This window comes from Bombus vosnesenskii, unplaced genomic scaffold (assembly GCF_011952255.1).
Source record: "Bombus vosnesenskii isolate JDL3184/JDL3185 unplaced genomic scaffold, Bvos_JDL3184-5_v1.1 scf7180000014758, whole genome shotgun sequence".
In the NCBI taxonomy this organism is placed as follows: Eukaryota; Metazoa; Arthropoda; class Insecta; order Hymenoptera; family Apidae; genus Bombus; species Bombus vosnesenskii.
In genome coordinates, this window is record NW_022883626.1 from 33,404 (window position 1) to 177,582 (window position 144,179).

The 144,179-nt window shown below is 34.6% G+C and overlaps 4 protein-coding genes and 1 pseudogene across 7 annotated transcripts; 4 read left to right on the forward strand and 1 right to left on the reverse strand.

Annotated features, from left to right (window-relative positions):
• The first annotated feature begins 15,145 nt into the window (after window positions 1-15,145).
• LOC117240533 (odorant receptor 85b-like) lies at window positions 15,146-26,944 on the forward strand. The gene is made up of 6 exons (XM_033506553.1): window positions 15,146-15,404; window positions 22,577-22,922; window positions 24,822-25,052; window positions 26,166-26,279; window positions 26,375-26,530; window positions 26,794-26,944. Exons 1-6 carry the CDS (start codon window positions 15,148-15,150, stop codon window positions 26,842-26,844), a joined length of 1,155 nt encoding a protein of 384 aa, XP_033362444.1. The 5' UTR covers window positions 15,146-15,147; the 3' UTR covers window positions 26,845-26,944.
• An 18,733-nt stretch (window positions 26,945-45,677) lies between these two features.
• Window positions 45,678-45,795, forward strand: LOC117240534 (annotated as a pseudogene).
• A 4,789-nt stretch (window positions 45,796-50,584) lies between these two features.
• Window positions 50,585-54,346, forward strand: LOC117240530 (peptidyl-prolyl cis-trans isomerase NIMA-interacting 4). Its single transcript, XM_033506550.1, has 4 exons — window positions 50,585-50,733; window positions 51,073-51,229; window positions 51,343-51,462; window positions 54,129-54,346. Exons 2-4 carry the CDS (start codon window positions 51,128-51,130, stop codon window positions 54,285-54,287), a joined length of 381 nt encoding a protein of 126 aa, XP_033362441.1. The 5' UTR covers window positions 50,585-50,733; window positions 51,073-51,127; the 3' UTR covers window positions 54,288-54,346.
• Window positions 54,347-55,659: 1,313 nt separating this feature from the next.
• LOC117240529 lies at window positions 55,660-61,690 on the reverse strand. The gene is made up of 5 exons (XM_033506549.1): window positions 61,596-61,690; window positions 60,202-60,315; window positions 57,417-57,596; window positions 57,174-57,339; window positions 55,660-55,921 (listed from the first exon to the last, which is right to left on the reverse strand). The coding sequence occupies exons 2-5, from the start codon at window positions 60,305-60,307 to the stop codon at window positions 55,717-55,719; spliced, it is 657 nt and encodes a 218-aa protein (XP_033362440.1). The 5' UTR covers window positions 60,308-60,315; window positions 61,596-61,690; the 3' UTR covers window positions 55,660-55,716.
• A 6,261-nt stretch (window positions 61,691-67,951) lies between these two features.
• LOC117240528 (zinc finger protein 260-like) lies at window positions 67,952-107,623 on the forward strand. Of its 4 annotated transcripts, none has more exons than XM_033506545.1 (8): window positions 67,952-68,436; window positions 68,640-69,159; window positions 77,917-78,178; window positions 78,263-78,460; window positions 79,447-79,614; window positions 79,686-79,878; window positions 79,953-80,216; window positions 106,662-107,623. In XM_033506545.1, exons 1-8 carry the CDS (start codon window positions 68,314-68,316, stop codon window positions 106,890-106,892), a joined length of 1,959 nt encoding a protein of 652 aa, XP_033362436.1. In that variant the 5' UTR covers window positions 67,952-68,313; the 3' UTR covers window positions 106,893-107,623. The 4 variants fall into 4 exon arrangements, with proteins under 4 accessions (XP_033362436.1, XP_033362437.1, XP_033362439.1 ...); XM_033506546.1 differs by lacking the exon at window positions 106,662-107,623 and adding an exon at window positions 93,568-93,668; XM_033506547.1 differs by lacking the exon at window positions 106,662-107,623 and adding an exon at window positions 80,532-80,983 and having other exon boundaries at window positions 67,954-68,436.
• The last annotated feature ends 36,556 nt before the right edge of the window (window positions 107,624-144,179 follow it).

Here is a 144,179-nt window from a genome sequence, read left to right on the forward strand (position 1 = left end):
ATATACCGTGATTTCGAAAAATGTTCTCGAGAAACAGATTTCAACAAATTTTGGAATATTTTCGCTTGATTGATAATTCTTTATGTTTTCCACCTGGTCAGAAATACGATCCATGTACAAAATTTGAACCACTTGTTAAACACGCTAACAGAGTCTTCAAATTACATTATATATCACATAAAGAATTATCAATTGATGAATCGTTAGTCGGGACGCTGTGTCATTCTAGCATAACTCAATACTTGCCAAATAAAAGACATCATCACTGGGCATAAAATTTTGTATGCTGTGCGATACAGTATCAAAATATTGTTTGACGTTTTATTGCTACAAAGGTTTTTTTTTTATTTAATATTTCGCATTCACAATTTATCCAATTTGGACATTTGGTAGAATTTTTTAGTTGTTTGATTATCATGTGGGTGACTACCCTCAGCGGGGTACCATCATCGTGTTTGTTAGATTATGTCCTTTGTGAGATCTATTGGGTGTTTCCTTTTTAATCTTCTTTTTGTGCTTGATGTATCGACCGTTTCTGCTGCCAGCTGGTTTGGGTGCGTTGCTATTCTTTCTCTGTACCTTCTTGCACATCTGCTAATCTCCTCCTTGACCGTTGGTATTCCTAGGTCCTTCCGAATGTCCTCATTTCTAACGTGCCATGGCGCGTTTACTATTGTTCTAAGAATTTTAGCTTGCATTGCCTCTATTTTGGTTATATGGCTCATTGCTGCTGTTCCCCAATAGTGGTATTCCGTATGTCCAGATTGGTTTTATGATCATGCTATATATTTTTAGTTTATTTTCTATACTTAGTTTGGATTTTCAACTTGTTAGCCAATACATTTGTCTCCTTGCTATCTGTATTTTGTCTATTATTGATTCAATATGCTGTTTCCACGTGAGTCGTATATCTAAGTGGAGTCCTAGGTATTTGACTTGTCTTGCTTGTATTATGTGTGTGCCGTTTAGTATAATGTTTGGTGGTATCTGTTTTCGCGGTGTAAATGTGATGTGTTTGCATTTATCGGGGTTTGCTTTAATTTGTTTAACTTGAAGCCACTTTTCTAATTTTGTGATATGTTCTAGTAGTAGTGTAACTGCCGTTGCAGGGTTAGTATGCCTGACTAGTACAGCTGTGTCATCCGCGAATGTCAGTATTTTGCTATTGTTTGCTGTTGGTATGTTGGCCGTGTATAATGTGTATACAATTGGTCCTAAGACGCTTCCTTGCGGAACCTCTGCCTTGATGTCTTTAACTTCAGAGTATGTGCCTTTAATTTTTACTACGAAGGTTCTGCTACTTAAGTAAGATTTAATTAAATGGTATATCTGCTCCGGGAATTGTTTTCTGATTGATTGAAGTAAGCTATTGTGGTTTATCTTGCCAAATGCTTTCTCGATGTCCATAAAGAGGGCTGTGCAGTATTGTTTGTTTTCTAGTGCTAGTATTATTTCATTGACCGGTCTGTGCATTTGCTATATTGTGGAGTGTTTGTTTCTGAATCCGAATTGGTGATCCGGTATTAATTTTTCCTTCTCTATTATTGGTTTTATGCGGTCGTAAATTACTTTCTCTAGAATTTTAGAGAACACAGGAAGTAATGAAATTGGTCTGTATGATTTAGTTTCATGTGGGTCTTTGCCTGGTTTAGGTAAAATTATGATCTGTGCCAGTTTCCAAATTTTAGGAAAGTATTGTATTCTTAGTATTGCGTTAACTATTATTGTGATTTGTCTTATCGCTTTTGGCGGAAGGGTTTTCAAGATTTTGCCATTGATTAGGTCGATTCCTGGTGCTTTATTATTTTTTGTTTCCTCGATTATGTTTCTGATTTCTTGTGCTGTTGTTTTGGGTATGGTGTATTGTTTGTCAGTTGATGTACTAGTGGTTAGCGCATCCTCGTCCGTATGACTATTGTGGTTGCTGTTGTTGATATTATGATATTATGTTGTATTATAATGTGTTGCATAGGTGGTTGGAAAATTCTTCAGCTTGCTCTTCGTTGCTTCTTGCCTATGTATTATCTGCTCTTCTGATTGCTGAGACCATTTTTATTGTCTTCCTTATTTTTTTTCTTTTTGTGCCTTTCCAAAGGGAGTAGTTGTAGTTCTCGTGAGCAGATAGTGACTCGATGAACTTTGTGAACTCGTTGTTGTTGTGCTCTTTTATTTTGTTTTTTATTTCTTTTGCGAGTTTGTTTAGCTGTTTTTTGTTTTCTTTCGTTCTGTGTTTTTGCCATTTTGCTTTTGCTTTTCTTTTTTCTCTAATTTTTTCGAGGATGTCTAGTGGTACTGTTTTTGTTTGTCTGTTGGTTATTTCAGGTATAGTGGTTGCCTTTGCGGCTTCTTGGATAGTTTCTGTGAATGTTGTTATTGCTTGATCGATGTGTTCAGGTGTTTTCAATGGGATGATGCAGTTGATTTTGCTCTTTATTATTTCTTTGAATATTTGCCATTTGCTGGTTCTACTGCATAGCTTCTCTGTGTTGCTGTAAAGTATTGGTTTGTTTCTGTATGTAATTATTAAGGGCGTATGGTCGGAGGTAAGCTCGAGGCTGGGTGCTATGTTTAGTTTATTTGCGTTTGGTCCCTTTGTAACTGCAAAGTCTAGCAGGTCAGGTATTTTGCTCGGGTCTGTCGGCCAGTATGTCGGTCTTCCTGTGGATAATATATTGAGCTTATTATTTCTAATGTATTTTTCCAATGTTATGCCTCGAGGTGTGGTGATTCTTGATCCCCATAATGTGTGCTTTGAGTTATAGTCTCCCGCTGCAATATACCCTATTTGTCACCTAAGTGTCGGAAGTAGTCTTCCCACATTTGCGTTGTGATTTTGTGTCGCGGCGGTACGTATACTGCTGACAACTGCAGTTGTTTTCTGTTAGTCTGTACGGTAACGGTGGTTACTTGTATATGTTCCTTACTGACCTGGCTGTGTAAGTGATGTTTAATTTCGTTTTTTATTACTACTGCCGTCCCTCCGTGTGCGCGGCCCTCCTTGGTGTTGTATATGGTGTAGTGCGGTATTTTTATGTAGCTTTTTATTGTGAGGTGTGTTTCTGAGACGTGTAGTATATCGATGTTATTGCTATACAGGAATGTTTTAGTTTCTAGGGCCCTTTGTTGTAGGCCGTTAGAGTTCCAGGCTGCTATTTTAAGCGTGTCTATTTTTATTTTTTGCTCATCATGTTAGTAAGTAATTGTAACATGACTGTTATCTGCTGTGTTTGCTGTCTGAGGAGTTCGTTTTGGTCGCTTATCATTTTTGTGAGTATTTCGGTATTTTTCATTGAGTGTTTTATTAACTCTTTGATTTCTGTAGCGTCGTTGCTGTGGTTGTTCTGTTCTTGATTATCTAAGGGTGACGACCGGTTGATTACTTGCGCGTAGCTTCGGTTTCTAACGGTGTTGGTGTTAATGTGGTTATTGTTCGTTACATACTGTGTATTTGGTGTTGACTTAGACTCTGTGTTGTCCTGTTGCGTGTGGAAATTGTTGTATGTCCTGTTTCGAATTGGCGGGAAAAGTTTGCTTTGTAGTTGATTTCTGACTACGCAGCCTTTGTAGCTGGCTGGGTGATTTCCACCGCAATTGTGTCATTTTACGTCGTTTATTTTTCCCGTGTGTGGGCAGTTCACTGTTAGGTGCTTCCCTGCGCATTTGACGCACGCCGGGTTTCTGTTGCAGTAGTTTTTTGTGTGTCCGTATTGTTGACACCGCATGCATTGTAGTATGTCTCTTTTATGTCTGGGTGGTTCGACTGTGATTATTGTGTTTGAGATTTTTTTAATTTCAAATATTTCGTCGTTGTTGCTTTTCGGTTCTAGCTCTATTAGGAATAGCGGTAGTGGTTGCTTAGTGTCAAATCTGGTTATATTGTTGATCGTTCTTACCTGGTGTCCGATCTTGGCCAATTCCTTGCATATTTTGTTTGTATTTATTTTTGGGTGTAGACCTCTGATTACTGCTTCGTAGCTCTTGTCGGATTTGGGTTGGTAAGTGTGATACCCAGCGTTTTTTTCCTTTAGCGCTTTAGTTACTTTTCTGTAGGTTTCTGTTAATTAGTTTGTACTTTTACCTGTTCCAGTTTGAGCTGTTTGATAGTGTAGTTTTCTTTTCCTGCCGTGCTGTTTAGCAGATCAATGAGGGAGTCTGTTATTTTTGCGTCTATGTAAATTGGCGGTGGCTTAGGAGTGTGTGTTCTTGGTTTTTCTGTAGGGTCTGTGTCCATCTCTTCTGTCAGTGAGCTGAAGGAGCTTTGTGTAGGAATTTCTTGTAGCCATTGTTGTCTTTTTGTTTCTGTGGTCCTCCTATCGTTTGTGTTTGAGTTTATTTTTCCTTTTTTGCTGGGAGTTACAGTCTTCCAGCTTTCGTTATGTTGTGGTAGATCCTTGTTGGTATTGCTCTTTACGTCGTCTTCTTGTATTATTTCCATTTCTATTTCTTTTGTATTTGAGCAGTCCTGTACTTCACTTGTTGGTTTATTTGGGTTCTGTTGGTCTACTGCCTTGTTTATAGCGTATGTTTCTCCTTTGTTTATTATTCTTATTGTTGGTATCTTTTGAGTGTTTTCCATCCTTGATTGGTTCCGTTGCTCGTCCCTTCTTTCACTCTTGTCGCACTCGCGGAGGCACTAGTTTTCACGTCCGCATAGCTCGACTGTTCGGGCAGAACTGCATCTAGTAAATAGATGCAGCTAGTTTAGTTAACAAGTCTGTACCTCGTGGAAGCTACAATCAGACCCGGCCCCCCCTCCCCCCAGATCCATCTCAGTTGAGGTACGCCCAACCAGTTCCTGACCTTGCTACCTGAAGCAGTTCCGGCCTACAGGGGCCTTCCCTCATCTAAGGTTGAACGGAGCAGTTGGGACGCTGCTCGCCTACCAACGGCCGTTAGGGAAGCCGAGGCAACCACTTATCGGCCGTCTGACCATCATTTGGCCCTCAACCACTATCCTCACGAGTCCAACCGAAATTGGCCGAGCGGAGGGATCGCCACTCCCTCCGGGCTTAATTCGACCCCCATGGTTCCAACTTTAGTCATTGGTGGGACTATCGGTGTGGATAAACGGCCACGTCACTGTCAGCCGGAGTTTCTACTTACCGTTAGTAGTTCCAGATAAAACTCACGTAAGCGAAGACCCAAGGCACCCGGCCTTCATTCGACAATCCATTCGACCGTTTCTCAATCGTTCATCTGAATCTGTTACATTTAGTTAGCTTCTCGTAATGATACTCTAATATAGACTGACCTGGTTTTCGCCGATAGTTGAGCGCATTTTTTGTTTGCAACATGACGCTGTCTTGTGATAGAAATTTTTCTTGGAGTATCTTTTTCCAATTTTTTTATGAGTGCTCCTCTCGTAGTAATCTGCCCCTCCACGTCCTGGCCCCTAAGCCTCCACAACGCATGATGTTTCATAGCGATTTCGTTCTATAAGTACAACTCTCCGTATTTCTCCATCTTGTCCGCCCATTGTCCGATCGTTAAATCGTATTCGATCGGATTAAAGTACGGCAACATCTGCAATTCATCGCGAAAGAGACGCTCCACTGTTCCATGACCATCGCCTCTTCCACATCAGAATGCGTCAATCGACTCATTACAATTTGATAACTTTTCCCCTTTGCCGATTTTCGAATCACCACTAGCAACATGTACCTTTTTGCGGAAAAAGCTACCTTTCAAATCGTCATTCATGTTAAATCCGTCAAAACTTCGATCACTATCACCTCGAGAGTCGGTTACAGCTCGACTCTCGTGTATTGACGTCGTTCCTTATTAACGGCCACATGTCTGCAAATTGTAAATTCTTAGTCTCGATCATTATTCGATACACACTGTAACCATACTGCGGTTGTATCCCACTTCTAAGAAAACGTAGTGTCTGTTTAACGCTGAATCTATTATTAATGAAAGTATATAATGGAAATAATATAAATTGTAAAAGAGTAACGATTGCTCTTAATACACGTCTTATCTACATGGGCGCAATTTCTCTACTCTCTATGAATATTACATCATCGGCAAGCCTCGCGGGTAGATGTCACTAACTATACCATGCACGTAACTACATAGAACATGATTATAAGAACATTCCAAGAAAATTGCATACTGGAGACATTATTTTTATTTTGTGTTAATTATATGTTGTTAGAGCAACTTAGTGTAAGAAATATACGTACAATAATAAAATATAAAATATAATGAAAATAAGAAAAAACTGAATGTTGAAATAAGAATAATTATGTTTTAACATTTATGTTTAAAAATTAAAATTAATTTAAGCTCCAGCCAAACATTAGTAATGGCAATGTGTATACTTATTAACTTAAATTCTTTTATAAATATGAAATTTACTAAAAAAATAAGAATGTAACAAATACTCAATATTATTGTAAATTCACAATAAGAAATATGATTCCTACTTTTTATTTCTTCTTTCCAAGAAAATAAGTTTATATCCGTTTCCATTGGAAGATGAAGGGCAACTGCTTACATTTTTAATATAAATAGTGCATAATGATGTTTGTGGCAAATCGATATACAGAAGACTGTTTCCCTCTGTATTTTTTTCTTTTTATTCAGCCGGTAATCGCTGATATTACTACATATTACGCAGGCATTAGTTTCTTTGTAATATGCTGCAGGTAATTACGTTCGATCGATAAACATTTCTGATGATTGTTTTAGTACTTATAAGTTTTGCTTTTACTTCCAACAAAATGTTTCTCAGTATGCAGTGATCGTTTGACTGTGATTTATTGCAACATCTAGGAAGATATTTTCATATATATAGATACATAAAAGGTACCGTCTTTCGAATGCTAAAAGCTTTCAAAGATAGTTATAGCTTTTTGCACACACACACACACGCGCGCGCGCGCGCACATGTACGAAAAGTTATCTGTTATGTAATTTTTCAAATATTATTCAAATTGAATTTATTATTTTAATACATAAGATATTGTGTAAAACGTAGTAATTTAGTGCTGCATTCTTGGAACATCTTCAATTCGCTTTTTTCAAATACGAAATTTTATATAAACAAAATTTTATCTTATTTTTTATGGAGAACCACATTCTGCTCTAGCATACACTACCAGTTATAGGAACATATAAGATTTTTCTTTTTTATTTAATTTGTACTTTACAATTTGTCAGCTGGACATTTGGTAAATTTTTCTAACTTTATTGCTAAATAACATGTGGATGGCTACTCCCAGCGGGATACCATCTTCGAGTTTGTTTATTTTACTTCTTTAGTGATGTCAGTGGGATGTTTTCTTTTTGTCTTCCTTTTATATTGGTTTTACCTGTTTCAGTAGCCAGGTGGTTAGGATGTGTTACTATTCTTTCCTTATATTTTTTTGCGTATCTGTTATTAAATAGGTTTTAGAGTTTGATATTTATTGATTCACACAGATTCAGTTTTTACGTTCTGTATTTCACCACCATGTACAGCCATATGAACACACCGGATACATTCAGATAATTAACACGTTGCCGACGCCAAAGACAAAGGAGCATCGTTAGAAGTCGTACCAACTTAGCATGTAGAAATTAGTGATCATACCAACCTAATATTTCCTCAAGACTCCCCTTTGATCATAGTTTCTACAAGTCCCATAGCTTCGGTAAAATATTGAGTCTTAATCCTATTTAAACCTTTGGTAAGAATATCAGCAACATTTTCAAAACTTGGCACATAAACATAATCTAGTATACCTTTTGACATGCAATTCTTGACGTAGAAATAATGGACTTGAACGTGCTTAAAACTCTCAGCGACTACCTCATCTTTGGAGCATGACATAGCTCCAATATTATCGCAGAACATTTTTCATGGGCGAGGGCAATATGACAATTGACCCAACTCCCTTAACAGTAAGGATATCCACACAGTCTCCTTTGCTGCCTCTTGCATCGCTACAAATTCTGCTTCACACGTCTACTGAGACATAATTTGCTGTTTCTTTGACAACCAAGATATTGCATCACCAGCAGGTATGAAGACATACTCACTCCTAGATTTTCTATCTATTGAAGAGCCCGCAAAGTCTGAATCACAATACACCTTCAAAGGTTGCCCTGTCTTTTGGTATACTGGCTTCAAGTCTTTGGTTTTTAACAGGTACCTAAAAATCCGCTTCACAGCTTTCTAATCAGGCACAGTCGAATTTGCACATCTTTGGCTTAGTTTACCTGTTGCACATGCGACATCAGAACGGCTTACAATAGCGGCATACATTATATGCCCAACAGCCTGTTCATACAACTTATTATCAAACGGCTCATCGCATTCAATGTCAAAACCAGCATCACACTCTTTAGCTAATGGTGTTGATACTCCAGTCTCATGAGTAATGTCAAACAGACCCAACATTTGAGTTATCTGCACAGATTGATCAAACACAACAGTAGTGCTGTTTGGCTTACTCAAATGGACGGACAATAATTGAGTATGAGTACCTAGCATTCTAACATTTAGTTTTTCCTTAATACTAGACTTCAATACATAAATCGCAGTCTTCGTTCCAAATGCAAGAATCTTCAAACCGCTACATCAGATCTTTGGACGCAGTCACATACACATATAGGTCACTCATACGTGGGTTCAGGTTCATACCCTTCAAAATATTATTAATGTGTCTGAACCACATTCTTCCGGCTTGCTTCAATCCATACAGGCTCTTCTTCAGTTTGCACACATATTGAGTCCTGTTCTTCCTGGAGCTTCAAAGAATTCATCTATATGTCCTCATCCAAAGGACTGTTGACGTATGCACGCTCTACATCAATATGTTCATAACCCCACTCATACTCAGCACACAGTGCAAGCAAAATTCTCAAAGTTCTGCGTTTTACAATAGGGCTGAAAGTGTCTGAATAGTCTACACCAGGTCTTTGCCAGAATCCCCGAGCTACAAGTCTAGCCATAAGGCTAAGATCAGGATCCCTTTTAATGACAAGGACCCACTTACAGTTAATGACATTTCTATTCAATGGTTTTGTACTATGTCCCACACATCCTTATTCACTAGATTGTCCAACTCTTTCATTATTGCATCGGTCCACTTTTGAGCATCGGGTCTCCTCAAGGCTTCGTACACATCAGGCTCAAGACACACACAAACTTTGAGCTTTGCAAACCGTTGCAACATGAGCACAACTGTTACACCTCTTTGGCTTATTTAGTTTGGCTAACCTCCGAGGCACAATCGGTACGCTTACAACCACCTCCTGATTATTTTTATTAATTAAATTGTTCATGACAAAATCACTTTTCCCCTCATCATTTTCACCATCACTTTGAACCTCAATATCAATTTGTTCAATTCCCTTTTCAAGTTCAAAGTCTTCAAGTTCAAAGTCATGTTACTCGTGTCCACACTAACACCCTTGTAGGGGAACACATTTTCTTCAAACCTAACATGACAGGAGATTATTACTTTCTTGGTCTTCGGTAGGTAGATCCTATAACCCTTGACTTGTCAGTCGTAACCTACAAAAATCCCCTCATCTGCCCTGCTACCAAATGTCTTTCCGCTTGGGCTTATCAGGTACCAAACTTTGCATCCAAATACCTGTGGCGGATCGGTACCAACAGGACGCCGACAGGTCGAGGCATCAACGCGGTCATAACACCTCCCGGGCGATCCGGGTACCAACCGCCAACGCCAGAGGGCTACTACGACGACAACGAGTCTGTCTGTCTCGCTAGCGGTCGAATATACGGTGTCACGATACAAATACCGCACCTAGCGAGACTCCCTCTAGTCTAACGCAGGGACTACCGGGTATAGCCTTACTGACGAGTCCACCGGTAGTCCCGGGACGAAACGCGCATTCTCTTTTCACCTGGCAGGGACTCAACACACTCCACAAAGTGGTGATCCCGACGTGATCGATAGCGAAAAGAGGTGTGCGACCGTGATATCGCTATTTGCGACTTCGATCATCGCGAATCTAAGACCGTGGCAATCTGGATCTACCGCTACGACGCACGCGGAACGGCCCTTCCTTCAGCAAAATTCGACGCCTCACCGCCAAACCACGCAAGCCGGTAAGTGGATACGAGACGATGACAAAGCCAGGAGTGATATAGCCATTGCAAAGTTCATGGGCATCACTACCAGCACGTCATACTAAAAAGAGGAACAGAGGCCTACGACTGTACGCGGAACGCTCCGCACCGTACCGACAGGTATTCACCGCCACATCGAAGACAACGCGCAACATCTACACGGGCTTGACAACAATCGCCTGACGCTTTACCACACTAAAAAGAAACGTTATCACTGGTAAGGGGGTACTGTGGCGGCACTCGACAACAAATACCGTCACTCGACACTAACCTCTACCGGACGACGGTAGCGCAGTGGTTAGCGCCTTAGGTTACGAACGTTTGGGACCCGGGTTCGAATCCCGGCGACCGGAGTCCGATTTTTCTTCCACGCATCTAAATTAAAAGAAAAACAGCAGTACCCCAGCAGCGACATCTACAACCAGCAGCTACAATCATCACGGACAACACGCACACCTCATACCCTTAGCCTGTTGATCTCCCCTTAGATGTCGCATCCTTTACCTTTCCATAACTCCAATGGAATTTTATCTCCGATAGCAGCGGATGGGCATAAGTTTCTTATGTGACAAGCAGTATTTACGGCTTTTCCTCACAGATAGTCAGCGAGCCCTGACTGGATGAGCAAACACCTAGACATCTCAATCAGGGTCCTATTGGCTCGTTCTGAAACGCCATTTTACTCGGGGTTCCTAGGGATGGTCTTCCTGTGCAGAATAACTTCCCCCCTCAGGTAGCTCTCAAAATTTGTCCCTGTATATTCACCTTCATTGTCGGTTTGGAAGGCACTTATTTTGGATTGATGTAGAACCTCCACTTCCATCTGATATTCTTTGAAGCACTTGAATACTTCGTTCTTCCTACTATTGATCCTAACGTGCATGAAACGAGAGAAATCATCAATGAAAGTTACGAAGTTGTTCCTTCACCTAACGATTTGCACTGAGCTCTGCCACTGATATCACTGTGAACGATTTCCAAAGGACGTTGACACATGAGATAAGCTATCCTCGGGAATGGCACCTTTGTCATTTTTCCCTTCACACAGACTCTACACATTTCATCACATTTCTTGGAATCTTCTTTCACGCTCATTATAGAGATTTCTCTCTTTGCATTTCCATGCAGATGACCCAACCTCTCATGCCACGATACAGTACTCCTATATGCCTTTGCCTCAATGACTTCAATGTCTTCTTCACTGTGGCCAGACTCCTCCTGATCGTTTCCCACAGAGACATTTGCAACATATCTTTCATCGGCGATAGTCTCCAAGTAATACACATCGTCTTCTACTGCCCTCGAGGTCAGATCCTTATCAATATTTGTTATTCTGAGGTGCGTCGAATAACTTGGACCTGTCGCGAGTCCGACCAAAATGAAACATGCCACAACGTGATTCTCAAATTTGATACCGACTTCGGATAACTTGTCACACAGGGCTTGGATCTTCCCACAGTACGCGGAGATATCCATGCTAGGGTTCTTCTCGATAATCCCCAGTTCCCGCATGCTCAAAACAATGTCCATCGATGTTGATCTTCCATGAAGTCCTTCCAGTGCTTTGCAGCACTCCTTCGCCGTTTTCAGAGCGCTGATATCCGTGAGATACTCGGGGCAAACATGCCGGAAAATGTACGCACGTGCTTTGTTATCCATTTTAACATACACGGGTCTTACCCTTTCTGCTGTTGCTTAAGAGACATAAGCGTAAAAATCGTAAATATATTTTTGTTATTATTTAATTTGTACTTTACAATTTGTGCAGCTGGACATTCAGTAAATAAATCGCAAATATGTTAGACTTTTTACAATATATAACACCACAGAAGATCACAGATATAGGCTAAAAGATGAGCTCAATAATATGATTTCCAATAATTTTTCCCTATATGTTTGTGGTGAATCGTCCATGATTAAATATTTCAACCATTGCATGTTGTTTTCTGTAAGTCTAAATTTTGGTACTTTGTTGATTCAGAATGCTGCAACTTGAAAAACTGCTTCTGTTACATTGGATTGTTAAGATTCTTGTGATCAAAGTGGTGGATTTGTTCCGCGAAATCTTTCATGGTTCACTTTATCAAATGCTTTCTCTGTGTCTATGAAGTGGTTGTACACAATTCTTTCTTTTCTATTGCTAATACAATTTCGTTGACGAGCCTGTGCATTTGCTCTACCGTACGGTGTTGTTCCTGAATCCAAATTGGTGATCTGGTTTGTTTAGATGTTTTTTGTTTTCACATGTTTTATGTTTTTGCCATTTTGCTCTTGCTTTCCTTTTTTCTCGGATTTTGTCAAGGATGTCTGTTGGAATCATTGTTGTTTGTCTGTTGGTTGGTTCAGGTATAGTGGTTGTCCATGCTGCTTCTTGGATAGTTTCTGTCAATGTTGTTGCTGCTTGTTCAATGTGTTCGAATGTTTTTAGTGGAATATTACAATTGATTTTGCTCTTAATTAGTTCTTTAAATGTTTGCCATTTGGTGGTTTTATTACAAAGCGACTCTAGATTGCTATAAAGTATTGGTTTGCTTATGTATTCTATTATTATCGGTGTATGATCGGAGCTAAACTGGGTGTCATTTTTAATTTGTTTGCGTTTAGTCTTTTCATAACTGCAAAATCAAACAAGTCGGGAATTTTGTTTAGATTTGTCGGCCAGTATGTTGGCCTTCGTGTGGATAATATGAGATTACTAGTTGATATTACTAGTTCTAATGTATTTTTCTCGTGTTCTACCTCGAGGTGTGTTAATTCTTGAGCTCCATAGCGTGTGCTTTGCATTGAAGTATCTCGCTGCGATTTATTTCTCACCTAAGGATTGAAAATACTGTTCCCATTTTTATAATGTCATTTTGTGTCGCGGTGGTGCATATACTGTAGACATCTGGAGGTAATCGCTGTTAGTTTTTATTATAACATTGCTTGAACGTGTTTTTGACTAATTTACCTATGTAATGGTGTTTGATATCGTTTCTTATAGTTGAGGTTGACTGATAGAAGAACGAGTGGATGAATTTGTAATAGAAAAATATATTGAAATAAATAAAGGTGTGAGTATAAGTATAGTGTATAGTATATGCTGATCCAACGTTGTTCATGTGTTACGATACAACAGAAGCGATAGGGAGTACGTTCGTATATTCATAGCAAAGAACATTACCAAAAAGTTAACCTTATAACTCTAACTAAAGGCTACAAGAAACAGCAATAGAAATCCATTTATGGCACCTTTGTTTCTAGACCTTGTAACCCAAAACATAATTTATATTCAAGAGCACAATAAGATGGACTTCTCCTTATTTGGAATATTGTTTGTTTCACTGAATTCTATACTCTGCGTGACAGCGGGTCCAAGTCATGGATATGCAAAAGTAAAGATGTAGAGTTTTTTTTGAAGTAATAACTTGAACACTTGTTATCACTGCGGCCCCTCCGTGTATTTTTCCTGAAGTGTGTTTGGTACCATATGGTATTTTTGGTGTAATATTTTGGTATTTTCATGTAGCTTTTTGGCGTGAAATGCGTTTCTGAAATAAGTAATATGTCAATATTATTGTTATACAGAAATGTTTTAGTTTCGAGGGCCCGTTATTGTAGACCATTGGAGTTCTAAGCTGCTATTTCCAGCGTATCCATTTCTATTTTTTACTTAACCTGTTTATAAGTAGTTGTAGCATGACTGTAATTTGTTGTGTTTATTGTCTGAGTACTGCATTTTGTTCTCCTATCATTTTTGTTAGCATTTCAGTGTTTCTGATGGATTGCTTGAGCAGTTCCTTGAATTCTGTAGCGTTCTTATTGTTGTCGTTTTGGTTTTGGTTGTTTAAGAGTGGTATTTGGTTAGTTACTTGTGCATAACTTCGGCTGCCAAAGGTGTTGATGTTTCTATGGTTAGAGTTCGATACGTTTTGTATATTTGGTGTTGGCTCTGGTTCTGCAATTTCTTGTTGTGAGGGATAGTTGCTGTATGTTCTGCTTCAAAGCGAAGGAAACAGTTTTCGTTGTAGTTGTTTTCTGACTTCGTAGCCTTTATGGTTTTCTCGCTTCTCAATTTTTAACTACACTCGTTCTGTAATCGTTAGTTTCTGTATCGATTATACCTGACACCCAATATTCCTACATTCAGACGTTACAATATTAATTCTTGATTACCGCATTATTAACATAGCCGCTGAAAATCGCATTATTACAAAATGTCTCCTGCACACAGAAATCTACCATTATTTCTGTATTCTGATATATTTCACGAGCTAATCTGTAATTTTCTGTTTTTCTATAAAAAGCACGGTACTTCCTTATTAAAAGCGAATTTAAATGTAAATACATCGCGGCAGACCACCATGCAATTCACCATCATGCCACAAAGTCAATTTATGAATTATTAAAGCTTTAAGATTTTTGTCCTTGAGAAGGAATCATTAAGGAAGGAACCCATAGTTCCTTTGAAACTTTTGTTCCCCGTGATCAATGGAATAAGTTACGACAAAAAATGTTGCGCAAACTTTTTTTTATAGATCTGTACCGATCCAGAAGTGTAGAATTATACTACAGTGATTTCTACACTTAGTTTTTATACACCCTTTTTACACATGTTTATTCGTGTTCTTAATATTATGTGAAGATTATTTTGGTATATGTATGTGGGAAAATATATTTTACAAAATATTTATTTTTATTTTTACAAAATATTTTGATCGTGCCAATTAGATCGCGGATTTTTGTCATTTAGACTTTTTTTGTTTAAATAAGTTTACAAAAATACGAATTTGCATTACAATCCACGCTCTAATGATAATAAATATTTCTTAGTTTAATACGAGTCTCAAGAGTGTGAAATTATCATTTATTTGATTCATATACTTTTCAAATAGGAAACTTTTTAAATAGAAATAGTGTCACGTACTTTCAAATTGAATAAATTCTTTTAAGCGCCTTTTATATGTTTGACAATAATTAGTGCCAAACGATTATATGTGGCGCTAGTAGATCTTGCGGAGTTATACAAATTTGTAAATAATAAGAAGTAATATTTATATTTACAGGGAATATTATCGTCAATGGCTATAAAGGGTATTATTAGCTATCCAGTTGAAATCACCCTTCGTTTGATTGGAGCATGGCCAAATTCTTCATGTCGAATTTTCAAATATATCATGTGGACAACAGTGATGTCAACGTTTCTAATATTTCAATATTCATATTGTCTTACTCATGTTAAAGCGGCCGATTTAACAGACTTATTAGACGGGTTAAGCGTTACTTTTTCAAATACTCTTCTTCTGCTGAAGTTTATTATCGTTTGGTTCCACAAACAGTAAGATGGTTTCTGATTATTTTTATTTGATCTATTCCTTTTAAGTTTATATTTGCTTCTATTCATCAAACTTATTTTACTTATTATTAATACTTATTACTAATAAACTTATTAACACTTTAGCTATAATTTTTCAATATCATACATTATTCAAAATTTATTGTGCGGTTTTAAATAAATCACCTCAATTCATTAATAAATGTTCAAATGATAATGTGAAATATTCTATAATAGGTAAAATGATTTACACGTTAAAATTTGTTTTCATAGCTCAAATGACTAAAGACACCTATTATATTAAAGAATATTTTTCAAATAGCATGTCTAAAACTTATTATCATGAAATAGTAGTATTATTTCAAAATGTATTATTCAGTGAAATGCTTAAAATGCAACCTACAAGATGCAATGGAAAAGTAAACAGTATGAAAAGAATATATATATATATATATGTCGGAGATAAAAGAACACCGGAGCCTTTGGAATTTTGGATAACCCCCTAACATTGTAATCTAGAGTCTACCATAGCTGTAATTAAACAATTATAATTATTGAATTCGATTGTAATTGTTCGAGACCTGTGATAATGATCTTGGGCTCAAGGCGACAGCCAGTCGCCAAACGTAGCCGCGGTCACAGGATGAACGCTTTGTCTAACAAAGGTACGGAGTAATTCAATAGCTCTCCTTAAAAGAAATATTTGTAGCGGCACGCGACAGTAAACATTCCAACGATTTCTATCCCGTGACTCGCCATACGCAGACTCCATTCTTCGGGTATGATGGTTACCAGATGCACACGCATCTCCACAATACATGTTCAGTTAGCCTGAGAACAGTTCTGCCCGAGCAGCCGAGCTAAACGGGCGTGTGAAACAGTGCTCAGGAGAAAGTGCGGCAAGTGGGGAAGAGAAAACTACGAACGGTTACGCCTATAGCCAAACGGTGGAAACCCGTGTCCTATATCAAGAAGACTAGCAAACCAACTATGGAAAATATTCCACCGATAAGAATTATAAACAAACAAGAACAATATTACATACACGAAACAACAGATACATTAAAAACAAGTCAACCAACAAACCAAGGACAGGACTGCTCAGCCACAATAGAAGTTGACATGGAAAACAACAAAGCAACAACTCAACAGGACGAAAGCTGGAAGGTAGCCAGCTATAACAAAAAAAGAAAAATAACAGCCAACCTAGATATGGAAAAGCAGCGATGGCTGCAAGAATTACCGCTAAGAAACTCCTTCAGCTCGCTAACAGAAGAATCAGACGTCGACCCAACAAGCAACCCAATCAGCACACATCACAAAACCACCACCAACATTTGTTGAGGCGCAAATAATAGATCCGCTTATCGATCAACTTAACAATATTGTTGGAAAGGATAGTTACACACTAAAACAAGCAAAACTAGAACAAATAAAAATCCGAACAAACACACCAGAAAATTACAGAAAAGTTATAAAAGAATTAAGGGGAAAAAATGCCATATACCGTACGTACCAGTTCAAAACGGAAAGGAGCTACAAAGTAGTTATAAGAGGACTGGATCCAAAAATCAAAACAATAAAACTAAGTGACGAATTAGCAAAGAAGGGCCACCAAACAAGGACTATAAACAATATTACAAGGTACGATACGAAGCAACCACTACCGCTATTCCTAATAGAATTAGAATCTAAAAACAACAAGGAAATTTACGATATTAAAAAAATCTTAAACACACTAATCTCAGTCAAGCCACCCAGGCACAAAAAAGACATACCACAATGCATGAGGTGTTAACAATATGGACACACTAAAAATTACTGCAGCAGGAACCCGGCGGGTGTCAAATGCGCAGAAAAGCACCTAACAGCGAACTGTCCACACACGGAAAAAATAAACGATGTAAAATGACACAATTGCGGTGGAAATCACCCAGCCAGCTACAAAGGCTGCGTAGTCAGAAAGCAACTTCAAGGCAAACGTTTTCCGCCAATTCGAAACAGGACACACAACAATTTCCACGCGCAACAGGACAAACAGAATCTATGTCAACACCAAATACACAGTATGTAATGAACAATAACCACACTAACACCAATACCGCTAGAAACCGAAGCTACGCGGAAGTAGTCAACCGGTCGTCACCCTTAGACAATCAAGAACAGAACAACCACAGCAACGACGCTATAAAAATCAAAGAGTTAATAAAACATTCCATAAAAAACACCGAAATACTTACAAAAATGATAAGCGAACAGAACGAACTCCTCAGACAGCAAACACAGCAGATAACAGTCATGTTACAATTACTTACTAACATGATGAGCAAAAAATAAAAATAGACACGCTTAAAATAGCCTGGAACTCTAACGGCCTACAACAAAGGGCCCTAGAAACTAAAACGTTCCTGTACAGCAATAACATCGATATACTACTCGTCTCAGAAACACACCTCACAATAAAAAGCTACATAAAAATACCGCAATACACCATATACGACACCAAGCATCCCTCAGGGAAAGCACACGGAGGGATGGCAGTAGTAATAAAAAACGACATTAAACATCACCTACACAGCCAGGTCAGTAAAGAACATATAGAAGCAACCACCGTTACCGTACAGACTAACAGCAACCAACTGCAGTTGTCAGCAGTATACGTACTGCCGCGACACAAAATCACAACGCAAATGTGGGAAGACTACTTCCGACACTTAGGTGACGAGTATATTGCAGCGGCAGACTATAACTCAAAGCACACACTATGGGGATCAGGAATCACCACACCTCGAGGCAGAATCTTAGAAAAATACATCAGAAATAATAACCTCAATATTATTATCCACAGGAAGACCGACATACTGGCCGACAGACCCGAGCAAAATACCTGACCTGCTAGACTTTGCAGTTACAAAGGGACTAAACGCAAATAAACTAAACATAGCACCCAGCCTCGAGCTTACCTGCGACCATACGCCCATAATAATTATATACAGAAACAAACCAATACTTTACAGCAGCACAGAGAAGCTATGCAATAAAACCACCAAATGGTAAATATTCAAAGAAACAATAGAGAGCAAAATCAGCTACAACATCCCACTGAAAACACCTGAACACATCGATCAAGCACTAACAACACTCACAGAAACTATCCACGAAGCAGCAAGGGCAACCACTATACCTGAAACAACCAACAGACAAACAAAAACAGTTCCATTAGATATCCACGAAAAAATTAGAGAAAAAAGAAAAGCGAAAGCAAAATGGCAAAAACACAGAACAAAAGAAAACAAAAAACACCTAAACAAACTCACAAAAGAAATAAAAAACAAAATAAAAGAGCACAACAAAAACGAATTCACAAAGTTCATCGAGTCACTATCTGCTCACGAGAACTACAACTACTCCCTATGGAAAGCCACAAAAAAAAATAAAGAAGACAATAAAAATGGTCTCAGCAATCAGAAGAGCAGATAATACATGGGCAAGAAGCAACGAAGAGCTAGCTGACGAATTTTCCAACCACCTTTAGAACACATTTACACCACATAATATCAACAACAGCAACCCCAAATGCCATACGGGCGAGGATGCGCAAACCATTAGCACCTCAACTGACAAACACTACACCATACCTAAAACAGCAGCACAAGAAATTAGAAACATAATCGAGAAAACAAAAAATAATAATGCACCAGGAATCGACCTAATTAAGGGCAAAATCTTGAAAAACCTGCCCCCAAAAGCGATAAGACAAATCACAATAATAGTTAACGCAATACTAAGAATACAATACTTTCCAAAAACTTGGAAACTGGCACAAATCATAATGATACCCAAACCAGGCAAGGACCCACACGAAACCAAATCCTACCGACCAATCTCATTACTTCTGGTGTTCTCTAAGATACTAGAGAAAGTAATTTACGACCGAATAAAACCTATACTAGAGAAGAATCAACTACTACCGGATCACCAATTCGGATTCAGAAACAAACACTCCACAATAGAATAAACGCACAGACTAGTCAATGAAATCCTGCAGGCGCTGGAAACAAAACAATACTGCACGGCACTCTTTATGGACATCGAAAAAGCATTCGATAAAATAAACCACACTAACCTACTACAATCAATCAGAAAACAGTTCCCGGGGCAGATATACCACAAAGGACATAACCTAACAAACACGATGATGGTACCCCGCTGGGGGTAGCCACTCACATGTTATATTAGTATACCGCTATAATATTTTACCAAATGTCCTACTGGACAAATTGTAAAATACAAATAAATAAATAAAAGAAAAAAAAGTTAGCCTAAGGGCCGTTATAAACATTAAGATCTAGTTACCTTAGGTCCTTGAAACAAACAAACAGTCTTTGTCCCAACTACGGGAAGAAGATAGGGGAGATCTATTTTTCAACGAACGACGCTTCCCGCTAGCAACCTTCCCTCAAGGACAGCTAGCATCCTTTTTTAGCCACCAACATGGAAATAGACCAATTAACAGCAACGTCAATTTCCCTCACTTTCTGAGCAAAGGCTATCCTCGACGAATCCGATGATCTCGTGTCCTTAGACACACCCATAGTTCACACACATAGTTAGACACACACATATAGTTCTTCCCTACAGCATTATCGCGACGGAAAATTATTCTCTCGTGAGATCTCATTGGCGAGTTACATAGCGTCTTTACGCTCGGTGAATATTTTACGTTTTAACAAAGAGCTAGTTTAGTAATACTTGTATCGTAGACAAGTAAATCGAGTCCAACTTAGACGTTGAAAAAAAGTACAGTTGTTATCCCGTTGACCGCGGATTCGTTTTTGACGCTAAGATCATTGTCATTAGTGTCTAATCACCGCAGCTACTTGTCAATTCTAGAATATCCACACTTGTACTAATAATCATATTTGCACTAGTCAATGTCTTCTCTATTGCATAACAACAATGTGTAATCCTAAATTTTTTTTAATTTATTTATCTACATTTTACAATTTGTCCAGTAGGACATTTGATAAAATATTATAGCTTAGTGATATAATAATATAATATTTGGATAGCTACCCTCAGTGGGATACCATCTTCGAATTTGATTGATTTATTTCTTTAGTGTGGTGAGTGTTTGTGCGTTAGGTTATGTCCTTTATGAGATCTGTTGGGTGTTTCCTTTTTAGTCTTCCTTTTATGTTTGTTGCGCCGACCGTTTCCGCTGCCAGCCGGTTTGGGTGCATTGCTATTCTTTCTCTGTACATTCTTGCACTTCTGTTAATCTCCTCCTTGACCGTTGGTATTCCCAGGTCTTTCCGAATGTCCTCGTTTTTAACGTACCATGGCGCGTTTGCTATTGTTCTGAATATTTTAGATTGCATTGCCTCTATTTTGGTTATATGGCTCATTGCTGCTGTTCCCCATAATGCTATTCCGTACGTCCAGATTGGTTTTATGACAATTTTATATATTTTTAGTTTGTTTTCTATGCTTAGTTTGGATTTTCGACTTGTTAGCAAGTACATTTGTCTCCTTGCCATCTGTATTTTGTCTATTGTTACTTTAATATGCTGTTTTCATGTGAGTCGTGTATCTAAGTGGAATCCTAGGTATTTGACTTGCCTTGTTTGTATTATGTGTGTGCCGTTTAGTACAATGTTTGGTGGTTTCTGTTTTCGCAGTGTGAATGTAATGTGTTTGCATTTATCGGGGTTTGCTTTAATTTGTTTTGCTTGAAGCCACTTTTCTATTTTTGTGATATGTTCTTATAGTAATGTAACTGCTGTTGCAGGGTTAGTATGCCTGACTAGTACAGCTGTGTCATCCGCGAATGTCAGTATTTTGCTATTGTTAGTTGTTGGTATGTTGGCCGTGTATAATGTGTATAAAATTGGTCCTAGGACGCTTCCTTGCGGAAATCCTGCCTTGATTTCTTTAACTTCAGAGTATGTGTCTTTGATTTTTACTATGAAGGTTCTGCTGCTTAAGTATGATTTGATTAATTGGTATATCTTCTCCGGGAACTGCTTTCTAATTGATTGAAGTAGGCTGGTGTGGTTTATTTTATCGAATGCTTTTTCGATATCCATAAAGAGTGCCGTGCAGTATTGTTTTGTTTCCAGCGCCTGCAGGATTTCATTGACTAGTCTGTGCGTTTATTCTATTGTGGAGTGTTTGTTTCTGAATCCGAATTGGTGATCCGGTAGTAGTTGATTCTTCTCTAGTATAGGTTTTATTCGGTCGTAAATTACTTTCTCTAGTATCTTAGAGAACACCAGAAGTAATGAGATTGGTCGGTAGGATTTGGTTTCGTGTGGGTCCTTGCCTGGTTTGGGTATCATTATGATTTGTGCCAGTTTCCAAGTTTTTGGAAAGTATTGTATTCTTAGTATTGCGTTAACTATTATTGTGATTTGTCTTATCGCTTTTGGGGGCAGGTTTTTCAAGATTTTGCCCTTAATTAGGTCGATTCCTGGTGCATTATTATTTTTTGTTTTCTCGATTATGTTTCTAATTTCTTGTGCTGCTGTTTTAGGTATGGTGTAGTGTTTGTCAGTTGAGATGCTAATGGTTTGCGCATCCTCGTCCGTATGGCATTTGGGGTTGCTGTTGTTGATATTATGTGGTGTAAATGTGTTCTAAAGGTGGTTGGAAAATTCGTCAGCTAGCTCTTCGTTGCTTCTTGCCCATATGTTGTCTGCTTTTTTGATTGCTTGTACCATTTTTTTTTTTTTTTTTTTTTTTTTTTTTTTGTGGCTTTCACACACTGCTGTGTCTGCAGATAGTGACTCGATGAACTTTGTGAACTCGTTGTTGTTGTGCTCTTTTATTTTGTTTTTATTTCTTTTGCGAGTTTGTTTAGGTGTTTTTTGTATTCTTTTGTTCTGTGTTTTTGCCATTTTGCTTTCGCTTTTCTTTTTTCTCTAATGTGTAATCCTAATAAAGATTCGTTTCACGCCCCTAACCCTAATTCTAATGTAAACCCGACATATATATATATATATATCTTTTTTTTACAACATTGATACTAATTGATATACAAAACAAGTGTTGAACTAGGGTAGTGATTCGAGTGTAAAATCCACTTCACAGATCAATCGATGTACCTATATGATTGCATGATTGATATGTATGCTTCTATAAAGCTATATGACTGCGGATATTATTTTATACAGAACTTTTTCCGAAATTTTGATCATAATGGCCGAAGACTGGGATAATTGTAAATCTGAATGGAATATGGAAGTAATGATGCAGAAAGCTATTTTATCCTATCGCATTGCGAAGGTTATGCTTATAGTGTTTACATGCAGTATCTCTCTATATGCAGTGACCACCTTTTTCGTTCCTGACAACATTGAAGCATCACATTCTACGGAAAAGAAATTTCTATTGAGAATGGAATTTCCTTTCGAAGCAACATTTTCACCAATATATGAAATCATTGTGACGATACAACTTGTCATACAACCGATATTTACTCTAATGGCAGGGATGTTTATGGCTCTTATTGCAACGTTCGTAAGTTATTACTTTTTACTTCAATCTCATATATTACTCATGTATTTACTTCTCTTTGAATCATTTCAGTTAGCATGATACGAATGTCGCTAACAAACTTACAAAATTAATAATTTAAAGAATATCTGAATTAAGATATATTTCTTTCGAAAAAGATAAAATATAATTTATGAGAATCTTTTTAAATTATGTATTAAAAGCTGTGTGACATAAATACCCGCAATTTTCAGCCTTACAGAGCTGAACTCTTTTAGGGGGAGGGGGGGCGGTAAGGTTAATTCGTACAAAATAAGGCATGTTTTTGTGAATTATTTGTGACGATATAGCTAAATCTCTTTATTAAAACCAATAGCACATTAAAGTATGACATTTAAAAAATATTGTATAAAATTTTCACGGAGAAATATTAAAAAATACGGCAATGACAGCAATTGTTCTGACGTGTCTCGGAAAAAAGGTAGTATGGTTTTAATAAAGAGATTTTAACTGTGTCGTCACAAATAATTCACAAAAACATGCCTTATTTTTGTACGAATTAACCTTACCTTAAGAACATTTTCCATAACCTTTGTTCGAGTATCTAGGATTAATCCTCGTATTTCGCCTCGAAATCTTCAGCTGCTCAATGATCTTTGGTTTGTTTACGTATACCTTCTTCTTATGGGATCTCTAAAAAGGACTCTCAGGGACTGACAAGCTTGACGATCGGGAGGACGAATTGAATTTCGAACTTCTTTAATAGAAGTTTTTGTATTGAAGAAACAGTTTTTTGGAAATTTCTTATATTGCAATTTCTAGCCGATCGAAAGCTAATTAATATTTATACAAAACATTTTTTTTGTCAGATTATCGAGAGTGCCTGAAAAATCGTGGCAACTGTTACGCTGCACACGCTTTATATAATATGCAAGGTATACTACGCACTTGGACTCACCCATAACGTCAAAAAAGTTAACGCAGGAATAATATTATTATAGGAAAATTCGGAATAATTACATAGTTTTAAATGATGATCTCCGAAAGTAGAAGTGTTTCAAAGATTTCAAGGTTACTTCCATTTTACAAAATGAAATTATACATTTTTCATACACCATTTAATGCATTTTTTAATTCTCTTCGTGAGAGCATTAAGATACTTGAGTAGAAAAATCATTGATTTAAAAGATATTTTAATTTTAGTTTTTCAGCAATGTATCATATTTGGATCTAGGCTTGAACATTTCTTCTCTATTAGTGTTGCTCTCTTTGCTTGTGTTTACTACCAGTTGTTTCATATAAAGATCGGTGCCAAATTATATTTGACATTTTCACCTCATTTCCTTTTCATAGTAAGGACATTCCTTAACAGCACCTTTGTAAGCTAATGGTAGGCCATGTGGATCCATTGCTTGAATATAACGATCTAAATCCATTAGGTTTTTTCTTCTGGCAGCATTTAAGATCTATCGTGCATCAAACCCAACTTATCTACAACAATACACAACCTGAGCGACAGAATACAAACTGAATTTAAAATTACTCGGAGAACATCTAATATTTTCATCTATGATATCTATACATCTATAATAGAACATCTATAACAGTATGTATTGTGGTACGAGATAGACACTTGGAGCGTGTGCTGTAATCATAACGTGAAAGCCAACATCAACGTTCTATGAGGCTTTTTATTTATTCTAATGTGTAGATTCGCTTTCTGGAATATTGATATGCATTTATGAATCATCCTGTATATAACTATATTATATTACGTATTAGTGATTAATTAGTTACATTATCAATTAGTTACTGCTAATAATTATATTATTCGTTATTATTTATCAATAAGAAATATCATAGAAATTACGGTAATAATTTGGAGCAATTCTAATTTTTGAAAGCGTGTTTCATTATTTTTAGGTGCTTCATGTAGCCAGTCAGATCGATATACTCTGCGATAGGTTAACAGAGATTTTAAATAATCATAATGAAGAGCATTTACGTATAACAATCATAAAAAATCTTATAGCCAAACACCAAAGAATTATAACTTTATCTGAAAATGTCGAAAGTGTATTCACTTTGATATCTTTGCTACAATTTTTTTTTAACACTGTAGTGATCTGCTTTGTGGGCTTTCTTCTTGTAACCGTAAGTAAATTCAGTCATCAGATTGAAAAATACAATGTGAAAATTTATATTCATTTACAGTGAATCCCGAAAGTATTTGAATAGTCTTGTTAAGGATTACTTCTCAACTCCGTGAAAAAGATCCGCGCTCCATCGGCGACAGACTGCTCGTTGATTGATCGATTGTTAATCATTGGCCTAAACATATCAAGTTCGCTAACTCTCATTCTTGTTCTGAAATTGGTCATAGACTTGACTTACTCTTGATTTACTCTTACTTATCTCCCGCATCTTGGGCACTATCTATCGTGCCACTGCGATTTCGTGTCAATCTCGTTGTGGAGTGCGTTCAAACGCTTCGCGTTAATCTTCAATCTCGTTAATTTTCTGTGGGTCGTTCTGTGAGTACAGCTTCGTTGGATTTGGGATTCTTACCGTAGCTCCACACATGCGAAGTAACCCATTCTTATTTCGGCGATTGTAAATGGATTATAAATTTCGAAGCTGTCCAAACTCTTTCGTGACATTGAACCGTTATCGGGCAAGAAACGGTCGTGTGCATGTGCATGTGTGGTTCTATAACGACGCGCTGTGTTTCGCGGTCTAAAAAATGTTTTGTATATTGTATTATACAGAACATATTGAAATCTCATTAGTACTATAACGAAGCATGGTTACCACGATTATACTGGTAAACATTGAAACGGATCTGAAAATGTATACTTATAAATGTTACAAGATATACACTTCGCAAATATCACAAAAGTATTTGAACAGTCAATAAAATTATTCGCTATATTAATAAGCGACAATATCTAGTGGGATCATGCTTAGCATTAATTATATGTTTAAGACTGCTACTTATAGTCTATACTAACTTTTCACTAAGTGTATATTTGCAATAAATATTTGTAACTTTGCATTATCGGGTTGTTTTCAAATTTTGCCACTATAATCACGATAACCATGTCTCATTACAGTACTAACATTAAGTATTTCAAACAGTTTCGTGATATGCAAACAATATATTTATACAAATTTTCTATGGTAAGCGTCGAATATTTTCGAGAACCACTGTATTTTTCTTATTACTTGGCGATTATATCATTAAATAATTTCTCTTTCACATTTTAGTCATTAAGCAGTGGACAAGCACCTGCAGTAATAGCAAAATGCTTTCCTTATTACATAGCTGTTAATTTTGAAGCACTTATACTTTGTTATACAGGCGAATATCTTAGTTCAAAAGTAAGATATTTATGTTAAAGATTATAATAAGGTTATTATGATTATGTAAAAAAATCTCCTTTTTATTATTGTATAAAATCATTCTTTTTTTACAGAGTGAGGATATCGGTTGGACTGTGTACAATTCCAACTGGTATCGATTAAATATTCATGAAACTCGCGCGCTTTTATTATTAATATTGCGTTCTCAGAAGCCTCTGTATCTCACAATTGGGAAATTTATGAATCTTTCTTTAGAGACATTTGCTAATGTAAGAATTCTCTTACGCTTCCATGAAAAATTGAACCAAATGTTCTAGAAAATAAATTTTTATCTTTTAACACAGCACAAGTGACTAATTTTACAAAATAAATTTTAATATTAGTTATCCAATTAATGAAAATAATTTTACTTATTTTGTTCTATATACAGTCAACTTCAATATATTTTTTGCATTTAACTTGTTAAAATTATTAATCAAGACAGTGATATTAAAATGATTTATTGTCATGTTTCTTATATTCTGTTTTATAGATGTTGAAAGCCTCTGCTTCGTATGTTTCGGTGTTACATGCAATGGAATAAAACACGATGAAAATTTGCAATAGTAAAAAATTGATACGCGCCGGAATAATATACTCTTGCTATAATACTTATTTTACTACAATGAAACAATCTGTTCGAAATTTGGAGATTGAAGCAACCATATACTACTAATGAAATACAGTAAACAGGAAAATTTTATTGCTTCAAGGTTTATTTTATATTTTATAGTTTTCATAAAATGTAGTATTGCAATTGTTATCTAAATTTAAAGATATTCTAAGTATTTATTTTTTATATGTAATTATTTTTTTATATGTCTTTTCCTTACGGTTACTGCATTATTTTGTTCTAATTTCCATACTATTAATAAATATCTAAAATGTATTCTTCTGGACTGTTATGATAATTCAATTGATTATCCATATACAATGGCTCACAAAAGTGTTCGAGCGTCCCTTAAAACAGAACAAGTTTTTCAAAATTGGAACAAATCATTTGAAACTTTTTTAGATGTTAGAAGATGTACTATATGACATGTGTACCACATTTTGATAAATGGCAATTGATCGGAGTCACAATGAAAATAGTGGGAGGAATTTTCACGAATATTATAAATTTCTTGATATGATAGTTGAGTCGCGATAACAAGTGGAAGAGTCGGCACAAAGCTGAAATTTTTTAGTGTTTTAGAGTTTTAGTGTTTGGCGTGAACTCGAACATTCCTGGAAGTTCGAAAACCGATAGTATAAATAGAGCAGTCCATGATAAACAGCGCATTCTGTCTATTACAATCCGTAAAGTGTGTGCAAATCAAAGCCAATCACAAAAGAGGTGGTAATATTACATATTGACATGAATATTGTCCCGCTCCCATTTTTACAATAGTAAAGATCGCTTTATCTGTATTTTAAATAGTATGTTTTGCAAATTTAAGCATGTCAGTTACACATGCTGAACATTTTATAGAAATCTGTTAGTTACAAAAGGTTAAAAATGATAAAGATCGCAATTTTTTATAACCTTCCACTTATCTACCACTTAAAACTGTCATAAATCTGAAGATCCTTACATTTTTCGATGTTTTTCGCTTATTTCTGCATCAATCAATTTTCATAAACTAATCGTCCTAATTTTTCAAAACGCGGTTTTAAAGAAATTTTCTGAAAAAAATATTCTATTTTAAAGGGTGTTCGAACATTTTTGTGAGTCATTTTGTTATAAAATGGTACCCCACTGGGAGTAGCCCATCCACATGCTATATTACTATATCACTAAGCTATAATATTTTACCAAATGTCCTACTGGACAAATTGTAAAATGTAAATAAATAAATAAAAAAAAAATTCTGTTATAATTAATAATATAATTGGCTAGTGAAATATGCAGGGTGGTTGGTAACTGGTGGTACAAGCGGAAAGGGGGTGATTCTACGCGAAAAAAGAGGTCGAAAATATAGAATAAAAATTTTTTTTTTAATTTCTTCATCGAGACAACGATCTACAGTGAGATCCGTTATAACGTACCGCACGCGTACCGAGCGAAAATTCAAAGTCGATTTTCTCGAAAACAAAGCCTGAAACGAAAAACTTTTATTCTACATTTTCGACTTCTTTTTTCGCGTAGAATCACCCCCTTCCCGCTTGTACCATCAGTTACCAACCACCCTGTACATATGACAACTGTTTAAACCTGGCGTAAACAACATATACATATATATTATAATATAATAGTTATCATAACGTAATGCAAATGTGACACGGCGTATAATAGCTTCGCAATATCTCTTAAAGAATTTTAAAATATTTTAAATATTTTAAATTAAAAGGAAATATTTTGAATATTTAAAAATGAATATTTGTTTTCCTTATGAATTCACTCTTTCTCATAATGTCATTTAACACTTTTCGTTATGTACTTTAAGTATCAAATAAATGCAAATCAAGATACAAAAAGTAAGAACGTGTTATAAATATAATTTCTTTTTGAAATATAGAGTATTACTAATAACATCTATAAAAATTTGATCATGCAATTTTTAAGTGAATATATCGTGCATTGAGAAGGTAAATATTTATAAACTTTTACTTCGCTATTAAGTTTATATTTACGACTAACAACAAGTCCATTTAAATTACTATATTTTATGTTCCAGAAATTAACTTTATATGAAATTGAGTTTTTATACTCTTAATGTACAAATGCGGATTAAAAGGGGAAAATTGTATAATGTCTCGCAGATAGGGTGTAAAAATTCACTAAACGTATGTATGTGCACAATGTAATAGATGTTTATTGTTTATCCGAGATGTAAATATGACCTAAGAATATTTACTATGGGAAATATGAGAATTCTAATCACATGAAAATTTTATAACTCTGTTATATATTATTATATAAATAAAAATAATAAATATAATAAAAAATAATAGTACTGAAAAATTAAGACAAATAAAAAAGTAGTCTTAATTTTGAAACAGTTATGTTTGTTTACGCGGGCAAATAATACTTCGAAGGTAAGATATTTACGCTAGAGACCATAAGAACTCTAACGCTATTACCTACGTATTTCCTTCTTATCATTGTTTACAACTTCTTTTTGCAGAGTGTGAATATCAATTAGATTGCACACAATTCCAACTGCTATAAATTAAGTACATATTTATGAAATTCGTGACCTTTGTTTATGAATATTACGTTTGATCCTTACTCTTTAACCCTTACAATTGAGAAGTTTATAAATTTCTCTTTGAAGGGATTTCCTAACGCAAAAATTTTGTTAAACCCATAAAAAATTAATATTAACAAGTAACGTTGAACCTTTATATTTGATATAATTAAAGTGAATAATTATATAATATAATTCTCAAACTAATATAAAAAATTAAACTGAATACGAATAATTTTTGTCATTTTAGTTGACATGTTGATTAACAACTTGATGATAAATTTGTTGTGTCCTCTCTACTTTTGAAAAGTATCTTTTTCAAGCGCAGCTTCAATGATATATATTTAATATAAACAAATCTCAGTATTTCGAACCAAGACATCAAGAAGATATTAGGCTGATTTGTCTCACATTATTTTTCTACCTAATTTTTTCACGCTAGTTCTCGAGCTCACCCCTCTCAAGGAAAGTCTTGTGGTGTAGAGCTCGTTTAAACGTTGGATTTTCTCACCCAAATCACTATATGCAGTTCTGCCCGAGCAGCCGAGCTAAACGGGCGTGTGAAACAGTGCTCAGGAGAAAGTGCGGCAAGTGGGGAAGAGAAAACTACGAACGGTTACGCCTATAGCCAAACGGTGGAAACCCGTGTCCTATATCAAGAAGACTAGCAAACCAACTATGGAAAATATTCCACCGATAAGAATTATAAACAAACAAGAACAATATTACATACACGAAACAACAGATACATTAAAAACAAGTCAACCAACAAACCAAGGACAGGACTGCTCAGCCACAATAGAAGTTGACATGGAAAACAACAAAGCAACAACTCAACAGGACGAAAGCTGGAAGGTAGCCAGCTATAACAAAAAAAGAAAAATAACAGCCAACCTAGATATGGAAAAGCAGCGATGGCTGCAAGAATTACCGCTAAGAAACTCCTTCAGCTCGCTAACAGAAGAATCAGACGTCGACCCAACAAGCAACCCAATCAGCACACATCACAAAACCACCACCAACATTTGTTGAGGCGCAAATAATAGATCCGCTTATCGATCAACTTAACAATATTGTTGGAAAGGATAGTTACACACTAAAACAAGCAAAACTAGAACAAATAAAAATCCGAACAAACACACCAGAAAATTACAGAAAAGTTATAAAAGAATTAAGGGGAAAAAATGCCATATACCGCACGTACCAGTTCAAAACGGAAAGGAGCTACAAAGTAGTTATAAGAGGACTGGACCCAAAAATCAAAACAATAAAACTAAGTGACGAATTAGCAAAGAAGGGCCACCAAACAAGAACTATAAACAATATTACAAGGTACGATACGAAGCAACCACTACCGCTATTCCTAATAGAATTAGAATCTAAAAACAACAAGGAAATTTACGATATTAAAAAAATCTTAAACACACTAATCTCAGTCAAGCCACCCAGGCACAAAAAAGACATACCACAATGCATGAGGTGTTAACAATATGGACACACTAAAAATTACTGCAGCAGGAACCCAGCGTGTGTCAAATGCGCAGAAAAGCACCTAACAGCGAACTGTCCACACACGGAAAAAATAAACGACGTAAAATGACACAATTGCGGTGGAAATCACCCAGCCAGCTACAAAGGCTGCGTAGTCAGAAAGCAACTTCAAGGCAAACGTTTTCCGCCAATTCGAAACAGGACACACAACAATTTCCACGCGCAACAGGACAACACAGAATCTATGTCAACACCAAATACACAGTATGTAATGAACAATAACCACACTAACACCAATACCGCTAGAAACCGAAGCTACGCGGAAGTAGTCAACCGGTCGTCACCCTTAGACAATCAAGAACAGAACAACCACAGCAACGACGCTATAAAAATCAAAGAGTTAATAAAACATTCCATAAAAAACACCGAAATACTTACAAAAATGATAAGCGAACAGAACGAACTCCTCAGACAGCAAACACAGCAGATAACAGTCTTGTTACAATTACTTACTAACATGATGAGCAAAAAATAAAAATAGACACGCTTAAAATAGCCTGGAACTCTAACGGCCTACAACAAAGGGCCCTAGAAACTAAAACGTTCCTGTACAGCAATAACATCGATATACTACTCGTCTCAGAAACACACCTCACAATAAAAAGCTACATAAAAATACCGCACTACACCATATACGACACCAAGCATCCCTCAGGGAAAGCACACGGAGGGACGGCAGTAGTAATAAAAAACGACATTAAACATCACCTACACAGCCAGGTCAGTAAAGAACATATAGAAGCAACCACCGTTACCGTACAGACTAACAGCAGTTGTCAGCAGTATACGTACCGCCGCGACACAAAATCACAACGCAAATGTGGGAAGACTACTTCCGACACTTAGGTGACGAGTATATTGCAGCGGCAGACTATAACTCAAAGCACACACTATGGGGATCAGGAATCACCACACCTCGAGGCAGAACCTTGGAAAAATACATCAGAAATAATAACCTCAATATTATTATCCACAGGAAGACCGACATACTGGCCGACAGACCCGAGCAAAATACCTGACCTGCTAGACTTTGCAGTTACAAAGGGACTAAACGCAAATAAACTAAACATAGCACCCAGCCTCGAGCTTACCTGCGACCATACGCCCATAATAATTACATACAGAAACAAACCAATACTTTACAGCAGCACAGAGAAGCTATGCAATAAAACCACCAAATGGTAAATATTCAAAAAAATAATAGAGAGCAAAATCAGCTGCAACATCCCACTGAAAACACCTGAACACATCGATCAAGCAATAACAACATTCACAGAAACTATCCAAGAAGCCGCAAGGACAACCACTATACCTGAAACAACCAACAGACAAACAAAAACAGTTTCACTAGATATCCTCGAAAAAAATTAGAGAAAAAAGAAAAGCGAAAGCAGAATGGCAAAAACACAGAACAAAAGAAAACAAAAAACACCTAAACAAACTCACAAAAGAAATAAAAAACAAAATAAAAGAGCACAACAACAACGAGTTCACAAAGTTCATCGAGTCACTATCTGCACACACAGCAGTGTGTGAAAGCCACAAAAAAAAAATAAAGAAGACAATAAAAACGGTACCAGCAATCAGAAGAGCAGATAACACATGGGCAAGAAGCAACGAAGAGCAAGCTGAAGAATTTTCCAACCACCTATGCAACACATTTACCCCACATATTGTAATATCGTAGAATAGCTTTGATTGGAGATCGGCTGAAATTGGAAAACACCGTGTACGTCGTCTTTTTGTGGTTTGTTTACATCCAAGAGCGCCTAGTAACAGTGACGCGAGAAAAGATAAGCAGCGTCAAAACAGAAGTACGGTTTAATATTTCAAGGAGTGGCAATCGAGAGGCCAGAGTATGTGAGCCGAAAAGTGTGTGTGTGTGAGAGAGAGAGAGAGGACGAGAGCAAGAGCGAGCACGACCGAGCAGTAATGCATTGGCGAGGGGCAGAGTTGATCGAGACGTCGAAGCATAGAGTCGTTAGAATTGAGTTGCGAGTGTCGTCGAGTGTTAGAGTTGCTAGTGAGAGAGAGAGAGAGAGAGTTACCAAATAGTTGTCAAGTTATTTGATGTAAATACGAGCGTTGCATTTAGTTTTCCTGTTAATCAAACATCGTTTCTCTGTCTAACTAATATCTGTATTTCCAATCCATTATTAATAAATTATAATTAATCGAACAAAATTACACCTTTAATATATTCCGATATTACAATAATATCAACAACAGCAACCACAATAGTCATACGGACGAGGATGCGCTAACTACTAGCACACCAACTGACAATCACTACACCATACCCAAAGCAACAGCACAAGAAATCAGAAACATAATTGAGAAAACAAAAAACAATAAAGCACCAGAAATCGATCTAATCAATGGTAAAATCTTGAAAAACCTTCCGCCAAAAGCGATAACACAAATCACAATAATAGTCAACGCAATACTAAGAATACAATACTTTCCAAAAACTTGGAAACTGGCACAAATCGTGATGATACCCAAACCAGGCAAGGACCCACACGAAACCAAGTCCTACCGACCAATCTCACTAGTTCCGGTGTTCTCTAAGATACTAGAGAAAGTAATTTACGACCGGATAAAACTAATAATAGAGAAGAACCATCTAATACCGGACCACCAATTCGGATTCAGAAACAAACACTCCACAATAGAACAAATGCACAGTCTCGTCAATGAAATCCTACAGGCGCTGGAAACAAAACAATATTGCACGGCACTCTTTATGGATATCGAAATAGCATTCGATAAAATAAACCACACCAGCCTACTTCAATCAATTAGAAAACAGTTCCCGGAGCAGATATACCAATTAATCAAATCATACTTAAGCAGCAGAACCTTCATAGTAAAAATCAAAGACACATACTCTGAAGTTAAAGAAATCAAGGCAGGATTTCCGCAAGGAAGCGTCCTAGGACCAATTTTATACACATTATACACGGCCAACATACCAACAACTAACAATAGCAAAATACTGAGATTCGCGGATGACACAGCTGTACTAGTCAGGCACACTAACCCTGCAACAGCAGTTACATTACTATAAGAACATATCACAAAAATAGAAAAGTGGCTTCAAGCAAAAGAAATTAAAACAAACCCCGATAAATGCAAACACATTACATTCACACTGCAAAAACAGAAACCACCAAACATTGTACTAAACGGCACACACATAATACAAACAAGGCAAGTCAAATACCTAGGACTCCACTTAGATACACGACTCACATGAAAACAGCATATTAAAGCAACAATAGACAAAATACAGATGGCAAGGAGACAAATGTACTTGCTAACAAGTCGAAAATCCAAACTAAGCATAGAAAACAAACTAAAAATATATAAAATTGTCATAAAACCAATCTGGACGTACGGAATAGCATTATGGGGAACAGCAGCAATGAGCCATATAACCAAAATAGAGGCAATGCAATCTAAAATATTCAGAACAATAGCAAACGCGCCATGGTACGTTAGAAACGAGGACATTCGGAAAGACCTGGGAATACCAACGGTCAAGGAGGAGATTAACAGAAGTGCAAGAATGTACAGAGAAAGAATAGCAATGCACCCGAACCGGCTGGCAGCGGAAACGATCAATACATCAAGCATAGAAAGAAGACTAAAAAGGAAACACCCAGCAGATCTCACAAAGGATATAACCTAACGAACACGAAGGTGGTACCCCGCTGGGGGTAGCCACCCACATGATAATCAAGCAGCCAAAAAATTCTACCAAATGTCCAAATCGGACAAATTGTGAATGTAAACAACTAAATAAAAAAAAAACTTCTTCCATGCGCTCGCATTAGTCTGTCGTGGTATTTTTCAATAACCGAAATTCACTTCCTCACTTTAACATTTGAGCACAACCCCAGAACATCTCTCAATTCAGCAGCTCTCGCCAATAGCAAAGCATCAGGTATAAAATCTTCAGTGGCCCTTTTCTTCCTAAACCACATCAGTAAGCGGTATTCCAGCTTTTCATATATAGGCTTTTTCATTCTTTGTCTTTCCTTGTGTACCTTAGGTTTGCTAGCAAAATCCACCATTTTTACAACGTTTTGTCTCACCTTACAAATTGTTAAACCGTTTTCGTTATATTTCTTAGTAACTGCAATTGGCAATGTTTCTAAATCTTCCAAGACTTTTAGTCGTTGTTCCATGGATTATGTGATGTAGGCTTTTCTTACTTGTAACAATTCAATTAAAACATTTTATTCCAAGTACGTACACGAAAACCATAGTTAGTAATAACAGTAAAGTTAATGAATATTTACACTATAAATGTATACATACACACCCAAAATTCAAGGGTTCTAAGTTCATAGACTTCTTAAAGTTTAAAGAAAGAATTTTAAAGAACTAGTCGAATTGTTTGCCATCCTTAAATTTTCTCGTGTTTTCTTCTAAACAATCGCATTGCCAATTCAATCTCAGCCAGTTGAAGCTGCGCTGCGCTAAATAGTTATGGTTCTTGACACAGACCCTTTGTACATACATTTTGTAGTTTCGATCAATCGCGGGGAGAGATTTCAACGGGAGTCGTAAATTCCCGTTAGGATTATAGCAATCGACACCACGAATTGATCGATCCCCTGATTTCCGTTGAGATAATAGGGGTGATTCAGTTTATATAACACTGTGATTCACAGAATTATAAATTTTATATTTCCAACACTTAGATTACACTGTTGAGTGGATACAAATAGATAACAACTTATCGCACGAAGATAAGATAGATATGCCCGCTAGAGCAGGGCTCTTATAATTGAATTTAGTGTATTAGTGGATGTAGCACTATAGTATACTTAGTAGAGATGTATGTTCGACAATACCGAGAACCGACTGAAATAGTTACGTGATTTACGCTCCTCTAACGTTCTGCTTAGACTTAACCGTTCGGTCTTAGATGAAGACTTAGTAGTTGACTTGACCCTCCTGATGTCGCAGAAGAAGTTTGACTTGACTCTCCTGATGTCGTAGGAGCAGTGAGTTACAGTGTCGACGCTGTGTCGTAGGAAAGCTGGTGATGGGTGTGTCTAGCGCACGGGACCATCGGATTTGTTCATGACATTTTTGGTCAGGAAAGTGAGGGCAGTATGCATTGCTCCTGATTGGATAAACGAAGGTTGGTGGACTAGGAAGGGTCTTAGCCGCCCTCAATAGAAAGTTGCTAGTAGGAGGCATCGTACGTCAACGCCCGTTAGTCGCGCTGGAAACACTCGTTCTCGGCCGATCACGAAAGTTAAGCAGCAGCGGTCACGGAGCGATCTAGGATGGGTGACCACCGCTCCGTGAGGTGTTGACGAAGACGAGACGCACCGAAGCCATTTTCGCCCTTGGAGATAGGCCCCTCTGGGGCGCTGGATGATCGAAGCACACAAGGCAAAGCCTTCGGTGAATATCAATAAGGAGAGACAGCGCTAGGGGCAATGGCCGTCCCCCTAACGCCAATTCAATAGTCAGGAAGTATTAGGACCGGCTAGAACAAAAGAATGCGGGAAGGGGGTGCAACTGAAGTTAATTCATAAGAGGTTCCTGGAGCACCCCTGTCATACGCGTAAGATGATCATCGTGGAGTTTTAGTAGGTAGGAATCCGACACTACTCTGCTGTTACGCAATTATTGTAACATCGGAGTGTCCATGAGGATTTCTCCACGTACACAAAAAAAAGTAGTAGGAAGCATCGTACGTGAGAAAAACTAACTTTCCCGTGTCAAGTCGTAGTAGACAATGATTTAGAAAAGTGATTTAGAAAAAGGATATTTGTTGGGTCTGAAGGACCTTAGCTAGCAAATTACGGGGATTTATGATGGGTCCTTAAGACTATTTGTTGGAATACAACGATATCAATCGCATGCAGATAAGGTGATTGACCGTACGGATTCTTCCGTTCGTTGCCCAGCGCCATCCCCACTAGCGTGCGTTCGTGAGATGCACCACGGCAGTTAGCACGTGCATACTTTTTCAAAAAACGCCGGAAGAAACGTGAGGATATGGATGGAACATTCTAGATGGGCACGTCGAGAAGCTACTAGAAGGTTCTGTGCCACATGTGACGCCACACAGACACCCACACAGGTCACACTAATTACTGCATAGAGAGTGGGGCTCTAAACCTTTTCAAGGGCCATGGGTCACTATACTGAATAACTAGCCAACTGTCTACATTCCAGAACGCACATTTATAATTCGTGTAACACTTGTTTAATAAATATCACATTATATTATTTCAAACACAAACATTGTGTTTTCCACAGATTATTAATCTTAATCCCAAGATTAAATTCTAACACTATTGAGGGTGCGTCGTAAGGATGAGCGGACATCTGGTGTCCGTCTGGCCCGCGGTGTATGACCTGGTCCAGGTAGAGAGTCGCCCGGCGTAACACATCTGTTTTACAATATATAGCTTAAATGATCTTTATCATTTTTAACCGTTTGTAACTAACCGATTTCGATGAAATTTTCATGTGTAACTGGCATACTTAAATTTGCAACATATACTATTTAAATTATAGATAAAGCGATTGATTTTACGGATTGTAATAGACAGAATGCGCTGTGTATCATGTTCTTTCGTTTGTGGGAGCAAGTAAAGACTGTCTCGCAAACAAAAAAGGACCTTCATAAAGCTGCGGGAAATCTCCTTGAGGTTCTGCTGCTAATTTATGACGCACGCGGTCCGCCGAAATCATCAGATCCGCCGCATATGACCCTTTATAATAGAAATAATAAATAGATCTGAAGCTTTTCAACGAGTTGGTCCTGGATCTTAATTATATAAACTATGTACTATTTACGCTTATAATTCGCGAATAAACTTAGTCTTAATGGAAATAAAATTGCCTTTTTAAATTGCCGTTTAATAGTTTTCAATGCGTAGATTCTGAAAATACAAGTCTTAATTTTAGGCACTCGGTATTTCAAAAGTTATACGTATGTAGAGTTAAGCGTTTTTAACGTATTTTACAGATTACTTTAACTTTGATTTTAGCTTTAAATAATCTTTAATCATTTGTAGCCGATAAAAATATATTTTTAAAATAAAAATATTTAATAGAAATTAATAAGTATTAATTTGGCTTTTATGGTCGGGTCATAAGGATGTTTCTGAAGCAATTAAACGTCAGACGCGTGTACCATCTGCAACGCAACATTTAGATCTTGCTTGTCGGAAAAGAACGATTGTTGTCCATGATATCAGCACAGTTGTCTGTGGAATATGTATCAATTTACGTAGGAGCCGGTCGCTTACGTCGCAACTGGTGTCGTTATGTAATTGGCGCACACCAGCAATGGATGTCGCCTATGTGTTTCGGGTTTTTTTTTATTATTTATTTATTTAATTTATTATTATTTATTTTATTATTATTTATTTATTTATTTAAATTTTACAATTTGTCCAGTAGGACATTTGGTAAAATATTATAGCGGTATCCTAGTATAGCATGTGGGTGGCTACCCCCAGCGGGGTACCATCATCGTGTTTGTTAGGTTATGTCCTTTGTGAGATCTGTTGGGTGTTTCCTTTTTAATCTTCTTTTTATGCTTGATGTATTGATCGTTTCCGCTGCCAGCCGGTTCGGGTGCATTGCTATTCTTTCTCTGTACATTCTTGCACTTCTGTTAATCTCCTCCTTGACCGTTGGTATTCCCAGGTCTTTCCGAATGTCCTCGTTTCTAACGTACCATGGCGCGTTTGCTATTGTTCTGAATATTTTAGATTGCATTGCCTCTATTTTGGTTATATGGCTCATTGCTGCTGTTCCCCATAATGCTATTCCGTACGTCCAGATTGGTTTTATGACAATTTTATATATTTTTAGTTTGTTTTCTATGCTTAGTTTGGATTTTCGACTTGTTAGCAAGTACATTTGTCTCCTTGCCATCTGTATTTTGTCTATTGTTGCTTTAATATGCTGTTTTCATGTGAGTCGTGTATCTAAGTGGAGTCCTAGGTATTTGACTTGCCTTGTTTGTATTATGTGTGTGCCGTTTAGTACAATGTTTGGTGGTTTCTGTTTTTGCAGTGTGAATGTAATGTGTTTGCATTTATCGGGGTTTGTTTTAATTTCTTTTGCTTGAAACCACTTTTCTATTTTTGTGATATGTTCTTATAGTAATGTAACTGCTGTTGCAGGGTTAGTGTGCCTGACTAGTACAGCTGTGTCATCCGCGAATGTCAGTATTTTGCTATTGTTAGTTGTTGGTATGTTGGTCGTGTATAGTGTGTATAGTATTGGTCCTAAGACGCTTCCTTGCGGAATCCCTGCCTTGGTGTCCTTGACTTCGGAGTATGTGTCCTTGATTTTTATTACGAAGGTTCTGCTGCTTAAGTAGAATCTTATTAATTGGTATGTTTGCTCCGGGAATTTTTTCCTGATTTTTTGTAGTAGGCTTTCGTGGTTTACTTTGTCAAATGCTTTTTCAAATGCAAATAAAGGGGGCAATACAGTATTGTTTGTTTTCTAATGCTAGTATTATTTCGTTAATGAGCCTGTGCATTTGCTCTATAGTGGAGTGTTTGTTTCTGAATCCAAATTGGTGATCCGGTATTAATTTTTCCTTCTCTATTATTGGTTTTATGCGGTTATAAATTACTTTCTCTAGTAATTTTGAGAACACAGGAAGTAATGATATTGGTCTGTATGATGTAGTTTGATGGGTCTTTGCCTGGTTTAGGTAACATTATGATGTGTGCTAGTTTCCATAGTTTAGGAAAGTATTGGATTCTTAGTATTGCATTGAATAATATTGTCATTAGTCTTATTGCTCTTGGCGGAAGGTTTTTCAAGATTTTACCATTGATTAGGTCGAATCCTGGTGCTTTATTGTTTTTTGTTTTCTCGACTATATTTCTAATTTCTTGTGCCGTTGTTTTAAGTATGGTGTAGTGTTTGTCAGTTGAAGTACTAGTGGTTTGCGCATCCTCGTCCGTACGGCATTTGGGGTTGCTGTTGTTGATATTATGTGGTGTAAATGTGTTGTAAAGGTGGTTGGAAAATTCTTCAGCTTGCTTTTCGTTGCTTCTTGCCCATGTGTTGTTTGCTTTTCTGATTGCTGGGACTAGTTTTATTGGTTTCTTTATTTCTTTGTGGCTTTCCATAGGGGGTAGTTGGAATTCTTGTGTGCAGAGAGTGACTCTATGAATTTTGTGAATTCGTTGTTGTTGTGTTCTTTTATTTTGTTTTTTATTTCCTTTGCAAGTTTGTTTAGGTATTTTTTGTTTTCCCGTATTCTATGTTTTTCGCTTTTCTTTTTTCTCTAATTTTTTCAAGTATGTCCGGTGGAATTATTTTTGTTTGTCTGTTGGTTGGTTCAGGTATAGTGGTTGTCCATGCTGCTTCTTGGATAGTTTCTGTCAGTGCTGTGACTGCCTGTTCGATGTGTTCAGGTGTTTTCAGTGGAATGTTGCAGCTGATTTTGCTCTCAATTATTTCTTTAAATGTTTGCCATTTGGTGGTTTTATTGCATAGCGTCTCTGAGTTGCTGTAAAGTATTGGTTTGTTTCTGTATGTAATGATTATGGGCGTATAGTCGGAGGTAAGCTCGAGGCTGGGTGCTATGTTTAGTTTATTTGCGTGTAGTCCCTTTGTAGCTACAAAATCTAGTAGGTCAGGTATTTTGCTCAGGTCTGTCGGCCAGTATGTCGGTCTTCCTGTGGATAATATATTGAGGTTATTATTTCTAATGTATTTTTCCAAGGTTTTACCTCGAGGTGTGGTGATTCCTGATCCCCATAGTGTGTGCTTTGAGTTGTTGTCTCCAGCTGCGATATACTTGTCACCTAAGTGTTGAAACTACTCTTCCCACATTTGCGATGTAATTTTGTGTCGCGGTGGTACATATACTGCTGACAACTGTAAATGGTTGCTGCTAGTTTGTACATTAACGGTGGTTGCTTGTATATATTCCTTAATAACTTGACTGTGTAAGTACTGTTTAATGTCGTTTCTTATTATTACTGCGGTCCCTCTGTGTGCTTTTCCTGAGGGATGCTTGCTATCATATATGGTGTAGTACGGTATTTTTGTGTAACTTTTTGTAGTGAAGTGTGTTTCCGATACGAGTAGTATGTCGATATTATTGTTATACAGGAATGTTTTAGTTTCTAGGACCCTTTGTCGTAGGCCGTTAGAGTTCCAGGCTGCTACTTTAAGCATGTCCATTTTTATTTTTTGCTTAGCATGTTTGTAAGTAATTGTAGCATGACTGTGATTTGTTGTGTTTGCTGTCTGAGGACCGAGTTTTGTTCGCTTATCATTTTTGTTAGCATTTCAGTGTTTTTGATGGATTGCTTTAGTAGTTCTTTGATTTGTGTAGCGCCACTGATGTTATTGTTCTGTTTTTGGTTGTCTAAGGGTGTTACGACCGTTCGCTGAGAGACGCGGTCGCGAGGAAAACGCGTCAGCGAGAGGCGTAAATTCTCGCTAGGATTCGGTTAATCGACGCCGCGAAGTAGTCGTTCCCCTGTTTCGCTTAAGATAACAGAGATGGTTAAATGAATACGACACAGTCTAGTAAGTTATATTTCACCGTTTATTCCAACAACTTATAACGAAGGCAGTTACGCTGGTGCGTATGTACGAGATGAATGAGTGGCTGATCTACGGGTGTGTATACCCGGTCAAGGGATGTTGACTGTTCGAAGGATGTAAAATCAGTACTGTTCGGAGACGATGCTGTGGCGGAGGAAAGCTAAGGATGGGTGTGTCTAGCGCACGGGACCATCGGATTTGTTGGTGACGATTTTAGTTAAGAGAGTGAGGGAAATAGGCTTCGTTGTTAATTGGTTAAACGAAGGGTCTTAACCGCCCTCAAGAGAAAGTGGTTAGTGGGAGGAAAGTTGCATCATACGTGAGAAAAACTAACTTTCCCTTGTCAAGCCGTGGTAGACAATGGTCTTTAGAAATGCTTCGGAAACAGATGTTTGTTTGGTTTGAAGGACCTCGACTAGGAAATTCCGGAGATTTATGGAGGGTACTTGAGGATATTGAGGGTACGCAGTAAGTATCCGAAGACATCTGGTTGCCATCTTGCCCGCCGTGTGTGGCCTGGTCTAGGTAGAGTGTTACGCAACGTAACAAAGGGTGTTGATTGTTTGGTTACTTAAACCGATATACGAAACCTGCTCCTATCGCCCAATCAGTCTTTTACCTACCCTGTCCAAACTATTCGAGAAGATGCTCACGAACCGACTCCTTCCAATCCTGGAGAACTTGAAAACACTCCCAGATCACCAATTCGGCTTCCGAAAACATCATTCTACAGTAGAGCAAATCCACCGCCTAACGCATACGATCAGCCAAACACTCGAAAAGAAAAAATATTGCTCAGCGGTCTTCCTAGACATCCAACAGGCATTCGATAAAGTATGGCATGAAGGGCTACTATACAAACTTAAAAAGATCCTACCCCACCCCTACTACTCCATCCTAAAATCTTACCTAACCAATAGACAATTCATGGTTAAATACCTAGACGCCACTTCCGCAACATTCCCAATAGAAGCCGGCATACCCCAAGGTAGTGTCCTCGGACCCCTACTGTACTCCATCTACACTGCCGACCTACCCATATCAAATGATATAACAATAGCGACATTTGCAGACGACACAGCGCTATTAGCTTCCCACGCTGACCCGGTAATAGCCTCATCCACTCTCCAGCGAAGTCTCGACTCCATGGAAAAGTGGTTTCACAAATGGGGCTTCAAAGTCAACGAAAAGAAATCCACACATGTAACCTTCACGCTCCGAAAACAAACCTGCCCCCAGGTCACCATCAACAATGCAACAGTTCCTAGCAGGGACACAGTCCGATACCTGGGCATGACCCTGGACAGGAGACTAACGTGGAAGACACACATCTCAGATAAAAGGAAGCAACTAAAGGACAAACTAAAAAAACTCTATTGGCTCACGGGCCGACGCTCCAAACTAAATATACAGAATAAAATTACCCTCTACAAGACCGTAATAAAACCTGTCTGGACCTACGGAATCCAACTATGGGGAACAGCAAGCAACTCCAACATAGAAATACTCCAACGCTTTCAATCGAAAACGCTAAGATCCCTAATTGACGCACCTTGGTATGTAACTAATGAAACGATACACCGCGACCTCAAGATACCCACCGTCAAAGAGGAAATAGCAAAATATAGCAACAGATACAGCAAAAGAATCAACAAACACCAAAACCCCCTAATCACTGGACTACTCCACACGACGGACCAAACTCGCAGGCTGAAGAGGCACTACCCGCTAGATCTAAACGTCAGATTCACTTAATTATCCAAATTAAGCATATGCACTTACTTATAATACTTATAAATTATATCTAGCTATAATAGTATTAACTCATTGTAAATAAATAGCCATGTCACTGCGCCACGCCAGAAAAATAACTGAAAATTCTCAACGCGAGAATTGATTGTAATTTCAACAAATAAATAAAAATAAAAAAAATAAATTGTTTGGTTACTTGCGCGTAGCTTCGGCTACCGATGGTGTTGGTATTATTGTGGTTGATATTCATTACGTGCTGTACATTTGTTGATGTCTCAGTTTCTGCGCTGTCTTGTAGTTTGTGATAGTTATTGTATGTCCTATTTCGACACGGCGGAGACACTTTACGTTGAAGTTGTTTTCTGACTATACAGCCTTTGTAGCTGGCTGGGTGGTTTTCACTGCAGTTGTAACATTTTACATCGTTTGTTTTTCCCGTGTATGAGCAGTTCATTGTTAGACGCATTTCTGCGCATTTGACACACGCGGGGTTTCTGTTGGAGTAATTTTTTGTATGTCCGTATTGTTGACACCGCATACATGCGGTATGTCTTTTTTGTGCCTGAGTGGCTCGACTGTAATTATTGTGTTTACAACATTTTTAATTTCAGAAATTTGCTTGTTATTGTTTTTAGGTTCAAGTTCTATTAGAAATAGCGGTAATGGTTGTTTAGTATCATATCTGGGTATGTTATTTATTGCCCTCACACAATCCTTGTTGCCCATCAACAGGCTAGTGTGTAGAATATGCGAATGGAAATTCAGGAGCAACAGTGGGAGAAGCATATTGTTGTTTAGAAGCTTTATAGGAGTTATTTTGTTATATGGAGCGGAGATGTCGACTAAAATCGAGAAAATAGAACAAATAAAAGTACATAAGATGGATACTAGAATTGGATTGCAATACATCTGCATATATTATCCTAGAAGAAGTGAAGGTACAGGACATCTTCGGAAAAATATGAAGAAAAAACTGGGGAAAAACAAGAACAAAATAATAACATAATGTTGAAAATAAATAAAAGAAAAAGAATATAGCAAGTTGAGAGAATGAAAGAGGAACTACAGAAAACCATAAAACAAGGGCAATAGTAGTAAGCTAGTATACTACTAGCAGTTGAAAAAATAGTAAACAGAAATTCAAGCAAAGATACAGAGCAATACGTATTAAATACGTTTTTGATCATGAAATACAATGCAAGAAATTAAAGAGTAATACGAAGGTTCAGATGCGGTGACATAAAGAGAGATAAATATTAAAAAATGGTCGGAGAAAACAAATACAGGTTATGCACTGAAGAGGAAGAGACGATGGAAAATTTAATAGGGAATTGACAAGAACTACAAAGGACAGTTGCTAATACTGAAAGGCTTGAGAAAAGGAAAGGAATGGATGAGAGGAGTTATCAACAAAAGCAGGCAATATGAAAATAGTACAATTGTATTTTCGACCAATCGCGGGGAGACGCAATCGCGAGGAGAGACGTCAACGGGAGTCGTAAATTCCCGTTACGATTATAATAATCGACACCACGAGTTTATCGATCCCCTGATTTCGGTTAAGATAATAGTTAGTAGTAATAAAAAGATTCAGTTAGTATAACACTGTGATTCACAGAATTATAAATTATATATTTCCAACACTTAAGTTACACTGTTGAGTAGATATAAATCGTAGATGACACTTTGTCGCACGAAGATAAGATAGATATGCACAATAGAGCAAGGCTCTTATAGTTAAATTTAGTATGTTAGTGGACGTAGCACTCGAGGATACTTAATAGAGGAGGTGAATGTTCGACAATACCGAGAACCGATTTAGATAGTTGATGTGAGTTACACTCCTCTAGCGTTGTGCTTAGACTTAAACGTTAGGCGTTAAATTTTTGTACTTTAGTAGTTGACTTTTCTAGCGGTGCAGAAGAAATAGATGACTTTTCTAGCGGTGTAGAAGAAGTGAAGTACTTTTTTTTTTTTTTTTTAAGCTGTTTATTTAAAACCCAATATACAATTTTGAATACATTATAGTGTTCACAATAAACGGTGAATTTATATAATGGTATCTTAGGCAGAGGTACCGATACGCAACGGTACTACGTAGCCATGCTGTAATATGTTGTTGACGCTTTACATTTTTCGTGTTGGATATATCTTTTGGTTTAAGCCGCTGGAGGAGCGGAGCTTCTATGTGATTTTGTTCTTACTTGTTGTTTTTGTCCTGGAAACTGGGTCGCAAAACAGGACGCTTCGGTAGTATATTTTTGGGTGCTGTGGAAGAAGTGAAGTACAGTGACGATGCTGTGTCGGAGGAAAGCTAGCGATGGGTGTGTCTGCCAACGCCCTGGCCGCGCTGAGTGCACTCGTTTCCGTCAGATCACGAAAGTTAAGCAGCGCCGGGCACGGATAGTACTTGGATGGGTGATCGCCTGGGTCTTCGTGTGGCGTTGGCGAAACGCGCTGGGCCCCCCCTCCCCCCCCCCCCCCCTGGGGTTCGGGCTTGGGCGCTTGGCGGCTCAGCGCCTTGGGGCCGCCAAGCAGTCCAGTAGGGGAACCGCGTGGCACGGCGGCTCCGGCGACGAGGCGCGGTGTGACAATGGTCACACACCGCTCCATCAGCAGTGGTATTAGGTGCGCGGGAGATGCCCCGTTGCCACGCTCACAGCGGTTCCCGGGCCTCTCTCGATCGCAGCCGGGACGGTTATCGTGAAGGTTTTAGTCGGTTGGAGTCCGACACTACCACGCCGCTTTCCCCAGAAGTGGCCTGGCGTCCGTGCGGATTTCCTCCACGTACAATATTAAAACAAAAGCGATGGGTGTGTTTAGCGCACGGGACCATCGGATTTGTTCATGACATTTTTGGTCAGGAAAGTGAGGGCAGTATACATTGCTTCTGATTGGATAAACGAAGGTTGGTGGACTAGGAAGGGTCTTAGCCGCCCTCGATAGAAAGTTGCTAGTAGGAAGCATCGTACGTGAGAAAAACTAACTTTCCCTTGTCAAGCCGTAGTAGACAATAGTGTTTAGAAAATAATTTGGAAAAACGATATTTGTTCGGTTTGAAGGACCTTAGCTAGCAAATTACTGGGATTTATGATGGGTCCTTAAGACTATTGAGGGTATGCAGTAAGGATGAGCGGACATCTGGTTTCCGTCTGGCCCGCGCTGTATGGCCTGGTCTAGGTAGAGGGTCGCCCGACGTAACAACAATTATACAACAAACTCCGCGCAAAACGAAGTTTTAAGTGAGTAAAATCTTAAAGATAAGTGTTAAATCTATTAATAACAATAATTCGTTGGTTACAACATAATTTATAGGATACTTATTAATTTTAGTTTAGTTTAGTTTATACTAGTTATTAAAAATAACTTGTAAGCCCCCCTCCCTCCTTTCAAAGGCCGAAAAACATATGAGATTATGTTAGTTATAGAAAATTGAATGGGAGCCATAACCATAAAAAAACCTTATATTTATACTATGTATAGAGTGTTAAGAAGTGTTTTGTTGCGGCTATTCCAGGTGCATTCTACACCTTTGAATCGGGAATGAACCATTCTCATAAAAATTGGTAAAAAAGTGTCTTCATTGTTGAAAATGATTTTAATTACGTAAGTTTTACATTTCCAATGAAGCATGTGATCAGTCTTTTGATCAAATTTTTGTAAAAGGAAATCTGATCGACCTTCATTCGTTTTCGCTGTTGAATCCTATGTTTTGCGCAATGCCGACAAGGTCAACGTTCTTTTCTTCTTTCTTCTAATATTTTAGAACATTCTTCTTCAAAAACCAAAGTTACTAACTCAATCCCGATGATCACTAATTTCACTTGTGGACATTTTTCAGATTAAAACTTATTAAAAATTATGTAAGCTCAATTATAGCACAAGAAAAACTGGTAAATTAGGAAATTAAATATTAAAGAATTTATTAGAGATGTCGCTTATATGAAAATGTGTCAGTTTTATTCTGAGAATTATAAAACTTATATACGCTTAAAAATTTCTGTGGTATAAAACATTATCTTTTGTTTACTGAATATTATCATTATTAAATTATTGCTTGTTTATTTCATAATATATATTTTGATAGATTAACCTTTTATTTATTTAATTTTAGATAAAGCTATTTAAGCAGTGAATCCCTCTCAAAATATAGTTCAGGCATTAAATGTAAATCAATAAAAGCAATTATCATATTTATGAAAACAACAATAATGGCAATGAAAAAGTTGGCAGTATAAGCATTTTTGAGAGTTTCCATCAGGATGGTCGTTTTCCACAATTTTTATGTTTTATTTATTTAAATCATGCCTATTTTTAACTTTAGTTAAAAATAACCAATTAATGCTAAACATTACTTTGAGTCCCTATTACAACTAAAATATGTAGTTGAACTTGGAACAATATTTTTGTAAATATTTCGTTATCGATAACAATTAGATATAGAATATACAGAGTGTTCAGCTAAAGATGTAAAAAAAATTTAAGGAGTGAATCTTGAAGCGAAATTAAGATAAAAATCAAGAATAAAAAATTACGTTTTCGGCTTTATCTTTTAGTTATTGACAATTAAAAATTAACCGATATATCCCTGTGCGCGAGCAAACATTCTTACGCGAGGCTGCCTAAGCAGCAGAGCGCACAGTGATCCTCAATCCGAACGACGTATGAGCGGCAGCTTAAATCCTACAAGCCGTAGAGAAAATAACCATGGTATTCGTAGAAGTAAACAACCCCGCGCGACGTTTTGCACAAGAACTGGTAGTTGATCATTAAACTTGCTTATTCGTGGAAATTTGACATTTTGTAGGAACTATTGAAAACCCGCTCTGATCGCCGGAGTGCGTGAGAATTGAAAAGATTTCCGAGACATTTAAACGCAGAAGTGTATTTCAGAACTAACGGCAAAGTCTTCTTCATGAAACTAACGAACCGAGAATAACGAATCTTCTTAATTTTCTTCCTAGAGATTTTAACGAACGAGAAATAATGAAATAATGAAATGAAAGATGAATAGAGTATCATTATCTCTATTGAAATATTTATAGCATGTTACACATGCACAGGACGAGAACCTTCTTGTCTCCCATATTGATTTTTCATAACTAGTCATGACTTAATTTTCAGACGGCTTCCCCTAGGCTTCAATATATGAGTGTCGAAATCTGTTTATATAAACATATCCATATCACGCATAGCAGAGAGGAAATGAAAATATTCACGCCGGTAGTTCTAATTATTTCACAGTACAAGCGCTGCACCACGCAACCAAATGAGGGAATGAACGTTAACATATATAAGAACTTATAAAATTGTTCGGTTACAATTTAGAACATAGAAGCTATGTATTTAAGCTTAAAGTTAGGTATCTGCCCTGTTTGGTTGCTCAGTAGCTTAAGCAAGAACCTATTGAGTTCTACAAGAATCTATTTAATTGTACGGTTCTATAGATAAATTAATATTTACTTTTGTAGATATTAATTTATAATTAATTAATATCTATTTATAATTAATTAATTAATTTTCCGAGATAGACAAGTGTGAGAATGACAAAATCGCGCAATTATGAAACTAATTGTAAGTTGATTAAGAACAAAATTAATTTTTTACTATATTTTTTGTAGGGAAGGAAAGATCAAATGTTATTCGCCATCTATGAACTGTTGCTAGAAGCAGAAAAGAAATGAGAGTGTCACGTTCGCAGTTTTAGTTGTTTCACATTACAAGTGCCGCACCATACACCCTAGAGGTAAAAGGAATACACGTTAGCATGTACAACAACCTAGAAAATTAGGGATCTGCTTTATTGATTACACGTTAGCATATACAAAAACCTACGTATTTAAATTCGAAGTTAGAGATCTGCCATGTTTGGTTGCACACTAGCATAGACAAGAACCTAGAGTTCCATACTACAAGAATTTATTTAATTGTACGGTTCTGCAGAAAAATTCATATTTACTTCTCTATCAGAGATAGACGAGTATGAAAATAACAAAATCACACAATAATAAAACTAGTTATATGTTGTCTAAAAAAGCGAAATTAATTGTTTACTATACTTTTTTTACACATAAAAGAGAATATTACCTTTCAAACGATAATGGGTCAATGAAATGATGCCATAATTTCAATATATTTTTTATACACGATAATATTTTAGATTTAACATTATACTTACTTTCGTCACGTTAATGTTTTCGTTGTAGTAAAACCTAAATATCAATTGTTAAATAGTAAATCGGTGATCAATGAATAATATTTCTGACGAAATGTATGGATCTCTGGTATCTGATTTACATGTTCATTTACAAAAACCATAAAAATAGAAAAACTAACTATAGGTAAGGTGTAAGAACATGAAGATGTAACGACTAATTTGTATAACCACGTAACGAGCCACGTTTTTTATCCATCGTACTTTCATTAATGATACAAATTTGTTAATTCTATGAATTTTGATCTTGTTAAAATTGGAAGAATTATATTAAGATGAACATTTCACATTGTATTGCAAAAGGTGACATTCCTCATTTCGTATCCAGCGAAAGAATGAAAAAAAACCAAGAGAAAAATTATGAAAGATGAAACAAAAATACGAAATCTCTTAACGAAAATTTGAAAAGTAGTCAATTAGAACTCCCTACCAAAAAGTTATTTTTAAAAATATAGAAAATTATGCCAATATTTGGAAAATTTCATTTCAGAAGCAAATTGAAAACTTTTACGAGAATTTAATATATATATATATGTTTTACACAAAGATGTACATATGTAAGTTTGCTCTACCAGTGCTGCGTGCCATGTGCATATTTCTCCTGCACTATTCACCAGTATGAACTAGAATCGCGAGACTGCACATTTCTCCTTTCGTTCTATAGTTGTTTCTCTCATTAAGAGTACCGGAGACGAAATTAGCGAACAATGCAGACATTGATCACCAGAGGCCCTTATTCGCAATGTCTATCTTTCAACATTTTTAACACTGATCTGAAAATATTCCCATACATCTCTGCTAAAAACACAATCATATAAACAGGTCTTAACGCCCATACAGCGAAAGCATAGAAAATATGAAAAATTGACATAGAAAATGAGAAGGTTCACAATCTGTGTATATGTGATATGCCCTAAATGTCTCAGACAGAGACAGAAACATTCTCCTCATTTCTGTCTGTTCCGCGAGAGCGAGAACCTTGTTGTCTTACATGTTGATTTCTTGTGATCAAATTTTTAGACGATTTTTCCTAGCGACCCTCGAGTTGAGACCTGTTTATATCTGAGTTATGTTATTATAGGATTATATACTGGTGATCGTAGCTACAACCACTCTCTACAGGCACTCTAAATATAAGCAATGATAATAACGAAGCTAAACTTCAACCACGTATGTAAGTATGCATGTACGTCACGATACTTGCATTAAGTTCGGTTAATAATAACAATTCATTAGATGTATGTGCTTAATAATATAATATATGTTTTATGAATGATTTTTATAAATTAAAATAACTTGCCAAATATAATGTAAAAATTTATTACTTCCTGTGGAATACTTTTTGTAAAAAACAGAATAACGGTATTATAAAACATATTTCAGATTTAATGAAAAAAGCGCAAATTAGTTTTATAATTACATTTATGAATTTATTTTTTTTCATTTACATTTGATTTTCATTATACAAACTACATAATTAGATACTACAGTTTAACTAATTAATGTTTAATAGTGTGTGATTAGGTTAAATTATATTTCATACCTTGACCCGAATAAGAAATTTAACTATGCCTCCAAAAAAAGGTGGAAATACTACAAAAACAAATAAAATTAAAGCTGTAGATGGTAATAGCGGCAAAGAAGAAAAGAAAGGAGGAAATGCTGTGAAGGTATGCGTTTTATATTCGTGTCAAATTATAAAACCATTTTTGAATATACATATTAAAGATATATAAAATGCATTGTTTAATTTTACTTCTTTTTTAATTATTTGATTTTACAGGTTAGACACATACTCTGTGAAAAACAATCAAAAATTCTGGAAGCATTGGAAAAGTTGAAAGCAGGGGGAAAATTTAATGAAATTGCTGCTACATATAGTGAAGATAAAGCAAGATCTGGGGTAATGTAATTTGCTACCTTTATTATTATTAAATGATAAATTTAGTATTAAATGATAAACTTTAATTCATTATATGTTCGTATAATGTATAATTATAATGTATTGCATCTTACATATAGGATACTTCATTTGTAGTTATTTTTGAGTAGTTGCAATTTTAGAGGCAAGAAATTCCTTACTTTCTTACTTTTTCTTGCATTTATTATGTTACTAGAATAAACAGGATGTCATAAAATATGTTTGATATACACTCAATTCTAGATATTAAAATATTGGAAAATGTTCATTTGAAAATGATTTGTTATGAGTATCATCTGTATCTGAATCTGTAAAAATTAGCGAAAGAAGTAGCTGTAAAATTAACTTTGACCTTAAATTCCAAAGTTAACATTTTTTTCATTGCATTGTATTAAAAAAACAAAATTGGCCATTATATATTCTATTATAATAATTATATATAGGGTTTGTTATAATATTATACAATTTTATTGTATATTATAATATTATATAATATACTCTATCTACAAAAAAACTTGGTTAAATGACTTATTTCTGAAAACACTTAATTTTTTACTCAAATCTTTTTAATATGAATGTCAATTTCATGGGTATATGAGGGAATTTATTTCACTTTCATACTTTGATATTTGACTATCAAATGCTGATGAATTTGTCGAATTATATACATGTGACAATAAATGCTATTTTTCCTGCATTTGATTGCAAAATGTAAACATACCAAAAATGTCAGTTTAAAAACTGAGAGCATCTATAACATTTTTTTCCATGGAAATGATTGAATTACGAATCATATTTTCTTTGAGACTTTTGATCCTTGCAATGAATATAATGCATTCTAGTCATTTGCTGGAAGATTATTTGTTGAGGTTGATTGATAGAGGAACGAGTGGATGAATTTGTAATAGAAAAATATATTGAGATAAGTATAGGTATAGTGTATGCTGATCCAGATCCTCACTCTTATAGTGTTGCAATACAATAGAAAGTATGATAGGGAGCACGTTCACATATTTATAGCAAAGGATATTATCAAAAAGTTAACCTTGCTATGTAGCTCTAGCTGAAAGCTACAAGAAACAGCAATAGAAATCTATTTATAGCTCGTTTGTTTCTAGACCTTGTAACCCAAAACAAAATTTTTATTCAAGGGCACAATAATATGGACCTCTCCTTATTTTGAATTTTTTCACTAAACTCTATTCTCTTCGTACAGCAGTCTCCAGATCACAGATGTACAAAAGGAAAAGTGTACAGTTTTTCTTGAAGTAATTACTTTAACATTATTAAACATTATTTATGACAAAAATTATAAACTTTAGAGGTATTATAGTAATGTACTTGTGGAAAAGAGACCTCCGATTTTGATGGGATTCATTTTAATCACTTCACTTATATGTAGTAACAATGGGAAAAATAAAAAAAAAAATCAGTGATAAAATAAAAAGATGCCTAAAAAAGAGAAGAAATGAAAGACAGCCTTGATATAAAGTGAAAACCACTCATATTCTTACTTTTACCATGCATTGCTATTAGAAGAGAAGACTATATAAATCACATTGGAAATCCAAATAAAATAGAAGATTCTTTTATTGATTTCTTAGTACTAATGGTTGCTCTATACCATTACACATATTGCCCTTTAATACAAGCCTTAAGTACAATGTGTTTTTAAAAACATTATTAAATTCTTAAGCTTTCTCTCCATTTTCCTCCTTTTGAATTTTTTTATTTTTTGTGTGATCATCCAGGTTAGATCACTCATTCTTTTATTTTTCCCATAACATGTATATATGTAAATAAAATAATTAAAATAAATCTCATCCATTATATTATTATCAATTATCATCATCAATTATATATTACAAATTATCCATTATATTAATATTATGAGTATTATACTCGTACTTCTATCATTACCTATACTTTTCGATATACATCACAAACAAAAAAGTAGATTTAAAAAAAAAATTTATCTGGCCCAGAGATATAGAATCACGCTGTGGTGGAACTATATTTAGGGACTGTTAGCAGTGTTGTTCAAAATATCGATGCATACATTACCACAAATTTTCTGTATAAATCGTTCTATCCTTGGCATTATACATTTTTTTTTAGAATTTTCTTCAAAATGAAATCCAGAAATAATGAATTTGGGAAAATCACTTCACAAGTCCACACATTCCAATTTATTTGTCTTTAAGCATACTGTTCAGAAAATTTCTTTAAAGAACTATTCTGTAATTATGTGCTTTTTCTGCTAAAAATATATATTTTGGACAATACACAATAGCAGCACATTCAATGTACTATATATTATCAATAAAAAACATTAGCAAATACAAACAATACAAAATGTAGTTTTCTGATTTCTAATCTTGTGTAAACTAGAAAATCATTTTATCATATGTGTGGATTTGTCTTGATATGTGCTTTTAAATTGTATAAAAATATGTGTACCTAAAATTTATATGCGTGTAAAAAATTTGTGTTCTTTCAATGAAAGAAATGTTTTTCATATACTTAGCATTTATGAGAAAAATTCTACTAACAATTGTGTGAACTTTCTTTATATATATTTATATTATTTCTGAAAATAAAAAAAGACATTTTCAATTTATAATTTTGAAAATAAATTTTTAAAAAAGGGTGACCTTGGGTGGATGCCTAGAGGATCAATGGTTGGGCCCTTTCAAGAAGCTGCATTTGCATTACCAATCTCTTCTATTAGTTCTCCAATCTACACAGATCCACCAGTCAAATCAAAATTTGGTTATCATATTATAATGGTAGAAGGTAAAAAATGAATAATTTATAAATATGCATAATACTATATATTTAATGTATAAATATACATTCAACTTAAGCAATTACAAATAATTTGTATTTTCATAAAAAAGTTCATGAGTGCGTGTTTGTGAAATAAATGTTTAATGTTTGTGCAATATACTATATATTATTCTTTCTAACTTATAATAATATATAGGCTACAGATTTTTATGCAAATTACCTGGAAATAATTTTTGAGAATATTATGAAGAAAATAAAACCGTGATTGACAATTCTTTTATGTACCAAATAATATGAAAAGCACTGTGCTTTGAATATTTTATATATTCTGTCATATTGTGTGCATTCTGTACAAATTTGGAGTTTCAAATTTCCCGTCAATACATAAAAATCCGCAGTTTAGTAGTGTCATACTACAACAATAAAATACATAACACTTTATATATGGAACAAAAGAGGCAACTGTATTTCTTTATTTTAATAAATAGGTAATATGTATATGTATATAAATTTTATATTTATAAATATATTTAATAGTTTTAAAAAATAGTGCAACAAACAAGATTGAAATGCCATACATTTTTTACATTATTCTGTATATTAAGCAAAATGTTATTCATATAGGATATTAATTTTAAATTGAACATTTAAATTATTTCCATTATTAATAAAAATGAGAAAAAATAACTAATTGTAGGGATTTAAATGGTTTCAAGGTATGCATCCAGTGCTGCTAGAAAAACGACTTATAGAAATCATCTTGATAGCTTTTTCCAGATAGATACTTTCTAAAGTAGATCTACATATTTTTTTTATACACCAATGCTTTGTCAATGTGCTTTTTTATTTTTTACAAAAAAGTATTAAGATAATTATGTCTGAAACTGATTAATTTCGAAAATATTTTAACTTCAATTTTGTTGAGTTTACATATAATACATAAGAAAGATATGAACACAGGAATAATGTTTTGCATCTTCCTTTATCTTCCATATTATAAGCTTAACAGAATTAAAGTTAAAATATCCTTTAAACTAATAACTTTTAGATACAATTATCTCAGTATTTTTTTGTACAGAATAAAAAAGCACATGGATCAATGCACAACAAAACATGTTGTCTTACTTAAAAAAATGTCAATGACTTTAGAAAAACTGCCAAGATGATTTCATAAGACTTTTTTATCACCACTAAATGTGTGCCTTGAAACCATTTAAATTCTGTGTAGTTATTTTTTTATCATTATTAATAACAGAAATAGTTTAAATAATTAATTTAAAATTAACATCCTGTATATTGTACTTCTTATTTTAAATTATATTATAATATATACTTTCCTTGAGATATATGAGAAACAGATATAAAAGATAGAAATTCATATAAAAAGTATTGAATAATTATAATTATATAATTTATTATAAAACTATAAATTATACCTTACATATTTTAAGTACGAATATTAGGATTGGTGAAGTGAACATATCTCAGTAAAGAATCATTATCTTCACACACCCATGGTTTCTTATGATGACAAGCAACATCGTGCCAATTTACTCCATCATTATAAAACTGATTTAATACTGCTAAACAATTTTCTGGTGCACCTCCTTGTTGTATAGCTTCACGATTATCAGGTTGTGGTTTTCCAATACTAAAATAAATCATGCTATTTATTAATTACTAATTTGATATATTATGATAATTTATTTAAATTGTTCTTTTACAAGACCAATAAATTTATTTTTCACTATATTCGATATAGAAAATACAAAATAATTCGTAATATGGTTCAAAGCGAGTGTAGTTCTCTAAGAAAAATGAATTAAAATAAAATGCATTAAAGGTTTTCTATATCAAATTTCCTTGGAGAAGACCACATTATAAATTCCAGCTTTTCTTTCAAAATCCGTCTTGCTTTTACATCAATGAGACAAGAGTGATGCAGTGATGAAATTTTTCTGATTAGAATAAAACACGATATTATTATAAAACTATTCTATTTATTTTGCTTAAATATTTTAAAGTTCTATTTTGCTTTCTTTTTTGCTGTCTCCCTTCATATTAGTCACTGTCGTACCGGTAAGATATAAAACGGGTTCAACTTTGGTTTAAGGGGCATGGAAATTATTGATTTTTTCTTATCATTTAATAGCTTTCGACGCATAGAATCAAAAAATACAAGCCTTAACTTTTGAAATGTATCGGTTCAAGAATTATGCATATGTAAAACATCATTTTTTGCTTTCACATGTAGTATAACACCATATTGCTTCTACCTATCATCTGATTGGTCTTCTGTACTCCATGGTTGATCATACTTCGCACTCCGCACAGATGAGCATTAAACTGAACTTTGTTAAATTTAGTTATATTAGCTTAACCTAGCCTCACGTCGGTCGAATAACCTAAAGAATATTTTAAAAATAATGGTAACGTAAGGGTAACCAATACTCACGATTTAAAATCCCTTCGCAAAATGGTCGCCATTTATGTGCATTTGCGTACAGCTATTGATTCTATTGGACGAATCATGGATAGAAATCAACGCGGCGTCAAAGTAACGTGTAAAATACGTCAAAAACATTCAACTTTACCTACCTTTTGAACTACTAGATTCCTAAAGTTAAGACTTACATTTATGGATTCTACGCGTCAAAAACTATTAAATGGCAGAGAAAAATCAATAATTTTCATATCCCTTAAATCGAAGCATAAATAATGCATATCTTAAATAATACATACATATGAAGATTACGTATTTTTATTTTTAATATCTTTTGAAGTGAATATCCTTAATCTTTTGATGTTCCTGATTTTTACCTATTACTAATCACTAAGCGGTATTATTAATATAACCATTAATATTTGATGAACTTTTAAAGAAAATAAATAATTATATTTACCCTCCACTTTCGGACCAATCATTATTAGCGCGATCATTAGCAGGCGCAAGCTTTTGTAATTCTGCAGTCCAGAACCAACCATTAATATGAAGAGGTTGAAGATCAGGTCTATCGCATCCTTTGAAATCACAAAGCCGACCAGATGTCCAAATATATTTCACATTGTCTAGAAATCATATTTTTTTTTACTCATACTTCATTGCTTTTACCGAAAAATATATTAAATATTAAGTATTTCAGTACTTTGCACAATGCGACTTTTAATAAACTCATTTTCGGCAGAAGTCTCCAGGGAAACAAGGTCCATACATCGTTGCCTACAGAAATTTCTACCTGCTAACCAATCAAGTTCTTGTCCATTTGTTCTTGGATCAGCCCATGAATAGTAATAACCTTTGCCATTGAAACGTTCATGAATAACCCCTAAAACATATAATGTAATGGATTTCTTATATGCATTGATGTAAAATTACTAATATTACATTTTTGTGATCAAAATATTACAATCTAATTTAGAATATTACACGTCAGCTTTTATACAGTCAAAACAATTTGCAGTTTTTGGAAAATTCACGTAAATACATTTACTATTAAATATTTACTTTATAATATTTTATATTTTTTAAAATAATTATCATTTTAAGAAAAATGATTTTTGAATTCAGTTGATTGAAATATCGAACACGTATCTAAAATCAATTGTTAATTGGTATTTTACTTTAAAACTTGTACACATGCTTATATACCATAAATATAAAATAGTAATTAAACTACTTTCATACAAATTTTGTACATTGCTGAATACTTGTTGAAATACGTAAAAATCTAAGTATAGTAAGAATATATAGTTTTATTTCAAAAGAATAACATTAATATTGCAATTTTTGCAAATAAAAATTTGAAAATTGTTTCTTGGTTATATTACATAGTTTTCGTAATAAATATCGAAAATATTTTTGATTTTCAAGAAAGTAAAAAGATAATTGTGTTTGTACATACATCTAAATTAACATATCTACTGTACATACATATATGATTATCCCACGTAACTGGGACAGGCTATACCTACTTCAGTGACAGTAGAAGATATAAAACATTATTGAGTAAAATTAAATAGATCCAAATAATACATTATCTACTGGTGTGTATATTCATTCTGGAAGTGATGACATTTCAAAAATTTTTACACCACCCGTATTTTTGTAGATTTATTTATAAATTTCATATATTAATTAATGTGTTTTTAACTCTTTGCACAAATGTATTAAAATAGTTCTATAATATAATAATCTGAAAATGCTTAACTTTAAAAGATATTTGTAAATATTTTAACTTTATCAAATTGAACGAATGAAGGACAAGGAAAACATAAACATAAATATATCCATTGCATTGCAATTAAAGTTAACATATTTTTAAACTAATTAATTAGAAGTAAAGGTGATTTTTTTAACTAATTAATTAAAAATTGAGGTGATTTTTTAAATTAATTAATTAAAAATGAAGGTGATATTATTAAATAGTTAATTATTTAACTAATTTTAATAATTAATTAAAAATAGAGGCCACTTTCAAAGTGGGCACCTATTTCAGATCATACATCATCCGAAACCGCTTAATTTCCCTTAATGAAATTCTTTTCTATCTTTTACCGTTTCCAGGATATAGTTTGTCCCAGTTATGTGAGACACTTCGCGTACCTTTTATAATTGAAATAAAATGTATAATACCAAATGATTGACTTTTAATAATGTATGAAATATGTTTACCAAGCTAATCAAATACTTTGAAATTCATAAGTTCCATTCTTGTTCATTGTTTCCTTTGAAGAGAAAGTTACACCAGTGACACTCACGATTTTAAATATGTATTTCAGTCACGACTTAAATGTTGGATTGGTATGTTAATTATACAAGCTACTTTCTCAAATGACAGAAAGAAAGTTCGGTTGTACGTAGTATAATGAGAATGCATTCCAGAGACAATACAATAGACAGAAAAGTCTAAGACAATAAAAAATAAAATTAATTAGATAACATTCAATAGGAAATAAAGATATACAAATCATATGTATAATTCTGCAAATAAAAATTTATAATGCTATTAGAATTTCTTCTATGCGCATGGAAAAGTCATCTTAGTTTTTATATTTAAAAGATTTAAAAATACATGTATATTTTGTAGATAAGCAATTTTTATGAACAAATTCTTATATTGCAAGACATGTTTTTATTTAGTATTAATTGGTATAATTTGTTTCTTAATATATATTTTCCAAATATATCGTAAAATGATATTTTGTATTTACAAATAAATAAATACGAATGTCTATATTGAAAAGTGTAAATTATAGTACTGGTTGATAAAGTCTTTGTAATTTGTGTAATTTCATTCTTCTTTTACTAAAAATCTTAAAGAATATATATAATATATATCTATATAAATATTTAGTGTTTTTAATTCGATTAGCACATGATTTGCTGTGTCAATATATTAAACAAAAGATATGATAATATGAAAAGATCAAAAGTGGAAAATGAGAAGTAATAAATTTCTAAAATTGCGTAAATTCGAAATCTTCAAATAGGAAAAAATATTTATCAAAAGAATTACATCTATAAAATTATAATTAATTTTATAAAACATAAAAACGAGATAAATAATTACAAATAAACATTCTTTTATTGTTAACTTTAAACATAAATTTTAATCAAAAGTAGACATGTATATATATATATATATATATATATATACATGTCTACTTTTGATATATATATATATATATATATATATATATATATATATATACATATATATATTTTGCAATATAAAAAATTAATTGCTTCCTGTCATTTTATAGATGTATTAACTATCGAAAATTGGATTTTTATCATTCTATTATTAATACGATATCTATAATAATACGAATTCAGGAAAAACACAAAATGTAAGACTCAGTATTGTTAATATTGACAGGAAAAATAAATATAATAAAAAGCATTTATAAAAAAATCAATCTATTACTTACTTTGTGAACAAAGCGCAGCGATTGGTGCTTCTAAAATTCTTCTAGTAGATTGAAACTGAGCCGTAGATAAAACAATCAATGTTCCAAGTATAACAAATCGCATCATTTTTATAGCTGAAATTTTAAGATATAAATATCAGTTTTATAAATGAGAACATAAGTATCAAAATCATATAATTTATTTTAACATCTTACTTAATATATTACATTCATTTGCATTTTTAATAAATTTCGTAAATACTTTTATGCTACGTATACATTATATATACGGTACATTAAATTAATTTGGATATCATATTAAAAGATCAAACTAATTTAAGAATTTTTCCCGATGATACCAAAATTATAAATAGTTTTCAATGATAGTTTTAATATTATAATATAATAATCATAATTTAATTACTATATCATAATTTTGTATCTTCCAATAAATAAATTTATCGACATATGAACATTACAAAAATTTGTTGGAAAGAAAATATATTTTAATTTTTTAATTAACTATGAAAAATTTATAGAATTTTATAATGCATTCATGTTACGTTCATATAATGATATGAGATGCTTAGAACCGCTATCATAGTATATATTATTTTAATGTAATTCTATAATTTCCATTATGACAAATTATTTTGATTGATTACTTTAATATAAACCTATGTATATAATTTCCTTTATTTGTTACTAACTATAAAAACATTAATAAAGACACAATCCGCTTTATAAAACATCAGTGATGTTACAAAATATATCCAATCTTTTTCAATAAAAATACTAATGATGTTAGACAAGGGTACAGATGAGGATAATATTGGTCTCTTTAAATCAGTATCATTAGATGCAAAAATATTCTTTAGAAATATTAGTATTAGCAAGAATATTTAATGTTTAGTTAAGTTTGATAAAATAAAATATTATGTTACTTTAAACAGGTCAGTTCTATCAAAATGTTAATTAATGTTAATTAAATAATAATTTAATGATAAATTTGATAAATTAATATTATCACATAATTCATATTCATAAACATTTTTATTTTACAGTATAAAACCAAAAGTATAAAACCAGCACAAATTTAATCAAACTTAATTAATTAATTAATTATTTTTATTATTAATGTGAATTGCTCTGTTAAAATCAGATTATTCTTATAGTCATACATATTTTCTACATATATACCTCGGTATCTCTGAATAAAAATAAAAATATGGAAATCATTATTAATGTACTGAATCATATAATCAAAAACACTGTGAATAATAAAGACTGCAAACTATTTATAAGTAAAAATTTATGTATTTTATGTAAAGTATTTAAATAAAAGTATTTACAATCAGTTAATCAGCTAAATATTTTTTGAAGATTTCTTTCCATGAAAAGTCAACGATGCTTACCTATAGACGTTCTCCGAAGAACTGCGATGCTTTCTTCAGAAGCACCCCTATATATATATATATATATATATATATATATAATGGGGACATGGCGTCAATACTTTTGCGATTGCACAAGTATTTTTGGAGAAGTGCTAACACGATTTGGAACATATTATACTTTCTTCTGTATATAAAGTACATATTCCAAAACAATAGATTATATTATCTATTAATATTATAAATCTATTAATTGAAGTATTATATTGAAGTATTAATTCAAAATATGAAGTACTTTAATATAAAATATAATATGTAACAATCTATCAATAAGATGATTCGATATTTTATTAACAAATAATACTATTTATTATTTATTAATAATATTATTGTAAACTATTAATTAATTTGGAGCAATGAATAAATATTCTTGTCCCCCCTTCTAGCACATCACGCACACTCACACACATACTGTATAAGAATTACGAATATAAATATTAATAATGCAAAATATAATACGGATAAAATTATACATATCTTTGGTAATAACCAAATCAAACATGCTTTGACATAAGATTTATAATTAAAATCATGCTGATAAACACTTCATTTATTGTGTATCTTTTGGTATGCAAACAAAAACGAATTGTAAATATATATTATTTATTAGTTTTTAATCATGATGAATTAAATATGTGTGTATAATATTAAGTTACATAAGAATATTTTGAACATAAACATTTCCTAAATATTCTTCTTATATTCAATGTTTGACAATGAAACAATATAATTGTTATTAGGTAACATACTTGTAGAATTTTCCTTTGTAAATTAATGATATATTTTTTTCTTAATGATTCTTTCTTTCCCAATAAATAAATTTCGATAAAAAATTTATTATTGCAAATGTTGATAGATTAGTTAATAATTATGTATAATTAAATTTCAAAATATTTGGTCAAATATCAATAAGGAAGACTTCCATTTCTTTTTAGTTACAATTTTCAAAATACCTTTATCTTCATAATAACGAACATTACAGGTACCGTTAGAAAATAATTTTAAGAGGTAATGTAGGTGACCTGAAAACCCAAAAAGCATGCTATACCGATTGACCGAATGCGACTTTGATTGTGAATATGAAGAATTATTTAAGAATAAAGTAAAATGTATTATTTAATGCATTATTTAAATATTTCTTTAAATTGTAGAAATAAAGTTGTTATTCATGAAATAATTTTGATTCAGTAAGTTTAACAGATCTATGCTATATATTATCTATTATATGTACTACCACATTTAAAGATAAAATCATTAAATGAGAAAATCATTGTGTTATATTATAAAGATATACACAAGTAAAAAAATATTAAATATAAACATAAAAATTTTTAATTTTAAATTGTCATGATGTAAACCAGAATGTTCACGAAACGTCGGGAAAAATCGCAACGTGTTAATAATACGATTGAAATTTGAAGAATTGCCATAAATATTAAAAATCATTTAAGTCGTCTTACAAAAATTATAATGAAAGATATATAAGTAATACATTATATATATAATATATATTATATATGCATATATATATATATATATATATATATATATATATATATATGTATATGTATATGTATTATATATGCATATATATATAATACATATATATAATACTTACAATACATACATAACATATGCATGCATATATATACACAAATAGATAATGTTATTGATGAAAACTGTTTGAATTATTTATTCTTTCTAATAATTCGTTAAAAAGAACAAAAAACGTTTTGGAAAGTGAAGTAATATTACACTCAGCAACAAAATTAAAACGAATCAGTGAATCACAAATTTCCATCGATAAATTATAAATTTTTGAACTATTACAATTTTATTAAAAAAAATCGTACAATAACATGTCTGGGATCATTTTGGAGGGCGAAATCTCTACTTTCACCTTGCTAGGCTTACTCTTAGATGCTAGCAAGCGGAAAGGAAAAGTGAAGGTGGTTTTCTTCCTTAAAATTTTACAAAATTGAACATTTCTGCGGAATTTAGAAATTTTGTTGACAACTCAAATTATCATATGATAAATACGAAGATAAAAATGTTTTCTGTGCGAGGATCGCTTAAAAGTTGATATATAATTCCCCATTGTAATTCTATTGCTCTTTAGATGAAAAGTACGTTGTAGACATTAGAATGATCCAAGATACACCACGGTAAGATTGTACGGACGAACTGATTAGACTGCAATGTAAGTACATACTTTTAACCTATATATGTCTTAACTGAATGTTGTATAGTATAAGTGGTTCCGCCGACCAACACGACATCAACAAACGAAGCACGTTCTATGAGCGCATTCAAATTTACAATGCGTGCAATATGCGACACTGTCGTATTTGTCGATCACATTGTTTGAATTTCGAACCTTTATCGCATCACACGCACAATATCTAGAATGTATACTTCCGTAGTAGAAGTCATATTTTATTAATTTCTTAAGTACAAAAAGGACGATAGCGGCTACAAAAACTATTTGCACATACTCTTATTTTCCAATGAAGCGTATTTATAAGGTACGTTTCATTTTTATAGTATACAATTTTTGTAGAGATTTGTAGATCTCTTTTTAAAGTCTTCCTTGTATATGAAAGAGAAACTACAAAGTAATACCAAATTTAATATACTTGAATCTAATTAATTAGTAAATGCTATAGACAAAGATATCTTGAAAACTAGCCAGTAGCTATTACTATTCAATATCTTGTTAACAACAGCATTGTTGTACCGACAGATATGAGCCTGATGGAACTAAAACTAGTTTATTTTGCTGTATCGCACACAGGACGTACGGGCTTAATGACTGTTTTATGACTGATTCTAAAAACATTGACCTGATCCCGGGTACTCAAGAACATCGCACTGCGTCCCAAACACAGTAAAAAACATTTTCTGACTGAAATCATACATTTATCCCTTATTTTTATTTTTCATTCAGGATACACATATTTATGTATATACATAGGAATATACATTCATAGGAATATACAGGGTAAGTCATCGATAAAACCGAATACCTGTTTGAAATCACATCAAATTTAATACAATACAATTATAAAAATTTTTGTTTATGTTATTTCAGAACTACCTAACAAACCTATTTTAATGATTTAAAAATCCATTGTTCTATTTCTTATTTCAGTTTATCTTATGAACTTATTGTAACTTTTACTATTTCATATCTATTTATATAAACTAATGTACTAAGTTCTAATTATGTTCAATTATTTGTTAAAAAATTTTTTTAATTATAGGATACTTTTATAAATTAACTTCATACTGCGTTTGTGCTTTATTGAGTGTTCGTTGGGATTGGTTACTCTGAACCATCCCTGATAAATATTAGGGAGGCCGATGGATTGACTTCATGATACGGTCAAACGTCATGTATTCTTAATCCATTAATTCTTCATTCAGCAATTTCTTTAATAGACTGTTCTGCAGCCCACACATGTGACACTTTAAAAAACTCTATTTGTTAAAAGTCGGTTATTGCACAGTTTCATTTTATTAAAATATCATAAAATTGTCATTGTCTCGTAGCTGACAATAAAAGTGATGAAATTCGTAGAATTTTATTCTGTCGTATATCTGTTCTACTATATGATATTCTTTTCCGTGTATTTCTTAATAATTAAATTGTGAATGTTTATACATTAATGCAAAATTTGGAAGTGAAAAAATTGGCAGAATGTGTGTAATATTAAAATATGTATCAGACATACGAAATAAAGCACACGTGTTGTAATATTTAGTAGGTGAAATAAGTCTTGATAAACATGAAATATGAATTTGCATAAATATCCACAGTCGATTAATAATATATGTATACTTCATAAAACTATATTCATTAAAAAAAAACAGTGCCGACTTTGACAGAGACATGTAAAAAATCTGATTATCGCAAATAATATTCGTATAACATCGTATGACAAACATCGGTTCACAATGTGACAGTGTTCATCCATACAGTTAACCGAGGCCGATCAGTCGTTCGAAAGCGACACTGTTGAGTTGTAGCCCGACTATCGAATCGTCAGTTTTCAAGATGTCTCTGTCGAAGCTGGCGTTGTTTCTTTTCCTTAAAAAAGTTACCTGAAGCATATATTATCTAAAAACACGAGAGAGGAGACGTCATAGAATAGAACAGATATATAAAAAATGACAATTTTTTTTATCTGTATCTATACTTGAATGACACAAAATTCTTTTAATCCAATCGAATTAAGTCTAAAAAAAAGTGATTTCGGGAACAAATCGTAGAAATGTTTTCGCACAATCTGATTCGGAACGGTACGAGCGACGTTAAAATAAATTGCCTCCACCTTGTCATAAACAAAATATCAAGTAAACGTACAACATACGACTTCTTTTTACATTTTGCTTTGTTTTACAACCTATTAATCATACATAAAACGTATCAATAGAAAGTCATTGCTAATAAGTTTTTTTTTTAAATCGTTTACGACTTTAGTTAGAATTCTATAATTAGAATATCAAGACTCTGTGATAAGTCAGTACTAGTCATACCAGAATAATATGCCAAATTTCGAATTGATCCGTCTGTTAGCTTCCGCACAATCAATTTGTTAACTTACGAAACGGGAAATCTTAAATTTGTATAATTTGTATAATATAAATGTATGAGCTTATCTCAGTTTATCTTCCAAGCTTGTACGCTTTCTGAAAGATTTATATTTTGATGTCCAAATGAAAAGCTTATTTTTCATTCAGGCGCTTGACTAAAGTATAGACATAATCAGTTTTGCTTAGTTGTAAAATGCAATACCTTTCGCTTTCTCATTCTGCTGTAGTGGAATTTGTTTCTATCGATTTCTGAGATCATTTCATGTACATTAAAAAAAAAAGTTTTCCTGAGATTAATTGCCTTCAAGATAAATTTTTCTCCGAGATAGTCACAGAAACAGTCAGTATCACTACAGTGAATTTTGTTTATAGTTGTGCATCTGTAGCAGCGCATACGTCAATTTGTCGGCCACCAGCTGCTTATCTTCTGTTTATAAACGAGAGTTGGGCGAGTTTAAATGCCCCATACATAATTGCATATACAAGGCAACAAAAAATATTTTATAACTCAATTAAAAATAAATATCATCACTGTATTGGTTTGTTTTTGAACTAGATTTTTCAGTCCGGTCACCGCTTGTACAATATAATAAGAAATTAATTATAGACATAATTAATGAGTGAATATGTAATCGATGTTATTTTTCGAAATAGAATACTTATTACATTTACATATACATTTTATGTAAGCGTTGCCGACTGCCCCGCGGTGGCTGGATTGAACATATTTATCCAAACCCAAACTTGATATGTACACTGATGACAATCATTTTTAATTGAGTTATACAGAGATTTTTACAGCTTCGTATATAGGCGTGCACAAACCTTCATCTCGAATATTAAACAGAAGAATATAAGCAGAAGATTTCGATCGGGTTATTTTATCCGATTGCTGGCAACTAATGTAGATACATATGCTACCACAGACGCCCAATTTTCTGTAGTAGCAGCAAGTTTTTTTGCAAATATCTTAAAAATTAAGACCAATCGCCAGTAACATATTTAGAAAAAAAAGTTGTTCAGAATCATGCTTCCCACTACATATTAAAAATATAAGTAATGTATAATATATAAATATAATGTATAAAAATGCATCAGAATCGGAGAAGTTCAGTTCTATCTGTACATTTACCAAAGAATTAATTCTTATTAAAATAATGAAATAAGATAAAGGAAAGAAAATTTAATTATTTTCTATTTTTAATATTCAATAAAGTAAATTTACGTTATATGAGGAAGACGTGACGTCATTTTAAATTTACAGTATATATAGATATTTTTATGCAAAACTATATTGCAGTATTTCATAAAAAATAATTCACTCAAGGTCGTGAATTACGATCACAATGAGTAAATTCACTCAAAATATAAAAATCGCGATCGATGTGATAAATCATTGTTGGTGATTTCGCACATCCTTAATAGACATAGAATATATTATAGGTGCATAAAAAGAATTAAAAATATTTTTTACATGGAGAAAATAAGGTTAATATGTACCTATATGTATTTATATATATATGTGTATTGCCCACATAGTATGAAAAAAACGTTATATATTTTATTAATATATAAAAATACATAGTATAAGCTTAGAATATTGTTACAAATATGTATCATTCACAGCCCTCAGAAAGAAATCTATAAGATGAAATATTAGGATTGACCAGTGATCGAAATTTTATATATTGACGTGTGGTACGACCTTAAAATCCCTAGCAATGCTATAAACACGCTTATATATACAAATGTACTTTTTTTCAAGGAATGTAATGAAACAACTGTGCACTTCATTCATATATAATGTAATGAACAATCTATTACACACACCGATTAAATTATTTCATAAAAATTTGTTATGATTCTCCATAAATGTAATTAACTAACAAACTCTGTACGTGTATTACAAAATAACTTGTTTTTCTTGTGCAAAGAAACAATATGTCCACTATCCTTTTTGGCGTTCACAATTTTCTATTTATCACATATTACAATATAAATGTGAGATGATGTGATTGCATTAATTGTTTGTTTAACAATGTACTGTATTGCGGAACTTGTTCTCGAATTTTGTTTGTGAATCATGACAGAGTCGGAACTTTGCCGGCTCTGCGCCGAAACCAAAGAGAATTTTATTGGAATTTACGAAGCAGAAGGACAAAAATTAGCCATAGAAGCTAAAATTGCTAAATGTTTACAAATTCAGGTAAAAATAGCTCCCTTTTTTTTATAATTCTTTTTAATGCAATAAATTTAATAATTCTTTCTATTTTTTTGTTTATCCTAATGAAATATAATTTCTTTCGACTTTTAATCTGATATTACGTTTTAGTATTATTGGATTAATGTCTATATTTATGAATATATATGTATATTGTAGTAATATTTAAACTAAAATACTGCTTACAGGTATTAACTAATGATGGATTACCACTTACAGTTTGTATAGATTGTTGTATTTTATTGAATCAGTGTAGTGAATTTTTTGAGAAAACCAATCAAGCGCAAGTGTCTTTAAGACAATTACTTCTAGATCCTAAAGTTGAGCCACAATCATTAGAATCAAATATAAATTATATTGATAAAACTATTGCATTTCCAAAAGAAGAAATTGGCGAAGGAATTGTTGAATGTCATTTATCAAATTATATCCATGATACATCTAATGCTTCACGTAATTACTTTATTGAAGAAAATAAAAATGATAGCCATCAAAAATATGAAAATGAAGAACCTCAAGATAATGTGAAACAAAAAAAATGTAAAATTCAATTTAAAAAAACGCCGCTTAAACAAACTAGAAAAAAATTAAAACGAAGAAGTCAAAAAATGGAGGACCCAGACGTATACATAAGTGCTGATTTAAAAAAAGAACATAAAAATATAGATATGAAAACAAATATTAAAATTCCAGATAATTATATGACAGGTAAATATAATCATTATAATAGCAAGTAATATACACGTATAAAAACTATCTATAAAGACCTTAAAATATCTTAAAAATTTATTACCTTATAGTAAGATGAATGAAAGTAGATATTAATGATTTTAATAAAAATATTAATATTAATACAAGTATAACCAAAGTTACAAGGATCTAAAACATATACTCAAAAACCATCGTCTGCGTACAAAAACTTATAGATATAAACATTATTTTTTTTAATTAAATAGATTGTGGTAGATAATGGTATAATGGTAATACATTTTTCTAGGATGTCTACTGGTGAAACAAAATGAATCCCCTTATTTATATTAAGCAGAATAAGGCGTTAATTTCTTGCCATTTATGGATAGTTTTTATTAGACTGAATAACATTTACTTGAAACATTTTCTTTCATACTGATAAATTCTAATAATTAAAAAGTTTTGACAAAAGATGCTTATCTAAAGAGAAACTTTATGTGAAAAAAGGAAAGGAAAACAAAACACATTTTACATTGAGAATCATTCTATTAAATATCCGAAATGATGCCTTTGGTCTTGTAAACAATTAGTAGGTTTTTCATAAATACTGGTTTAAACATTTAAGAACAGTTAATGAAGTAATTGATAGATATACTATATGTATTCCTACTTTTATATTTCCTTCGTTATTATTTTGTTTCCATTCATACGTACTTCATATTTTCTTCATTGTTTATACAAAGCTTTGTGCTTTACATAATCCTATTAATTGAACAGAACTGTTTGTTTACTTATCTGGAAGATTTAAACAAGACTAACCTTATTCATTTTCAAAGAATGATGATGAAGGAGGATGATTGATTCATATTCAATTTTTCAAAGACTTCTCTCAGTTACAAAGCAAATAGAAGAACATGCTTGTAAATGGAATCAAAATAATTAAAATAATTGCTTATAATTGTACTTAGAATCTAATTTTGTTTTTCACTATACGACTTTGTTTATAGAGAATGTAAAAGAATGCTTCAAATAAATACTATCCATTAGGATAATAATTATTCTGATAAATAAAAATTAATATCACATTTCATTTAAGATAAATACTTCTCATTTTAGGTGTGTTTCATTACAGAGTAGTTACATTTTATTAGAGGTCTTCTACCTCTTCTACCATACTAGTCACTCTAATAGTTACTCTGGAAAAGTTTATTTGCATATTAATGATTAACCCATGTAATCTACTGAAGTAAAAACAAGTAAAGTCAATATCTCTCTTTACAGTAGTCTCTAAGAAAACAGTTCATAATACTATACATGTTTGATCTATTCTGTGAAAACGACACCAAAGAAGTGTAATTTCTATTTGACACATATAATATCTCTAAATTATTTATTGTTTACCAAAAAGTTTTGAATATATACATATATACACAGGATGTTCACACCATTTTAACTCCCAGCATTTTTCTCATAGTTGGTTAAAAGAGAGACATTTACGATTAAAATGAAGAAAGATAAACTTTTACTATTTTACAATATGATAGCTGGAATATATTTTTAAATTGTTTATGGTTTCCACATAATAATAAAATGATTATTAATGTATGTATAATATTATTATGTTATATGAAGGTGATTATTGAAACAAACCAATAGTCTGCAACATAATTGAGTTCAAGTTTATTAAAATACGAAAATTAATAAAATATTTTGTAGTGCTACATTTATTAGATAAAGTTATAAAATTCTATTTTAAGAATGAAATTCTTTGTATTAAAAAGCACTTTTAATTGCACATGTAGTCCAATCAATAATCAGATTATTTCATTGTTGTTTATATATTCATGGAAATTAGACAAATACAACCTATATATACCTATATATATGATTGTTGATATATTGCAAATATTCATAGTTAAAACCCATATAAAAAAAAGTAATGTGTAACAATTGTGTTGAATTCATTTTCTGTTTATTATTAAAAGTATTATTTGTATTTGTCTTACTTATTAATTAAATCGTTGTTGCACACAGTGTATCATTATGTAACTGAAGATAAAATGGATACATTGTGTATTTATTATAAATCAAATAAGAATAGAACAACTAATTCATTACTATATACAAAAAAACATTCACATAGATTCTATCTTAATGATAAGCAATTTCAATCGAAAATCATACTAAGATGGAAGTATTTGTAGGAAGAAACCATACATTCGAAAAAGCAACATAGGTACTAAAATAAACACAATTTTTTTTTTGCATTTTGAAGAAAATCCGTTTATTTTAATGCAGAAAGTAACTACGTTATGTAATATTTCAATAGATTCTGTATATAAAATTTTGGAATTACATAGATACATATGTTTTAAGTCTTTAATTGCGCAATTATTAAACGAAAGTGAACTATAACGTTGTAGAATAATGTGCAGGGTGTATAAGCATTTTTGGTAAAGCCCACTTAGTGACTTAGTAGTCTTTCACGTCCTCAGCTGCAAAAATCTAATAATATCAAATCGCTTCTTTGGCACCATTGAGCTCTTGTTGGAAGTCTTTATGTAGCAAGTAATTTTGTAATAATTTGAAATCATGAAGTTAGGTATTTCACTTTATTGAAAGCGAGGTATTTCATGTGTTAAAGAATATTTCCTGTTTCCTCATTAATACAATGCTATTTACTTTCATCCTAATGTCATCTTACTGTCATCCTAAATTTTAGCTGTTGTAACTCCATTTTTCAAAAAAATGTACTTAATCAGTTCATGTATATATGTCTCATTCGTATAAAGAATATAAATCTATGACTATATGATGAAAATTCTACTTAGAAAGCAACAAATATTCTTTTAAGTTTTTTTAATCCTAACTTCATAAAACAATTTAAACTTCATAAACTTCCAACTCAATTTTTTCGATTTACAAACTGCAGATAAAACAGTGAACCAAAGGGACGAAATGTAAACATTGTAAATACTGTCAATATAAGTGTAAGTACAACTTTAACATCATTTTTTAGGAGAACAGCTGAGTTGTAACCCATGGTTCTTTTAATAAGTTTAGTCCCCGTAATGAATAGAATACGATGCAAGTAAAAAAAATTGACCTTAAAATTCAAAGTCAAAACTAACATATTATTAGGCGTTCATCTTTACAACAATACTTTAAATGAAAATAACCTGAACTTTATATATACATTTTTAAGATTATTGGGAAACGTTATTCGTCACCACGGATATGTATTTTCATTAAGACCGAGCTCCAGCTCGTAATTTTGCAATTATTAAAGGGTGTTTGGGCAACATGCGATCTTTAGATTTCTTATGAAACCACCTTAAATCTATCGTTTATGTTATTTTGTTGATAGATGCAAATAACTTAAAGAGATGAATATCAGAAAAGCATTAGTACAAAGTACATAACGAAAATCATTTTGCGAATTTTATATATATAATCTGATTGGCCTGCATGTATTGTTTCTTGATATATAAAACAGTATAATTTTTAATAAATGTACTGTTAAAAAACGTTAGAAATATTAATTTAATTTTTATAATTTATTTTGAAATTAAATGAATATATAAAGACAATTTATTCTTATTATGAATATCTGTGCTCAGTCATAACTACACAAATAATCGCAAATATTATTTAATGTATTTAATATAATGATGAGAAAAATATTTTACATAGAAGTCATATATAGAGATTTTCAAGTAATTTCAAATAATATTCATTAAATAAGAATTTCTTCAAATAAGATTTTCAAATAATATTCTTAATATTTAAAAATGTTAAAAGTCCCTACTTTTTTGTCTTGTAGTGGACTTCTGTCTAACCGACTCCTATGTGTCAGACTTATGATTTATGATCAAATAAATAAATGGTCGGTTCATCCGAAAGTATACAGTCTGTTCTCTGTAATGGTTGGCACGATTTTTCAAGCATTTCCGCTAATGTGACGAAAAGAATAATAAAGTAATTAGTATTCATTTGGCAAAAAATTGCAATAATAATATCAAAAAAATGTTGTATTGAATAAAAAATCAAGATCATCATGACATTCTTAAATGACACCATATATTGCTTTTTATGCAGTGTCAAAATTGACACTTATACAAATTCAGCGATGCCATAAACAGTTGCTGTTTCCCAATAATTTCTTAATAAAAATCAACTTAAAATACATGGTGATCAGCAACTGGTGAGTAGTTCTAGTGGATACAGGGTAGTTCGCCCCAAAAAGATAAGTTGAGAATAGAGAAAATTTTTTTGAAAATTTATCAACATCAGCAGGTGGTTATTATACGTATGAAGATAAGTCAAAAACGTTTAAGGCCTTATTTTCAAGCAAATAAAGTTTGAATATGTTCAATTAAATACTGGTTTGATACACGCGCATGATACATTTTCAAATTCATTTTTCTCGAAAACAACGCATGTTAGAAAGAGTCTTTTGTACATTTTTGGTTTATTTATAGTTTAATTCTTACTCTTGTTCAGTCTAGTTTAGTTATACTTGTCAAATATTTATACTAAATCGTCTCGGAAACGGAGCGTTATATGAAAAAGTTCTATTCTATATTTTCATCTTATTTTTTCTTGTTAAATCAAACTGTTGTATAATAAATTACCTTATTACCCTGTATAATAAATTTCCTTATTAATGCGTAAATCAAATATAATCATATAAATACGAAAATATTCAGTAAGCTTTCTGAACATAAATGATAATACTTGTCATAAATTGAGTCTCGTATTCATGGTATATATTTGTATTGTTACAGTAAGTGCGTTTTGAACTTGTCAGTTTGATATAAACGAAATATAGATAAATATAATAATATAAAAAAATAAGGAAATATATATAAACGAATCTTAATATGTCTATCTACTACAGGAATGAAATATTTTTTTAATTCCATGAAGTTGATATGTTATATGGTGATTATAAAAGAAATCACGCAAGACGGTGAATTGGAAACATATAGAAACTGATATCCGGTTCGATGCAACAAAAAATTTATCACACTTCAAGCTGATTTTTTTAATTGGAGGAAGGCAACTGTGTATGATATTGTGTATTCGTTTCGATCTTACTTAGTCAAATTTGAATTTTTATTGAATAACCTTTTCTTGGTAACCTTTATTACTGTAATTTATTTCCAATTGAGTATTGAATAACTTTTGTTCAAATATTTTTTCATAATATTAGTAGTCACAACGAAACAATTATCAATTATCCAGCATTAATTAAAAAAAGTGTGCATATATATCTATAATGTTTACATCATTTACATATGTAGTGTGCCCGCTTTAACTGAACTTACTGGAATATTTCATTACGAATTAAGAATATAAAAGAATGGTAGCTAATTGTTTTCATCTCGATAAAGTTGTGGCCGATTGAATGGAACAGAATAATCAGGAATATACTGAAAACATATATGTCATACATTATTTACCACATTGCGTTTTACAACATTTTATAATAGCATTTCTATTATTTGTTATATAATACTTATATGTATATCTATATTATTTATTTCAATTTATCGCGTGTCTTCACATTATTGAACAAGGATTGCAAAAAGAGTTGAGAATTTATATGATAAATAGTATTTAAATAGACTAAAGAATCATCAATAAACATAGTTTTTAAGTTAAAATAATTTTATAAAACACTACTATAATAATGTAACTGACATTTCGGTTTTAACGTATCGCATGAAATATGAAAACAGAGGATTACCTAAAAATTTTTGCCACAATTTTCTTTTACTAGCATCTATGCTTAATATCTTCTTACAGAATTGCAAATATTGCAAATGTCGCAGATATCCAGAATCTATCATACATGTCATCGGTCAAATAACATGTACAAGCGAATATAAGGTGACTAGTTATAAAACAGTAAAAAGAAAGTATAGAATAAAATTTTTCCGTCTGCGGTTAGTTTTCGAGAAAATCGAGTTTAAAAATTTGTCAGGTATGCTTGAATTTGATTAATTATCGACTGGTTACAAAAAAATAATTCTACATGCGAAAGTAAGTAAAAAATGCGCAATAAAATTTTGTCATTTAAGGCTTTATTTTCGAGAAAATAGAGTTTGGATATGTTTAGTTAAAAATATACGCGTATGATCAATTTTCAAATTTATTTTTCTGAAAAACAACGCATTTTGTGAATAAATTTTATTATACATTTCCAACGTACTCTCAAATGTTGAATAATTTCCTGTTGACTATTTACTCCTGTCCAGTCTGGAATTAACGGAATTAATCTTCAAATATTATTCAATTTTTAGACTCCTTTTTTTCGTAAACGTCATATGAAAAATTTTCGTTCTATATTTTTTCCTTATTTTTTCATAAGAGATCATTTCATGCTCGCTTGTACATGTTATTCAGCTGGTCCCTGTACTTCCGTAACTTTCTTATATTTAATTAAAGAATTATTGAATTATAGGGTTTTATTAAAGCTTTATTTATTTAAAATGAAACATCGGTAACTAACGCATGCAGATTTTGCTAAAACTGTGCATAATTGTCATTAGCTGAACTTAAAAATTTTGCTGCATTTTTTAAAAGAGGACAAGAGACCTTTCTAAAGATCTATAGATCTGTGTGAAAATGTTTCGAAATAAATCAATTGTTTAAGAAAATTAAATTCCACCTCTCCTTTTTTTTTGAGATATTTTAATCTTTTTCAGATGAGTAAGGGCTTTTATTTATCCTCAATTCAGCGATGTCCAACAATATGTAATTATCGTAACTATTCCATCCATAATATCGTTACTCTTATTTTGTGCATTTCGTATACTGCCTGTTGTTTCAATTAATTTAGTTATTTCAAAAAGAAATATATATATATATATATATATATTTCGAAACACTGGAGTACTAATTATAAATAAATAAATAAATAAATATATTTATTTATTTATAATTAGTACTCCAGTGTTTATAAATTTATTTATTTATATATTTTATATATATATATAGTATAATTATATATAAAACGATAACAGTAAGTTTATTCAATGTAATTGTTACAATAGCGATGTTCTGAGAAAACATGCTTGAAATATAAATACTCTTTATATGCCAAGCATATCGAAGTAAAAATCCTCCTCATACATTTCACCAATGAGTTTTATCATCCTGCATTGTAAAACAACAATCTATCAGATTTTGGGAATGGAAGGTTCCTTTCTCTAGATATCCACTTTTATGCCACGAATGTTTAAATGAATTCCAAAATCTAGAAGAAAAAAGCTGATTACATATAAGAGATTATAGTTTTATAATATTATAATTCAGTAAAATGACTTGAACGGACAAAGTTCTCACACAATATTTCCATATGGAATATTTCCAAAACTGAGAACATGTAAGGCCAGAGTCTGGAGGCGGCACTTTTTCTATCATTGTTTCTTTAATATCATGAGAAAAAATATCTCTTTTTCTTGTAGGAAAAGGTGTAAGAATCTTGGACAGCATTCATTTCATGAATCTAGTAGCAATGTTCAAGATCTTATATTTGTCAAGAATACTTCTATAAATGAAGTTTTAGAGCAGTTGATCATTAATTTGCCAGATTACGAAGCAAAAAATGTCGCTAATGAACATTAGAATTTGAATAAATCTTTCTTTACTTTAGGTTCGAATTGCCTATATTACTTGATTTTTCTAAAATAAAATAAAGAGATGAAAACAGTCTTTTTTCTACCCTATTGAAATATTAGTACAGTAAATCTCCATTTATATAATCTTCATTTATTGGAACGAAATTTTAGTTAATGCCTAATTATTTGCCTAATAATGCCTAATTAACTCTTGTTAGTCGAATTCACTTATCTGAACACAAGCTTCTGTCATATCAACAAAAGACAATAAATGAGGAAAATTGGTCAGCTCCTATTATATGAAGTACAGTTATATGCTTCAGATAAATAGAGTTGAGTATTATAGAATAGAGAGTATTATAACATATAACTGCCTTCGATTTTATACTTGTATCATTTCCAATTGCTATTTCTGTATTTCTAGCATCTTCTCACTCACAGTGTCAATACTGGACCTATAAGTGGTAAATATAGTATAAAATAATAATAAATAACAGTAAATACTCTATCTATCATATGATTGTAATGAACTGATGTGTTTTATTTTATAAAAAAATATTGTGTACAATGTATAGATGAAACTAATGTTATTACAATTTTTATAAACCTTGTAATTAATGGCAGAAATAACAACCAACCCATGAAATACACAAAACTAAAACGACAATATTAGACACAATATTTACAATAATTACATCTATCAATAAAAGTCCTTTTCATTTGAACGAAATTAAATGCCGGTTTTCACACAGATTTATAAGTCTTTAGAAACGGTATAATTTTTTGATACCTTGTGTATTATATGAGCAGTTAAATAGAAGGCGTGATTTGGATGAAAAGGCTAATTTCCTGTATATAGTAAAAAAATTACACCAAGAAAATACAGCAAAATTCTTAAATTGGTCTAATGAATAATTGAAGATATGGTGTCAGTCTCTGATGTTTTTTTGTTACTTTAATATGTACTAATATTTAAGTCCCGAATTTTTTATATATTATTTTTACTAAATAGTAATTAGTATCATGTATATTTTAATATATGCTTAAGTGAAGTTCTAATTGTGTATGTCTATACTGAAAAGTTATGTTAATTATATCAGACAGTATATTGGAAAAATTATATTTATACTGTAATTTTTAAATATAGGTACTGATACAGACTTAGAAATTATAGAAGCACATACAGTAGAAATATTAAAACGCAAAAGAGAAGAAAGTTTAAATAGGTATCCATGGCTTTGCACTGATTGTAATGATAAATTGCCTAGTTTAGAAAAGTTAGAAGAACATCATGAAACTATTCACAATCAACAAGCAAAATATATGTGTGTTTTATGTTGTAAAGTTTATGATAAATATTATGGTTTTCTTACTCATGTCAAACGACACAAAAACAAGACAAAATTCAGGTAAAATTCAGGTTTATTAAGTTATGTATAAACTGTTTAATATACATAATCTTCTAATGAAACTATTTAATATATGTTATAAAGTTGTGAAGATTGTGGAAAATCATTTGTACATAAAAAGGTGTTAGATTCTCATAAAGCAATTCATAGTAAGGAACGATCTCATGTATGCCAAACCTGTGGGAAAGCATTTAAACAACAAAGTGCATTATATATTCATAGTCGGTGTCATTTACCAGATACTATGAAAAATAGATTTCCATGTGATCAGTGTGACAAAAGGTATAACTTTATATATATACATATGTATATATATATTAATTTTGTTTTTGTTTATTGATATAAATTTATTTATTTGTATATCACTTTATAATGTATATTCTTTGTATGTGTATGCGCGCACGCACACGTTTATAGTTTATATTGTGAATATTTATAAGTACTGATTAAAATATGTCATTTGATAATTTCATATTTTATTTTGTTAAAAATATCTCCTATGTACTATACTAAAATATTACACAGATTATGATTGACTCAATCAACATCTCTAAATTAATGAAGATTTGCTAAAGAAGTACATTGTAAAATTGACTTTAATTTTAGAATTCAAGTCTAAATTTTAAGAAGAAATATCAAAAAAGCCATGTGTCATAATCTGATATTATCTTAAATATTATTTTAGCATTACACAAGTTTTTCTGATGTGACTATTTTATAAATTCAATATTATATTTACAATATATTTAATTTCTTCAGCTTTTATATCTCTTTCAAATGTATAAAATAATTATTCTTAGGAATATTTCTTTATGAACTTGTCCATATACATGCTTTTATGTTGCAACCATTATGCTGTAAATATTCTTATAATCTGATTTTTATAACCATAATGAAATTTTTCACAAAGTTTTGATGTTGATTGAAGCTTACATTTGAAAGGAGTTGCTTTATTCTATATTTTAATTCTTGAATGTACATAAACTTGTCTAAATTTTCATCTTCCGAATTGCTTTAATAAAAGTAAGCTGACAAAATATAAATAATAATATTGTAAATATTGTCAGTCCAAGAGTTAATTAAGCTGTAAATACCAAATTATTTTTTATTGTAATACATATTATCCTTTTTGTGAGAATACAATAACAAAAAGTTTGGCCTTAAACTTCAAGATTATAATTTTAGTACCTCATGAATTTTAGCATTATACTTGGGTGATATATATGTAAAGTTTAAGTAGTATGCGAGTAATAAAAGAAGTTTTTCAGATTTTCAACAAAACCAAATTTAGTCACACATAAACGTATCCATTCTGGTGTTAGAAATTTTACATGTGATCAGTGTGGCAAGAGCTTTATTCAAAAAGGAAATCTAGAAGCTCATTTTTTAACTCACTCTGCAGATAAGCCATATAATTGCAGTCAATGCTCAAAAGCGTATGTTTATTAAAAAAATGTAATTTATAACTTACTTGTAACTATGTTTACATATTTAATGTTATTTGCAGTTTCAAAACACCACTACAGTTGAAAAAACATGAGACAGTTCATACAGGTGCTAAACCACATCAATGTGCTGTATGTGGAAGAACTTTTAGAGAAAAAGGTACCTTAAGGGAACATCACAGAATACACACTGGTGCAATGCCATTTACATGTGAATTTTGCGGTAAATGTTTTCGATTTAAAGGAATATTAACTGTAAGTTAATTAAATGACTAATACAGTATTATTTAAAAAGCAAAAAGTAATATCATTTTAAAATTTATTTTCAGACACACAGAAGACAACATACTGGCGAACGTCCATATAGTTGTTTAGAATGTCAACATCATTTTACAAATTGGCCAAATTATAATAAGCATATGAAACGTAGGCATGGAATTAATACATCTCATGCAAAGCATTTGTCACAATCTCAACAGATACAATTACAGCAGCAATTACCAGAGCAGCAATCAGAACAGTCACAAGCAGATCACTCAAATGCTTCAGAACATTCACTTTCTATATCCCCTGCGGAATCATCAGCTGTACATGTAAGGAATTATTGTATTTGATCTAGTATTATAGTTCATAGTATAAAAATATATGTGGCATTATGTAACATATGAAACTTATTTCAAAGATGAATTTAAAATGATATTACAAATTGATATAAATATGCAACACATTTCATTACATTTTTAATGGAGTATCCTCAACAATTTATAAACATTAAGGATTATGAGAAAAAAAAACTAAGCCTTGATTTTTATTCCATTTTGTAGTCTGAAGTTTCGTTTTTATGATATAAGCATTATAAATTTTGAAATTCAATTCTTAACCCTTTGCACTCGGATGTCTTTTCAAAGGGGACATCGTAAGTCTCACATACCACTCGGATGTCTTATCTGAGAGGATATCAAAGCTTATTAGTGATTACGAAGGATGAACTCATTCCACCGCAACTTTCTGAGAAATGCATGTTTTCCTGAAGTTTTCTGTTGAAATGGCACAAGGAAGCAAATCAAAATATGGTATAATTGTCAAGATATATGAAGAAAATATCAGTAGGTTTTACGTCAGAAGAGAACGTGAGAAGTGCATTCACGACGGTTCGAGCGCGTCTCTACTCCACTTGAAAAGAGCGTTAAGGATGAGTTGTAGAAGAAAGGTTGGTATACAAGTATACCTGGCACTGTATAGTGAAATTTGAGGATATAAGTAAACAAGTCTAAAACTGGACAAAAAGATTTTCAAAGCTGAACTCAGTTCATATTGAAGCGTCGAGCGTTATGGATAGATCCCTGTATTAATAAGTCAGGAAATCGAAAAAGTAATATTTTTTTGGTAAATTTAATTTTGTGGTTTCTTAATTTACCTCAGAAGGAAGAAAAAATAAAAAATCAATGAGACATTACAAGTTTGTCAAAAGTCTTATAAATCAGTTGAGAGGTAATTTTCGGGAATTAAAAACATATCCACTCACATCTTTGTCGGATAATAGACTGAACAACAAATTACATATTCCCAGTGTAGGAGAAAAAAAACTGGACTGTATTGTTTGTTCTGATAGGAAAACACCGTGGAGGACGTCAAACAACTTATTATTGTGAAACATGTATAAACCAATCTGCAGTGCATACTGCGAATTGCTTCAAAATTGATCATACTTTAGAAAATTATAAGAAATAAAATTTTCATTTTGTGGCAAAAAATATGATCCTCAACGTCTACAAATTCATGTAAATCAAATATCATTACAATACTTGGTTCCAAAGTTATACTATATAATATACTGATTCTTAGGTTCACGTTTTCGCAATAAAGTGGCGTCGAATTACTGGTAGGTAACGTCCAAGATGGCTTCGAGTGCAAAGGGTTAAAGTATGAGTTTATTTAAATGATAACAATTTAAATCCGCTACTTATTCTAAATTTTAGACATATTCACTTATTGACAAATCATACAAGAATTAAAAATTGAATTGAAAAACTAAACAAATAAAAATTTAATTTAATTTCTATCTTTTGGATAGTTTCCAAAGATATTTTAGTGTTAAATCTTTAGAAAATGTATTAAAGTGAAGCAACATGTTATCTTTTCACTATCATATTTGAACTCTATTTGAAAATAACACTTTATTCTGAACATCATTATAAAGATAAAGGGATATTATTCCTAAATACAGATTAATTCTTTTGCTAGTTAACTCGAAAGCGGATGCCGCTGCATCCCTGATATGAATAATCTCATATCAATTATGTTATTTGTCATTTGAAGTAGATATTGTTCCTATGTAGGACATAGATGGTATATAAATATATACACGCACATATATATATATATGTAATATTTAGTATATAATATATATATACATATTATATAATATGTAATATATATGTAACATATAGTATGTAATATGATATATATATATATATATATATATATATATATATATATATATATGTAACCCATAGCATATAATATGTATATGTAACATATGCATATGTATTATATATTACATATATATTTGTAATAATATATGTAATATATATATAGGGTGGTTGGTAACTGGTGGTACAAGCGGAAAGGGGGTGATTCTACGCGAAAAAAGAAGTCGAAAATATAGAATAAAAATTTTTCGTTTCAGGCTTTGTTTTCGAGAAAATCGACTTTGAATTTTCGCTCGGTACGCGTGCACTTTATCACGTCTCGTTAGAACGGATCTCACTGTAGATCGTTGTCTCGATTGACGTTATGTTGATGAACACTTCCAATGTGACCGAAGTGTTTTCCTACCTATTAACTTACTATCCGACTTTTATCGCTATCCACTATCAGCACCTATTAGTCTACCATCATGTCTACATACAGCAATCGGGAATATACGGACATGATACCTTCGTTAGGTGCGTGTGGTGGTAACGCATCAACCGCAGCTGATCATTACAGACACCGGTATCCCAATCGTTGACATCCTGACAGACGTGTTATTCAAAGAGCAGAACGAACCCTCGGCGAATATGGTTCTTTTGAAAAACTTAGACGACATGGTGGTCGTCGACGACGCGTTAGTGTAAATGTTGAAGGGCAAATACTAAAGGATGTTTTGGGACATCCTGACATAAGTGCAAGAAACCTTTCTTTGCGGTATAATCTTAGTTGCTTCACGATTCTTCGAATTCTACACAAAAACAACTTACATGCTTATCATATCACCAGAGTACAAGGACTCATACCTCATGATAAGATTTCGCGAAAGGCATTTTGTCATTGGTTGCTTTAACAGCATGCCAACGATGCAGAATTTCTGTTAAAAATTTTATGGACCGATGAAGCGAAATTTACAAGGGACGGCATGTTTAATGTCCATAACATGCATAATTGACAAAATGAGAATCCTCACTCTATTCTTGAAACACATTTTCAAGTAAGATGGAACGTAAACGTCTGGGCTGGCATAATGGGACATCTAATTATTGGGCTATATTTTTTCGAAGGAAATGTGAGGTCAGCAGCATATTTCGATTTCTTACAAAACACCGGAATTATTACCGGAATTATTAGAAGATGTACCGCTGAGAACTAGAGGAAGTTTAATTTCTCAACGAGACGGTGCACCGCTACATTTTAGTCCTCATGTGAGAGATTTTTTAAACCAACATTACCAAGGCTGGATTGGTAGTGCTGGAACAATAGCTTGGCTACCACGCTCTCCTAACTTAACTCCGCTTGACTTTTATTTATGGAGCCATATTAAATCAATTGTGTATTCTAAAGAAATCGCAAGTTGCGAGCAATTGAAAGAAAAGATTATTGTAGCCTTTCATACTTTAAAACAATCGAATACGTTAGAAAGTGTTCATACAAATTTAATTAGAAGAGCAGAAGTATGTGTTCGGCAGAACGGGCAATATTTTCAGCAATTTTTGTAATAATAAACTTTATGATTTGTTACGACCGTTTGCGGAGAGACGCGGTCGCGAGGAAAACGCGTCAGCGAGAGGCGTAAATTCTCGCTACGATTCGTTGAATCGACGCCGCGAAGTAGTCGTTCCCCTGTTTCGGTTAGGATAACAGAGGTGGTTGATTTGAATATGACACAGTAGTAAGTTATATTTCACCGTTTATTCCACAACTTATAGCGAGGATAGTTACACTGGTGCGTATGTACGAGATGAGTGAGTGACTGAGTGATCTGCGGGTGTGTATACCCGCTCGAAGGATGTTGACCGTTCGAAGGATGCAAAAACAGTACTCTTGGAAGACGATGCTGTCTCGGAGGAGAGCTAAGGATAAGTGTGTCTAGCGCACGGGACCATCGGATTTGTTGGTGCCGATGTTATTTAGGAGAGTGAGGGAATAGGCTTCGTTTTTAATTGGTTGGACGAAGGGTCTTAACCGCCCTCGAGAGAAAGTGGTTAGTGGGAGAAAAGTTGCAGCGTACATGACAAAAACTAACTTTCCCTTTTTCGCCGTGGTAGACAATAGTCTCTAGAAATTCCTCCGAACCAGATGTTTGTTTCGTTTGAAGGACCTTTTCTAGGAAATCTATGTGATTTATGGAAGGTCCTTGAAATCATGGAAGATACGCTGGGAGTATCCGAAGACATCTGGTTGCCATATTGCCAGCGGTGTGTGGCCTCGGCTAGGTAGTGTTACGCGACGTAACAGATTACTTCATATTATTTCATTATGTATTCCTAATTTTCCGTTACGGCAAAAACAAACTTAAACTGCGATAATATCCATCGAGACAACGATCTACAGTGAGATCCGTTATAACGAGACGTGATAAAGTGCACGCGTACCGAGCGAAAATTCAAAGTCAATTTTCTCGAAAACAAAGCCTGAAACGAAAAACTTTTATTCTATATTTTCGACTTCTTTTTTCGCGTAGGATCACCCCCTTTCCGCTTGTACCACCAGTTACCAACCACCCTGTATATAATATGTAATAATTCTCGATTAATAGATGTATTTTTATCTTAGTAGGCATAGGGTTATAGCTGCCCTATGAATTCTTAGAACTGCTCCTTGGGAGAGAGCAAGCGTGTTATCTCTAACTGCTAGTCATTACTAGGTACTACTGAATCATCAGATTATAAAAAATAAAATTTTTATGCTTTTAAATTTAGAATTATGACGTCATATACATCAATGAAATTGCTTATGTTTTTTGATGAATGTGACACTAAACATGACTATATCTGAACGAATTTAAAGTACATTCCTTGACTATTTCATACTCGTTCAATGTTTTTCATTCTCATTTTCGAGGGGTGTGGAAACCGATCAAAATTTACATCGACTCGACAAAGGTCAGATGGAATTGGTTTGAAAGCCCCAAATAAAACTATTAAGAGAATATATATAAAAAATGGTGATGATAAGCCTTAGATGAATAAACACCAGATTCAAAATTTGAAAGAAGGATTATTTTTATTTTGATAATATTTTTAAATTAATTGTAAAATTCTTTAATAAGTTTACATAGACGACAAAGTTAAAATAAAAAAGAGAAAAATATAAACAACTAAAGATACACTGGTTGAACCTTTTCTGTTTTTTTAGTTTAACGTCTTCTGCACAACTCCATATGTGAGACTGAAAGAAAAGTTTGTTATACCTCAAATAAAAGTGAATATCATCACTATATTAGGTTTGGTTTTAGGGTAGGTTTTTCAATCCGCCCGCTGTGTGGCTACCGGGAACGCTTGCATAAAATGATAATAAACTAATTATAAAAGTAATAGGGGGTAAATAACTGATATTATTTTACGAACTAGAAAAATTGTTATTGTTTGCGCTAGCGTTACTGAACGCCTCATGGCGGTTGGATTGAAAAAAGTAACCCAAGTCCAACACACAATAGATTGATGATATTCATTTTTAATTAAATAATAGCAGATATTTCTTACAGTCTCAGATATGCAGTTGTGCACAGCACTTTATGGCTTAATCTTTGCTTATATAAACTATATAAAAAAAAGAGGGGCGGTCAGCAATCAATACTAACACGTACGCCGTTATGGACGTACAATTATAAGCACAATTTACTCTAGTGGTATTGATATTTTTTTGCGAATATTTCGAAACTATGATCAACCGACAGTTATATGTACAGGAAAAAATTGTCTAAAATTTTGAGCTTTTCAATATATTAAAACATTATGGAAACCGTAAAGGACGTAGCTGTTTCACAGATTCACCAAAAAATTCAATGTTTTATAGTGTTAAATTAGCATGCAAGAAGCATTCCTATCTATTTCTTCTTAATAGTTGGACTCTTATCGAGCCGATCCAAAGTTTGACTGTTCGTTCAAGCTTTTACCCGAGTCATGACTTGGGATCCCAAAACTTTTGGGAGTTGGAGCAACATGAATTTACATAGATCGGGGCTGATTCTGTTCGAATTTCTATCGGCCCGCCTCGAAGTTTCGGATCCCGATACTTGGGACGATCTCTAATATCAACTCTTTCATTGTGGATCTCGTACGGGCCGAAAACTAAAAATTGTTAAGATTTATAATTGCTACAATGATACATGTACCATACGAGACGTAAATATTAATTAACTAAAAAATTATATCAAAAATTTACTAAAATGGTAAAACAATCCTTTTTTCAAATTTTACAACATAGTTAATACAACATATCGTCATTTTAATCCACATGAAAAGGCTAAAGCTCACTTTTGGATTGATTTGAAAAAAACTGTCCTTTAATTCTTTAAATCTCTTTATGTAAAACATTTTTTTTAAATAGAGCGATTTGAAAGGAGGTAACAAAAAATAAAGTTCACATCAATAACAGTCGCAATTTACAGGAAAAGTGACTTATCACTGATTTTAATGGGATTTTTTAATTACCTTGTAGATATATAAACAATGGGAAATATAAAAAGACTAGTGGTAATCTTGACAAAAATAGGAAACCTTTTTAAAAATGGAAGGAGGTAGGAAAACTTTAAGAAGTTAGTGGCTTATAGAAACCTATTGTATTTTTGATGTAAATTATGGTGAATGCAAATATGTCATTCTTATGGAAATATCGGTCTTGAAGAAGACGCCACAGATTGTGCAAGTCTCATCTCCAGCTGGATTAAAAGAGTAATATAGAAAGCGTTAGTTAGAAGTAAATAAATCCGCAACCGGCAACGTTATTGCAAGATATAGTATAGTTAAATTATATTAGTATAGTTATTATTTATTAACTAATATATTTTTATATATATTAACATATATTGTGAGTCATGTTGCGTGTATGTGTGCCCCCGACAATAGTATTATATTAACTGATGTGTGTCACAAGGAGATTGTTGATCGGAACTTACACATTACGTGTGCATGTTGTTGCTAAAAGAGTAAAACCTATATAACTCAAGATAAAGATGGGAATAAGGTAATTTGTACCTTTCCATGTATTTCTTGATACCTGCGGTTCTTCATTATACGATGGAGTTGCTGATTGCAATTTTATCAAATCTAGATTAACATTTATACCCTTCTTTAAGATGGACTTGAGGCAGAGATTGTAGAATTTGTACCTTTCTTTTTGAAATCAACATTTCAGTGAAACTATATACTCATGTCGACATTCAATTTGTAGTAAATTAAAGCCATTTTTGCTATCAAATTCAAATGGTTTAATGTCATCATCAAGGAAGAAAGAAAATAGTTTATTGCTAAAAGGAGGAAAAACAAGAGGGACAGAAATACATAGCAGGGTAACATCATGGATTATAGAATTGTAAAATCCTTAAATTATAATTTAATTTGTTAACACATTGGCGACGAATGATACATCATAGTATAAATGCATTATTCAAGTTCTATACTTGGGTACGGATGATGCGAAAACATTTTTTTTTTTTTTTTATTTATTTGTTGAAATTACAATCAATTCTCGCGTTGAGAATTTTCAGTAATTTTTCTGGCGTGGCGCAGTGACATGGCTGTTTATTTACAATAAGTTAATACTATTATAGATAGGTATAATTTATAAGTATTATAAGTAAGTGCATATGCTTAGTTTGGATAATTAAATGAATCTGACGTTTAGATCTAGCGGGTAGTGCCTCTTCAGCCTGCGAGTCTGGTCCGTCGTATCGAGTAGTCCAGTGATTAGGGGGTTTCGGTGTTTGTTGATTCTTTTGCTGTATCTGTTGCTATATTTTGCTATTTCCTCTTTGACGGTGGGTATCTTGAGGTCGCGGTGTATTGTTTCATTGGTTACATACCAAGGTGCGTCAATTAGGGATCTTAGCGTTTTCGATTGAAAGCGTTGGAGTATTTCAATGTTGGAGTTACTTGCTGTTCCCCATAGTTGGATTCCGTAGGTCCAGACAGGTTTTATTACGGTCTTGTAGAGGGTAATTTTATTCTGTATATTTAGTTTGGAGCGTCGGCCCGTGAGCCAATAGAGTTTTTTTAGTTTGTCCTTTAGTTGCTTCCTTTTATCTGAGATGTGTGTCTTCCACGTTAGTCTCCTGTCCAGGGTCATGCCCAGGTATCGGACTGTGTCCCTGCTAGGAACTGTTGCATTGTTGATGGTGACCTGGGGGCAGGTTTGTTTTCGGAGCGTGAAGGTTACATGTGTGGATTTCTTTTCGTTGACTTTGAAGCCCCATTTGTGAAACCACTTTTCCATGGAGTCGAGACTTCGCTGGAGAGTGGATGAGGCTATTACCGGGTCAGCGTGGGAAGCTAATAGCGCTGTGTCGTCTGCAAATGTCGCTATTGTTATATCATTTGATATAGGTAGGTCGGCAGTGTAGATGGAGTACAGTAGGGGTCCGAGGACACTACCTTGGGGTATGCCGGCTTCTATTGGGAATGTTGCGGAAGTGGCGTCTAGGTATTTAACCATGAATTGCCTATTGGTTAGGTAAGATTTTAGGATGGAGTAGTAGGGGTGGGGTAGGATCTTTTTAAGTTTGTATAGTAGCCCTTCATGCCATACTTTATCGAATGCCTGTTGGATGTCTAGGAAGACCGCTGAGCAATATTTTTTCTTTTCGAGTGTTTGGCTGATCGTATGAGTTAGGCGGTGGATTTGCTCTACTGTAGAATGATGTTTTCGGAAGCCGAATTGGTGATCTGGGAGTGTTTTCAAGTTCTCTAGGATTGGAAGGAGTCGGTTCGTGAGCATCTTCTCGAATAGTTTGGACAGGGTAGGTAAAAGACTGATTGGGCGATAGGAGCAGGTTTCGTATATCGGTTTACCGGGTTTAGGGATGAGGGTAATCAATGAGATTTTCCAAGCCTTAGGATAGTGTTCCAGGCGAAGGATAGCATTAAAAATCGATGTGATGAGTGCTATCCCTTTTGTGGGAAGTTCCTTGATTGCTCTATTGCCTATTAGGTCGTGTCCTGCTGCTTTCTTGGGGTTTAGGCGACTGATTGTTTCTATAGTCTCAGCAGAGGAGAAGGGTTCGATAGGAGGGGACATTTGGAAGGGGGTGTGCAGGTATTCAGTAACGTCCGCGGCGGTTTGGGGGGAATGGGGTTTGAATACTTTTGACAAGTGTTTTGCAAACAGGTCGGCTTTTTCTATAGGGCTTCGCGCCCATCCACCTTGCGGACGGCGGATAGGTGGGATTATTTGTGGGGGGCGTGTGAGTTTCCTGGAGGCCTTCCATAGTGAGTAGTTGGCGTCGGCTGTGGGGGATAAGCTGGCGAGGTATTTATGGAAACAGTCGTTTTTATAGTTTCTTAGGGTTCTGGATAGCTTTCTAGTTGCGTTGTTAAGTTTGCGTTTGTCCTCCGGTGTTCTATGGGTCTGCCATACTCTTCTTAGTCTTCGTTTTTCTGCTATTTTTTTTAGTATGTAATGGGGATATTCTTGTTTGCTGTTAGATGGCTTTGTCGGTGTGGAGAGGCGGATTGCGTTTATTATGCTCGTGTTTAAGTATTCCGTGGCTGCTTCGATATCTTCCTTTGTTTTTAGTGGGGTGAAGGCTGAGGTTGAGTGTGTAAAGACTTCTCTGAAGAGCTGCCAGTTGGTGTGTTGGTTGTGAATGGTGCCATTAGGTGTATTCTCGATGATTGTTGAACTGACTGTTGCTATCACGGGAGAATGATCAGAGGAGAGATCAGCCGAGGAGTTGATCTGGACGTGTCTTGATGGGATATTTTTAGTTATGAAGAAGTCGAGAAGGTCGGGTATTTTGTTGGTGTCAGTGGGCCAGTATGTGGGTTCGTATGTGGTGAGGTAGTTGAGGTTGTTGTTTGTTATGCTGTTTAAGAGGTTTTTGCCTCTTGCTGTAACCAGTCTGCTGCCCCATTGGATGTGCTTGGCGTTATAGTCTCCTCCAACTATGAATCTGTTGCCCAGGGTGTCCAGGAAGTTATCAAAGTCTTCTTTGGCGATGGAGTGTCTGGGAGGGCAGTATACTGCTGAGGTGGTGATTGAGCCATGACAGTCTTCTATTGCTACGTTTGTTGCTTGGAGGTAGTCTTTCTGGAATGATGGGAGTTCGTAGTGCTTAATACTTGCTTTGATTATTATTCCGGTGCCACCGTGGGCCTTTCCGCTGGGGTGTTGGGTATGGTAGAATTTGTAACCATTTATTTTCAGGTAGCTCTTGTCGGTGAAGTGGGTTTCCGACACGAGCATTACGTCGATTTGCTGGTGTTTTAAGAAGAGTTCTAGTTCAAGTTTGTGTTGCGCTAGACCGTTGGCGTTCCAGAGTGCTATGCGCCTTGGTTTTATTTTGAGTCGGGGCGTGCTAATTTTTCCACGATGAGTGTTAGTAGCGATAGCAAGTGATTTATTTGCTCCGATTGTTTCTCTATTAGCTTTTCAAGCCTTGAGGAGTTGTCTGTGTTTGGTGGGTTGGGGTCACTGTTTTGGGGAAGGTTCCTTTGGCTGTTCGGGTTATTTTGGATGCCTTGTACTGCTTGGGCAAAGGAGGTTGAGGTGGAGATGAATTTGGTAGGACTGTGCGTTTGGTTGGTTGAGGGGGTTGGGGTAGTCGTGAATTTCGGCGGGCTGGGTGTTTGGTTGGATACCTCTTTTGCTCTGGGCTTAGGGTACCTGTTCGTGTATAGTGTTTTATATGCTGGGCAGCCTTTGTAGTTGGCAGGGTGGTCCCCTTGGCAGTGGATGCATTTCGCTGGGGTTTCCGGTGATTTGGCGCACTGGTCAGTGGAGTGAGAGCCTGCGCATTTAACGCAGCGGAAAGTATGGTTGCAGTATTTCTGCGTATGACCGTACCTTTGGCACCTTTTGCACTGCACTATTTCTTTTTTCACGAGCGGTGGTTCGATCTTTACTATCGCGTTCATTAGGCGACTGATGTTATATATTTCCTTATTGTTCGGTTTTTGTTTAATGTCTAGGAAGAATAAGGATAACGGGTCTTTCGAGACTCTATGCCTTATATTACTTACGTTGACGACTTCGTGGCCGAGTTTTGAGAGTTCGTATTTTAGTTCGTCTATATCTGCTGAGTGGTGTATGTTTCGTAGGACCACCCGGAAAGGCCTTTCCTGTTTAAGTTGGTAGGTGTGGAAGTTGGCGTTCAGGGTCCTGAGTGTCTTGGTGAGTTTTCTGTAAGCTTCTGGGTTCGTCGGTAGTATTTTCACCTTGTTGTTGCTTATCTTAAGGTTATATTCCTCCTTGCTGGTATCTCTCTCTAGGGACTTGGTCATTGTCTGTATGTCAATGACGTCGTCCACAAAAATTGGTGGGGGAGGGGGGATTCTCTGTGAGTGTTGGTTTGATGGCGGTTCTACGATTTCCATGGCGTCGTTTGAGGATTCCAATACGGCGAACCTGTTGTGTGTGTTTATTTGCGTTGCTGGTTCTATTTTCCTCTTCTTTGTAGTGTTAGCGTCGTTAGTGCGGAGAGTTCTGCTACACTTCTGCCACGGGGGGGGGGAGCTCGGGGTAGCTGCGAGTCTGCTCCGGAGAGCCTGGTCGCGGTTACTGGGCCATCATCGAGCTAGTTAATTCGGAATGAACAACTAGTCGTGAGGCTGTGAGGCTAGTATTCGTGTTGGAGTTAGGTGCGTGGGATTTTCTTCTCCCTAGGGGGTAAGGGGCACTTAGCTGTGTTCTCTTTCGACGTTTGGGCGACACGTGTTGTTTTCGAACTACGCTGGGCACTAGAGACACGTCTGCACGCTTCGGCACTCCACAGCGAACTGCGATGCGAAAACATGTCATCAAATATCTTCGTATATTTGTCTCAAAATAAATTTATAAGATATTATAAATGGTCCAATTTCCTTTAGAAGAGGCTATGTTAGATGTTTCACGAATTGAAAAAATTGTTTATGGATTTAACTTTCTGTTATGTGTCGCGATGATTGATACTAAGACTATGTATACGGTAGAGAGATAAAGTACGGATTCGACGGTTGGACTTTAGACCGTAATAACTATGTTTATAACACGATAAAAGATATTTCTTTATGGTTGATGAAATGACTATGCATAGATAGGACGAGAGTAAAATTTGTTAGTCTTTCTTTGGACTCCGCAACTATTGCATGTGTTTCTCAACAGCCTGTGGTTTCCTGTGTTTGAATAGTAAAAATTTTATTTCTTATGTTTTATTAAAAATCCTTAAATGGAGGAAGAATTACTTTCGAAGAAAATGATATGAAGATTTTATCAGAATTCGCTGATGATGAATATAACAGTGAAGACTCTGATATTGGACCGGTACGACGAGAAGTGCATCTGTTACACGTGCTTTCATCGTTACTATCAAATAAAGAAGAAACAGAAATAGGAGAGAATAATTGATTGGATTGATCCGAACTTGATCCAGAAAAACATAACGAACAATTCGAAGGTGTCGCTGGAGTGAAAATCTTTCCAGATAATCCTCAAATTGTTACAGATGTCACGTCTTTATTTGTTGGACATAATTTATTTGAAAAAATTGTCCTCGAAATAAATCGTTATCATAATGTAAATAGCCACAGATATAAAAATTTTGCACATAGATCTAAATGAATCGATGGTCACAGTTCCGGAAATGAAGAAAGTATTTGCCCTCATAATAATTATGGAAATTAGGAAAAATAAGATTGGTCCACAAATTCACTTATAGAAATTCCAGTTTTTGGCAATATTATGAGTAGACGTCGGTTTTTGCAAATTTGTATTTTCCTCCGTTTCTTTAATAACACAGTTATCCGTCCAAATGACAACAGGCTAATAAAAGTACAGGAAACTATAGATTATTTTGTAATAAATTTAAAATCATATCTATCACTTAATGAAGGCATAATCCCATAGAGAGGAAGACTTCGACTCCGAGTTTACAATCCGAGCAAAAGTATAAAATATGGCATTTTCAATAGAATAATTGGCGAATCGAAGACACGATATATTTACATTCTTTCCTTTATTGTGAAAAGAGTATTATTTTGGAGAATACTATTATGGTATAAATCAAATGGATCAATATCGGAAAGAATGGCATCATGTGTATGCAGATAGTTTTTACAACAGTGTAACTTTGACTTCTAAATTATTATCGAAAAAGGTTAGATTTTGGGGAACAATAGGAGGAAATTAGAGAATGTCGGATTCTTTAAAAAAATATGAAACTGCAGCGTGGAGAGACATACCGCGAAAGAGAAAGGGGAGAAATTATGATACAAATATGGAAAAGTACAATGTAGTTAACAATGTGTAGAAGTAGTAAGTAGTTCGGAGTAGTAACAATGTGTTAATATCATTTATTGAGTGCTAAAGTGTTTTTAAATATCATTGATCTATTTGTTGTCCTAATTGAAATAATATCTTCAAACCCAAATACGTATGCTTTAATAAGCAATTCAATTAAAAGTGTAGTATGTTTTTATAAACAATATTAAGTACTATACCTAAAATTATTTTTCTTTATTCCCATTTTTAAGACGCTTTTATTTTTTTTTCAAGGTCACTGAGATCCGACCGTCTATATCTTCTATTTTTCTCACTGATTATACGTATAAACGAGGAAATTAAAAAGAAGTCCCATCAAAATCAGTGATGAGACACCTTTCTTACAAATTGGTCATTTCATGAACTGATGCAGATGCTGGATTGTTGGATATGTATCCAATATCCATTTACAAATCTAAGTAATGGGGTATACAATATTCTAATGGCCCAATCTTCTAAGTCAATGCAATTTCGATTTACTTAGCATATCTAATCTGTAAGTTGGCTGCAAATTAATACTTAGTAAAAAATTAGTATACCATGTGTATGAATAGTTCGCCATAACCATATGAGTGTTAAGGATGGTCCCATTGAATACTGAGATTTAGTAATACTGTGGATGATTGTATTTTTAAATACTTTTGTGAGCTTTGCAAAATATACACTTGTACTAAAATATCTTGCAACTTTTGCATTTTTAGAATCGTTTAAAATTTTATCAATATAATCATGATAGTTGTAACAATCATAATAGTTAATCACATTTCTCTATGGATTGGTCCTTGTATCACATTATTTCATATAAAAAAGTACTAAGTTGCTTATGCCAAACGAGATGCATTAACCAACGCATAGAGAAATGTGATTATTTTAAAAAAACTTGAAATTAAAGAACTCTACGTGTCCACGCGCAAAGAAACTAATAACTTCATGTCGTGTCCTTTTCGAGGCCATGCAACTCTTGTTTTATAATATCGTATATCTTTTATAATAATGTAAAATTATGAAGCTAGTTGCTTCATTCTATTTATGGTTGGCTACTTCATGCGCTAAGGAATTCCCTGTTTCTGCATTAATATCACGTTATTTATTTCTTATCTGACTGTAAAATGTAAATATATTGTAAATAACGTCACCGCAAAAACCAATAGAACTTTAATATAATTTTTCAAGAGTACGATTAATTTATGACTCATGGTTCCTTTTGCAAAGTTGGTAATACGATGCAAACAGAAAATGTAACTTTTTGATCTTGAAATTCTAGGTCAAGATCAAAATCAATTTTGCGGCAGTTTTTTTACATTAATCTCCACCAAACCAAGAGTGCAGGATCACATTGCGATGGTTCCGACACTTATTTTCCTTGCATCCTATACATTCAATTAAAGGCAATATAAGGTATATAAACATATATAAATCCTTTGACTATAACAATTATTTTTTCAATCTCTTAAATATTCGCTTTTTTCTCGATTTTATCGCGTTTCTGATTTCGATTAACGTTATCTCAGCATTACTAAATTCATTAGCCATTGTAGTTATTTCTATACGTTTGCCTTAATTTTCTTGCACTTTCTTGCTTACATTCAAACATCAGTTTGTGGTCATCATGTAATTTTAGGTTTTAAAAATCTCCGAAAACGGTCGATTTGATAATCGTTGGGATCTTATATAATATTTGCACGCACGTGCTGAATAACGAATGACACTTTCTCGAAAGATCAATCTTACTAACAAGATACAAAAGCAATACATTAGTTCACCGTAAAGTCGGTGTGTCGCAACGTAGACGGATTGAAATGAGAACTATTTGAAAATTATATTTAAAAAAAACCTTTTGATATTTTATTTACAGTAACTCCCGAAAGTATTCGAATACTCGCCATAGAATTTTTTAATGAATATATTATGTGCATTATACGAAATTTTTTGAACCAACAACACACATCATGATTGTAATAATAAGAGGAATTGGTTCGAAAAAGTTTATAGAAGTTATTAGACATTCATTGCGAACATATATTTTATGTAAAATTAGTATATAGTGTGAGTAGTCGTCTTAAACATAAAATTAGTGATAAAGATGGTCTCATTACATGTGGCTTATTGATATAACAAATAATTGACTGTTCAAATATTTTGGTGATCTTTGCGAAATATTTACTCCTAATAAATATCTTGTAACTTCTATATACATTTTCAGATTCGTTTCAAATACCAATGTAATCACCATAATCGCGTTGCGTTATAGTGTTAATAAAATTTTAAAATACTTTATATAACATACAAGGTGTCCCAAATTTAAACAATTGAACTTGATCAGTATGTTCTGTGAATGTAAATAAGAAAAAACGTCATATAAACATAGGACGGCAAATGCTTTCGGAAAAAGTTATAACAAAAATATTGATTAGTCGGGAAAGACACATTTGGACCGCCAGGTTGTTGGGATCTCCAGATCTTAAATTAATAGACTTTTATCAGTGAGGAATAGTGAAAGTGATTGTGTATAGTATAAAAGTCAAATCGCAGAAGAAAAGACAAGAACTAAAAGTAGAAAGGATTAATGATGCATTTACTGAACTAAAGCAAGATAAACATGAAATCGGAGAGTAATAAAATTCAATTTCCCTACGATATCAAGCTGGTATTCGAAACGGGAGACGGCATTTTGAGATGAAAACATAAATTAATTTTTTCATTGTAATAAAACGTAATAATAAAGTGTTTGCGAATCTGTCTATATAACATTTTTTCTTATTTCTGCTCATAGAACGCTGCGGAAATTTGATTATTGAAACTTGGGGCACCCTCTATACGCTACCATATAAAAATATTTGAATATTTGGTGCAATTCAACCAAAACATTGAAATTTTTATTATATTTTCAACATTATGATGGAAGATTGCTTCTCTACTTGCTAATTTTTTACTTCTTGTCATAACTCGGATCAAATGTTTTGTTACATTGAAGTTTTGTTGAATTGATTGAAAATCCATATTTATTTCTAACAAATAACTAATACCTCGGAAAATCTATATAAACTTCTAGAATATGGTTGGAAATACATCTCAATTAATTTTGTCATAATTCAATCTCTAGCCATTGTTAATGTTTCATTTTATTTACATTAATAAATATTAACTATAGTTTTTATCAATAAGATCAGAGGCAAAAATTAGATTAAAGGCCTTTATTTACAGTATATCCTATATATTTGCAATACATAATTTGGAAATGTTTAAATATTCATGCACGGTAGTGTTCATAAAATGTTTCTAGGAGTAGTTTTAGTAGGAATAATTTCATGAGTCACATGTATAAAAACTTGAATATTCTAAGGTATTCTTATTTTGATAATATATGGTAAACGTGTACGTTGACCCAATTGGCGAATCAACCGTAGTTTTAGTCTCTTGGATGGTTCGCTTAGACCACAAGCACTCGTCCACCAAGTTGTCGCAATAGTTAACAAGGTGGGGATGCGGGTCAGGCTCAAGGAGGAATTTCGTGATTGTCGATGCATCGAAGTGCTGAGCTGTGGGTTTATGATACTGCTATTCAATGTTCAGAAACGGGCATGTAGCAATTCATCTGGTCCGTAGATATAGGATTCGGCAGCAATAAAATAATTTCTTGCTTCTTGTTCCTGATTTCGACGAGCAACAGATTAAATCATAAAGTTTCTAAAGCATCTCAAAAGTAGTATATCATGTGCCCATGCTGTAAACGTAAATCTAGTAACTTCACTGTAAAAACTAAACGTAACTTTTCAAATTTACATTCAAAGAAGTTTAATACAAAGGAAAGAAGAAAAGATTAAGACACAATTATGAGGACATGTTCATACATCAGACTTATGTGATATATGTACATATCCTTCTTTAACTATTGTTTTGACTACTATTTGGCATATTCATATGACAATTATTAAAAGGAAAAAGATGAGTCTGAACCGAACAAAATAATGGGAAGTGACAAAAATTATAAACTAACGAAGTAAAAAAATTACAAGTTATTTATAATCCAATTATTTAGTGCTCTGTAACTAACAATAAAGTCTCCAGACCGTTTGTAATTTATCATCTTTTCCTATAATTTTATAGACATTTGTTAGAACTTTGAATAGGGTAAAAAGGCTCATGTATTTTGCATTTCATTCCGTTTCGCTTTTCTTTATGCAATTTATTGAATTTCCTGTTTAGTTACATTTTCTTCCAGCCATTTCAACGTTACGTCTTTTCCTTGTCCCATTTTGTTTCTTTGCACGTAACAATTTTCGATCCTTATTTTAGTGCAGCGTAGAAGGTAAAAAGTTCGTAGAATTTGTTCAATGTTAACATTAATTTGGTTAAATTGTTCATTTTGCGGTTTTATTATTTCAACATCGACGAGATTTAGTTACGGTCGTTAGATAGTGCTCAGCCATTGATTCCCAGAAGATAGAAATTCGGCAATGAAATATATACTGGAAATGGGAATGGAAGATCATAGAATTGGTATTAAATTTACAACTTTCGATGATAGCAATAATTTGATGTTAGTTCAGAACCAGTTTATTGCAGTATAGCAGTATATCTAGAAGGAATTGTTTTTTTGTAAAGGAAAATATCAGGAACCCATTGCTTGGAACGAATTAGATCAAGTCGGGTTAACGATAATGTATTGGCAATAAACCACTACATTTCGTCAATGTGTGACAAGTTTTTTCACTCCGTCAGCGAAGAACTCTACTGATAAAATGCTTCGCAGCTATCTTGACTTCATCCTCCATATTAAAATAAATACCTTTCAAGGCCTTCTTTAATTTAGGGAAAAGTTGGAAATTCGATGAATTTTCGGTAGCGCAGTGTTTTACGCTGTTAAAAATTCGATTGTTGCACATCGCTTGAATGTCGTTGATATTACATTCATATTCAACTTCGTTTTATACTCCTTGCCATTGTGTCAAGTAAATTTATTGACAATTGGGATTATTATAATGGAGCGATGTAGCTACGAGCTAGGTGCACCCGTACCGTTATAGCTGTTTTCGTTCTTGAGATACAGGCGAGTATGCATTGTTTATCACTCCTCTTTATCTCATGACTCCTACTATCGGGATTCCCAAAAATTTCAAGAATGCAAACAACGTTTCGAAATTAGTTTTGTTGAATATGTCCATGTTATGGAATGGACAAATACTATATTGACATTTGCAATCAATGATTTCACTTCTCATGAGCAGTCATTTATCACTTACAATTTACTAGATGACAAAAGACTTTCACATGCGACATTGTATGTTTAATTTGATTCGTTTACGCAAATCCCATGCTGCCTAAAACTATTATAAACACTTGTGTGATAAATTAAAAGTAATCTTTTCATGTTATTTTAATATCAACGTAAAAAAAAGTTATTTTACCAAAGGAGTTTCGACTATTGTAGTAATATTGTAGTAAAATAGTGTACTAATACAACAAGGATGAATACGTATCCTAAATTAGTCTCGAAAAGTGACTCAGGTTTTTGAAATTCTTGGAAATTTCTCGACTTTCGAGATACTTTCAGGAACCAGACTCTCGATCCCTAAAAATTTTTCGATCCGACTTAATTCGTCATTTTCTAATTTTCGAACACCTCTAATCTATTGGTTTCAAAATTCTCTATTATCTGTGATCATAGGAATCTCATATTACAATTGACCGATCAACAGTTAAAGATACTTTACTAATCTCTCTTTCCTACTTTTTTATTATAACTGCTTCCACAGACTTTATTTCTGTTCGATTAAATAGTAAATATCTCTATTGGGATTAAAGATAAAAAGAAATGTCCAAAACAAAAGTTGAACTGTTCACGCTGGTAAATAGGGTGGTATAAATAAACTTTTTTAATGCATGTTTCTTTTAAATTACATATAATTTTTATCGCAGTGTTATAGCTGATGTCAAGATGAGTTGAACCATATATGTTACGATCTTGTGAAATGATACACCTTGGATTCATGAATTTAGATTCGGTTATATCTTCAAGATTGTGAGTTTTTGTAGCAATGCAAAGAAATCAATTATTGATAACAAAAAGGAAGTAATCGAGCAAAATTGAACCAATGAGCTAATTGCTATTTCGGTTTATTGTATTTAATATAACGGTTTAGAAATTTTTCCTTCAGAAATCCTGTCCTGTCTGCCAGAAATATGTTGGAAAACTGTCATACTGACATTACATCACTTAATGGATATTTAAAAGAAAGTTCTCTTAATGTTTCAACAAAATGTCTTGTGTAAATGTCACGTACAGTGAAACTTTGAATATCCTAACATTTGAACGTTCTGTTATGCGAATATTCTGATATCTAAACAGTGTGTCTATTAGTAACAAATGTTTTTTTTCTGTTACAAATACTATTATTACATATATACTATTATCATTACTATTATAAATATGTAGTATTTGTTTTGTAGCTAAGGTGAAAGACTAAACAGATTTAATTCCGTATCGTTATATCGGAGGGTCCTTGTTACAATACCATTATTATTATATGTATAAAGAATAAATGAATGATGATGATGAGGGTCACGTCGAATGTAGTTTAGCGGCTAAAAAGATATGGGGTCCTTAGACATCAAAATAAACTGACAATCTCCTTCATCCCTTTTCTTGATTATAAAAAGTGGTTGTTTTTTTATTCGAAGGTTCATAAAAGAACAATATTAACAATAATCACTAGTACTTTATAGAATCTTCAATTTCTTTCACGCCTACTAATCAAAGACGTGTTATGCATTTGATATTTTCGAGATGTAATTTAGAAATGATATGTATAAGTGCTTATATACTTGGTACGTATTATCACATAATATTATCATATCAATGCATATGAATATGAACGGGCAAGTCTTGCACGTGCCGTGCAATCACTTCAGATAGGTCAAAATGGACTAAAGTTTATTGAAAATTTATAGTATTACGTTACAGTCTTTTAAACATAATTTTAAGAATTTATGTCATAGGTGCTATTCACGACCCCATAGGCACACGAAAAGAAAAACTACCGTTTTTAGTTTCTTTCCCGAGGTTCTTCCGTTAAGTCCGTTTAATGCGATGCCTGAGGCAATTTAGAATCCCTAATGCCTGTGTAAGTAGAACTAACATTATTGGTTCGTTTTGGTTATTGTTACGTCGCGTAACACTCTACCTAGCCCAGGCCACACACCGCGGGCAAGATGGCAACCAGATGTCTTCGGATACTCACTGCGTACCCTCAATAGTCTCAAGTATCTTCCATAAATCTCAGGAATTTCCTAGTAAAGGTCCTTCAAGCCAAACAAACGTCTGTTTCCGAAGAATTTCTAAAGACTATTGTCTACCACGGCTTGACAAGGGAAAGTTAGTTTTTCTCACGTATGATGCAACTTTCCTTCCACTAACCACTTTCTCTTGAGGGCGGTTAAGACCCTTCGTTTAACCAATTAACAACGAAGCCTATTTCCCTCACTCTCTTAACTAAAATCGTCACCAACAAATCCGATAGTCCCGTGCGCTAGACACACCCATCCTTAGCTTTCTTCCGACACAGCATCGTCTCCCAAGACAGTACTAATTTTACATCCTTCGAACAGTCAACATCCCTTGACCGGGTATACACACCCGTAGATCAGCCACTCATTCATCTCGTACATACGCACCAGCGTAACTGCCTTCGTTATAAGTTGTTGGAATAAACGGTGAAATATAACTTACTCTACTGTGTCATATTCATTTAACCACCTCTGTTATCTTAACCGAAACAGAGGAACGACTACTTCGCGGCGTCGATTCACCGAATCGTAGCGAGAATTTATGCCTCTCGCTGACGCGTTTTCCTCGTGACCGCGTCTCTCCGCGGACGGTTGTAACAGTTATTGTCACGCAGGAGAAGATCTCAAAAACCTGTTTGCATGAGTTACGTAGACTGGATTAGGGTTTTTGGAAACCATGAGATGTTGCTCTTCTACTTGATGGGGATTTCGTGTATATTGGTAATTCAGTTTATTAGTGAGTTTTCATGTGGTCAGTTTAGTGTCCTTTGTGTAAGATCTTTGATGTGCATAGTGAGATTGGGTACGACAGATTTTTCATGTAGTTTGCGTGAGCTATAGTCTCTTGGTTTGTTCAGGATTATCCTTAGGAATCTATCCTGGATTTTTTACTGAACTACAGACCTATGTTTCGTATGCCACGACGGATCTTGTACGTATTTTGTATAGGAGCATTTTGTGTTTTGGGTTTGTCGAGCATTTTGCGTATGTATTTTAGCCGCTGGACACCAGACCTGTGTTCCATATGTCAGGATTTTGTATAGGAGTATTTTGTGTTTGATTGACAATGGACTCTCTCTCTATCTATTAGGAAGAGTTCTAATTGTTACAAATAGTTTTTTATGCGGTCGTGTATGGCTGATTTCCAATTATCTTTAGTGTCAAGAATGACGCCTAGATACTCGCCTTTTAATTCTGTTGTTTGCTGGTGTACAATTAGTTTGATGCATAGATGTGTTTCAGTTTTCTCAATATTTGGGTTCCCAACTCTAGAGGTGGGTTTAACACTAAGAAAAAATGATTTTGATGGTGAGCAATTGCCTCCTCTGGCTACCATGAAAATGTGTACTGTCATCTGCATACATACACATGGGCGCGCGCACATACACACACACATGTATATGTTTCATATCTTCTAGTACTTTTAATACTCGTCTAATATTTTACTGAAACGTTTATATTTATCTGATATTTAAGGGCCCTTCTGCGGTTGTGAGAAGAAAAAGTGATTTTTGGAGTATTTTTCAAGAAAACGCGTATATATTTATTTCCATGAAGGGTTTGGTTAATAAAGATACATTTAAAGAAATCTTGTTAAATTCGCATGTAAAAGTATTTGTTTATTTAAGAATTATGTCCTGGAAGGCCTTTTTAAAAAGGTAGTTTGCGGTGAACACTCTTGCTGGAAACTGAATCATCTGATATTAAAATTTCGGAAAGATATAGCTGATATATTAGTTTATTTAATCTTTAATTGAAACATTTTACATGAAGTTTATTTGGGACAAAGTGACGGATGTTGAAAGTCAAATGACTGATTTTCATTTTAAAAAATATTCATTTTTCGATCATAAAATAAAAACTAAATATTTAAGAATGAAATTCATCGACTAAAGATTAAATTTTTATACCTAACGTAAGCCTTTAAGTTTTGGAACGGATTAGTTTTCGATTAGTCGTGGGTACCGACTTTGGAAATGCGTATTTTGACAAAAATGTGTAAGTTCCAAATTCCAACTTTTTAAAAACTTTTTGTTTAATTTACACAGAGTCATCTTGAATCTTTCAGGACATATTCTTGAGATAGTAGTCCGTGTGTTTCAAGAAAATATCAAAACCCATCAATCAAATTTTTCTAATTTCCTAGCACATCGGACCTTTTGAAACAGTTAAAATATTGTAATAGTGATAATAATATTAAATTGAAGTACATGCCGATTCTTATCTATAAACTATACAAGTAATTGTAAAATTTTGCCCTATTATTTATATATTATCCATATAAATTTTATATTTATATATTATCATATATAATAATATATATATAATTATATATATACATATAATTATATATTATCCATATATATATTATCTATAAAAACGTATTTTCGCATTTAAATATCTAAATTAAGGAAGTTGTAACATTCAGTAACCCATTAATTATTTATTTTTATTTGTTTATTCTTAAGTAATATATTACATTGAATATCAACTGATTATATGAAGCATTATCCGTGGGGAATATTTGGTTGACAATCTGTCTATGCGATTTAGTCCAGATGAACCACATATATAATTTTATTGGTTCTTGCCACGACTTGGATTTTTTTTAACAGTAATAATATTGTGATATCCTCATCAAAAGATTCCTTACTCCAATGCGATTTATAACATCCTGCCTTGACCATGCTATTTCACGTAAATTTTTCAGTTTACGCAACGTCAGTAAATAATATTACTTAAATGTACGATCTCCGGACGATATTTTGAAAACACTAATCCTGATAATGCAGTTTGTATACTATATGATCACCTTCATTATGGGATACATCTCTTTATGCCGAAATACTGCATAATTAGTACTACTTTTTCCAAGAAGTGTTTATCTTCTCTTATTGATCTTATTTGCCGGAAGAAAAGTGCGCACTACGCTTATAAACGAACGCACCAGGCAGTATTCGGATTATACCTCCTTTTCTTTAAATTTCGCACCAAACGCGAATATTATCAAAGAGGTGCTACAGCCAGTATGTAAACAGTCCTAAAAAATTAATGCTGGATAAGAATAATATTCATTTTTCTGTAGTGTTATAAATAATCAACTGAAGTTTCTCAAACTACTATGGATAATGTAGATTCAACCGATGTCGAATCGGCCACGAATCTATTTGCATCTTTCTTTGGTTCTGTCTATAGCTCTCACTCTGTAGTCTTTCCAGATTTTACCTTCGATCAATATACCCAATTTCAATAAAATCAATAGTTTACAAACATCTAAGGGCCCAAGCATTGATGAAATCGATTTTTCTTATATCATGCAATTTCATATTCGCACGAGCATTGCGAATCATTCTATACTTCTCCTTGATTACAGGGATTTCCGCTTTAGTTTGGAAGATTACCTTGATCACTCCCATCTTTAAAAAGAATCTATAAACCAGAGATTCAATAAGCGAAATCGTATTAATTTAATATATGCATAGATATACTAAACTACTTTGTAATAATCGTTTCAAAACATTGTATATTTTCATAATATAATGCAAGTATTGTTACGAATTATAGTGCAAGAAGCGTAATAGAAAAACTCGATACAACTTAGAACACAATTTCATTAATACTCTCCTCTCACACGTTATAATTAGATTAATCTTCTTCTGTCGTTCGATTCGATTGTTCTGCTAGAGTAATCCCGAGAAGAGGAATCGTTGATTTCTTCGGAATATTTGTATCAAGATTCTTCTACTATATATGTAGGTCATCTTTCTACGAAGTGTCATATCTCAATCAATATGTGTCAATTTATGCCTCTTCAGATCTGCTTATAATTTTTGTATACATTCGTCAGATGATACCGCTAAGTACGAGAGAAATATTTTCTAAAGAATACCGTGGTCAATGTACACGGCATAAATAAATTATTTATCCTGACCATGACAGTACCATTTTACACTTCTGGATAGGTGGAAATATGTAAAGAATAGCCACAAAATTGAATTGATACCTTGAATTTCAAGGCCAAATTTTTTTTCATTGAATCATATTCTACTCATCATAGAGGTAAAAAATCCCAAAAGATTCCCAAAGTGTCGTAATTTAACTGCTTTCTATTAATAACTAATTTCTATTAATTCTTGAACTCATCTTATTTATAATTGTAGCACGTAGATACCTCCGATATAGCTATGGCTAAGCGTCAGTTTTTATAGGGCTACGCCAACATTCTTGTTTAAGCAACTCCGAACTCACATCTCTATATTCCGGCCAAGTTTTCCTAAATATTACGCATCGTTTTTTTAAGTGATAGAAAGCATGTTCAACATGATATTTTTATTATTTAACGGATCCGTTCATCCGAACTGAAATGATTGATTGAATTTATCGAATCGTTAGAAATCTCTGCGATCTGATATTTCCACAGAATGCAGCGGTCTTTTATTATTTCTGGTCGATTATCGATATATTTTACGCGCTAAAAGATAATTCCCATCTGCTTCATCTATAGATCGTTATGTAAACTCTATGTGACTGTGAGATATATTGTAAAAATAATTAATTTTATATATTATATATAGAATTAATGAAAGACATCATTTTAACATCATTTTGGCTTTTGTTTTTCATATGTGTTTTAGATAATTAAACAATACATTCCATCTTGTATTTCCTGGTTTATTGAGACTATGACTTAAAACCTTCCGCTTTTTGGCAATGTCGGACATTCAGATGCTTCCCACATATATATAGGGTGTTGCATTTGAAGATTTATATGCAATTATCTGTCGAATTATTGAAAAAAAAGCTTCTACCAGAACTTACTTTATTTTGAGGGCATTGAGAGCAACAAACTACATTATTAGTGCGATTGTGATTTATGTTTAGGGTCGAATCGGCGATATATTTCAGCAAAGAAAATGTTGGCCATATTCAACAAAGGTAAATTTTGAACGGCAATAAATGATCTTGAATGACTTTGAAAGGCTTTCATATTATAGGATGATAAATTCAACTTGAAAAGGGCTATACGTCTACCTAAGTAAAAATATATGGTTTCGTTTCTAAAGACAAGGGTCATCTTGAAATGTAAGAGCAACGTTCACGTAGACGAGTTTTGTAACCATTACAAAAATCTTCGTCGAAAAAAAGTAAATTCCGCTTGGTAAACTTTTTTGAGTAAGGAATAGTTTAGCAGCTAATTGCGTGTGAAACTTCAAATGTTACCCTACATATGTATGTGTGCATGTTTGAATATTAGTTAATTTTGTAATAATAGATGTAATGTAGTAGAGTTAATGTGCTATGCTTTTATCGTGTTTGACCTACAAAACGTTTAAGAATAATATTGGAAGATATTGAGAATTCTCAACAAATGTCAGTTACGATATTACTGTAACAGATATTACTTATAAAATTAAATAAAATTAAAATTTTTAGAAGAAATATTAAAATATATTGAAATATATTGAAACATATTTACTGAAACTGAAAGAAGACAAAATCGAAATTATGAATTTATCTTTAAATATTGATTGTAGCTTTGAAATATGTACACATATGTTACACTACGTGATTCTCTTCAATGCAGTTAAATACTTCTAATGGTAACATATCAGAAAGATGTCTTTGTTCAAGAAATTGTTTCGAATGAAAATATCAGTCACAAATGATATTAAAATATCAAACTGATATATAAATGTTATTTTACTAACAATACATATTATATCTCATTAATTCCATGTACATATATATAAAATTCCATTGTAGAGTTTTAAAAAATTAGAGGAATCACTTAATTAAAAATGCTACAAATAAAATTATGTCTTATATATAAACCATAATTAAAAGAAGAATTTCTGACGAAAATAATATTATTTAATATCATAAATAGTACTGGAATAGTATAGTATTATTTAACTGCATTGATTAAGGTTAAGCATACATAATTGTTATTTTATACTTAAATTAAATTATAATTTAGTTATTCCTTAAAAAAGTAATCATGTAAAAATCACAGAGTATTTATTTATTTTTAACATCTTTAGGTAATACAAACTGTTTCACATACAGCAACTCAACCAATAGTTGTACAAACTGTTCCATCTAGCACTGTCCAAAATTTTCAATCTGATGTATCCAGCACCGTACAAGAGACAGTTTTTCGAGAAAGGAGTGGGACATACTTTAATGCAGTACCAGCAACCCTGCAAAACTTTTTACCGCCTAATTTATCATATAACTTTTATAATATTTCTAATATTACATATAAAGAATGATTTAATATAATATAAAAATTATATACTCAAATTAGTTTAAACATATATATACGTATACAAGTTTGTTTAAACAATAAGTAAAAGAGGTTCTTTTCTGGTGTTTAAATTATGTAAAATATTTATTCATTGTAAGTAGTATTAAAAGATAATTTCTGTAAAAATTGTATTTTTATTGATATGGTTAATACAATCACAAAGAACAGATTTTGAATTCAGAATTTATTCATATTGTTAGTGTGTGGCAAAGTACATACTGGCGAGAGAAATTAACTACTTATAACGCCTTTAATACTGCGAATGAAATAATAAGTCTGATTTGAATTGCTTATCCTTTTCTTTATATGTATTATGCAAATGTATATGATTTATAAACAGCACAAACAAACTTTAATTTCGGCATACGAGAAATCAGTTCATCAGGTTTGAATTTTAGCGAGAAGGTTCATTTTATGCATTATTGTAAATGTCATTACGACACATCTCTGAATCTGGATTTTTTTCTACCTGAATTTTTTCGTCTTACAATTCCATATCACTTACAAAGGAACATGCTAAGTGTGAATCGCCGATTTTAATAATGGTTATGTATGATGTAGTTCTCGAAAAACTATTTGATATGTTTTCTTCTACATATTGACGTTCATGTTGGACAGGTGAAAACAGCTTTCCAACTTGTAGATTGGAAATATATTTATTTTTATAAAAAATATAGTAAAAGTTAGCATAGTTTTGTTCATTTTTGTTGTAAAATGTTGGTCCATTTTCCTTAAAATTTACATCTATAAAGTTTAAACAATTGTACAAAATGTGAATAAATTAGAATTTTTATTTTCGGTATTATAATAAAAATTATTGTCTTTGTTATTTTCGTCTTTGTTATTTTATATAAATGAAGTTGTTAGGCATATATGATCGTGTATGATCGAAAAGTTGTAACAGTATATAATTTTCTATATGATTAATATGCTATGTTTCATTAATTTTTCTTCGAGAAATCAAAATTAGTGTCTAATACATGATACATATTAATAGTGCGATTATAAAATTGGACAGTGGATAAAATTTACAATTTTCGACAAAGGCATTGAGTAGCTTTTGTACACTTCCGGGCCCGGACGGAATCCCGGGCCGGATCTGGGGAGAAGTGATAGGGTCAGACCCCCCAAACATCGGTGCCTCTACACGAGATGTCTGAGAGAGGGAGTCTACCCCTGAGCATGGCGGACGGCGAGGCTGGTCTTGCTCCGTAAAGAGGACCGACCGACGACTTTGTAACGTCAATTCACAACAGACCTAATGGGAAAACCGAATATTTGGCTAACGGAAATGCTGGTTTTTCTCATAAACAATGTCACCTATGAGCCACGTTAGTAGGAGGCTACCTCCTCCTATCTTCATTTATTAACGTTATAACCAATTGGCATGGCGGATCGTTACCCTCACTTTTCCTAACAAAAAGTGTGAACAATGAATCCGCGTTGTTAGTTAAAAGGGACACGCCCGCACCGAGTTTTCCTCTGTAATAATACGAGAGCACCTCGATACTGAAAACTACAAACTCTCATCAATCAACATCTCTCCGATCAGTCGCGTAAACTGTACTTGTGTTATTTAATAAAGAAACATAAAGTGGAGTTACGGGTCAACCTTCTTGTATTTAAAACCTAAGCCTTAATTTTACGTTTTTTTTTTAATTATTTATTTATTTAAATTTTACAATTTGTCCAGTAGGACATTTGGTAAAATATTATAGCGGTATCCTAGTATAGCATGTGGGTGGCTACCCCCAGCGGGGTACCATCATCGTGTTTGTTAGGTTATGTCCTTTGTGAGATCTGTTGGGTGTTTCCTTTTTAATCTTCTTTTTATGCTTGACGTGTCGACCGTTTCCGCTGCCAGCCGGTTTGGGTGCGTTGCTATTCCTTCTCCGTACCTTCTTGCACTTCTGTTAATCTCCTCCTTGACCGTTGGTATTCCCAGGTCTTTCCGAATGTCCTCGTTTCTAACGTACCATGGCGCGTTTACTATTGCTCTGAGTATTTTAGATTGCGTTGCCTCTATTTTGGTTATATGGCTCATTACTGCTGTTTCCCCATAGTGCTATTCCGTACGTCCAGATTGGTTTTATGACCATTTTATATATTTTTAGTTTGTTTTCTATGCTTAGTTTGGATTTTCGACTTGTTAGCCAGTACATTTGTCTTCTTGCCATCTGTATTTTGTCTATTGTTGCTTTAATATGCTGTTTCCACGTGAGTCGTGTATCTAAGTGGTATTTGACTTGCCTTGTTTGTATTATGTGTGTGCCGTTTAGTATAATGTTTGGTGGTTTCTGTTTTCGCAGTGTGAATGTAATGTGTTTGCATTTATCGGGGTTTGCTCCAATTTGTTTTGCTTGAAGCCACTTTTCTATTTTTGTGATATGTTCTTATAGTAATGTAACTGCTGTTGCAGGGTTAGTGTGCCTGACTAGTACAGCTGTGTCATCCGCGAATGTCAGTATTTTGCTATTGTTAGTTGTTGGTATGTTGGCCGTATATAACGTGTATAAAATTGGTCTTAGGACGTTTCCTTGCGGAACTCCTGCCTTGATTTCTTTAGCTTCAGAGTATGTGTCTTTGATTTTTACTATGAAGGTTCTGCTGCTTAAGTATGGTTTGATTAATTGGTATATCTGCCCCGGGAACTGTTTCCCGATTGATTGAAGTAGGCTAGTGTGGTTTATTTTGTCGAATGCTTTTTCGATGTCCATGAAGAGTGCCGTGCAGTATTGTTTTGTTTCCAGCGCCTGTAAGATTTCATTGACGACACTGTGCATTTGTTCTATTGTGGAGTGTTTGTTTCTGAATCCGAATTGGTGATCCGGTATTAGTTGATTCTTCTCTATTATGAATTTTATTCGGTCGTAAATTATTTTCTCTAGTATCTTAGAGAACACCGGAAGTAGTAGATTGGTTGATAGGATTTGGTTTCGTGTGAGTCCTTGCCTGGTTTGGGTATCATTATGATTTGTGCCAGTTTCCAAGTTTTTGGAAAGTATTGTATTCTTAGTATTGTGTTAACTATTATTGTGATTTGTCTTATCGCCTTTGGCGGAAGGTTTCTCAAGATTTTGCCGTTAATTAGGTCGATTCCTGGTGCTTTATTATTTTTTATTTTCTCAATTATGTTTCTGATTTCTTGTGCTGTTGCTTTGGGTATGGTGTAGTGATTGTCAGTTGGTGTACTAATAGTTAGCGCATCCTCGTCCGTATGATTATTGTGGTTGCTGTTGTTGATGTTATCTGGGGTGAATGTGTTGCATAGATGGTTGGAGAATTCTTCAGCTTGCTCTTCGTTGCTTCTTGCCCATGTGTTGTCTGCTCTTCTGATTGCTGGTTCCATTTTTGTTGTCTTCTTTATTTTTTTTGTGGCTTTCCATAGGGAGTATTTGTAGTTCTCGTGAGCAGATAGTGACTCGATGAACTTTGTGAACTCGTTGTTGCTGTGCTCTTTTATTTTGTTTTTTATTTCTTTTGTGAGTTTGTTTAGGTGTTTTTTGTTTTCTTTTGTTCTGTGTTTTTGCCATTTTGCTTTCGCTTTTCTTTTTTCTCTAATTTTTTCGAGGATGTCTAGTGGTACTGTTTTTGTTTGTCTGTTGGTTATTTCAGGTATAGTGGTTGCCCTTGCTGCTTCGTGGATAGTTTCTGTGAGTGTTGTTAGTGCTTGATCGATGTGTTCAGGTGTTTTCAGTGGGATGTTGCAGCTGATTTTACTCTCTATTGTTTCTTTGAATATTTACCATTTGGTGGTTTTATTGCATAGCTTCTCTGTGCTGCTGTAAAGTATTGGTTTGTTTCTGTATATAATTATTATGGGCGTATGGTCGCAAGTAAGCTCGAGGCTGGGTGCTATGTTTAGTTTATTTGCGTTTAGTCCCTTTGTAACTGCAAAGTCTAACAGGTCAGGTATTTTGCTCGGGTCTGTCGGCCAGTATGTCGGTCTTCCTGTAGATAATAATATTGAGGTTATTATTTCTGATGTATTTTTCCAAGGTTCTGCCTCGAGGTGTGGTGATTCCTGATCCCCATAGCGTGTGCTTTGAGTTATAGTCTGCCGCTGCAATATACTCGTCACCTAAGTGTCGGAAGTAGTCTTCCCACATTTGCGTTGTGATTTTGTGTCGCGGCGGTACGTATACTGCTGACAACTGCAGTTGGCTGCTGTTAGTCTGTACGGTAACGGTGGTTGCTTCTATATGTTCTTTACTGACCTGGCTGTGTAGGTGATGTTTAATGTCGTTTTTTATTACTACTGCCGTCCCTCCGTGTGCTTTCCCTGAGGGATGCTTGGTGTCGTATATGGTGTAGTGCGGTATTTTTATGTAGCTTTTTATTGTGAGGTGTGTTTCTGAGACGAGTAGTATATCGATGTTATTGCTGTACAGGAACGTTTTAGTTTCTAGGGCCCTTTGTTGTAGGCCGTTAGAGTTCCAGGCTGCTATTTTAAGCGTGTCTATTTTTATTTTTTGCTCATCATGTTAGTAAGTAATTGTATTTAACTGTTATTTGTTGTGTTTGCTGTCTGAGGAGTTCGTTCTGTTCGCTTATCATTTTTGTAAGTATTTCGGTGTTTTTTATGGAATGTTTTATTAACTCTTTGATTTCTGTAGCGTCGTTGCTGTGGTTGTTCTGTTCTTGATTATCTAAGGGTGACGACCGGTTGACTACTTGCGCGTAGCTTCGGTTTCTAACGGTGTTAGTGTTAGTGTGGTTATTGTTCATTACATACTGTGTATTTGGTGTTGACATAGATTCTGTGTTGTCCTGTTGCGCGTGGAAATTGTTGTGTGTCCTGTTTCGAATTGGCGGAAAAGTTTGCTTTGTAGTTGTTTTCTGACTACGCAGCCTTTGTAGCTGGCTGGGTGATTTCCACCGCAATTATGGCATTTTACGTCGTTTATTTTTCTCGTGTGTGGGCAGTTCACTGTTAGGCGCTTCCCTGCGCATTTGACGCACGCCGGGTTTCTGTTGCAGTAGTTTTTTGTGTGTCCGTATTGTTGACACCGCATGCACTGTGGTATGTCTTTTTTATGTCTGGGTGGCTCGACTGTGATTATTGTGTTTGAGATTTTTTTAATTTCAAATATTTCTTTGTTGTTGCTTTTCGGTGCTAGCTCTATTAGGAATAGCGGTAGTGGTTGCTTAGTGTCAAATCTGGTTATATTGTTGATCGTCCTTACCTGGTGTCCGATCTTGGCCAATTCCGCGCATATTTTGTTTGTATTTGTTTTAGGGTGTAGACCTCTGATTACTGCTTTGTAGCTTTTGTCGGATGTGGGTTGGTAAGTGTGATACCCGGCGTTTTTTCCTTTAGCGCTTTTGTCACTTTCCTGTAGGTTTCTGGGGTATTAGTTTGTACTTTTACCTGGTCCAGTTTGAGCTGTTTGATAGCGTAGTTTTCTTTTCCTGCCGTGCTGTTTAGCAGATCAATGAGGGGATCTATTATTTTAGCGTCTATGTAGATTGGTGGTGGCTTGGGAGTATGTGTTCTTGGTGTTTCTGTAGGGTCTGTGTCCATCTCTTCTGTCAGTGAGCTGAAGGAGTTTTGTGTAGGAATTTCTTGTAGCCATTGTTGTCTTTCTGTTTCTGTAGTCCTCCTATCATTTGTGTTTGTATTTATTTTTCCTTTTTTTGTTGGGAGTTACAGTCTTCCAGCTTTCGTTATGTTGTGGTAGATCCTTGTTGGTATTGCTCTTTACGTCGTCTTCTTGTATTATTTCTGTTAGGGAAGTGATACATTTACTCTGTACATGAGAGTGTGTGTGTAAGGGCCAGAGGGCGTCAAGGTCTTAGTGGAGACAAAAGACTGTTGCCAGATGTTAGAAGAATCCAGGATAATCGGTTGGCGACCAGCGTGCGTGCAAGACGTTCTTCAGAGAGTAATATAGTTGTATAACTGTTGTGTGGGAAATATAGTAAATAATTTGTATTCCCAAATCCTCGATTTCCTTAACATGGTAGCAGAGCGTGGTTACTAGTTTTGCAAGATATTTAGTGCGTGGTTACGATCTTGCGAGTGAGTTTTCAGTAAAGAAAAAAAACTTTCAGAGAAAAAAAAATATACTTCGAGCACGTAGGAACGCTTGAGTAAGAAAAGAAAAAAAAAGAAGAATCAATTAAAATGGAGAGATCGGAAATCATGATACCTATATTTGATGGTGAGGATTATGGAATGTGGAAGCAAAGAATCACGATGTTTCTCAAATATAAGGAATGCGAGGTTGTTACAACTAGAATGAAGAACGAAAGAGACGATGAAGACTGGGACAAAAAGGATTTGAAGGCGATTAATATAATTTATAGTGCAATATCGAACAGACAATTGGAGTATGTTACGGAAGGAAAAACGGCGTATGATATAATAAAAAGGTTCGATGAAATGTACTTGAAAGAGTCGACGGCACTGCAGATCGTATGCAGAAGGAGATTGGAAAACATAAGACTGGAGAACTACAGTGATTCAGCATCATTCTTTTACGATTTTGAGAAATTAATCAATGAATTAAAAAGTGCGGGCGCACAAGTAAGTGAGAGGGAAAAGCTGAATTACATGCTGAATACGTTACCCGAAGAATACAGCTACATAGCGGACATAATAGACGCATTGAAAGAAGAGGATCAAACGGTAGCGTATGTAAAAAATAAAATAGAGATAGCAGAGAAGAAAAATAAATCCAATCGAGGAGAAAGGCAAACCAACGCCTTTTCTGCAAAAAAGGAAGGATGCTTCAGATGTGGAAGATTAGGACACTTTGCGAGAGAGTGTCAAAATGGCATCCAAGCGGGAAGCAGTAACGGCTATTGGCATGGGCCAACACGTGGTCGAAACAGAGGAAGAGGGAACAAAGGCAACACGGGCAGAGGACGTGGAAACTTTCATGGTCAATCAACAACCGACACGGGCGAGCATGGAAACTCAAGAGCAGGCATATGGACAGCAACGGCGCATGCAGCAAACAGCAGTGAGACGAATGAAATAAGTAAGAACGAAATAGTGTGGTTATTAGATAGCGGTTGTACCGATCACATAATTAATAATATAAATTATTTCGATAAATCTATCGACCTAAAAGAACCGGTAAATATATATTTAGGCGATAATAGACCGATAAAAGCGACAAAAGTTGGGAATGTTATAAGTTATTTTGAAGCATTCGGAAAACAAAATGAAATAAATATGAGGAAAGTATTTTACGCGAAAGAAATGTCCGCAAATTTGATTAGTTTAGGTAAACTAACAGACAATAAGAATACGGTTATTTCCAAAGGAAATATTGCGAAAGTAATAGATGAGGATAATAAACTTACAGCTGTAGCGTTCAAAGAGAATGGGACATATAGAATAAAAAGTATATTGAAAGGGAAGAAGCACTTAGTAAACAGCGCCGAACGTAGTGGTATGAGTAAAAAGGAAAGATGGCATAGGATGCTAGGACACGTAAATTTTAAATATTTAGAGATTTTGGGTAAAGAGCAGCTAGTGACTGGCATACCGAATGAATTTGAAAAGGAACTTTTGAAATGTAGGGTGTGTATAGAAAGCAAAATGCATAACTTACCTTTCAAAAATAATCGAATTAAGGCTAGGGAAATAATGGAAATTATTCATACGGACGTATGTGGTCCCTTTAAGACCACCGGATTCAATGGAGAAAAATATTTCATTTCATTTATCGATGATTATAGTAAAGTAGCTAGGATCTATTGTATAAAATCAAAAGATGAGGTCTTTGATTCTTTCGTACAGTTCGTAAATGAAGCCGAAAATTTAACGGGCAAGAGGTTAAAAATATTAAGATGCGATAATGGTAAAGAATATTTAAATAATCGAATTTATAAATTTGCTAGGGATAAAGGTATAAGAATAAATAATTGCCCAACATACGTACATGAATTAAACGGGACAGCGGAAAGGTATAATAGAACAGTGATGGACATGGCGCGTTGCCTGTTAGCGGAAGCGAAAGTACATAAAAGGTACTGGCCGGAAATAGTTTGTACAGCGGCATACTTGAAAAATCGAATATTAGCGAATACTATAGAAAGAAAGACACCTTTTGAAATATTCTTCGGGAAAAAACCAAGTGTTAAAAATCTACATCTATATGGAAGTAAAGTTTTTGTAAGAAGGCCAGAACAAAAAAGAGTTTCCAAATGGGACAAGAAGGCAGATATGGGAATTCTATTAGGATATAGTGAAGTAGGATACAGAGTCTTATTAGGTGGGAAAATAACAATAGCTAGACATGTAGAGGTCATAGAGACAGACACTAAATGTATCGGTTTTGAGGAAAATTCATCAGAGGCAGATAGAAATGATAGCGAAGATAACTATTCATTGGTCGGTATGGATAAGGAAGAGTTAGAAGGTAGGAAAGATGAAAATAATAGTAGTATTGAAAGCTCAAACACTCCTAGGAGATCTACACGTATTAAGAAAACTCCAGTAAGGTATCCAGAAAAGGAAAATATTTGCGAGATGCATGCAAATTATTGTAAAGTAGATATCCCTCGTACATTTGAGGAGGCGATTTGTTGCGAAAATAATGAAGTTTGGAAACAGGCTATGGATAAGGAAATAGAATGTCTCTATAAGAATAAAACTTGGAAATTGGTTGAAAGGGTAAAAGGCAAAGAAGTATTAGATGTAAAATGGGTTTACACGAAAAAATCAGAGGACAGGTATAAGGCTAGATTAGTGGTAAGGGGATTTCAACAAAGAAACGTAGCCGATGACATATATTCTCCAGTGGCGAGTAATCAGACCTTTAAGATATTGCTATCATATTGTTGTCAAAATGGATTAATAATTGAGCAAATGGATGTAGAAACTGCCTTTTTAAATGGTGAAGTAAGCTCGGAGGTATATGTAAATCAACCAAAGGGATATGCGGACGGAACGAATAGAGTTTGTAAATTATCGAAAGCGCTTTATGGGTTAAAAGAAAGTCCGAGGGACTGGTATGAGTGTTTTGATAAGTATGTGACGAGATTAGGTTTTAAGAAGAACAATATAGAGCTGTGCCTATATACTTATGGAGAGGGAGAAAATGTTGTTTATTTGTTAATATACGTAGACGATTTGTTGATTTGTAGTAAAAACAAAGGGAAGATACAAAGTGTAAAAAAATTATTAACTGATAAATTTGAAATGAAAGATTTAGGTGAAGTAAAAGAATATCTTGGAATAAATATAGAGTATGATTATTTAAAAAATGAAATGAGATTAAGCCAAAAGAAATACATAGAATCATTAGCAAACAAATATAAATTACATAACAGCAAATTGTACTGTACACCTATGGAGACCAACTTAAAAATTGAAAAAGCTGAGATAAATAGAGAGGACATTGGATACAAGAATTTAATTGGCGCATTGCTGTATATTAGTGTAAATACCAGACCCGATATAAGTTATAGTGTGAATTATCTGAGTAGATTTCAAGATTGTTGTAACGAGACACATTTTAAATATGCCTTGCGAATATTGAAATATTTGTACCGGACTAGAGATTTAGGGCTACATTATAAAAGAAATGAAAAGTGCGAAACGATAGATTGTTATGTGGACGCTGATTGGGCAGGAGATCATATAGATAGGAAATCGACTTCTGGGTATGTAATTAGATTGTATGGAAATGTAATTGGATGGAAGTCTAAAAAACAAAGGTGTGTGACAAAAGCCTCGACGTATGCAGAGTATGTTGCTCTATCGGAAGTGGTGAGCGAAGTAATGACTATCAGAGAACTAATGAAAATCTTCGATGTAAATGTAGACGATAACCCTGTAAAAATCTATGAGGATAACTCTGGAGTAATGAGTATAGCAAAATACGGAACTTTTACAAAAAATTCTAAACACATCGAAGTTCATTACCACTACGTTCACGAGTACGTAAAGGAAAATAAGATAAACATAATAAAAGTAAGTACAGAAGAAAACACTGCGGATATTTTTACGAAGGCACTGTGTAGAGAGAAATTTGAAAGGTTTAGGTCATGGATGAATGTAAAATAAGAGAAATGTAAATAAAGCGATAAATGTTAAATATTTTGTTAATTCGACAAGTATGTAAATAAAATTAAGTGTACAGTATAAATGTAAGGAGGCGTGTTAGGGAAGTGATACATTTATACTGTACATGAGAGTGTGTGTGTAAGGGTTAGAGGGCGTCAAGGTCTTAGTGGAGACAAAAGACTGTTGCCAGATGTTAGAAGAATCGAGGATAGTCGGTTGGCGACCAGCGTGCGTGCAAGACGTTCTTCAGAGAGTAATATAGTTGTATAACTGTTGTGTGGGAAATATAGTAAATAATTTGTATTCCCAAATCCTCGATTTCCTTAACATAAAAAAATAAAAAAAAAACCTTTGTTAGACAAAGCGTTCATCCCTTGACCGCGGCCTCATTCGGCGCCTGGCTGTCGCCTCATGAGTCATCTGGGTGAGTCGTTCCCAATTTACTTTGATTCTGAAGCCGAATGCTCATTAATTAAAGAATCCGTAGCCTCGAAATTTTCCGGTAAAAGAACGATATAGTAGTAATGCGAGGAATCGGAAATACTTGCGTTAAAAGTACGTCTCAGATTTTGTCCGTTGTACGTATTAACGGTTTTACATTGGAGATAACTTTTCACGTCCTTGCCGATAGTTATTTAAAGTATGACATTATGATTGGTCGCGAAATTTTAAGCCAAGGATTCGATGTAAGTATTACGCACAATAGCCTCGATATTTGAAAAACGAAGATAGTTAGTGCTTGCAATAAAACCGCCCCCCCCCCCCACTTTATTTTCTTTGCAATCGTCAAATGAAAATATTCGTTTGTATCATTTAACCGATACAATTTTATAGCCCTTTATTATATAACCCTATAAGTGTACGTTCAAGCAAAGACATGCTTTGATTTATGTTTCTACCTAGCATTTTCCCAAATGAAATATCATTCTTACTGATTTTACAACTATCAGTCTATTACATTGTTAATTGATAAGTATTTTAGCTTGTTGGATAGGAGCAAGCGAAGGAATTGTCAACATTGGGAGACGGACTATAGAAATATAGTCCAAACCAATTCTTTTTGGATCCGATTTTTAGGAAAAACATTGTTTTTAAAATTTTTCATGTGTGGGTTTCGGTTTGGACTAAATTTTATCGAACGAGCGAAGCGAGCTAGTTACGCATATGCATATGTCGGAGATGAAAGGACATCGAAGCCTCCCCTTTGGAACTTCGGGATAATCCCCTAACACCGTAATCTAGATTCTATCATAGGCGTAATTAAACAATTGTCTTTCGATTCGATTGTATTTGTTTGAGATTTGTGAAAATGAGCTTGGGCCTCAGGCGACAGCCAGTCGCCGAACGTAGCCGCGGTCACGGGATGAACGCTTTGTCTGGCAGAGGCATGGAGTAATTCTATAGCTCTCTTTAAAAAGGAAATATTTGTAACACTCGACAGTAAACATTCCAACGGCCTCTGCCCCGTATCTCGCCACTTGCAGACCCCATTCTTCATGTAAGATGATTGCCAGATGTCGATGCGTTTCCACAGTACACGTGCAACTTTCCCTCGAGGGCGGCTAGTACCTTGTCTAACCACCAACATAGAAATTGACCAATTAACAGCAACGTCAATTTCCCTCACTTTCTGAACGAAGGCTATCCTCAACGAATCCAATGATCTCGTGTCCTTAGACACACTCCTGATAGTTTTCCTCTGCAGCGTCATCGCGACGGAAAATCATTCTCTCGTGAGGTCGTATTAGCGAGTTACTTAGCGTCTTTACGCTCGGTGGATATTCCACGTTTTAACAAAGAGTTAGTTTAGTTATACTTCCATCGTAGCCAAGCAAGTCGAGTACGATTTGGGCCTTGGAAGAAAGCGCATCCTGTTATCCCGTTGATCGCGGATTCGTTATTGAACCTAGGATCATTGTCATTAGCTTCCCGAGTATTTAAGTACCACGGTTACTTGTCAAGTTCTGTAACTAGTTCTGTTCTATTGCATAACGACAATGTGTAATCCAAATGAAGATTCGTTTCGCGCCCCTAACCCTAATTTTAATGTAAACCCGACATATAATTAATACAGAAAGAACAAAGAAATCGGTTTTCTGCTGTCTTCTCCTTCCAAATAATATCAAAATCTCCTTTGAGGGATAATTGTTTTTCCACGCGTTCAAAAATGTTATATTAGTTAATTTCTACTTTAATATGATTGTATGTCAGACAATGACCAAGTCCCTAGAGAGAGATACCAACAAGGAGGAATATAACCTCAAGATAAGCAACAACAAGGTGAAAATACTACCGACGAACCCAGAAGCTTACAGAAAACTCACCAAGACACTCAGGACCCTGAACGCCAACTTCCACACCTACCAACTTAAACAGGAAAGGCCTTTCCGGGTGGTCCTACGAAACATACACCACTCAGCAGATATAGACGAACTAAAATACGAACTCTCAAAACTCGGCCACGAAGTCGTCAACGTAAGTAATATAAGGCATAGAGTCTCGAAAGACCCGTTATCCTTATTCTTCCTAGACATTAAACAAAAACCGAACAATAAGGAAATATATAACATCAGTCGCCTAATGAACGCGATAGTAAAGATCGAACCACCGCTCGTGAAAAAAGAAATAGTGCAGTGCAAAAGGTGCCAAAGGTACGGTCATACGCAGAAATACTGCAACCATACTTTCCGCTGCGTTAAATGCGCAGGCTCTCACTCCACTGACCAGTGTGCCAAATCACCGGAAACCCCAGCGAAATGCATCCACTGCCAAGGGGACCACCCTGCCAACTACAAAGGCTGCCCAGCATATAAAACACTATACACGAACAGGTACCCTAAGCCCAGAGCAAAAGAGGTATCCAACCAAACACCCAGCCCGCCGAAATTCACGACTACCCCAACCCCCTCAAGCAACCAAACGCACAGTCCTACCAAATTCATCTCCACCTCAACCTCCTTTGCCCAAGCAGTACAAGGCATCCAAAATAACCCGAACAGCCAAAGGAACCTTCCCCAAAACAGTGACCCCAACCCACCAAACACAGACAACTCCTCAAGGCTTGAAAAGCTAATAGAGAAACAATCTGAGCAAATAAATCACTTGCTATCGCTACTAACACTCATCGTGGAAAAATTAGCACGCCCCGACTCAAAATAAAATCAAGGCGCATAGCACTCTGGAACGCCAACGGTCTAGCGCAACACAAACTTGAACTAGAACTCTTCTTAAAACACCAGCAAATCGACGTAATGCTCGTGTCGGAAACCCACTTCACCGACAAGAGCTACCTGAAAATAAATGGTTACAAATTCTACCATACCCAACACCCCAGCGGAAAGGCCCACGGTGGCACCGGAATAATAATCAAAGCAAGTATTAAGCACTACGAACTCCCATCATTCCAGAAAGACTACCTCCAAGCAACAAACGTAGCAATAGAAGACTGTCATGGCTCAATCACCACCTCAGCAGTATACTGCCCTCCCAGACACTCCATCGCCAAAGAAGACTTTGATAACTTCCTGGACACCCTGGGCAACAGATTCATAGTTGGAGGAGACTATAACGCCAAGCACATCCAATGGGGCAGCAGACTGGTTACAGCAAGAGGCAAAAACCTCTTAAACAGCATAACAAACAACAACCTCAACTACCTCACCACATACGAACCCACATACTGGCCCACTGACACCAACAAAATACCCGACCTTCTCGACTTCTTCATAACTAAAAATATCCCATCAAGACACGTCCAGATCAACTCCTCGCTGATCTCTCCTCTGATCATTCTCCCGTGATAGCAACAGTCAGTTCAACAATCATCGAGAATACACCTAATGGCACCATTCACAACCAACACACCAACTGGCAGCTCTTCAGAGAAGTCTTTACACACTCAACCTCAGCCTTCACCCCACTAAAAACAAAGGAAGATATCGAAGCAGCCACGGAATACTTAAACACGAGCATAATAAACGCAATCCGCCTCTCCACACCGACAAAGCCATCTAACAGCAAACAAGAATATCCCCATTACATACTAAAAAAAATAGCAGAAAAACGAAGACTAAGAAGAGTATGGCAGACCCATAGAACACCGGAGGACAAACGCAAACTTAACAACGCAACTAGAAAGCTATCCAGAACCCTAAGAAACTATAAAAACGACTGTTTCCATAAATACCTCGCCAGCTTATCCCCCACAGCCGACGCCAACTACTCACTATGGAAGGCCTCCAGGAAACTCACACGCCCCCCACAAATAATCCCACCTATCCGCCGTCCGCAAGGTGGATGGGCGCGAAGCCCCATAGAAAAAGCCGACCTGTTTGCAAATCACTTGTCAAAAGTATTCAAACCCCATTCCCCCCAAACCGCCGCGGACGTTACTGAATACCTGCACACCCCCTTCCAAATGTCCCCTCCTATCGAACCCTTCTCCTCTGCTGAGACTCTAGAAACAATCAGTCGCCTAAACCCCAAGAAAGCAGCAGGACACGACCTAATAGGCAATAGAGCAATCAAGGAACTTCCCACAAAAGGGATAGCACTCATCACATCGATTTCTAATGCTATCCTTCGCCTGGAACACTATCCTAAGGCTTGGAAAATCTCATTGATTACCTTCATCCCCAAACCCGGTAAACCGATATACGAAACCTGCTCCTATCGCCCAATCAGTCTTTTACCTACCCTGTCCAAACTATTCGAGAAGATGCTCACGAACCGACTCCTTCCAATCCTGGAGAACTTGAAAACACTCCCAGATCACCAATTCGGCTTCCGAAAACATCATTCTACAGTAGAGCAAATCCACCGCCTAACTCATACGATCAGCCAAACACTCGAAAAGAAAAAATATTGCTCAGCGGTCTTCCTAGACATCCAACAGGCATTCGATAAAGTATGGCATGAAGGGCTACTATACAAACTTAAAAAGATCCTACCCCACCCCTACTACTCCATCCTAAAATCTTACCTAACCAATAGGCAATTCATGGTTAAATACCTAGACGCCACTTCCGCAACATTCCCAATAGAAGCCGGCATACCCCAAGGTAGTGTCCTCGGACCCCTACTGTACTCCATCTACACTGCCGACCTACCTATATCAAATGATATAACAATAGCGACATTTGCAGACGACACAGCGCTATTAGCTTCCCACGCTGACCCGGTAATAGCCTCATCCACTCTCCAGCGAAGTCTCGACTCCATGGAAAAGTGGTTTCACAAATGGGGCTTCAAAGTCAACGAAAAGAAATCCACACATGTAACCTTCACGCTCCGAAAACAAACCTGCCCCCAGGTCACCATCAACAATGCAACAGTTCCTAGCAGGGACACAGTCCGATACCTGGGCATGACCCTGGACAGGAGACTAACGTGGAAGACACACATCTCAGATAAAAGGAAGCAACTAAAGGACAAACTAAAAAAACTCTATTGGCTCACGGGCCGACGCTCCAAACTAAATATACAGAATAAAATTACCCTCTACAAGACCGTAATAAAACCTGTCTGGACCTACGGAATCCAACTATGGGGAACAGCAAGCAACTCCAACATAGAAATACTCCAACGCTTTCAATCGAAAACGCTAAGATCCCTAATTGACGCACCTTGGTATGTAACCAATGAAACAATACACCGCGACCTCAAGATACCCACCGTCAAAGAGGAAATAGCAAAATATAGCAACAGATACAGCAAAAGAATCAACAAACACCAAAACCCCCTAATCACTGGACTACTCCATACGACGGACCAGACTCGCAGGCTGAAGAGGCACTACCCGCTAGATCTAAACGTCAGATTCACTTAATTATCCAAATTAAGCATATGCACTTACTTATAATACTTATAAATTATACCTAGCTATAATAGTATTAACTTATTGTAAATAAATAGCCATGTCACTGCGCCACGCCAGAAAAATTACTGAAAATTCTCAACGCGAGAATTGATTGTAATTTCAACAAATAAATAAAAAAATATGATTGTATGTAAATTATAAACTTTAAGATGATTTTGTGGTTATAAACGTAGCGAGTAAAACAAAATTCCTTCGCACAATTCCTTACTTCGTTAAATTATTTTTATGCTTTCTTCGATATATTCATATAAAAATACGTACTCCTGTGTAGATAAATCCAAAAAGAACACAGTTCCCAGCAACTATAACGTTGACGTACAAAGCAAATTTATAACTGATCTCTTCGTATGCAGGCCAATCTTCGTGGTTGGATGCTATTGTCGTATACAATAAGATAAAATATAAAATGGTGCATGTGCCAACGTATATTATATTCCAACTATATCGTAGACGTCCTGCTGATTCAAATACACGTAAGCCAAATATCTCATTGAACCAAATGATAGCCAATAACGACGCATGTTGAGTACTTGGTTTCCATGTAAAAACTTTCATTTTCATAGTTTTGAGCGTCTTATCTAAAAACATATATTTTTATAGTTAAGATTAATTAAGTTAATTAAATAATTATCGTATTTATAAATTATGATAATTATTAGATAACGTAAAATATTGTAATACAAGTAGTGCATATAGTGTAAACAGCGTACATAGTATATGCAATGTAACTAATGCAAACGCTTGACGCGCGAACGTTGAGACTGAAAAAGATGTAGTTTTTCGTCCGAATTGTACGACGCTCTTGTAACGTCGATTCACATCAGAGACCAGGCCACACACCGCGGACAGGGTGGCACCCAGATGTCTGCACATTCTTGGTGCGTACCCTCAATAGTCTTAAGTACCCACCAGGGGTCTTGACATTTTCATAGTTAAGGTCCTTCGGACCAAGCGAGTATTTCCTGCCTTAGATTTCCCTTTACGTTTATTGTCTACCACGTGTTAGCTTAGAAAGTTGGTTTTCTTCACATCTGGTATGTTCCGTTAGCAACTTTCTCGCGAGGGCGGCTAAAACTCTTTCTGGTCCACCAACCGTCTTATTATTCAATCGGAAACGGTGTCTACTGCCCTCACTTCCTTAGCCAAAATTGTCATCAACAAATCCGATAGTCCTGTGTCCTTAGACACACCCACCCCTAGCCTTTCTCAGACATAGTATCACCAGAAAAACTCACTTATTCTGTATCCTTAGAATAGTCAACATATCTTTACCGGTTCTACCCTTATAACAGTCGCGTACTTAACGTATCGTTGTAACTAAGTCTTACATAACGTGGTTGGAGTGAATTGTGATTTATGATAATTCAGTGTGTGTTACATTGTGATTGCTGAATTCATAATAAAGTTTAATTAAAACAAAATTAATAGTTGTGTTACGACTCAGCTATTTTATTTCATCAACCAACTCTTAAGTTTATGTGACACTCTCATGAAGACTGTCCTAGTATGTGGATACTACCCCCGGCCGCTGAGTCTCGTCCTTACATCCGTTCCTGAATTCCGTACCGATGTCTTTAGAAAAGAACATTTTGAAAAGTTAAAAGAGAATCCGGCTTTTACGAGGGTATTTAATACGGTGTTCAATCTTTCTAGGGCTTGATCTATTGAGTCGGCAATAATTAGGACATCATCCAAGTAAACAACAACGTATGAATACGCGAGGTCGCCTAAGGCATTGAGAATGGCCCTCTGGAAAACGGACGATGCATTTTTCAACCTGAACGGCATCGTTATGTACTCGTATTGTCCGTCGGGTGTAACGAACGCTGTATACTCTGTCGAATTAGGATGAATGGGAATTTGATGGAACCCGCTGGCCATGTCCAAGCTAATGAAGTATCTCGCCTTTTGCAATCTCGCGATTTGGTCCGCGATAAGGGGTAGGGGATACCGATCCGCGACAGTATTTTTATTTAACGTTCGAAAATCTACACACAGTCTATCTGAGCCGTCCTTTTTCTTCACGAGTAACATAGGGCTCGCGAATTGTGAATTACTAGGCCTTATGATTTTTGCTCGAATTAATTTGCTGATTCTCTCTTGCACTATTCTCCGCTCTTCCTCGCTAAGTCTATAAGGACTTCTTTGTGCGGTGATGTTGGGACCTATTAATCGAATCTCTAACTGGCCCATTTTACACGAGTACGCGGGAAACCTGTAATAAATGACTCTTTAAAATTTTGGAGAATAGATATCAATCGGCTTTTATCATTACCAAATACCTCAGTGTCTACTTCATTAAGATCGATCTCATTTTCGGCGGTTTTATTGCAAGCACTAACTATCTTCGTTTTTCAAATATCGAGGCTATTGTGCGTAATACTTACATCGAATCCTTGGCTTAAAATTTCGCGACCAATCATAATGTAATACTTTAAATAACTATCGGCAAGGACGTGAAAAGTTATCCCCAATGTAAAACCGTTAATACGTACAACGGACAAAATCTGAGACGTACTTTTAACGCAAGTATTTCCGATTCCTCGCATTACTACTATATCGTTCTTTTACCGGAAAATTTCGAGGCTACGGATTCTTTAATTAATGAGCATTCGGCTTCAGAATCAAAGTAAATTGGGAACGACTCACCCAGATGACTCATGAGGCGACAGCCAGGCGCCGAATGAGGCCGCGGTCAAGGGATGAACGCTTTGTCTAACAAAGGTTTTTTTTTATTTTTTTATTTATTTATTAAAATTACAATCAATTCTCGCGTTGAGAATTTTCAGTAATTATTCTGGCGTGGCGCAGTGACATGGCTGATTATTTATAATAAGTTAATACTTATTATAGATAAGTATAATTTATAAGTAAGTATTATGAATAAGTAAATATTACTTAATTTAGATAACTAATTGAATCTAGCGTTTAGGTCTAGCGGGTAGTGCCTCTTCAACCTGCGAATCTGGTCCGTCGTATCAAGTAGTCCAGTGATTAGGGGGTTTCGGTGTTTGTTGACTCTTTTGCTATATCTGTCGCTATATTTTGCTATTTCCTTTTTGACTGTGGGTATCTTGAGGTCGCGGTGTATTGTTTCATTGGTTACATACCAAGGTGCATCAATTAGGGATCTTAGCGTCTTCGATTGGAAGCGTTGAAGTATTTCAATGTTGGAGTTACTTGCTGTTCCCCATAGTTGGATTCCGTAGGTCCAGACAGGTTTTATTACGGTCTTGTAGAGGCTAATTTTGTTCTGTGTGCTTAGATTGGAGCGTCGGCCAGTGAGCCAATAGAATTTCTTGAGTTTGTCCTTGAGTTGCTTTGTTTTGTCTGTGATGTGATTATTCCAAGTTAGCCTCCTGTCCAGGGTCATGCCCAAGTATTTGACTGAGTCCTTGCTAGGAATTATTGTGTTGTTAATGGTGACCTGGGGGCAAGTTTGTTTCAGGAGTGTGAAGGTTACATGTGCGGATTTTTTTTCGTTGACTTTGAAGCTCCATTTATGAAACCACTTTTCCATGGAGTCGAGACATCGTTGGAGAGTGGATGAGGCTATTACCGGGTCTGCGTGGGTAGCTAATAGCGCTGTGTCCTCTGCAAATGTTGCTATTGTTATCTCGTTTGATATAGGTAAGTCGGCAGTGTAGATGGAGTACAGTAGGGGTCCGAGGACACTACCTTGGGGTATGCCGGATTCTATTGGGAATGTTGCGGAAGTGGCGTCTGGGCATTTAACCATGAATTGTCTATTGGTTAGGTAGGATTTTAGGATGGAGTAGTAGGGATGAGGCAGGATCTTTTTAAGCTTGTATAGTAGCCCTTCATGCCATACTTCGTCGAATGCCTGTTGGATGTCTAGGAAAACCGCTGAGCAATATTTTTTCTTTTCGAGTGTTTGGCTGATCGTATGGGTTATGCGATGGATTTGCTCTACTGTCGAATGTTGTTTTCGGAAGCCGAATTGGTGATGTGGGAGTGTTTTCAAGTCCTCTAGGAGTGGAAGGAGTCGATTCGTGAGCATCTTCTCGAATAGTTTAGACAAGGTAGGTAAAAAATTGATTGGGCGATGGGAGCTGGTTTCATATATCGGTTTACCGGGTTTAGGGATGAGGGTAATCAGTGAGATTTTCCAGGCCTTAGGATAATGTTCAAGGCGAAGGATAGCATTAAAAATGGATGTGATGAGTGCGATCCCTTTTATAGGAAGTTTCTTGCTTGCTTTATTGCCTATTAGGTCGTGCCCTGCTGTTTTCTTGGGATTTAGGCGACTGATTGATTCTGTAGTCTGTGCAGAAGTGAAGGGTTCAATAGGAGGGGACATTTGGAAGGGGATGTGCAAGTATTCAATAACGTCAGCGGCAGCTTTGGAGGAATGGGATTTGAATACTTTAGACAAGTATTTAGAAAACAGATCGGCTTTTTCTATAGGGCTACGCGCCTATCCACCTTGCGGACGGCGGATTGGAGGGATTATTTGTGGGGGGCGTGTGAGTTTCCTGGAGGCCTTCCATAGTGAGTAGTTGGAGTCGGCTGTGGGTGATAAACTGGCGAGATATTTTTGGAAACAGTCGTTTTTGTAATTTTTTATGGTTTTGGATAACTTTCGGGTTACGTTGTTTAGTTTGCGTTTGTCATCCGGTGTTCTATGGGTCTGCCATACTCTTCTTAGTCTACGTTTTTCTACTATTTTTTTTTAATATGTATTGGAGATATTCTTGTTTGCTGATGGACGTCTTTGTCGGTGTGGAGAGGCGGATGGCGTTTATTATGCTCGTGTTTAAGTATTCCGTGGCTGCTTCGATTTCTTCTTTAGTTTTTACTGAAGTTAAGGCTGAAGTTGAGTGAGTAAAGACTTCTCTAAAGAGCTGCCAGTTGGTGTGTTGGTTGTGAATGGAGCCATTAGGTGTATTCTCGATAATTGTTGAACTGACTGTTGTTATTACGGGGGAATGATCAGAGGAGAGATCAACCGAGGAGTTGATTTGGACGTGTCTTGATGAGATATTTTTAGTTACGAAGAAGTCAAGAGGGTCGGGTATTTTGTTAGTGTCAGTAGGCCAGTATGTGGGTTCGTATGTGGTAAGGTAGTTGAGGTTGTTGGTTATTATGCTGTTTAAGAGGTTTTTGCCTCTTACTCTAACCAGTCTGCTGCCCCATTGGGTGTGTTTGGCGTTATAGTCTCCTCCAGCTATGAATCTATTGCCCAGGGTGTCCAGGAAGTTATCAAAGTCTTCTTTGGCGATGGACTGTCTGGGAGGGCAGTATCAACACTCGGCACTCAACAGCGAACTGTCTAACAAAGGTACGGAGTAATTCTATAGCTCTCCTTAAAAGAAATATTTGTAGCAGCACGCAACAGTAAACATTTCAACGGTTTCTGTCCCGTGGCTCGCCACACGCAGATCCTATTCTTCGGGTATGATGGTTACCAGATGCCGACGCGTCACCACAGTACGTGATCAGCTAGCCCGAGAGCCGTTATAAACACTAAGATCTAGTTACCTAAAGTCCTTCAAACAGACAAACAGTCTTTGTCCCAACTACGGGAAGATAGGAGACACCTATTTTTCAACGAACGGCGTCTCCCACTAGCAACTTTCCCTCGAAGGCGGCTAGCATTTTTTTCTAACCACCGATATGGAGATTGACCAATTAGCAGTAACGTCAATTCCCCTTATTTTCTGAACGAAGGCTTTTCTCAACGAATCCGAGGATCTCGCGCCTCGAGACACACCCCATATAGTTTTCCTCTGTAGCATCATGACACGGAAAATCATTCCTTCTTGCGAACCCATCGACGAATAAAGTAACACCTTACGATCAGTGAATATTACGCGTCCGATTTAGATTTTGTGAGCACGTTCATCTATCATCCCGTCGACCGCGGACTCGTTATTGAACCTAGGATCATTATTCAGGATCAGTTTCTCGAGTATCTAATTACCACGATTACTTGTCCAGTTCTATGATAATCGTATTTGTACTAGTCAATGTTTTCTCTATTGCATAACGACAATGTGTAATCCAAGTGGAGATTCGTTTCACGCCCCTAACCCTAATTTTAATGTAACCCGACATATACATACCTATTTTGTTGGTCTATTAGTCGCCCTTATTTAATAGTATTTTTATATGTATCTACATTTACTTAATCTTTTATTAAAGTGTTTTTATTTTCGTTGTACCGTGCGTTCGTTTTGTGTGTTCGAATCGCCACTCGCGCTATTTGTATATTGTAGCTTTCGTTTTTCTTTTCGGCACGTGCGGAGTGCGGGACGTGACACCTCCCCTCTTGGGATTCAAATTTCCAGAGGAAATTTGAATGGTCGTGTCCCTGTTTTTGTTTGTAAAACTCGACGCCCATTCTCTACACATACAGAAAAAAATTTTATTATTAACGTGTTTTGTATTTGTTGTTTTTAATCCTGTTCATTGTGCGGTTTCTTAGTTAATTAATGTTGTCAATGTATAATAATATGTATCATATCTCAGGGATAAGGTCCGCTGCCTCTTAGCTTTTTATATATTATGTGTTCTTCTTCATTAATTCATCAATCGTGAATAGTTAGTAATTTAATAGTTAATTGCAGTTAGTTGCAAAATTTTTATTTATTTTTCATTTCTCGTGGCTGATCTCTATTGATTTTTAATGTTCTTGTTACTATATAATAATGTATTATATTGTATTAATTATTATTTATTATTCTTCCTTAGTTCATCAACTATAAATAGTTTTAATTCATGGTTCGTTTCTCAGGGTTGATTTCTATTAATTTCTAATATTCCTGTTACCATATAATAATGATGTATTATATTGTATTAATTATTATTTATTTTTTCCTTGTTACAATCTTTCATTTGTTTTATTATTACTTTATTAAATATTTGTTTCTTCATCAAAAATATAATTTATTTTGCAACATATAAATATTACAACATGCACGTGTTGATTAGCATCACTTCCAAAATGGTCGCTTGTGAATGTCCCTAGTATATAGTGACTTTTATTAATGTCGAATTTATTATTTATCTGTTAATTAATTGTAACTTTACTTTAGTAGATGACGTGTAGTTGAGATGGGAATATTATTTTGTATTTATTTTAGTGTATATAATTATTGTATGTATTTCATTGCGCATACATAAAAGCTACTTCATGCTCGTGACGATCAGTATAATTTCCAAAATGACCATTTGTGAATGTTTCCTGTGTTTTATAACTTTTTATTTAATACCGAAATAATTATTTATCTATTACTTATTTGTAACTTTATTTTAGTGCAATTGAAATTTGAAATGACAATAATATTGGTTTTGTGTTCATTATAATGTGTATGTTTACGGTGTGTTGTTTCAATTTTAATAGCACGTGCATTGTATTTTATTTAATACCAAAATAATCATTTATCTGTTATTTGTTTCTAATTCTATTTTAATGTAAATTGAAAATTCAAATGGCAGTAATATTGTCTTTGTGTTTATTATAATGTGTATATTGCTGTGTGTTATTTTAATATAATATCTTGTGGATTGCATTGCTGTTGAAATCTATAAATTATTAATGGCACTGTTTCACTGCTTGGTTGTGAGTGGTTTATATTTATATAGCTTTTGTTTAATTGGTTTAATTTAATATGTGCATAGTGTATTGTATCACTGGTCTCTATTGTGTAGTATAACCCTATTTCTTTATACCAGATTTAATATAATAATACTATAATCGCTCAATATAATATAATAATCGCTTATTTTAATCATGTTTATCGTTAATACTCAGATAATCTGCCTTGATTAATTTCTAACCTATTTCTGTATTTATTGGTTGTTTCTATTTTTTCCTTATTAGTTTGTCGTTACTTCATACTTGTGATTTGCTGTTATTTCGTATTTGCATGGTATAATTTTGGAGCTAATGTATATATATTATTAGATAGAGCTTGTTTATTGAATTATTATTGTTTATAGTTCCTCCAATTCTATTTCTCCAATGCTGCGTCACTTGCTTAGAACATTTACAGCGCATGTTTTGCATCGTCTGGTTCTTTGTTATACTCTTAACACTTATTTGAGTACTTTTATTTATCCTACATCTGTAAGTATTAATATTGCCATTTAATTTATTTAATTTGATATATTTATAGTGTATTGTGTCAACGACTACTATTGTGTATTATAATATTAATTTCTATATATCAAATTTAGTATAATAATATTATATAGGTTAATATAATATATTATCCTCTTATTCCAGTCATTTATGTTGTCGATATTTGGTTAATCTATCTTGATTAATTTCTAACCTCTTTCTATACTTATTGGCCATTTTTATTTTTCTTATTAATTGGTTGTTACTTCATAATGCAGTTTGAAGCTAGTCCATATCTTATTAGTTGAAACTTTGTTCACTATATTATTACTGTTTGTAGCTTCTCCGACTTTATTCTCGAAAACATAGAACATTTATATAGTGCATGTTTGGCATCATCTGGCTCTTCATTACATTGTCAACACTTATTATGACTACCTTTATTTATCCTAGATCTGTAAGAGTAAAAAAGAAATGCCATATATCGTAAGTAAGTATCCACATAGTAAAATAGTCTGTCCTTTTTCTTCTTTGCAAAGACTGCTGCAACCATGTTGAGTTATTTGTTATAATGTCACTAATTTTTTCTTGGTTTTTCAGTTTCCTATTGCCTTCTTAACCGTTCCAGTAGTATCTGCTTCAATACTCTGTACGTATTCATTTCAATTTCGTAATAAGCTTCTCATAACTGTGTCGGCTTTTATGTATACCTTTTTAAAAGTGAATTTCCTATTATTATCAATTTCTATTCCAAAGTATTTTATAACATTCTTTTTTTTTTTATTTTCTCAGGTTATAATTGTCAATCTTAATATTTATTATCTTCGGTATTCACGTACCTGTAAGTAAAATGGTCTCATTTTTTTTTTTTTTATTGGCCATCTGTAAGTCTGTTGTCGAACATCAATTATTGACCATTATCATTGCTTCTTTTATTTTAATTTTAATATTGTTATAAATATTTAATATTTTTTCTTTTTTTTTATATTAATGTACTTAAGGTTAATCTATCCATTTCTTTAAGCTGACCGTTGGATACTCATAACTAATCCCTGTGGAATTCCTGCATTTACATTTCTTTCTACGATAATTAACAGTGTACAAGTTGTTACATTTTGTTTGGCTCGTTTTGGTTGTGTTGCCATTAATTTTTGAATTCAGATTAAATTGTAGTGTTGTCTGTTATTTAATGCGATTGGCAATTAAACTCCACGTTTTGGCTAACCTGCTACGCGCAGGAGTACTGGCACGGGAGAGGATTAAAGTTGGTGAAAATACTTGTTCGCTTAATCCTATTATATTATTAGACAAATATGCTTCACAAAAAAATGTTTATTCGTATTCTAATTGGATATTGACAGAATTGTCGTTGAAATTTCAAATACTCGAAGTTACAATCGTTCGCAATACGTTTTCACTCTTATTAATTACAAGATTTTAATTTGATAGATTTTCAATAATTTACAAATTGACAAATGCAAACACGTCGATTAACAAGAACTGGGAACTAATCACACATAACTGAGGAATTAACTACTCTGAACTAAGGAATTATCTCTCCTCTTCTATGTCGCTACGCTTATTTATATTTAGGTTTACCGTGGAGGGGTCGTCATGTGGCGGGTTATTCCGTGGGGGTTGTGAGGCTCGAATTTGGTTTCTATACAAATTGTTAAAATTTATTTAAATTTCAAATTGGAACGGTCACTCGCGCTATTGGTAGTTTTAGTTTACGTTACGGCGCGTGCGCAGCGCAGGACGTGACACCTCATTATTTTATTAGATTAACGCATTTTATATGTCGGGTTTACATTAGAATTAGGGTTAGGGGCGTGAAACGAATCTTCGCTTGGATTACGCGTTGTCGTTATGCAATAGAGAAGACATTGACTAGTGCAAATACGATTATCATAGAACTAGACAAGTAATCGTGGTAATTAGATACTCGAGAAACTAATAATGATCCTAGGTTCAATAACGAATCCGCGGTCGACGGGATGATAGATGAACGTGCTCACAAAATCTAAATCGGACGCGTAATATTCACTGATCGTAAGGTGTTACTCTATTCGTCGATGGGTTCGCAAGAAGGAATGATTTCCCGTGTCATGATGCTACAGAGGAAAACTATATTGGGGTGTGTCTAAGGACGTGAGATCATCGGATTCGTCGAGAAAAGCCTTCGTTCAGAAAGTAAGGGAAATTGGCGTTGCTGCTAATTGGTCAATCTCCATACCGGTGGTTAGAAAAAGATGCTGGCCGCCCTCGAGGGAAAGTTGCTAGTGGGAGACGCCGCTCGTTGAAAAATAGGTCTCCCCTATTTTCCCGTAGTTGGGACAAAGACTGTTTGTCTGTTTGAAGGACCTTAGTTGACTAAATCTTAAGATTTATAACGGGCCCTCGAGCTAGCCGAACATGTACTGCGGAGACGCATCGACATCTGGCAATCATCTTACTCGAAGAATAGGGTCTGCGTGTGGCGAGCCACAGGACAGAAACCGTTGGAATGTTTACTGTCGCGTGTCGCCACGAATATTTCTTTTAAGGAGAGCTATAGAATTACTCCATGCCTTTGTTAGACAAAGCGTTCATCTCGTGACCGCGGCTACGTTCGGCGACTAGCTGTCGCCTCGAGCCCAAGTTTATTATCGCAAATCGCAAGTAGAATGATGGCAAATCGCTTAATTACAACTGTAAACTTTAATTACAATTTTACGAATTTTCCGAAGTTCCAGAGGGAAGGTCTCCGGTATTCTCTCATCTCCGAAATATATATTCATTTCTCTTTTGTGTCTTTGGCAATGGACCGACGATATCCATACTAATTTTGTGAAAGCTTTACCTGGTATGTCTGTGAGCACCATCGGTTGTTTCGTCTTTATTCTTGTTAATTTCTTTAAGTGGCATTCTCTATATGTTCTCACGTATTCCTGGATCTCTTTTTTCATGTTTTCGCAATAATAATGTTGTCGTATTCTTTGATAAGTCTTTGTTACTTTTTTGTGTCCCGTTACGGATGATTCGTGTTTCTCTCGTATTATATTATTTCGCATTTCAACTGGTGGTGTGATTATTTCCCCAGTGCAGATGGTGATAGTTATGGTTTTTTTCCATAAATACTTCCTTCAATTTCCTGATTGTGTGCCGCCAGGGTATCTCTCTCAAATTTCCTTTACTAATGTTAAAGGACGTTAATTGTTTTTCGTTTACTACGTCCAGTAAGGATCTCAATGAATTTAGTAAATTTTCTATTGTTATAGGAATGTTTCCTTTACGGGTAGGGATACGATGTATTTTCCGGAGTCTTGATTCAATGTTGCTCTTTCCAACATTAGATCTTTATAATGGGGTAGTTTCCCTGCTTTCTTCATTTCTAAGGCTGCTTTATCCATCGGAGTGCCCTGTATATTGACGAATATTACTTTATGATCATTCACTCTCCTAAGTGAGTCTCACGTTCCCGAAATTTTTAATTCCGAAAGTACCGTAGGTCTCGCGTCTTCTCTTCGTTGCTGAATTGGTTCAGAGTCTGCCATAGGAGGCTCTTCTTCATTTGTTCTATCGATGTCCTCTATTTCTCGATCGGATACTTCCTCATATGTTTACATCGATTTCTGCTAGTGCTTGGTCAAAATATCTTACGGGTGTTTCTTCTATGGTGAGATACTTTCGAGTAGTTTTTCCTTGCTTTCCTGGTTTATCGTATTGCGACAATTCGCGTGGTTTAACTTGAAATATGGGAGAGTCCTCGGTTGAGGTATCCAAATGAAATCTTTTTAAATGTGGATATCGATCAGGCGAGTCTTCTTCTCGTTTGCTGATTGGCAGGCACATACTGGGGGGTTTCTAGTCAATGCATCTGCGTTTGCATTTGTTCGACCTTCTTTGTATTGGATATCGAACTCGAAGTCTGATAATTTCAGTTTCCATTTCCAAATTCTCGATGTGGGATCCTTAATGGAATTCATCCATACTAAAGATTTGTGGTCCGTTACTATAGTAAATTTTCTACCATATAGGTATGGTCTGAAATGCATCGCGCAGTAGACGATTGCTAGACACTCTTTTTTTATGGTGGAATAGTTTTGTTCGGCGGAGTTTAGTAATCTGGAGGCGTACACGATTGGCAAATCCTTTCTAATCGGTCCCTGTCTCAATACTCCGCCTATTGCGTATCCTGATGCGTCTGTCGTGAGATTGAATGATGGGAAAAGTCTGGATATTGCAGAGTAGGTTTTGTTGTTAATGCTGTTTTTAAATTGTTAAATGCATTTTCTTGATTTTCCGACCATTTAAAGGTGATGTCTTTCTTCAACAGTTGCGTTAATGGTTTTGCTATTTTGGAGAAAGTAGATATAAATCTTCTGTAATATCCTGCTAGTCACAGAAATTGCTTGATATTCTTTGCTTTCTTTAGTCGTGGAAATTTCGATACCGCCTCGATTTTCTTTGGATCTGGTTTTACACCATCTTCTCTGATTATATGTCCCAAATAACTTACTTCGTGTCGCACGAATTCGCATTTGTCAGGCTGTAATTGTAACCTGGCTTGCCTTAATCTTTCCGTTAACTTGTTAAATTTACTTTCATGTTCACGAAGAGATCTTGAATAAAGTACTATGTCGTCCAGATAGACGAATAGTTCTACTCCTTGCAATCCTGATAGCACTGAGTTCATCAAGAGTTGAAATGTTGCTGGGGCATTTTTTAATCGGCATTCTTTTGAATTGAAAGTGTCTATAAGGTGTTGAAAATGCCGGTTTGTGGGCATTCTCCTGTGCCATTCGGATCTGGTGGAAGCCTGATGCCAAATCAAACGTGGAAAAATATTTTGCACTTCCTAATTGATCCAATATTTCTGTGATGTTGGGAAGCGGATAAGCATCGCCGATCGTTTTATCATTAAGCTTCCTATAATCAATAACTAATCTTCAACGTTTGTTTCCTTGTGAGTCTGGCTTCTTTGGCACAATCCATAACGGAGATGTCGATGGTTCTACGATATCAATGTCCAGTAATTCTTCAATTTGACGATTTACCTCTTCTCGATGTGCAGGTCGGTAACGATACTGTTTAATATTGATTGATATATCATCCGTTGTAATTATTCGATGCTCTAGAATCTCAGTTCCTTCCAGCGTATCTGCTGGAATATGAAATCTATCTTGATTCCTCCGAATTAATTCTTCGACGTTTTATCTCTCCTCTTTGTTCAAGTGTTCGAGTCGTAGTAATTCAATTATTTTGTCGAACCTAGTTTCTTTAGATTTCGAAATCACATTGCACGACATGCTATGGAGCGAGGTGAGGTTTTCAAATTCTTTAATTACCATTGTACGTATGGTAAATTCGTAATTTCTCGATGTGGTATTTATGGGACGACCCTTATGGTTCCTCACAATTGCATTACCAAAATAGACTCCCTTAATTGGCTCGATTTTTGGGATAAATCCCTCGTTTAACTCCGGATTTGCAATGTTGATTGAACATGGTAGCGAACTCCGTTTCGGCACGATTATCTTTTCTCTTGTATCGAAGGGAATATAAATGTCTCCCCACTTAATGTGCTTTCGCTCATAATCCAGACGAGCTTTACATCCTGCGAAAAATTCGGGTTCTAAGATTCCGTCTTGATCGATCAGCAGTGAGTCATAAACTACATGAAAAATAACTTTTTTTTTATATATATATTTACGTGGAAGAAATCCGCACGGACGCCAGGCCGCTTCTGGGGAAAGCGGCGTGGTAGTGTCGGACTCCAACCGACTAAAATCTCCACGATGACCGTCCATGCTGCGATCGAGAGAGGTCTGGGAACCGGTGCAAGCGACACCCCTGCGCTCAATACCACCGCTGATGACCATGTCACACCGCCCTTCGTCGCCGAAGCCCCCGTGCCAGGCAGTCCGAACCCCACCGGGAGGCGCGGCGGACCCAGCGCGTTTCGCCAACGCCACACGGAGTCCGAGGCGATCACCCATCCAAGTACTATCCGTGCCCGGCGCTGCCTAACTTTCGTGATCTGACGGGAACGAGTGCACTGAGCGCTGCCAGGGCGTTGGCTTATATGAAAAAAAAAAAAAAAACTGGACGGCCCGCAACCTGTATTACTGTCTGCCCTAGGGTGATTAGGCTCGTTGCCGTAATCGAGTAAATCGGAATCGGAAAAGGAATCGAATAAAGCAGGTTTCTTAATAATATTGGTTTCTGACCGGGTGTCTAGTAATAAACTTGTCTTTGTTTTTGAGTCTGGGGAGACCATTCGTGCAGTTGGAGTATTTGGAGGATCGTTTAGCTTTATTGAAATAATTCGGAGAGGTCGTCGTGCGAATCTAAGTCCGACTCTTGGTGATTCTTCTTTGGTGATTCGTCTCGTATTTTCTTTTTCTCTAGTTGTAGACTCTCTACGTTTTCCGATTGTTCCTTGCACAACTGCACGATGGCTTTAATGTACTGTTTGTTGGTTGTGGTGCCGGTCTTGCGGGGAACGTTGCCCACGTTCTGTTTACTGTCGTAGGTGCCGACCTCCTTGTTGTCGCCTGTACTCTGATGCTTCGGAGCATCGTTCCTTCGAGGCTCGTCCCGTTCTCCCGAAGGACGTGCTCGGTTTCCTAATTGTCCCGATGCATAGGGTATGATTATCCCAGCGTCTGCTCGGGCTTTGAATTTGTAGCAATCTTTTACTAAGTGCCCAGGTTTTTTGCAATGATTACATATTATAGTATTTTATCTCGGAGTGTTTGGGCCGATTCTGAGACGGTGGTACAAACTTTCGATCCTGGCGGTTGTTCCCAATGTTGTTATTATTGTTTAGGGGACGAGCGTTCTTACGGTTGTAATTCTTCGGAGGTGTCGGACGTTGGTATCGCGTTCTGTCGTTTGCTCGTTTTAATTCTTGTGTTGCTTTCACGGCTTGGCGGTACGCGTCGTCCTGGGATTGGAATCCTGCTACTTTTATTTGCAAAGACACCTCGTTTGGAAGCCCCTTAATGTAAGCCTCCCTTGTGTCTCAATCTATCGTATCTTGAACATCTTGGGATATGATGCCATACTCGCATCTTTCCGCATCCATTATTGCCAGCCTGAGATTTTTGACGCGGTCCATATAATCTAATATATCTTTTCCCGGTCGTTGAAAGACCGTTGCTAATTCACCTTTATATTCGTTAACAGTTTTTCCTGGGCCAAACATATCTTTCAATTTGTTCTCGAGATCGTTTAGACTTTCTACCTCGCTGCCTTCTACGGCGAGAAACGCGTGTCCCCGAAGCTTATTCATTAATAATTTTAACAACTGAGCCTCTTGATATCTTAGAACCATATTTCGCGCTCGCTAGCACACCCTTAAAACTTGAATACAGACGGTCGATGTCCGTCGAATACTGGTACCGATTCGATTGCGTTTTTTAGCTTAATCGGTTGGCAGTTACTATCGGTCCGTCTCGTTTCTCGCGGAGTTATTGGTGATAATGCAGGCATCTCAGTTTCGTTTGCTACCCTACTTATACGCACGTTTTCCCCTAATTTAGCAAGTCTTAGACTTACGTCGGTTAACACGTGAAAATTTTCATCCCATGCTTTCAATTTTTCTGACAACGTCAAGAGTGTATCCTCATTCAGTGAGTATCGTGCGGTCGCCACATTTTCTATTTATATTTTGTCGATAACCGTAAGATTTAATCCTCTGTGCAGCGTATCCCACCGCTGCGGAGTGCGAGCCCTAACAATATTTCAAACAGGAACGAAATTACAGCGTATCACAGGCAAAATGTTCTAAGCATTGCGTTTTCCGAGCTGTTGGGCTTGTTTCGACGCTGAAAGGTGCGTTCGCTACATTCGGCGAGTAAAATTGGGTGAAGAGAGCGTTTATACGCCGAGATATATCACGCGGGAACAAAATAAAAATTAGTTTTCGTTACAATCGAAGAACGATTGCGTTTTCCGCGCTGCTGGGCTCGTTTCGAGGCTGAAAAGAGAGTTTACAAATTTCGGCGTGTAAAATGGAGTGAGAAGAGCGCTTAAACGTCGAAATATTTCATACGGGATCGGAATAACACTTAATTTTGTCAAAATCGAAGAAAGATTGCGTTTTGCGAGCTGCTGGGCTTGTTTCTACTCTGAAACTGGCATGCACTGCACTTCGAGTGTTAAATGGAGTGTGCAGAACTATTCATCGTCGAAATATGTCAAACGGGAACGAAATAAGACGAAATATTGTATTTCTAGCCTGTGGGCTTGTTTCGACGCTGAAATAATCGTGCACTACATTCGGCGTGTAAAATGGAGAGAAAAATGCGTTTAATCGTCTAAATATTTCATGCGGGATCGAAATAACACTCAGTTTTCTATAAAATCGACGAAAGATAGTGTTTTGCGAGCTGCTGGGCATGTTACGACGCTGAAAAGAGCGTTCACAACTTTCGGCGTGTAAAATGAAGTGAAAAGAGCGCTTAAACATCGAAATATCTCAAACGGCAAGGAAGTGACGGGTTGTTTTCGTCAAAATCGACGAAATCATCGCGATTTGCGGCTGTTGGGCGTGTTACGACAGTGAAGCGGGCGTGCATTACATTTCGCGCGTAAAATGAAGTGAAAAGAGCGCTTAAACGTCGAAATATCTCAAACGGGAAGGAAATGACCGGTTGTTTTCGTCAAAATCGACGAAATCATCGCGATTTGCGAGCTGTTGGGCTTGTTACGACGGTGAAGCGGGCGTGCATTACATTTCGCGCATAAAATGAAGTGAAAAGAGCGCTTAAACGTCGAAATATCTCAAACGGGAAGGAAATGACGGGTTGTTTTCGTCAAAATCGACGAAATCATCGCGATTTGCGAGCAGCTGGGCTTGTTTCGACGCTGAAAAGAGCGTTCACTACATTCAGCGTGTAAAATGGAGAGGAAGTGCGTTTAAACGTCGAAATATACTAAGCGGGAACGAAATAACGCTTCGTTTTAGTCAACATCGAAGAAAAATTGCGATTTGTGATCTGCTGGCATTGCTTTGACGCTGAAAGAGGCATGCACTACATTTGGCGTGTTGAGCGGAGCGAAAGGAGCGTTTAAACGTTGAAATATCTCAAACGGGAACGAAATAATGCTGAGTTTTGGTCAAAATCGGTGAAGGATTGCGTTTTGCGAGCTGCTGGGCTTGTTTCGGCACTGAAGGAGGCATGCACTGTCACGTCCCGCGTTACGCACGTGCCGTAACGAAAAAACGGAAAACTGCAATATACAAATAACGCGAGTGACAATTCGAACATTCAAAACGAACGAACGATACAGCGAAAATGGAAATTTTTTAATAATAGATTAATTAAATGTACTCACATATGGAGAATTAGTATACGAGGGCAAATAACAGATAATAAAGTAAAAATAGGTTCTCTAACGGAATAGTAAATATAAAGAGTACAACATAACCTATAATTTCATAATTCGACTAAGGATAAACTATGAAGAACCAGTCAACCAAAAGTGACTCGCAAATTAATTAATAAATCACGACATAATACTATATTCAATCAGGATAACCTACAATTCGACAATTTAATCAAATCTCGCAATAATATCATGAATAATTCAAAGGAAAGGAAAAAGGAATGGAACGATAGGAATACACACTTTTATAATAAATACGAAGTATCAAACAATTTAATATATAGCAGATATGGACATACAAACCCACAATAAACAAAATATATCTTATATACAACAGAATATAAAATATATAAAACATCTAGGCATATTAACACACTTCAATAAACCAGGCACTATTGTCAGAATCCACACACGAAACGTCAAAGGGAATCCACGAACAATACACACGAACAAGTTAAAACTAACACATAATCGAAACAGACCACCAGAACGATTTCATAAGGCAGCGTAATACGGCGGTATATGGAACAACACTGCTTGTCGAATACTGCAGATAGTGGTAACATAAAAAGAAAAAGGAAAATTACTATGTGTGTGTTCTAACCGTCATTTAAATACACAACGTGTTAATTCAATAAAATAATTAAAAGCAGTGAAAGTTAAAAGCACCTAGGACACAATTAATCATCGTAGAAGGAAGCGTATATGCAGGAATTTCGCAGAAACAACATAGTATGCGACTGTCAGCAGAAACAAATGGATAAACTAACCTCAATTGCCATAATATATATGGAAGAAAATAATATTATTAAAGAGTTACAATTATATTTCAATTAAACTAAATGAAGCATGATAACATTCAATAATTGATGCTCGATAGCAGACTTATAGCTGTCCAATGGAAAATAAAACCGGAAAAATCAAGAAAATTAATGACATTGTAACGAAATAACTCAGCGTTGACACAGCGGTCTTTAATAAGAAGAAATAACATCAATTTGTAAGTGTAGGAAGAATCAAGAAATAACTAAGATAGGTTAAGTGAATGACAACGATAATTCACTACTCACATTGAAGAGGTTTATACAAGGGTCAACGCAGTTATGAGAAACCAACTACCAAATTGGAGTAAATGTGTACGAAGAATCGAAGTTGATACTACTGGAATGGTCTTAGTAAACAAGAAAAGGTACCTTATAAGTTAACGAGGTTTGTATGCAACCAATCATCGTTAAAGGAAGTGTGCACGCGGGAACTCCACGAGAATGGGCTATGGATCCAACTTTGCAAAACATAATATACGACAGTATGAAGATATCGAAGGTAATAAATACCGAGGTAACCAATCATAACCTAAAAAGGGGAAGAATGTTGTAAACCATCTTGGAATAGTAATTGATAATAATAAGAAGCTTGTTACTCACATTGGAAGATATACATTAAGGCCGACGCAATTACAAGAAGCCTACTATCAAACTTAAGTGAATACTTATGGAATACTGAACCAGATGCTGCCGGGGCAGTCAAGACGGCAACAGGAAACTGGAAAACCAAGGAAGTGTTCTGACACTATAACAAAACAATTCGATGCTGACGAAGTTGTCTTGGCAAGCAGGATAGTGGACGGACTATTTTGCTATACGGATGTTTATAAAGATATAGTGTTTTATATGTATCTGTATATGTGCTTGCAGTGCTAGGATAAGTAAAAGTAGTCATGATAATTGTTAGACATGTAACGAAGAACCAGAAGATACCAAACGCGCACCATGTAACTGTTCCAAGTCAAGGACACAGCATTGAAGGATTAGAATTGTAGAACCTATAAACAATAAAGATTTTAACTAACAATGTATAGATTAGCTCCAAAATACTATGTAAAGGCGGCGAATTACACGTACAAGGTAACGACAACTTCGTAACAAAGAAACAGAAAATAGCCAATAATATAGGAATAGGTTAGAAATTAATCAAGACCGATTAACCGAGTATCAACGATAAACACGATTAAGATAAGAAATTATTATATTGTACTAAGTTAACATAACATAACTGTATTAAGTCTGGCGTAGAGAAATAAGGTTATGTTAGGCAGTAGAACAGGTAATAACACACTATGCATATATTAGTATTAAATTAATTAAGCGAACACTCTATAAAAATAAACTACTCAAAACACACCAATAAAACAGTGCTATTGATAAATTATAAAAATTAACAATAACACAATCCACATGTTATTATATTAAAATAATACATAGTATATATATATATACATTATAATGATTACACAAACAATACTATTGTCATTTTAAAAAATTCTAACTGCGCTAAAATAGAGGAAAATAAGCGACGGACGAATAATTATTTCAGCATTAAACAAATTAAGGACGCGTCACTATACTTTTACTAGAGACATACACGAGCGGCCATCTTGGATTGTTATGATAGCTCTTACACGTGCGCATCGGAACACATGCAATAATTACACACATTAAATAAATGCAAAATAATATTATTCCCACTTCAATTATACGTCAACTACTAAATAAAGTTACAAATAATTAACAGATAAATAATAGATTCGATATTAATAAAAGTCGCTATATACTAGGGATATTCACAGGCGGCCATTTTGGATAATCAACACGTGCATATAGTAACCTTTATGCCTTACAAAATAAATTATATTTTCAATGAAGAAATAAATATTTAATGCAAATGGAAGATCGTAACGAGGAAAGAATAAATAATAATTAATACAATATAACACATTATTATATGGTAACAGGAATATTAGAAATTAATAGAAAGGAGCCGTGAGAAACAAATTATGAAAACACATTATTAAGATTAATTAACATTTTTAAAATTTGAATAAATCGTATGTGTAACTACATTATCAAATACAAATATATATATATATATATATATATATATATATATATAAAATAGAAAAATAAAAATAAATATATATAAGTGTATACACATATACTTAACAAACATAAAAGAAATAAAATACATGACTTTATACTATCAAAACTAATCAACATTCGGATAAACTTAAAATCATATTGTGAAACATGTATATATATGTCGGAGATGAAAGAGCACCGGAGCCTTAGGAATTTTGGATAATCCCGCAACATTGTAGCCTAGAGTCTACTATAGCTGTAATTAAACAATTGTAGATATTCAATCCGATTGTAATTGTTCGAGATTGGTGATACTGAGTTTTGGCTCGAGGCGACAGTTTGTCGCCCAACGTAGCCGCGGCCAAGGGATGAACGCTTTGTCTAACAAAGGTATGGAGTAATTCTATAACTCTTCTTAAAAGAAATATTTGTGGCGGCACGCGACAGTAAACATTCCAACAGTTTCTGTTCCGTGGCTCGCCACACGCAGACCCTATTCTTCGAGCAAGATGATTGCCAGATGTCGAAGCGTCTCCGGAGTACATGTCTCCCACTAGCAACTTTCCCTCGAGGGCGGCTAGCATCTTTTTCTAACCACCGATATGGAGATTGACCAATTAGCAGCAACGCCAATTTCCCCTACTTTCTGAACGAAGGCTTTTCTCGACGAATCCGATGATCTCGTGTCCTTAGACACACCCCATTATAGTTTTCCTCTGTGGCATCATCGGGACGGGAAAGGCATTCTCGCTCGCGATCTCACTGATGAAAGGAGTAACCCTTTACGACCAGTGAATATTACGCGTCCGACTTAGATTTTGTGAGTACGTTCATCCATCATCCCGTCGACCGCGGATTCGTTATTGAACGAATCATTATTCAACGTTATTCAACGTTATTCAATCGTTATTCAACGAGGATCATTGTCATTAGTTTCTCGAGTACCTAACTACCACGGTTACTTGTCCGGT

Bases quoted from the DNA above. Each gene is read 5' to 3' on its own strand.
- LOC117240533 (XM_033506553.1), top strand. From the start codon at position 15,148: ATGGCTATAAAGGGTATTATTAGCTATCCAGTTGAAATCACCCTTCGT. The intron at 15,405-22,576 runs GTAAGATGGTTT...TATTTTATACAG, and splicing joins ATCGTTTGGTTCCACAAACA to AACTTTTTCCGAAATTTTGA. The intron at 25,053-26,165 runs GTAAGTAAATTC...TTCACATTTTAG, and splicing joins TGGGCTTTCTTCTTGTAACC to TCATTAAGCAGTGGACAAGC.
- LOC117240530 (XM_033506550.1), top strand. From the start codon at position 51,128: ATGCCTCCAAAAAAAGGTGGAAATACTACAAAAACAAATAAAATTAAA. The intron at 51,230-51,342 runs GTATGCGTTTTA...TTGATTTTACAG, and splicing joins AAGGAGGAAATGCTGTGAAG to GTTAGACACATACTCTGTGA. The intron at 51,463-54,128 runs GTAATGTAATTT...TTTTTAAAAAAG, and splicing joins AAGATAAAGCAAGATCTGGG to GGTGACCTTGGGTGGATGCC.
- LOC117240529 (XM_033506549.1), bottom strand. From the start codon at position 60,307: ATGATGCGATTTGTTATACTTGGAACATTGATTGTTTTATCTACGGCT. The intron at 57,597-60,201 runs GTAAGTAATAGA...TATATGTTTTAG, and splicing joins CGCTGCGCTTTGTTCACAAA to GGGTTATTCATGAACGTTTC. The intron at 57,340-57,416 runs GTACTGAAATAC...TATGATTTCTAG, and splicing joins TAAAAGTCGCATTGTGCAAA to ACAATGTGAAATATATTTGG.
- LOC117240528 (XM_033506545.1), top strand. From the start codon at position 68,314: ATGACAGAGTCGGAACTTTGCCGGCTCTGCGCCGAAACCAAAGAGAAT. The intron at 78,461-79,446 runs GTATAACTTTAT...GAAGTTTTTCAG, and splicing joins TGTGATCAGTGTGACAAAAG to ATTTTCAACAAAACCAAATT. The intron at 79,615-79,685 runs GTATGTTTATTA...TGTTATTTGCAG, and splicing joins TGCAGTCAATGCTCAAAAGC to TTTCAAAACACCACTACAGT.